This window comes from Podarcis bocagei, assembly GCF_964188305.1.
Source record: "Podarcis bocagei genome assembly, chromosome: 1".
In the NCBI taxonomy this organism is placed as follows: domain Eukaryota; kingdom Metazoa; phylum Chordata; class Lepidosauria; order Squamata; family Lacertidae; genus Podarcis; species Podarcis bocagei.
In genome coordinates this window covers 110,042,488-110,151,369 of record NC_138125.1, presented here as the reverse complement: position 1 = coordinate 110,151,369, position 108,882 = coordinate 110,042,488, and the positions used below count along the sequence as shown (strand labels likewise).

General features: G+C 42.1%; 2 protein-coding genes and 2 long non-coding RNA genes across 14 annotated transcripts; 2 read left to right on the top strand and 2 right to left on the bottom strand.

The window, feature by feature from the left end:
- The first annotated feature begins 7,759 nt into the window (after positions 1-7,759).
- On the top strand, positions 7,760-80,945 carry LOC308589590 (lymphocyte antigen 75-like). 3 transcript variants are annotated; one of them, XM_081198788.1, is made up of 39 exons: positions 7,760-8,001; positions 15,176-15,547; positions 22,823-22,996; positions 23,362-23,526; positions 24,118-24,228; positions 24,461-24,604; positions 25,068-25,256; positions 25,868-26,025; positions 28,773-28,880; positions 29,187-29,272; positions 29,476-29,645; positions 29,758-29,954; positions 31,055-31,197; positions 37,227-37,308; positions 38,073-38,141; positions 39,065-39,188; positions 40,344-40,379; positions 41,797-41,972; positions 42,666-42,730; positions 43,086-43,162; positions 43,669-43,805; positions 44,101-44,206; positions 45,388-45,548; positions 46,063-46,192; positions 47,013-47,239; positions 48,774-48,942; positions 51,789-51,953; positions 54,077-54,199; positions 56,062-56,256; positions 56,382-56,602; positions 56,850-57,024; positions 57,578-57,742; positions 57,932-58,048; positions 59,213-59,380; positions 76,783-76,890; positions 77,921-78,043; positions 78,955-79,128; positions 79,817-79,843; positions 80,576-80,945. In XM_081198788.1, the coding sequence occupies exons 1-39, from the start codon at positions 7,881-7,883 to the stop codon at positions 80,767-80,769; spliced, it is 5,652 nt and encodes a 1,883-aa protein (XP_081054914.1). In that variant the 5' UTR covers positions 7,760-7,880; the 3' UTR covers positions 80,770-80,945. The 3 variants fall into 3 exon arrangements, 1 of the variants encoding a protein (XP_081054914.1); XR_014009397.1 differs by lacking the exons at positions 76,783-76,890; positions 77,921-78,043; positions 78,955-79,128; positions 79,817-79,843; positions 80,576-80,945 and adding exons at positions 60,228-62,448; positions 62,511-64,117 and having other exon boundaries at positions 25,071-25,256; XR_014009398.1 differs by lacking the exons at positions 76,783-76,890; positions 77,921-78,043; positions 78,955-79,128; positions 79,817-79,843; positions 80,576-80,945 and adding exons at positions 60,228-62,448; positions 62,511-64,117.
- On the bottom strand, positions 72,213-75,750 carry LOC308589746. The gene is made up of 2 exons (XR_014009465.1): positions 74,375-75,750; positions 72,213-74,222 (listed from the first exon to the last, which is right to left on the bottom strand). It is a non-coding gene; the product is annotated as an uncharacterized lncRNA (long non-coding RNA).
- A 3,296-nt stretch (positions 80,946-84,241) lies between the features above and the next one.
- On the bottom strand, positions 84,242-108,622 carry MARCHF7 (membrane associated ring-CH-type finger 7). Of its 9 annotated transcripts, none has more exons than XM_081198958.1 (12): positions 108,402-108,622; positions 102,565-102,720; positions 98,668-98,826; positions 96,045-96,219; positions 95,435-95,599; positions 93,229-94,336; positions 92,548-92,717; positions 91,075-91,184; positions 89,291-89,404; positions 87,548-87,596; positions 86,053-86,200; positions 84,242-85,107 (listed from the first exon to the last, which is right to left on the bottom strand). In XM_081198958.1, exons 2-12 carry the CDS (start codon positions 102,715-102,717, stop codon positions 85,101-85,103), a joined length of 2,358 nt encoding a protein of 785 aa, XP_081055084.1. In that variant the 5' UTR covers positions 102,718-102,720; positions 108,402-108,622; the 3' UTR covers positions 84,242-85,100. The 9 variants fall into 9 exon arrangements, 7 of the variants coding, with proteins under 7 accessions (XP_081055084.1, XP_081055079.1, XP_081055080.1 ...); XM_081198953.1 differs by lacking the exon at positions 86,053-86,200 and adding an exon at positions 107,678-107,757 and having other exon boundaries at positions 84,242-85,110; positions 108,402-108,620; XM_081198954.1 differs by lacking the exon at positions 86,053-86,200 and adding an exon at positions 107,678-107,731 and having other exon boundaries at positions 84,242-85,110; positions 108,402-108,620.
- On the top strand, positions 96,226-98,175 carry LOC308589753. The gene is made up of 2 exons (XR_014009470.1): positions 96,226-97,186; positions 97,253-98,175. It is a non-coding gene; the product is annotated as an uncharacterized lncRNA (long non-coding RNA).
- Positions 108,623-108,882: the final 260 nt, after the last annotated feature.

Here is a 108,882-nt window from a genome sequence, read left to right as displayed (position 1 = left end):
ATAGCAAAGCCTGGTTGTAGCATTGCATACACAAGGGTGCCTCTTCTCAAGAGCCTCCCTGCAGATGAAATCATTTGTTTAAAGCCTTTGTTTCAGAAAGCCTTGATGAAATTCAAGAGGGTGAGGACATTTAGTCTCTAAAGATGCAGGCTCTGATTTGTTTAGCTCTGTGTGTCTGTGAGTATATGGGGTGGGTGTGGGTGTGGGAGAGAGAGAGAGAGAATGTAATTGTGAAACAGGTATAATAATAAGCTACAATAAATGGTTGAGTTCTTTTCAGCACTGTCTGCCTCGTTTAAAACAGAGGGAATAGGAAAAATGTAGTCCTGTCCTTCAGCTGTGAAGTTTTATTGTTTTACTTTTGCGGAAATAAAATTTTGAATTGCCCTTTCAAAACTTCACATATCACTTATGTTCAAAATTATATGCAAATTACAGATAATCTGGAAAGCCTAATTTTCTTGATATGTTTTCCAGGGATTAAAATGAACGTTAAAACAAGAAAAGAGAGGTGACTATGTATCTTGTTGTATTGGTGGACATGTATTTTCTTATCTGTAGGTTTTATACCCCAGTCAGATGGGTGGGGTATAAATAAATAAATAAATAAATATTATTATTATCAAAAAATCAAAATAGAATTCCATGGAAAATCAAGAATGCATTTTAAATTAAATTATTACTGGAATTTGCTTATTTATTTATTTATTTTCTACCAACTGTGTCATTAGCTGCAAAAGAGAGATATCTGTTCATGCGAACCACATAGCAGCAGTAATTTAAATAAACACAGTGTTTTAAGCAAATGAATAAATTTGAGATTGGTTTTTGTGTTCTGTAATTTAATGGTCTCTAGGAAATCACATAATTTATTTTTTTTGCACAGTATCCGAATAGGAGTTGATTGCTTGTAAAATGAATAATGGCATTTTGCCCAGTTTGTTTTTATGAATTTAGTAGATGCTAGATTAAATTCCATATCTTATTTTATTTTTGCTCACGTCCAATAGCGCAAATAAATAAAACTGAACTGAATGTCATAAGAAAAAAAGTCTCCCTCTGTGTGTGTATATATATCTTAGTAAGGTTAAGACTTGCTGGAAAATGTTGCAGAAACTCCCCACAATCACTCCCAAAGAGAGAGTGTCTCCTTTATTCCCGAGTTCCTTGCACGCTCATGCTTGAAATTTTGAATGTCATCTCATTTTCATCCTTTCCTTTCTTCAGGCATAAGTTCTCCCTCCTTACCCCTGTTGTGCTCCTCTGTAGCGTCTGACAACAGCAATTAGGGATGATGGACTGGAGCAATTACATCTAAGTCATCTCAGTAATACAAAAATGGTTCTCTTTCCTTCTTTGATTTGATGAGACATACTGTAAACCATACCAATGCTACAGTGAGCTTTAATAATACTGTTGACACTGATGAACTGAGGTTAAATGAGGCCAAGCAGAACACAGAGGTAAAAGACAAGGCTTAATGTGAGCCAGGGCTCACCCAAGCAACCTAATTTTCGGTGCCAAGCATCAACTTTAGAGCTTGAAAAGTAAAAACAAAAAGAGTTACCCTGAGCATGTAAAGGGGACCCAGTCCCCCCACTGCGTAACCACAACCAGGTTTTGCATATATTGAATTATGCAGCAGGGCTTCCGCTTAAGAGAAAATGACCAGCTTTAGCACCAGTACTTCCACGTTTGCTAATTAAGCCCTAATGACAGGCTTTTGCAATAGTATATATAGGGAAATTGAACCTGTTTAGAATCATAGAATCATAGAATCATAGAGTTGGAAGAGACCACAAGGGCCATCGAGTCCAACCCCCTGCCAAGCAGGAAACACCATCAGAGCACTCCTGACATATGGTTGTCAAGCCTCTGCTTAAAGACCTCCAAAGTAGGAGACTCCACCACACTCCTTGGCAGCAAATTCCACTGTCGAACAGCTCTTACTGTCAGGAAGTTCTTCCTAATGTTTAGGTGGAATCTTCTTTCTTGTAGTTTGGATCCATTGCTCCGTGTCCGCTTCTCTGGAGCAGCAGAAAACAACCTTTCTCCCTCCTCTATGTGACATCCTTTTATATATTTGAACATGGCTATCATATCACCCCTTAACCTCCTCTTCTCCAGGCTAAACATGCCCAGCTCCCTTAGCCGTTCCTCATAAGGCATCGTTTCCAGGCCTTTGACCATTTTGGTTGCCCTCCTCTGGACACCTTCCAGTTTGTCAGTGTCCTTCTTGAACTGTGGTGCCCAGAACTGGACACAGTACTCCAGGTGAGGTCTGACCAGAGCAGAATACAGTGGCACTATTACTTCCCTTGATCTAGATGCTATACTCCTATTGATCTACTCCTATTGATGCAGCCCAGAATTGCATTGGCTTTTTTAGCTGCCGCGTCACACTGTTGGCTCATGTCAACAGTGTGGATGGTATGTTTTACTCCAAAGTGCATTTAAGAAGCCACAGTCAAACCAGAAGATCTAGTATGTTGCAGTCAGCTGTATATTCCAAGAATCCACAGGAAAAGTTCTATGGGGCTGCAGGAGGTAAGTAATAGAAAGCCCTGTTGCATCTGCTGGAATGATGTTGCGTATCGCTCTATATATCACATATATGAGTTGCTAATTACATTCAGTTTGTTTGCCCTGCTGTTCAACAACAGTTGTTCATTACAGCTCTGTTTTCCTAGGAAATGGTCATCTAGTTCCTCGCAGAGATATTTAATATTATCCCTTGCATGCTGTAAACAAGCCTGCTCCACAGTCCCTCCTAATTCAATTTTACAGCACTGCAACTAGCTGTTTCCAGGGCTTTATCTTATTATGAGCTCCACACAGAGGAGAATGTTTGCCCTATTAGATACAAAGATATAATGACTGGGTTCTTCTTTTCCGTCTCGCTATCAACCCCTAATCATGAGACATAAAAGGGACATTTTATCCAAAATATTATTACCCAACATATTCTAAAGTCCTGGCACGTTTAGATTTGCCTCTTAAGGTGCACAGCTTCCAGTTAGGGCTTCAACCCATTACAGAAATCTTGGTTGATTTAATTGTTTGATCGATAAAACAATCAAATGAGTAATCAATCCATTTAATAAATTAATCAACTAATAAAGTCGTAAAGGTAAAGGTAAAGGTACCCCTGCCCGAACGGGCCAGTCTTGACAGACTCTGGGGTTTGTGCGCCCATCTCACATCTATTGGCCGGGGGCCAGCGCTGTCCGGAGACACTTCCGGGTCACGTGGCCAGCGTGACAAAGCTGCATCTGGCGAGCCAGCGCAGCACACGGAACGCCGTTTACCTTCCCGCTGGTAAGCGGTACCTATTTATCTACTTGCACCCGAGGGTGCTTTCGAACTGCTAGGTTGGCAGGCGCTGGGACCGAGCAGCGGGAGCGCACCCCGCCGCGGGGATTCGAACCGCCGACCTTTCGATCGGCAAGCCCTAGGCGCTGAGGCTTTAGCCCACAGCGCCACCCGCGTCCCTTAATAAAGTCATACCTCGGGATAAATATGCTTCAGGATAAGTATTTTCAAGTTGCGCTCCGTGGCAACCCGGAAGTAACGGAGCGTGTTACTTCCAGGTTTCGCCACTCACACATGCACAGACAGTCAAAATGACGTCATGCGCAGAAGCGGCGAATCATGACCCGCAGATGCAGGTTGCATCCAGAAGTACCACTGTACTATACAAATATGAACATGAAAAAACCAATAGCTTTAAAGTGCTATGATATACATGTCTATTCAGAAGTCCCACTGAGTTCAATGAGGTTTACTCTCGGATAAGTGGGTAAAGAAACTTAAAATGGCAATGCAGTGGTACCTCAGGTTAAGAACTTAATTCGTTCTGGAGGTCTGTTCTTAACCTGAAGCACCACTTTAGCTAATGGGGCCTCCTGCTGCCGCTGCGCCACTGCTGCACAATATCTGTTCTCATCCTGAAGCAAAGTTCTTAACCCGAGGTAATATTTCTGGGTTAGTGGAGCTGTAACCTGAAGCGTATGTAACCCGAGGTACCACTGTACAGTACAATGTCCATTTACCTGGGAGTAAGCTCCACTGTTCAATGCGATTTAGGCTTTGTACACACTTTTTGGCTTTGCATCCAGTGCGCTCCATCCATGAGTTTGAGAAGCAGTAGTGTGTACACATAGCAGCTACGTACACAGTCCTGTTTACTATACATCCAGTGTACTCCCACCACTGTTTTGGGTAGCAGTTGTACACAAGGCATTAGCCACAATCCATATATAGACTGTATCTACCCTGTAATTTCTTATGAAATACTGTGTTTTGATGCACTTCCCCAAAACCAGCTTTGATCCAAATTGAACGGCCTAGCTGTATTTTAAGCTGGTAAATGTTATATAGCCTTACTTCTGAGTGGACATGTAAAATATTGCACTTTTTTGTTTTTAGATGATTAATGAATGTGCTACATCTTGGAAGAGCAAAGCCCTTCTCTGTAAAAGAGTCTTTTCCCCCAAAATAACACATGTCACCTGGCATTTATCTAAGTATATACTTATATTATTCCCCCCCCCCAAAAAAAAAGTACACACCCACACACATTTGCAAGATGCAAATCAGGAGCATCTTTATAAATTGCTCGAAAGTTTAATCTTTGATCGAACAAGTTAATCAGTTGCAGCCATACTATTTTAGCACACGAGCCAGTGTGGTGTAGTGGTTAAGAGCGGTAGTCTCGTAATCTGGGGAACCGGGTTCGCGTCTCCGCTCCTCCACATGCAGCTGCTGGGTGACCTTGGGCCAGTCACACTTCTGTGAAGTCTCTCAGCCCCACTCACCTCACAGAGTGTTTGTTGTGGGGGAGGAAGGGAAAGGAGAATGTTAGCCGCTTTGAGACTCCTGAAGGGGAGTGAAAGGCGGGATATCAAATCCAAACTCTTCTTCTTCTTCTAATGCAATCCTATGCATGTTTACTCAGAAGGTCCCACAGTGGTGTGCTGAAGGAGGTGTACCCCTAGGTAATGCCTTTACTCTCCAAACTGAGTGAATGTGCCATAAAATGGCAAACGAAACTCAGTGTAAGCAAGTGTAAAGTGATTCATGGGATATAAACTGGTGGTGACTGACCAGGAACGAGGCTTTGTGGTTGTAGTGGATAGCTCACTGAATATATTGACCCAGTGTGGAGTCAGTTTGTGGCAGCTATGGAAAAGGCAAACCCTATGCTAGGGGTCATTAAAACAGTAAAAAGACCAGAATGCTGTCACCGCTATTGGTAGGTCAGCCATAATAGCCCACTTTGACATTACCACTGAGGGTGTGTGAGGAATTTCAGTTTCCGGAAGGTGTGTTACAAATGTGAGGATGGGACTTCTGGGTTAGCGCCATCGGCAATGGCGGAGTTCCTCTGACCGAGAGGAACCTGCTCCGCGAAAATCGGGTCTTGCCGCTGCAGCGAAGGCGGAGACCCCTCAAAAATCCCAGGCGGAAGAAGCCTGGGAACGTGGGATTCGGCTGACACCAAGAGCGCCTCCCCTACTCGCAGGGAAACCCTTTTTCGGTGATCCGAAGCGAAGTGGGGTGAGTGGGGCGGTGTTTTGAATCGACCGCTACTTTTACGGAGTGAAGCCGCACAGCCGTTGCTGGAGAGCGCTGACTTTTTCCTGTGGACAATTGGACTCTAAACAAGTACCCGTGAGTAGAACGGAAAATTGGACTACGAAACAATTTAATTTGGCACCGAAGCGGGAAGGTTCTAAACAGGAAGTCCGCCTTCCGCTTTTGTAAATAGATTGAAGCAAAAATTTTGCAAGCTAAAGTCTGGAAAGTCGTATATAAAGGACTAAATTTCCTTCAGTTAAACCACCAAAACCCCTCTTGGAAGCAGGAGAAGAGGGGGGGGGAATCTTAGATTGTTTAAGCCTGCAGGAGAGAGAGTAAAGAAAGATAAATTTCCACCGTCTCAAACCTGGGAACGGGGTGTCAGAGTCAGAAATTTTTGGGGAAGTTCATTGACTGTGAATGGAATGTCTTTTGACAGATAGTTAAAAAAGAGAAACATATTGATCCCAATGTTGCCTTTTGCATTCAAAAGAAACAAAATATTTGAAAAATGAAAGTAATTTTCTTTTGTTGGACCTGCTTTCAAAAGATGGATACAAATTGAAATTGTCTCCTTTAGAGGGAGTTTGTTAAACTGTTGCTGGAGTCAATCTGGGGAATTTCACAGCTGTGAAATACTGAACTTGCCCTTGAAATAGGGGAAAGGGTGGCAAGCTTGAACTGTGCACGCTGCAATTCTGTAATTAATTTTTGAAATTATCCTAGTTAGGTTCCACTTCCTTGGAAGCAAGCCCCACTGAATTCAGTAGCACTTACCTCTGATTATACAGTTAGGCTTGAGCCATTAAACCAGAATACAAAAGTGACCCTACAGAATAAAGGAATGGGATGGGGGGGGGTCTCCTCCCTATAACTATTTAAAATGGGACTGTGACTGCCATTATAAAGAAACAGGTCTGTTACTGCAGCTCTGCGGGAGGATAGCCTAGGAGCCTCAACCTTGCAAATACACACACGGTGCTTTTTTCCTTTAAAAATGTTTAGGGGTACTCTCATTTTGACTCAAGAAAATCACCATTTTATAGTTGAAATCGGGGAAAATAAATACAGTAAATGGACAAAAGTACAAAGATTCACAAAATGTTTAGGGTGCATATCCCTGCGTCCCTCCAGAAAAAAACACTGTTTATATACGGACACGGAGCAATGGATCCAAACTACAAGAAAGAAGATTCCACCTAAACATTAGGAAGAACTTCCTGACAGTAAGAGCTGTTTGACAGTGGAATTTGCTGCCAAGGAGTGTGGTGGAGTCTCCTACTTTGGAGGTCTTTAAGCAGAGGCTTGACAACCATATGTCAGGAGTGCTCTGATGGTGTTTCCTGCTTGGCAGGGGGTTGGACTCGATGGCCCTTGTGGTCTCTTCCAACTCTATGATTCTATACAGTATATACCACCTTCCTCAAGCACCCCAGCACCTTCTATCCAAGAGCTCTGATTGCATTAAATAATGATCTCAGGGCCAGTTGCAAGGTTTAGCAAGCAGAGAGCAGGAAGGAATGAGATAGGTTTTAGGTTATGCTTTAGGTGTTAGGTTATGTTATGTCTTAACAGGTTATGTTATACAGTATTCTGGATTTTATGTTTTTATAGATTATGTTTGAATAGAATGAGAGTGTCGGAGATACGTGCAAATGTATATGTGAATCCGGTCTTTGGGTGGGTGTTTGATTTTCGTTGTTGTGTATACTGTGTATATACGGACAATGACAATAAATCTATCTATCTATCTATCTATCTATCTATCTATCTATCTATCTATCTATCTATCTATATTCTGTCAGCCCTATTACCTCGCTGCTAAACCGTTAAAACTCCTACGTATTGGGGTTCATCTCTCTTGCAGAGCAATACTCTTCTGTTGCAGCTTGTTCACTTTCGGTATCTTAACTTCTCGTCGCGGGACGTCGCCTTATCTACAGCCGTAGGCCCCTTTAAGGCGAAGGCGTGGGTGTGAGAGAGAGAGATACAAGCGCTTATATAGCAACTCCTCGCCGTCGGCGCGCACTGCTCGGCCTATCTTCTCCTGGCAACAACTTGCGCCTTAACACCAGGGCAAGGCGAAAAAAAACCCTGATTGGCCTGGACGTCCGCCAATAGGTTGCGCTCCGTTGTCATTGGCGCTGCGGCGGCGACGGGGACCGAGCGCCTGGGAAGCGCCCAGAGGAGGAGGAGGAGAAGAGGAGCAGCAGCATTTCTCTGGGGAAAGCGGCGGTCGCGCCCGCCCGCCCGTCTACGCACTTGCCGCTGCAACTTTGCCGTCCGCTGCGGGGAGGAGGATGAGGAGGGGGGCGCGCCGGCATTTCCTGCCGACCACCTGCCGGGAAGCTGGGCTGCAGCTGTTGCTGCCGCCCCTGCTGCTCGCCACCTTGCTGTGCTGCGGCGCGCGCTGCTCCCCAGGTAAAGCACCGCAGCCTGGCGGGTAACTTGGCCGCGCACTTTTACGCCCGGTCTGGGGACCGAGGAACCTGGGGCCAGCCAACGTTGGCGCAACCCCGCAAGGCGGGGAAAAAATAAAAATCCCCGCGCAAAGTTCTCGAGGGTTGTTGGGGAGAAGCCCCTCCTTGTGGCGCGCTGCAAGTTTCTTAGAGGGGTGGGGGGTTTTTTTTGGAAGAGACACACCTTGGCGCAGTTAGATTCCATAGATTTAACAGATGCTTTTTGCTAAAGGGGGGCGGGCGGCCCCTTAGCTGCTAATGTGCGCGCGCGTGTTATTTCGGTTACTTCAAAATGGGGGGGGGGCGCCAGCTCTGCACCGCATTGGGACGCCCCCTTCCCGCTCCTTGCGCCGAGCGGGGGCCCTGGACGTCAGCCCTGACAGCACCGCCGAAGCGAAGCCTTGCGAAACTGAAAGTGTGCCTCGCTTGTTCCGCATTTTCTGAAGTAACCGAAATGCCCCGAGTGGGGTTTTCCCCTGTGGTGGGTGGGTGGGTTTCCCCTGCCGAAGTACCCGGGGGTGGGAGTGGGGGGGTGGGAAAGCACATTTGTCTTCCCAGATGCGTAGGACGGATGTCTTCTTTTCTCCTGCGTTGGACAGAAAGAGCTACGTTTGAAAGGAACCGTGACTAGACAGAAATCCGTGTTTTATTTTTAGCTGGGCAACCTGCACATTTCGTCCAAGGGCTCCGGCCTGGAACCCCGGGAAGTACGGGTATAAAACGCGAGCGCGTTTGCAGAGCCCCTTTATCCTGTCAACTAAGAAGCGTAGCTTCTCGAGATCCGAGCCAGTAGGAGTTCGAGCCCTACTTTCCACCAATAGGGTGGAGGCGATTTCCTCTAGCAGCTACTGCGGTAGAAGGTGCTTTAATCCTGCAAGCTGGAGTGGGCGGGGCAAGAAAGACTTTCGTTTTTCCTCTTCTGTTGTCCTGATTGCCAAGTGCATTTTTCACCTCCGTTTTTCAACGGCTTTCCCACACACCCTTTTTGCTCTTTCTCCAGGAGTTGTTTATATGCTCCGGGGAGCCTCTGTAATAGAATCCTTCCGCAGCATGACTCAGGGGCTCAAAGGTTGGCCTGACTCCAATTGCCACCCAGTTCACAGTAAAGAAAGGACAGTTCGTGGGTGGGTGAAGGGGAATTCCACAAACCGGTTGGAACTACCTTGAGGAGCTCGGTGACTACAGTCAGGAGGAAGGTTGATTGTTTCTTTCCCCTCCAGGCAACAGAGCAAATTCTCCTAAGGGAGATGAGGCACTTCCTCCACCTCTGGCAATGTCTGCTTTAAAAGAAGGTTGCAAAAGTTTAGCGGGCACAATTTTTCATTTCACTGCATTTCCATGGTGCAAAAATAGCACCTGCACCTGTTTAATCTTTACCTGTTATGCAGTGGTAGTTGTTCAGGCAACTTGATTTAGCTCATGTGATATCCTTGGACCAGTCAGGCACTATGCCTGGTTCTCATACTTAGTTTGAAAACTGGTAGTATTGGCACCAGCGATACGGATTTCCTAGAATTTTTGAACTGGACAGTTTTCTTAAACTAATTTGAGATTTGAAGTTTAAAAAGTATGTCATGTTAATTTTACTTGATGTACCATATTGCCCCAAATATAAGCTGCACTCGAATGTAAGCCGTACCTTTAAAATTGGAGGGGGGAAAGAAAAAAAAAAGAAAAAATACCCGAATATAAGCTGCTCCCTTCCTCACTGCTTCTGGCTGCATTGGGGGGGGGGGGAGCTGCGCTGCGTTGCCAGTGGTTTTCCCCTTCCACGTTCTCTCCCTTCCCAGCCTTGAAGGAGATGACAGGGGACTACGCATAGGGCAGACGCCGCTTTGCCGGGCTCCTGACGCTGTTTACTCCTGTAAGGTCATGAATATAAGCCGCACTTTTCACAGTTGGAATTTGGGGGGAAAGTGAGGCTTGTATTCAGGCCAATACGGTATAAACATCCCAGTTTTTCTCCCAATGGCTAAAGTAAATGTTTGAAGAAGACGGAAAGCTTCCTTATAGTGCAATCCTATGCATGTCTACTCAGAAGTAAGCCCCATTGACTTCCTGGTCGGTGTGTATAGGATTGCAGCCTTAATGGCGTTTGAATGTTTTATTCAAATAACACTCAAAAGCTTTCAGTCAAACTTATTTTTTTAATGGAATACATGCAAATAATTCAAGGCATAATGGTTAGAACCCAACTTGAGACCACACTGTGAAAAGGGAAGAATATACATTTCCGTAATTAATGAAATAACTAAATAAAAGCCTGCAAAAGTAAAGTACAAAAGTACTTGGAGAAACTTGCCAAGCTAGTCATTAAATTGGCTCAAGCTACAATGCGAGAGTCCTTAATATAGCATAATAGCAGGGATTGTTTCTTCAATTTACCATAGGTTCCAACACATTGAGGTCTGGGGATCTTTAGCAATTTTCAGGCACCTCACCCTTAAGGGGTGAGAAATACTTGTTGAGGCTGTTTTTCAATGACCGCTCTGGGTAAATAAGAACTTACTGCCTCAGTTTTTTTCAGTGTGCTTCCTTTCTATAACTCCTTTTAGCTTGCATCCTGATATGACAAGACTTTTGGCTGTTTTTTCTTCTAGACAGAAGTTACTGGTTTTGTCTGATAGAACAGGAAGGAAGTAAAGGAACTAGTAGTAAAGGAAGAGATGTAAGAGAAAGAAGAGAACAAAGGGAGTAAAGCTGCAATGTTGACAGCTATTGCACTACAAAGAGGTGATGTGATGTCTCTGTATACTTAGGTCTTAGGAACGTAAGGCTCTAAGTTATAACTAAATAAATATTGCCTATAGACAATATTTGTGATTGCTGGAGCTGATTTCCGCTTTTGCAGAGGAGTTTGCCCATCTTAAGATACATATCTTACAATTCTCATGTTTGAAGAACCTATATCTATGACAGGCATTTCCCCATGGAATTAAGGGAAGTGGCACTCAGGTGTAGATGCAGGGCAGGGTGTGTGTGTGTGTGTGTGTGTGTGTGTGTGTGTGTGGATAATAACATGCTTGCTTTGCTCTCGTTCTCATCTACCCTGTGCTGATGGCGCTGTCAGAGCGCAGACCGGTCCCACTGCTGCTGGAAATACAGTCCTCAGGTGACTCCTGGCTCAAGGCTGGCAACAAGGCTGCTATAGCAGCCAGGTGCATTACACAGCACAGTGCTGGGCAACTGTGGGTGAGACTCTTCTCTGACCTTGAAAAGGAGGGAAACAAGTGTGAGAGACTGGCGCATATACAGTGGTACCTCGGGTTAAGAACTTAATTCGTTCTGGAGGTCCGTTCTTAACCTGAAACTGTTCTTAACGTGAGGTACCACTAATGGGGGCCTCCCGCTGCTGGTGCACAGGCGCCGCACAATTTCTGTTCTCATCCTGAGGCAAAGTTCTTAACCCGAGGTACTATTTCTGGGTTAGCGGAGTCTGTAACCTGAAGCATTTGTAACGTCTGTAACCAAAGGTACCACTGTATATAGCATTTGCAGCACCCCAGAGTTCTACTCAGTGGCCAGCCAGGTGATGCTGATACATTAGAATCACATAGCATCTCCTCTGATTCATTAGCACAGCTGCAACAGCCCTGTAGAATAGACCCGTGTTCTATTATTTCCATATTGCAGAAGGCTGAGTGAGGATGTTCGTGGCTGAGGTTTACGTGGGGACTTCAGGCTGAAACCTCACAGTTCTTCAGTAACCAGAAAAGCTTGCAAGTGGGACGTGACAGAAAGAGACACCCCATGATGTTTTCTCCACACAGCCAGTGATCAGAAGCATGCTGTCTCTGATTATAGGCAGTCTATTCTTTGTTGGCATGACTTAACTGCTGTTGCTGTCCTTGTGGTTGTGTGTTCGCTAGCTTTTCCAAGGTAACATAAATTCTGCACACAAAAGAGGAGTCCATGTTTATACATCAACTTGTACAAATTACACATGCATAATAATTTATCTTATGTTGAATAGTTTATTCTGCTTCTGCCTCTCAAGGTGTTGCAGTCCCATCTGCAAATGACTTGTTGCCTTTCTGGGTTTAACTTTTCTGTGAATTTAGGCATTGTATCTGTAACATTTGCTTTAGCTTAGTTAAATGCATCAGTCTGCATCTCCAGGTAGCAATGGTAATGCCCCCCTGTCTGAAACACTGAAGATCCACTGCCAGTCAGTGCAGAGAGTACAGAGCTCAATGGACCAATGGTCCGATTCAGTATCCCATGCCTACTATTCTCATTACCTTTTACAATAATTATTTTCTTATCATTGCTTGCACCATTGGAAGGACTCTCATAATGCTCCATCATTTATATTCCAAGATGTGATGTTTGCTTTCATATGTAGTTTACTCTTTAAAAAAAATCCTTTGTGTGTCTTAACATTTTCCTTGCAACTCTGTTAAGTGGGGTTAGTTTTAACTGCTGTCACATAAACAACTCAGGCTGTCCTATATCTGTCTGCAGAAAATCATGAGAACTTCAAAACATTTTAAGATGGAGGCACTTTCCAGCTACCTTAGCAGACATTGTTAATCATAGGAAACCCCTTGTGGTTGGACGTGTAGGAGAATCATAGAATTGTAGTGTTGGAAGAGACCCTGAGGATCATCTAGTCCAGGCTTCCTCAAACTCGGCCCGATGATTCCCTAGCTAGCAGGAGCAGTGGTCAGGGATGATGGGAATTGTAGTCTCAAAACATCTGGAGGGCCGAGTTTGAGGAAGCCTGATCCAGTCCAACCCACTGCAATGCCGGAAAATACACAGGAATCGAACCTGCAACCTTGGCGCCATCAGCATCACACTCTGAATTAGTTCCTCTCTGGTTACTGGGTTTTCTTCAGCTGCAGGAGAAATACTGCTTATGTAAAAGATGGTGAACTCAGCCTTTCTTGATCCTCTTCTTTATCTATTTAGAAACTTGGTTGTTTAGCATTTACATTTTGTGAGTGGTGTGTGGTTTAAAATGGTGTTGCGGTGTGGATTAGCTTGCTGAGCCTGCGGAGATGATAAACAATAAATACTTATGTGACAGGATTGAACCTCATGGGATCGATGTGCTCACTTCTAATGCTGGATGAGGGGTGATTATAGCTAGGAGTGGATTCCTCTTGAGATTCAAATCACATGGGTAGATTTCTGATGATCAAGTAAGCTTGAGTCTCAGCAGGAAACATGAAGAGTAAAGAGATTATTGTGTGCCAGAGGAAATAGTGTACTACATAAAATATATCTTCTGGTGCTATTCTTTTGTTTTTCATAAGTGACATTTTAGAATAAGATGGCAGCTCTTAAATCTGACTACCCCTTTATTTAATGAAGCAAGCTATTATACTATACACCATGTCAGCGATAAGGTTTTAGTTAATTTCTGGCTGTTTAAAAAACAAAAGTTATGGAAAGTTTATTAAAAATCAATGCCATAATCAGTTGCAAATTAGGAACTACAGTACTAAGACTTTATTGTTATATTGTCTAACTACAGAACACACACACACTCCAAAGGCTGCAAACTATAAATCAAATCAAATAAAGAGAATATTGCACTCCCAATAAGACTGAACACCAGGCCGATTTATTATTCCTGTGCTCATGTCTTAATGCCAAGTTAAGAGATTGAATACTGACTGTTCTTATGCTGCCCCCCTCCCCTTTTCCACAGAATTATCCATGAGGGGTTGGGTGGGGTATTGTTTGTTTATTTTCTTGAGTATTCAGCAGCCTGCTCCAGCACTGGGTGACATTTTAGAAATGAAATAGAACTTGCATAGCGCATTTCAGCTGAAGGCATAAAACACAGCACAATTGTTTTCTTCCAGCAAATTGCTGGAGGCATGACTCCAAGGAATAGGCCCTGAGTGGGCTGTGAGTGCACAAACATACTTCTCTCCAGCTAGAAGCTTTTGTATATAAAATTCCAGCATTCAGGCTAATGAATTCTGAATAAATATTTTATGTCCCAGTTAACTTGCTATTTTCCATAGCTTTATTTAACAGAGCAATTACTACTTCGACACTATGATCTTTTTTTAAAAAAAAAAAGTACCAGTAATTTAATAGACACACACACACACACACACACACACACACATACAGGATGTAACAAACACACATTTTCCTACAGGACAAAGGAGGTTTAACCATCTCCATACATGGCTGTCCCCTGGGATTGTTTGCTCTAGTGTAAATTAGACAAAAACCACACAATTTAGCTTGTGCTTTTATATAAGATTTGCTCATCACAGAATTTACTTCCATTTCAGTCAAGGTGCCTAGGGCTATCTGGGATAAATTTCACGAGTTGCAACTACTTTGGACTTCAAAAAAGTTAAAGCAGGGTTTCCCATCATCCCTAGCTAGCAGGGCCAGTGGTCAGGGATAATGGGAATTGTAGTCCAAAAACAGCTGGAGACCCAGGTTTGGGAAACGTCGTATCTAGAGACTGATAAAAGTCAAGGTCAGAAAAGAGGAACCTGTGGCCATCAAGATGATATTGGACTCCAACTTCCACCATCCTAGTCCATTGCTTATGCCACTTGGGCCTAATGGGAGCTGTATTCCAGCAATATCTGGATGCCACGGGTTCCTTGTTCCAGGTAAAAGTGAGCTGTGTTCTATTGTCCCTAAGGTGTGATAAATGATTTAAGCTCTAGGACCCCTGGTTTACAGAACTTGGGTAACTTACCACTTCATGCCAAATTAAAAAGTTTTCCACTTTTATAAGTTATAGATAAGACTTTAAAAAAAATAATAATAAAAGTTCTAATGAACACATTCCTATTGTTTCTAAACAATACATTTGATTCTAATAAACCTAGAATTACACACACACCAAACCAACCAACAAACAAACCTTATCAATTCCCTTTGCCCATTTATTTGATGAGTTACCCTGATCAGTTCAGCCTTGATCAGGCTTAACAAATTTATAGTTGGAGTACATTTTACATAGCAGTAAATTTACAGAGCAGCAACTTTCTGTATTGGGAATTACCGTACATGTTTAGAATCACACATTTAGTTGGTGGTAGTACTTTCCAGGAAGCATTTTCTTAATGTACCTCCAGTATAGTATTGTTTCCCCACTGCAAATCACAGGAAAAAAACTCACCAAAGCATATGCCTCTTTTCTAACGCAGATAACAATGTCTTCACCATCCGCCATGAAAAAACCAACAAGTGCATCCAAGTTAAAAACCAGCAGATAACAACAGGAGACTGCCAAGGAGCAGAAGAGACCTTATGGACATGGGTCTCCCAGCATCGCCTTTTTAACTTGGGGTCCCAAAAGTGCCTTGGACTAGAAACTACCAAATCCCAGAATCCCTTGAAAGTGGTGGATTGTGACTCAGATCTTTCACTGTGGTGGCGCTGTGACGATTCCTCAATATCATCTGCATCTGAGAACAAGCTGACTTTACAGAATGGAATTGTGACAGCAAGCATAAACTCTTCTGATACCTGGAGAAGAAGCAATTCCAGTGATACTATTTGCAAACTCCCTTATCGCAGTATGTATTTTCCTTCTCATTTGTTTTTATCTGGAGAAAGGAGAGGTTTGCACACGAGTTTCAGTTAAGTAAATACGTAGGTAAATGCTGATTTTGAAAAGAGTTAAAGAGTAGACAGTCAACAGTGGTTCTGTCTAATGTTTACAGACTTAGGAAATATCGGATCCAAATCTTCACAAACGCATGGAAGCTCATTAGGTACTAATGACTAGTACACCTCCCTGAGCTCCTTGGAATGGCAGAATAAAAGTGTGATAAAGTGATTAATTGCAGTCTTTTCTAAAGTTAATGGATCAGGTCCAGTTTAAGTTCTGACTGGCAGTGCAATCCTGTACTTGTATATTGAGAAGTAAGCCCCTTTGAGTTCAGTTGGGACTTACTCCCCATTAAGTGAGTTTAGGATAGGCATGACTAATGTAAACTTCATTGATTTTAATGAGATTAAAGAAAACTTAATCTGGCTCAAACTCAGTATTGTTTTACAGTAAAGGTAAAGGGAGCCCTGACCATTAGGTCCAGTCGTGGCCGACTCTGGGGTTGCGGCGCTTACCGTATTTTTTGCCGTATAGGACGCACTTTTTCCCCTCCAAAAATGAAGGGGAAATGTGTGTGCGTCCTATGGGGCGAATGCAGGCTTCGCGCACCTCTCCGCAAGCAGCGGGAGCCCGGCGCTGGGCTCCCGCTGCTTGCGGAGAGTTGCCTGCATGCTGAAGCCTGCCCGCGCTGAGCTCAGCGCGTCCAGGCTTCGCGGACCTCTCAGCAAGCAGCGGGAGCCAGCGCTGGGCTCCCACGGCTTGCAGAGAGCTGCCTGTTTGGGGGTTGGGGTCGGGGGAAGCTCGAATTCCCCCACCCCAGCCCCGCACCTGGGTGGGGAAATAATTTTCCCCCTTTATTTCCCCCCCCCAAAAAAAAACCTAGGTGTGCCTTATGGGACGGTGCGTCCTATAGGGCGAAAAATACGGTATCTCACTTTATTGGCCGAGGGAGCCGGCGTACAGCTTCTGGGTCATGTGGCCAGCATGACTAAGCTGCTTCTGGCAAACTAGAGCAGCGCACGGAAACACCGTTTATCTACTTGCACTTTGATGTGCTGTCGAACTGCTAGGTTGGCAGGAGCAGGGACCGAGCAACGGGAGCTCACCCAGTCGCGGGGATTCAAACTGCCAACCTTCTGATCGGCAAGTCCTAGGCTCTGTGGTTTAACCCACAGCACCACCTGCGTCCCTTTGTTTTACAGTAAGGGTTATCTAACATTTTTTTTAAAAAAAGCTGGCCTGAGTATTGTATTTGTAGATGATTATAGTTATTATGATATCAGAACATGAATGCTTTAAAAATAATAGATTATTTAACCAATTGGCCAAATCTTTTTGTACCTATGAAACTCTGAACCCTAATCTTAGGTCGCATCAGTTTTACAGATTAGGAAATAGCAGATTTCGTATTAATGACTTACACAACATTGTGCATGGCTGAGCTGGGTTTTCAACTCAAGTTTCCCAGGTCTAAATGTAACACACTGCTCTGCACCACTATTATGGGACTTGCTTTTGGTAGAAGGTCCCAGGGATAATAGCCCTTTTAAATAAGAATCTAATGAAGGCTGTAACCATATATTCCTTTACCTGGGAGAAAGTCTCACTGAACTCGGCAGGCTTTACTTCTGTGTAGACACATACAGATGCTGTAAAAAATGCAGACTGGAAATATTTAGTCATGCTATTACAATCTATTCTGATGTGCAAGCATTGCAGCTTGCCAGCTATACCTCCTTTCCTCCGCCCTCGTGCTTTTCTGATGGTTCCTGCACCCCCAAGGCCAATTTCTAGGAGTGGGTGTGTGTGAGTGAAGAGTCCTGTTGAGCAAGCAGAAGTCCTTGTGCAAGGTTTGTGCAGATGGGTGGTTAGGTAAATCCTGCCCACAGTTAACAGATCCTCAAGCATGCCAGAAATGGCATGGGAGAAAGAAAACTAAAACAACAGGCATACCTTCATTTTTCAACTACTAGCTGTTTATTATTATTATTATTATTATTATTATTATTATTATTATGGACCATGTTTAGTTCAAACAAAATGTGAAACACTATGCTGTAAAACTAGAATGACGAGTAGTGAGAACACATGTGGTTTAGCCTAGTTAATGAAGATGATCTACAAATAATAATGTGAATAATCTCGTTTTGCAGCCAGCTGCTTTGCCGGTAGGCCCGATCTGGCTCCCAGGACCGTTTTACCTAGACCCTTGTAGTCCTCCCAAGTTTAATCGAGTTGTTGTTTAAAAAATATATCAAGTTTTACTCATAAGGAATAAAAAACATATTTTCAAGTTGTAAGCTATAAAGATATCCCATATTTAATTTTATTCTGTTTGCTTTAAAACAAATTCCTATGTGTTTCCACTATAAAAATCCTCAATATGGCCTACAGTTAAAATCATAACAATATGCATCATTTAAATGAAATTTAAGTGCTGCGCTGAGCAGTTTGGCCCTCAAGACTCTGGGTGACATAAGTCCATGGCTGGATTTACCGCTAACAGTAACATTATTATTATGAAGAGAATTTAAGCAGGGGCGGTCACACACTAACATGATGAGAAAACCAGTGTGTGCTGAATACAGCTCAAACACTAGAGAAAAATGAACAATGTATGCAGTATAAAGGGTAACAGTGAGAAGTGGGAGAACTTGCAAATGGTGCCATAATGATTAGGCTTTATGCCCTGGACACACGGTTGCTGCCTCAACCCCCACTTAAGTGCCCAGGAAACTGTGTGTGTGTGTGTGTGTGTGTGTGTGTGTGTGTGTGTTGTGAGGATTGTCAGTGTATTTCAACCTGTGTTTTCTAATTGGCTGCATAGTACGCACCCCTAGTTTACAAACCCAAACTCTGTGAATTTGTGGTTCTCGTTGAGGAAAATGTTCTGACGTGCCCAAGCAAGTGAAAATTTACCTCAAGGCAGGTAATTTTGTCTTTCCCTGTTGCTGGGGAGAAACTTGGTTTGGATGCACACTATACCTTTAAAGCACATTCAAAACACATTTTCCCACTCAAAGATTTCTGGGTACTGTAGTTTATTAAAGGTGTTGGGAATTATAATGTTGTGAGGGGTAAACGACAGTGCCCAGAATACTTTGAGGGGTGGTGGGAATGTGAAATCTGCTTCAAATGTGCTTTACAGTGTGCTGCACTGCAATTTCTAGGCATAGTTTTCTTTCTGTGTTTATGTAACTATGAAGCATTAATGCTTGGATCTGCTTTCCCCTCCCTCCCCCTCCCCCTCCCCCTCCCCTTCCCCCTCCCCTTCCAATTCTTTTTTCATTTTTGGTTTTGTCAAATAGCTTATAAGGCAATCGATACATACTGTGGTGTTCACTCCCTCAGTACAGTGCATAGAAAAAAACCATAGGTGCTTTATATATTACTATATATAATAATTCCTACTGAGTTTGAAAGGGCTACCACATCTATAGAGTTGGCAGAGGCTGCAGCCACCAGACAATTTTGGGGTGTTTGCATCTACCATAGTTTGAGCCACACTAATTGCAGCGAAACAGGTGACAATTTCAGGCAGACCTTAAAGATCCACTTTGATTGCAGTGAGTAAGAATCTGCAAATTTGTTAGGTTAAACCGGAGTAGAAATGCATAGTTGTCGTACAATAGTAGCCTTTTTTCCTACAAAGCAGTCAAGACCAGCTTTGCCAGTTGAAGCAGGTAACATAGGTAGGCTGGCTAGTTTTGCACTCCTTCTGAGTTGCCTATCACTTCCAGTCCACTTGACTGTTTTTCCTTATCGGCTCCACTGACTTTGAGGCATTGGTTTCTGAAGTGGGGGCAAAGTCCCCTATTTGAGCTGTAGAACCCCTATGGTCATTAATAAAAAATAAAAGCAAGTCTCTAGGTCTTGTAGATCTCAAGATATGAGGCAAAATGTGCAGGCATTATTCTGCCTGCTGGTTTTGTGAGAAATAACCCTTATACTGCCTTTCAGGGTCTTTAGCCAATAAATGAAGTCATAGGTGCAGTTGACATTTAGGAAAGCAGAGCTAGCCATATAGAGTGACACGGTCACTGCCTGGAGACAGAGTTTTCAGTTTCATTTTTAAAGCTAGTTTTTAGTTCTCCTGGTTGAGTTGAGGTTGCTGCCCATGGAAAACAGTTCAGAAATCCAGGAGTTTAGTGCTTAGGCCCTGGTTAGGCAGTAGTGTGCCTATCAAAACACAACAGGTAGCAGTAAAGGCAAGAGTCGATAGTTCAGGTCTTACTTTATTATTGAAAAATGTGACGTAAGCACACCCGCTTTGTAAACATTTAAAAGTTGCTCCATGATGCAAGCGCAGATAAAGCCCCATTGTTATTGTATTCACATTGCTAGGTGTGGGGCTATTTTGCTGAGAGAGTGTTGACCTGTTGAAAGAATTTATGACGGACCCATAAAGTATCCCAGAAGTGTTTGAGTGGGATAGGGAGGCAACAACCCTGCAGTCAAGTCTCCTGAGGTGTTGGTTTTTTGAAAGGGAAACTGGGACTGAAGTCCATACTAGCAGCCATTATGAGGAGAGGGTGTGATTACAGTGGTACCTCGGGTTAAGTACTTAATTCGTTCCGGAGGTCCGTTCTTAACCTGAAACTGTTCTTAACCTGAAGCACCACTTTAGCTAATGGGGCCTCCTGCTGCCACTGCGCAACCGGAGCACGATTTCTGTTGTCATCCTGAAGCAAAGTTCTTAACCCGAGGTAATATTTCTGGGTTAGTGGAGTCTGTAACCTGAAGCATATGTAACCTGAGGTACCACTGTATTATTTTTTCTCACCCATGGGAGAATAAAGGACCCTTGAGACTGGTGGATTTTGCTGCAAAAAGCAACTTGAAGGGAAAGTTAATCACCCATACATTCCTACGTGCCACTGCTGTGGTCAACTCCACAGCCCCCTGTACACATTTCAAAAAATAATAATCCTCAAACAAACCTGAGAAGTTACTAGCACCTCTTACTCATCTGATTATTTTGTCATTGACTGGTTTGGGTTTTCAGTCAAACATGTACATACTCCCTCCCTCTTGGATCACAACAAAGCTAAAGACTATTTCAGTTGCTCCCTTCCAGAGCAGCAAAGCAGTTCAAAAGTCAAGAAAATGTCTTTCTCCTGAATACAAAATGCTTGTTTTCTGCCTTTAGATTTATGTTTATGTATTTTGTATGTATACTTTGCCAGAATCTAGGGTGGGGGGAATTCCTGCAGGTGTCCATGCTTTTTCAGTTATTACTTTCCTACTCCTGGCAAGACATATTTTCTGTTTCACTTTTCAAATTCATACATTGTTTGTTTGATTGAATGCTTCCTACTACCAATATTGCCGTGAGTATTTTACAAAAAAAACCTGAGAAGAAACTAAGATTGAAATCCTTCCCTATCCTCCTCAATATTGATAGCTCAATAGGTGGGTTAGGATAGAGGATGAACCCCTTTCTGCCAGTGGTTTGGAGTCCTGCTGTTGAGGGTTTTGCTGTGATGTAGGCCTAGCCCTCACCTGAGCAGGTGGTAGCCAGTGGAGGCATGAAAATGGACCATTTGGGGGCAGGGGCTACAGGATCCATTGGATCCTATGCCAGGCCAGCTCCCAGAGAGGGGCCTGGACTCTGAGGGGAGCACAAAATAACTCCTAACACCGCCCCCTCCTTCTTCCCTGATCTGCAGAAGCTGGCAGAGATGCAATAGTTCTTTAATGACTCCCTGGGCAGGGACAGGATTGTTCTGCCCTAAGGCAAATTATAAAAATTGAGACATGCATGAATGGCATGCAAGAACTGCAGCTCTGTTGCCAGCCATCTCTCAGAATTTCCAGTAGTTGCGAAAGAATGCATTAGTTATTACCTTGATGAGGTTGAAAGCTTGATATGTCAATAAGTAGATGAAACTGCTACAGGGAAGAAGGTCGTGTGAATTGTGAAGCCCTAGAAACAGTATTGGTCTCTGCCTTGAGGCTTATTCTCACTTTTTTTAAAAAAAAAGTGTTTTGAGAGTGACTTGCACTACTAACACAGTTAAATCTACTCCTTTTTCCCAGCAAGCAGGGCAGATCCTTACTAAGGAGGCGCTCATGAGTATTTGCTGTTATAAGTGTCTTCTGTGGGATTGTGGCAACATTCCATTAATGCTAGCAACCCCAAATGTTGGTTGGGAGGCTGCATACTGCAGCACACCATCAGGAGCGAGGTGTATCAGTGTAGCTGGTGCTGAACTGACATATCCCAGGAATAGCTTTGCTGTTTGAGATGCACTAGTTATGCCTTTCCCAAAGCACTGAACCCCAAACATGGGCGTACCCAGGATTTATTTTACGGGAGGCAGGCTTTATGTTGAGGTGGGGGAGAACCGAGTTATCTCCAATGCAATTGGTCAGTTAGTTAAATATTTTTATTTACTTGATTTAGAGGGGGCAATTGCCCCACCACCACCTCCTGGACTACACCCATGCCCCGAAAGCTGCTCAGTATGGGACCATAGGTTTGGGCCATGAGACATTTTTAATTTCAAGAGTTCACTGTTGAGTGATTTTTGGCTTCTACGGATCTTATCATATTAATTTGTTTTATATATCCATATTTATGCCCTCACATAAAGTACGGTGAAAACAACACAAAAAACCATTTTGTTTAATTGAGAAAATAATAATAATAATGAATTGTTATTGCATGAAGTGCATATGGCTGAAATGTTAAGCATTTTCCTACAGCATTATATTAAGATATACTGCAACTGTGTCACATATATACCTGTAAATAATAGCTTGCATGTGCCAATAATCTTTACTTCTGAATGACTCCAACAGTGTCTTAATATTGGTTCAGTTTACCATGCATTCAAGGGATGCGGGTGGCACTGTGGGTTAAACCACAGAGCCTAGGACTTGCCGATCAGAAGGTCGGTGGTTCGAATCCCCGCGACGGGGTGAGCTCCCATTGCTCTGTCCCTGCTCCTGCCAACCTAGCAGTTCGAAAGCACGTCAAAGTGCAAGTAGATAAATAGGTACCACTCCGGTGGGAAGGTAAACGGTGTTTCAGTGCGCTGCTCTGGTTCGCCAGAAGCGGCTTCGTCATGCTGGCCACATGACCGCCTCCCTCGGCCAATAAAGCGAGATGAGCGCTGCAACCCCAGAGTCGGCCACGACTGGACCTAATGGTCAGGGGTCCCTTTACCTGTACCTCACCATGCGTTCATATCCATTCCCCCCCCCTCAAATGTCAAAACCATTTTTCCCCCTACAGAGGTTTATACGAAGGACGGAAATTCCTATGGAAAGCCTTGTGAATTCCCTTTCCTATTTAATGGAACATGGCATCATGATTGTACCCACAATGAAATGTTTACAGATGGTGAATGGTGTTCTACAACCTACAGTTTTGATCAAGATAAAGAATGGGGTGTCTGCTTAAAGCCAGGCAAGTAGCATTGCTAAAATGCTATATACTATACTACACTGAAATGTTTAAATGTTTCTTTGATTGTCCTTGAATCTTTCTGCTGCAGTTGCTATCCCCTCCTGCAACACCAATGTAGTGCAGCACACCCTTTGAGAACCACCGGACTGAAATGTATAATGACATTTTTCACATAGATATGGGAGGTGCAGGCAGACTTCGTGTTCATCGCAATGCCTCATTCTAACTATGCGTGACCATGCTCTTCATGTGAAGGGTGGGGGAAACATCTATATTGCCCCCTTCTGGAATTCTCAGCACATGGTTACTGTGCCTGTATGGGACCCAGGTGGTTGCTTTTTAATTATTTATTTCTCTTGCATCAGAGGATGGTTGTCAGAATGCATGGGAACATGATGCAGATTCTGGAAATTGCTACCAGTTAAACACACAGGCTGCCCTTACTTGGAAAGAAGCACATGTCTCATGCCAGAGTCAAGGTGGAGATTTGCTGAGCATCGCCAGTGCATCCGAGTTAAGCCGTATTAAAGGTACATACAACTGTATATAGTGAATTTCTAGGGAAACCTGGCACTACCAAATTGAGGAGTGGGGATGGAACCTTAGCAAGAGGATTAGTGTCAAGGTAGATTGTTAGCTACCACCTCCTGTCTCTTGAAGGAGTTGCCTCTGCACAATTCTCTAGAATTATCAAAATTCCATTCTACACAAACTTACTTCCTACTACCAATAACTAAAATGCCCACAAGAAATTTTGGACACAAAATGTGCCCTTGGTTTTTTCTCCCCCTTCCTTTTGCTTTCTCCTCCTTTTTCATCTTCCTTCCACTCCCTCTGATACTTGGGCTCCTTCTTAAGCCATGGATTTGCTGAGCATGATGTACAAACTAAGCCACTGTCTAATAAATTCATATAATGCTTGTGCAACCACATCACATACTGTGCTCCATAAGCTGGTGCCCAAATATTTCTGTTTGACCTTAAATATGTATATTATTTTAGCAACCGAAAGCTACCTGGAAAGACGATACTTAGGTTCAGTACAGCTAAATGGTAACTATGAATTTACAGCGTGGAAACCAATCAGTATTATTCCTCTCATAATATTTTTAACTCTTTAGCAAAAGAAGGCATTGCAGAGAGATTCTGGATTGGATTAAACCAGCTGGATATTTCTGGAGGCTGGCAGTGGTCGGATCATACACCGTTGAATTTCGTCAGCTGGAGTCAAGGTGAGCACATTTCACTGATCAGTTGCCCAGTCAAATTCTGTGCATGTCTACTCAGAAAAAGTCTCACGGTGCTCAGTGGATTACTCTCAGGAAGGTGTGAACAGGATTGCAGCCTTATTTTTTAAAAAATGATTTCTGGTGCTAAATGTTTGGAACTCTTCCTTTCCAGCCCTATAATTATGTGATACTATAACTTTAAATTTCTAAATACTTGTTGTTGTTTTTCCTGTAGAGATTCAGAATTCATCTCCACTAGATGGATCTGGCTGTGTAGCTATGGAAGCCAACAAAGGTACCTGGATGAGTTATCCTTGTGAGAATAAGCTTCCTTATGTTTGCAAGAAGCCATTCAACAATACCCAGTCAGAGTTTGCAGGTAAATTTGAATTAAATTGTAGATTCGGTTTTTGTTAGGCAGTTACGTAGTTAAATTGACTCATATTTACAGCTGCTGCAGCATCTGTCGCACACTGCTCCGTAACTACTTTTTTCTTCAAGAGCAACTTAGCTATGGAAGCCTGCTTGCAAGAAAAACAGCATACCAAAAAGTATATTTGTTGCAATGCCTATTGGTCTCAAACCTTCAGAGTAGACAATAAAGAGGTGCAAAGGGTGAGAGGAGAGTTTCAGCCAAGTGTGGCTGTTTTGTTTTTCAGAAATAGTTAATAGTTACAAAATCAGGGGAAACGTTTGGGAGTTTTTACAATTGTAAAAATGCTATAGTGTCATGCTGTAGTTGCCTTTCCTTTTTTTAAAAAAAAAAAGTTGTGTGTTTTTTTCTGCGCATCACCCGGTGTATATTTCCTGCTGAATGGTTCACATGTTTTATTTATTCTCAGCAGTTGAGCAGTATGTGGAGACCCAGTGTGAACCTAATTGGCATTCCCACAATGGATTTTGCTATATGCTAATGAGCGGCACTGCTTCCTGGGATGACGCACATCAACTTTGCAATGCAAGCAGTAGCAACCTTATCAGCATACACTCCATAGCAGATGTTGAGATAGTGGTTACAAAACTTCATAATGGTAAGTTTGGCTAAGCATAGGCATGATTTTTTTCTGCCTTTCTCATGCTAATCACCCCATCTCAACTTAAGGCTGAAATGACTAGAAATTTGGTTTAGAAGGTTGCTTGCCTGGCATCAGCCTTGTATATCTTTAGGTGCCAGGCAAAAACATTCCTCTTCTCCCAGGCCTTTGACTATTTAAACAATCTATGACCTTTTAAACTATGTGAGTGTGGGTGTGTTTGTTCTTATGGTCTTATATGGGTTCTTATATTGTAAGCCTCCCTGTGATCTTCAAATGAAGGATGGTATAGAAATTTAATCAACAACAACAACAGCTGTTGCTGCTGCTACTACTACTACTGGTACTGCTTCATCTGTGGCCAGAATTTTTGTCATTCTAGATCACAGACTCAGTAAAAATAAATATATATTTTTTTCAACTTGGATAAAATGCACTTTGCTGGCCCTATCTCTATATGTCTTGCCTTAGTCATAGGGCATCTGTTGTATAATTCCGTGCATTCTGAAAAAAGTGAGCTTGTTTGAGTTATATGGCTGTTCTCCTGGTGTCTTGTTTGATTAGCTATATTGCTTTTTGAATTGCTTATTTTTTGCTATTGAATATAGACACCGCAGACAGAGTGTGGATTGGCTTCATAAACAAGGATGTTCCAGCCTTGTTTAAATGGTCTGACGGTTCCAAAGTAGTGTTTACTTACTGGAATCAGGATGAGCCGAAACTTCTCTCCAACAACACTCCCAACTGTGTAGCTTACTCAGGAAAGGTAAGTCGCTTATGTCTTACTCTGATCCAAGTGCCTCTTAAGTTTCTGGGAAATAAAGGAAAAAAGCATGTGGATTTATGTACATAGCCTGTTCCCTCCTATGGAAGTGGAAAAGATGATACCTTAGCAGTGCAACCTTTAACAGACTTCCACAGAATTAATGTCCTGGTATTTCAGTGGAACTCACATGCTTAGCATTATACCCTTGAATTCTAGCAAACTTCCAGCCCAGAAGTCCGCTCCTGCCAGCTGCATCTGGGAGCATTGTTGCAGCTGGCTAGGGAGGCAGGTGAGGCAATGCTGCTTAGTGTGCATACAGACACCAGCACATGTGTCTGGCGATGTATCTATAGACTCTTCTTCTTCTTCTTCTTTAGCGATCACTCGTAGTCAAGTAAGATTGTCTTCCCTAAACACAGTTTTAAAAGTCCACAAGTGACTGTGGAGGCCAATTTTGGGTCCACACATCATTCCACAGTGGAGACATAGGTTTCTGGGCAGGAGTTGATCATGGTGAAGGTTTGCCAAGCGTGCCTTCCTCTTAGCACATTTCTCCCTTTTGTCCTGAGTTCGAGCGTATTCGAAACCCATGACACCTTTGGTAAAGGCTTTTCTGCAATTGGAGCACTCGCAGGCCAGTGTTTCCCAGTTGTCGATGTTTAGATTTGCCTTGGAAGAGTCTGTGTCTGGTGATATATCTATAGACTATATGGTCCTTGGCTGTGCCTCTATGTGGCCTCTGGTCATTTCCCCCCATACCCACCAAGCCCACACTCAGTTCCAGAATGGGATTTCCAGTCGTTTTGGGGCACAGTCGGAATATTTTGTCTGCCTGCAAACTGGCCAAGCTACGCAGGGGTTTTTTCTACCTGCTCTGTTGAGCACCCTTATGTACCTTTGAAGGTGAAGGGCATTTCTGGATGCCAGCTTCTTCAGGCTATGGGGCTCTTAGCCTGGATGGGGAATGTTCTTGAGGCTCACCTGCCACACCTGTGGGGCCCTAGGAGGGAATGGAGGCAAGAAGGCTGCCCTACTCATCATAATGTGGAGCCCCAACCTTGGGACTGTGCTTTGTCATGTCCTTTGGAAAGGGTAGGGTTTGGTTCATGCAGAGTTGAAGTGAACGTGAGCTTGCTGCAATTCTCATTTCCCCTTGCAGTTGTTGATAATAAAATGTGGCCCTAGTTCAACCCATCACTTGTGTCTCTCCTCTCTATTCCTGGGTCCAGTCACAACAGAGGAATAGAAGGCAATTCACTGTGCTAACAGAGAAAACCTTAAGCCTTAGAACAGGAACACAGGGCCTATTGTGAGCTCTCCCTGTTTCTTTCTATGAGAAAAATCTCAAAGCAGCTGCTTGTCAGTGTTGGTGGGTTAATAGTTTTTCTGTATATGATATTCGTAGCCTATGATATACAGCAGAGGTGCATGAGCAGCCATTGCCCCATTAACACATAACTCTTAACGGTGGCAGAGAGCAGGTGAGGGCGGGTCTGGCACGCGTCCTGGGGGCAGAGCGTGCCGTCTGCGGGGGCATGGGCAGCCCAGCATGGGCGGGGGGCAGCCGCGATGGCACGCGGCTGGAGGCAGGGCGCTCTCCCCGCACTCCTCTTCCTCCGCCAGTGACTCTTAAGCAATAGTGTAGCAATATGTGAATGCGCCAGAGCAAAGAATCGGGCTCCTCTACTCCTCCAGTCTCTATTTTGCTGCTGCCTGTGTTCTCTTCTGTTTCCCAATTGCGCGACTCACAAGAGTTGGCCACCGTGAGAACAGAATGTTGGAATGATTTAGCAGGGTGCTTTTTAAGTTCTTAAAATCCTCATTCAGGTTGGGATACAGGGCAGGCTTGTTACATTTTTAGACTCCCATCCAGGAAAAAATAGGGAGAGAGAGGGAGAGAGTAGCAGGAAAGCTAAGCACTCTCGAAATCTGTTCCTGTCTGCATTGTAATATAGACAACGTGGTTTTAAATGAGACTTCAATGACAGTGGTACCTCGAGTTACAAACACTTCAGGTTACAAACTCCGCTAAGCTCCGCTAAGTAGTTACAAACTCCGCTAAGTAGTTACAGTGGTGCCCCGCAAGACGAATGCCTCGCAGGACGAAAAACTCACTAGACGAAAGGGTTTTTTGGTTTTGCGTTGCTTCGCTAGACGAATTTCCCTGTGGGCTTGCTTCGCAAGACGAAAACGTCTTGCGCTTTTTTCTTAAAGCTGCTTGAAGAGGCGCAGTTGCGACGGACCGTGCTTCGCAAGACGAAAAACATCGCAAGACAAAAAGACTCGCGGAATGAATTGTTTTCGTCTTGCGAGGCACCACTGTACCTTTATTTGAGAACTTTGTACCAGGATGAGAACGGAAATTGTGTGCCAGCGGCGCAGCAGCAGCAAGAGGCCCCATTGGCGAAAGCACGCCTCTAGTTAAGAACAGTTTCAGGTTAAGAACGGAACTCCGGAACAAATTATGTTCATAACTAAAGGTACCACTGTACTTAAAAAAAAAATGTTATTAGGGACCCTTTTGGAAAGACTAATTAGCACTCATGCATTTATTATTATATTTATCCAAGTACTTTCTTAGGAGTTTATGCATAGATACAGTGGACATTTTGCTTTGCTTGTGCCTCCCCATTTTTTCACTTGTATGTTTACTCTGGCTGTTTGCTTTCATTGAAAATCAATAAACAATGGAGAGAATAATATTGGGAATGTTCTAAAAAAATCTCCCCCCCTCCTCTTGCTGATAGCTGGGTCGATGGAATGTCCTGCCTTGTGACAATAAACTTAAATACGTCTGCATGAAAAACGGAAAGATTTTGAATGACTCAAAAGCTGATAAAAATTGTACTGGTGAGGTAAGGCTATATCAGTAATTACATTTTAAACCAATCTTGGAGGCTGTATTAAAAGTATTTTGCTTACTGTTTGCCTGACATTTTGAATTTCAGATTCATTATTAATAATAGAATGGAGTGGAATATTTAGAATTCTTACATATTAAATAAATATTAAGCATCTGTCATTTATCTAGTGTTCTAGTGTATCCCCAATTTCAAAGTAGTAGCAATTCTTAAGTTTCACCATTCTGCCTTTGCAAAAATGTAACGTGGAACATAATTAATGCATACTTTTGAGTAAAAGAGTATTATTCTCTAAAATAGGAATGGAGGCATGGAGACTTCTGTTACAAGGTTCAGAAAAGTGAAGAATTGTTTGGGAAACTGTGCAACCTCACTATAACAAACAGGTATTCTTTAGTGTTTGTCTTTGTCTAGATAAAACAAATGTGTGTTGTGCAACAAGAGATGAGTATGCAGTACTGTTGAAACATGAATGTAGAATGAACTCTGCAATATGCTAGTGAAGTGTTTACATTTATGATTAGTAGATTTATTCATGTATTTGATCATGATAGTTGCATCCTTAGTTTTTGAAACTTGACTCTTACAGATTCGAACAAGAATTCATAAACAATTTGATTAGAAAGCATAGCAGAGTTGAAGAAAAGTACTTCTGGACTGGCTTGCACGATATCAGCTCTTCAGGAGAGTATAGCTGGGGAACCGTAGATGGGAAGAATGAAATGCTCACGTACACAAACTGGGGTCATTTCCAACCAGGTGCAGTACCTTCTCGAGATCAGTGAAGTGCTACTATTTGCTCTATGTTAAATCTTGAACAATACTAAATTTCTTGGTTACAATTTTGATTTGATTTTAATCTACATTCTAGCATTGCGTGGAGGATGCGTGGCTATGTCAGCAGGAAAATACCTTGGAAAGTGGGAGGTCAAGAATTGCAAAACAACGAAAGCTTACTCTATTTGCAAGAAGTACATTGGACCAAAAGTAGAACCGGAAGTAGTTCCTAAAGTTACTGATCCTTGCCCTCCAGGCTGGCACAGCGGATCAGGTCTTGCTTGTTATAAGGTAGCATATATCCTTCCAGTTAAATCACCTAAAGGATCTAGTTCAGCCTTCACTATCCTGATGCCCTCTAGATATTACGAACTTGAAGGAACCGAGCTAACACTTAAAAAAAAAAATGTATATTATCTTAATGAAGAAAAAACAAAAGCACTACAAAATGTTGAACTAGATATTTCCACCATATGGAAAGAGATGTTTTCTGATGTTCATTCCGAACACACCTTACAAAAACAAGTGCACAAATGCCATTGTAGGCATGTGTCAGAAGGAAGATTCTCTCTCTCTCTCTCTCTCTCTCTCTGTGTGTGTGTGTGTAACTTTGTATTAATGTAACATTTTATATGTAACTCTATCTTTGTAATATTTTAAGTGTCTGTTGTTTATTCAGTTTTTTGTACACTGCTTAAGATATCTGTAATATGTTAAATGATATTTAATATACTAAGTGGTATAGAAATGAAATAATTGAATAGTCGACTACAGCTCCCATCAGCTCCAACCAGCTGGAACTGATGGGAATTGTAGTCCAAAGCATCTTGAGGGTAGCATGTTGGCTAAGGCTAATCTAGTTCAGTGACTTGAGTGTGCACACATAGACACATAGACACACACTATTCATATTCTTGAATTACTTTGGACTTGTATCTAAAACTCACAGAACACCCTTGCATAATCCTTCCTTTCCCACGGTCAACTATTTCTTTGCATTACATTTCTTTGTATTAGCTGATTAGATTATCTTCGTTTGGTTTTGTTTCCCTGGCTGATCAGCCTCTATGCATCAGAACAAGAGCACCACTTGGATCCTGAGTTGCCCTTTAAAGGTGCTGGGAGTTGTAGCTTTGTGCTGGGGGTAAAACCACAATTTCTAGAATATGGGGGGGGGGGTGTACAGGACAAAAAAGATAAATTTGTGATGCTTTCTTAGGGCAGTTTTTGTTAACAAGACAGGGAGAATAGAATGCAATGTGTGTGTATGAATCCAGATTTGGGTAGGTTTATACGGCAGCCAGGTAGCTTTGAAGTATTAGCTATATCTTTGGTCCCTTTCTTTTTATTGATAAAGGGTTGAATCGGATTTTCTTTTTTTCTTTGCAAAGTTATTTCATAAGGAAAGAGTGCTGAGAACCAGGACCTGGGAAGAAGCGGAGAGATTCTGTGAGGCTCTTGGCGGACACCTCCCTAGTTTTAGCCACTTAACAGAAATCAAGGAGCTCCATGACATTCTGAGAGAGACCATAAGGTAACGTTCTTGGAAAGCTAGTTTTCTGGTCAAACTCAGTTGGTAATGTGGCATTTGATAGTCATGTCCTTTAAAAAGAAGCTCTTCTGCCCAGGAAGACTCCCTGAGTGAGTGCCTGAGGGCCCTGCTCTTGCCACTTACCATCTGGCTTGGGGCGGGGCCTGGGGCCTCATAAGGACTGCCTGCTGCTTGCGGCCTGCTGCCCAGGAAGACTCCCTGAGTGAGTGCTTGTGGGCCCTGCTTTTGCCACTTACCATCTGGCTTGGGGCGGGGCCTGGGGCCTCATAAGGACTGCCTGCTGCTTGCGGCCTGCTGCCCAGGAAGACTCCCTGAGTGAGTGCCTGAGGGCCCTGCTCTTGCCACTTACCATCTGGCTTGGGGCGGGGCCTGGGGCCTCATAAGGACTGCGTGCTGCTTGCGGCCTGCTGCCCAGGAAGACTCCCTGAGTGAGTGCTTGTGGGCCCTGCTTTTGCCACTTACCATCTGGCTTGGGGCGGGGCCTGGGGCCTCATAAGGACTGCCTGCTGCTTGCGGCCTGCTGCCCAGGAAGACTCCCTGAGTGAGTGCCTGAGGGCCCTGCTCTTGCCACTTACCATCTGGCTTGGGGCGGGGCCTGGGGCCTCATAAGGACTGCCTGCTGCTTGCGGCCTGCTGCCCAGGAAGACTCCCTGAGTGAGTGCTTGTGGGCCCTGCTCTTGCCACTTACCATCTGGCTTGGGGCGGGGCCTGGGGCCTCATAAGGACTGCCTGCTGCTTGCGGCCTGCTGCCCAGGAAGACTCCCTGAGTGAGTGCTTGTGGGCCCTGCTTTTGCCACTTACCATCTGGCTTGGGGCGGGGCCTGGGGCCTCATAAGGACTGCCTGCTGCTTGCGGCCTGCTGCCCAGGAAGACTCCCTGAGTGAGTGCCTGAGGGCCCTGCTCTTGCCACTTACCATCTGGCTTGGGGCGGGGCCTGGGGCCTCATAAGGACTGCCTGCTGCTTGCGGCCTGCTGCCCAGGAAGACTCCCTGAGTGAGTGCCTGAGGGCCCTGCTCTTGCCACTTACCATCTGGCCTGGGGCGGGGCCTGGGGCCTCATAAGGACTGCCTGCTGCTTGCTGCCTGCTGCCCAGGAGGACTCCCCTGAGTGAGTGCTTGAGGGCCCTGCTCCTCCCTGCCACTTACCACCTGGCCCGGGGCGGGGCCTGACAGGCCTCACTAGGACAGTTGTTACTGCCGGAGAGGCACAGAGTGTTTTTAAAATGTTTTTAAAAAATTTTCTCTGGATTTTTTGTATGTGGGGGGTGGGGGTGGGATTGATGTTTGGTTGGGCTTGGGGAATTTTTATTATTATTATTAATTTGATGTTTTTGTAATTTTTACATTTTTTTTTTTTTGTATTGGTTTATTGGTTTTGTTTGTTTGTTTAAGGTGTTATTTTGTTTTTAGGGGGAGGGGTCAGGGCTGCCGGGGAGTGGGCCCCAGCCCACAAAATGGCTGGGGCATGTTCCACAGGGGGGGATGCACTGGGACAACCGATCTCAGTGATCACGGGTAGGAGGAGGAGTTACGCTAAGACCAGACCATGTCATTACAGAGGAGGCAGGTTTAGTCGTTGTCTGAGGACTATCCCTGCCTCCAGGTCTGGTCCTGACCGGATGGATACTAGAATCAGCAAGGGATACCCACATGACCTGAAGGTGCTGCTGTGCAATGCCAGGTCAATGATTCATAAGACCACTGCCATCCATGACTTGATCGTGGATGGAGGACTTGACCTGGCATGTGTAACAGAGACTTGGTTGGATGAAGCAGATGGGCCTGTCCTTGCCGCTGCTTGTCCACCAGGTTTCTCTTACGCACAGCAACCCAGGTCACATGGGCGGGGAGGGGGGGTTGCAGTGATTTTTAGGAAGTCATTAGTTTGCACCAGGCGTCCTATTGGGAAGACCCAGTTTTCTGAGTGCATGTTCTGGAAGTTGGGCAATAGGGGCAGTACAGGATTCCTTTTGGTGTACCGACCTCCCCGCTGCACCAAGGATTCCCTGCCCGAGCTGCTTCAGGTCGTGGCGGATGTTCTCCTGGAGACACCTAGCTTGGTTGTCCTAGGGGATTTTAACATCCATGCCGACACGACCTTACAAGGGGCCGCTCGGGACTTCGTGGAAAGCATGGCCTCCATGGGGCTGTCCCTGAATAAGTCTGGCCCAACCCACAGCCGTGGACATGCCTTGGACCTGGTGTTTACCTCTATGGATGTTGGTGATCTGACACTAAGTAAAAGCGAAACGAAAGAAGTGCCATGGTCAGATCACTTCCTGGTGCAACTGGACTTCTCCGCGACCCTTCCCCTCTGCAGGGAGGTGGGACCAATTCGGATGGTCCGCCCCCGCCACTTAATGGATCCAAATGGTTTCCAGAGAGTGGTAGGGGATACTTTATCCCATGTTGATGGCCTTTCAGCCGATTCCCTGGTGGCCCGCTGGAATGTGGAGTTAACCAGGGCTATTGACTGTTTGGCTCCGAAGCGCCCTCTCCGATTGCATGGAGCCCGGACAGCCCCGTGGTTTTCCACGGATCTGAGGGCAATGAAACAATCGTTGAGACGGCTAGAGCGCCGGTGGCGGATAACTCATTCCGAATCTGACCGGACACAGGTTAGAGCTCAACGTCGAGCCTACCAAGTGGCGATAGCGACGGCGAAGAAGAATTTCTTCACCGCCTCTATTGCATCTGCAGAAAACAGCAGCAGGAGACTTTTTCAGGTGGTTCACAATTTAGCGGAACCACCTGCAACATCGGGGCCCAGTACGGGCCACATGTTCTCCTGCAATGATTTTGCAAAGTTTTTTGCAGATAAAATCGCTCAGATTCGGGAAGAAGTAGACTCCACCGTGGGAGCAGGGCCGGGGCGGGAGAGTGCTAGAGTTCTGTCTAGTCAAGTTGAGTGGGATCAATTCCAATCTGTTACCTCCGAGGATGTGGACAGGCTGCTTGGACGAGTGAAACCAACCACCTGTCTCCTGGATCCTTGCCCATCCTGGCTTATAAAAGCTAGCCGGGAAGGACTGGGCGATGGGCTTCGTGGGGTGGTGAATGCTTCCCTCCGTGAGGGAGCCTTCCCAGACCCGCTGAAAGAGGCGGTTATTAAACCGCTTCTTAAAAAACCATCTTTAGATGCGGCCACGATGGCCAACTATCGCCCAGTCTCAAATCTTCCATTCCTGGGCAAGGTGATTGAGCGAGCGGTTGCCGAACAACTCCAGGCACGCCTGGAAGAAGCGGACCATTTGGATCCCTTCCAGTCGGGATTCAGGCCTCATCATGGGACTGAAACTGCCTTGGCCGCACTGGTTGATGATCTCCGGCGGGCTAGGGACAAAGGTGAGAGCTGTTTCCTAGTTCTGCTGGATCTCTCAGCGGCGTTCGATACCATCGACCATAGCATCCTTCTGGACCGTCTTGAGGGGCTGGGAGCTGGGGGCACTGTCATACAGTGGTTCCGCTCCTTCCTCCTGGGCCGTGTTCAGAAAGTGGTGGTGGGGGATGAGTGTTCAGACCCCTGGGCTCTCACTTGTGGGGTGCCTCAGGGTTCTGTCCTCTCCCCCATGCTTTTTAACATCTACATGCGGCCGCTGGGAGAGATCATCAGGAGGTTTGGGCTGGGTGTTCATCAGTATGCAGATGATACCCAGCTCTACCTCTCTTTTAAATCAGAACCAGTGAAGGCGGTGAAGGTCCTGTGTGAGTGTCTGGAGGCGGTTGGAGGATGGATGGCGGCTAACAGATTGAGGTTGAATCCTGACAAGACAGAAGTACTGTTTTTGGGGGACAGGAGGCGGGCAGGTGTGGAGGATTCCCTGGTCCTGAATGGGGTAACTGTGCCCCTGAAGGACCAGGTGCGCAGCCTGGGAGTCATTTTGGACTCACAGCTGTCCATGGAGGCGCAGGTCAAATCTGTGTCCAGGGCAGCTGTTTACCAGCTCCATCTGGTACGTAGGCTGAGACCCTATCTGCCTGCGGACTGTCTCGCCAGAGTGGTGCATGCTCTGGTTATCTCCCGCTTGGACTACTGCAATGCACTCTACGTGGGGCTACCTTTGAAGGTGACTCGGAAACTACAACTAATCCAGAATGCGGCAGCTAGACTGGTGACTGGGAGCGGCCGCCGAGACCATATAACACCGGTCTTGAAAGACCTGCATTGGCTCCCAGTACGTTTCCGAGCACAATTCAAAGTGTTGGTGCTGACCTTTAAAGCCCTAAACGGCTTCGGTCCAGTATACCTGAAGGAGCGTCTCCACCCCCATCATTCTGCCCGGACGCTGAGGTCCAGCGCCGAGGGCCTTCTGGCGGTTCCCTCATTGCGAGAAGCAAAGCTACAGGGAACCAGGCAGAGGGCCTTCTCGGTAGTGGCGCCCGCCCTGTGGAACGCCCTTCCAGCAGATGTCAAAGTGATAAACAACTATCTGACATTCAGGAGACATCTTAAGGCAGCCCTGTTCAGGGAAGTTTTTAACGTGTGATATTTTATTGTATTTTTGGTTTTTATGGAAGCCGCCCAGAGTGGCTGGGGAGGCCCAGCCAGATGGGCGGGGTATAAATAATAAATTATTATTATTATTACTTCTGGAACATGAACTAAAACCGCTATTGTTGACATGCAAAGAACAATCGGCAAATTTGTTCTTTCAATTATTTTGTTTTACCGTATTTTGCGCCCCATAAGACGCTCCGGCCCATAAGACGCACCTAGTTTTTTGGGGGGGAAATAAAGGGAAAAAATTATTTCCCCCCCAGGCGCGGGGCTGGGGCAGCCCGAGCTTCCCCGACCCCAGCCCCCAAACAGGCAGCTCTCTGCAAGCCGTGGGAGCCCAGCGGTGGTTCCCGCTGCTTGAGGAGAGATCCGCGAAGCCTGGATGCGCTGGGATCAGCGCTTGCAGGCTTCGGGATGCCTGCAACTCTCCCCAAGCAGTGGGAACATTCCCGCTGCTTGGGGAGAGATCCGCGAAGCCTGCACGTGCTGGGATCAGCGCTTGCAGGCTTCGGGATGCCTGCAATTCTCCCCAAGCAGTGGGAACGTTCCCGCTGCTTGGGGAGAGATCCGCGAAGCCTGCGCGTGCTGGGATCAGCGCTTGCAGGCTTCGGGATGCCTGCAACTCTCCCCAAGCAGTGGGAACGTTCCCGCTGCTTGGGGAGAGATCCGCGAAGCCTGTGCGTGCTGGGATCAGCGCTTGCAGGCTTCGGGATGCCTGCAACTCTCCCCAAGCAGTGGGAACGTTCCCGCTGCTTGAGGAGAGGTCCGCGAAGCCTGGAGAGTGAGAGGGGTCGGTGCGCACCTACCGCTCTCGCTCTCCAGGCTTCAGCGAAAGCCTGCATTCGCCCCATAAGACGCACCCACATTTCCCCTTCATTTTTGGAGGGGAAAAAGTGCGTCTTATAGGGCGAAAAATACGGTAAACATTATTTTCAGTAGCATGTGGTGACAAGTCTGTTTCCTCCTCTTCCTCCTTACTTTGAGTATTGTTTCCTAATGAACACATTAGTTAAATGATTAAGCAGTATACTGTTGCATACATACATACATACATACATACATACATACATACATACATACATTTCAAGATCTCTAGTACAGATTGTGGTGTGTGTTTTTAGGATTCTGCAGGAAGGCTTCCTGCAGCCAATCAGAAGCCGTGCCTTGGCTTTCAAACGTTTTGGAAGTCGAATGGACTTTCGGAACGGATTCTGTTCGACTTCCAAGGTACCACTGTAGCTAAGTATTTCTTAATTAACATACATGCATTGTGAAATCTACATGTAAATCAGAATGTACAAATGGCAGGCATAATCGGAATTTTGGCAAACTGGTAAAATGATTCATTCTCTCTCTCTCTCTCTCTCTCTCTCTCACACACACACACACACACACACACACACACTGTGCTTTCAGTTTGGAAGTCTGTACAGGGCTCTTGTTTTGCGTGATTATAGTGATGAATAATTTGTGCTTAAAGCTGCACTTGGACTGAAATGGTATTTCATTTACAGCGATAGCCGTTGGGTCTGGATTGGGCTAAATAAGAGGAATCCTGACTCTCTAGGATCCTGGCAGTGGAGTGACAATAAGCCTGTAAGTTAAACTGATGGCAATAGCATATCATTGAACCTTAGTTGGGAGAATGTAGGTGGGTCTGAAAGAAATTAGGCATCTTTAAAAAAAACAAAAAAAAACCAACTATTTCAGACATATTTTGTCAGTGGAAGACTTTTTAAGAATTTTTTTAAGACTTTTAAAGTTCTAGCCATTTTTACTGTTGCTTTGTATTAGAAGTATGCGCATATACAACAAAAAAGAACTAGCTATTTCTTAACATGTGCAGGGGCTCTGAGAAGCATAGGGATGTTTCCCATCACATGCACTGTGTTCCATCCATTTCATTGGAAGAATCAGGTTTTCATGCAGATTCTTTTGGGCTCACTGAAATAAATTGACAGCCCATATGTAGGAGCCTTGTGTGATCATAGAAGCGCACATGAAACTCTGAGTCATGTTTGGTGACGTTTTTGAACTATGCATCGGATTGTGATCTTGCACTTCAGCCCCTATTCAGGCATTCCTTTAGCTTACGTGATTAAAGCCTTCGCATGAGGGAGTGCTCTGCTTCTTCCAGTGCATCAGAGTCCCATCTGTTTATTTACAGCCCTGCACGGGTTGAAAAGCATTCTTCTTAAGCAGGGAGCCACCTCTGCTTGTGGAGACTCCTCTAGGATTTTGGAACGCTAATTGCGCACATGAGGGAAATGAATGCTGCAATACAGCTGTAATTCTGTGCAAAAGACCACATTCTTGGTCATTGCCAATTCAATTCAATTCTGTATCTTCTCTTTCTGTAGGTATCTACTGTTGTCATGCACCCTGAGTTTAAAGATGAATACGATACTAGAGACTGCGCAGCTGTGAAGGTGCGGTGTAATACGCTTGATAACTAAGTGGGAATACTTTGGGGTTTTTTTATAAATTAGTTCAATTGATAGATTAAATTTAGAATGAATTGCTGCAACTTTGCCAATGTGAAGTTGTCATTGAGTTAATACAACGAAAATGCTACAGCACGCTTACTGTGACATAACTTAAGAATGAAATAGAAATATTGCATTGGACCGATAACAAAAATTAGTCTACAATTTTGTGTCCCTTGCTGTCTTCTCTGAGAAATGTGGTAACAAATGTTGTCTAAATTCTTCTTTTTGTAGTTGAAAAACAGTTCCTCTTTAATTAGTTTCAAAAATATATAATAAAATAATGTACTTTTTGATAACCAGTACTGGTGATAAACATGTGTGTGTGTGTGTGTGTGTATCTGTTACAGCAAATTAAATAAGGCTGCATTCACCTTTTTCCTAGGAGTAGATAACATTGAATACAGTGGAGTCGACATGCTTAGGCTTGCACTGCAACAGAGTTAACCCTGAGCAGGCTTTCAAATCTATGCAATAATTACAAGTGCAGTAGGATCCATAGCTATTTCACCTGGCCAACCTTGGCTTAAGTGCATGCGTCCTTGTGGTTTAGTTTTTGAGCTACAATCCTCTGTAAGCATACTTGGAAGGAACTTTGATTAGACAGACATACTTCTGTGTGAGATTGCCTTAGATCTGGCTGCACAAAAGCAAGTATCTGTGCTTTTTTATCCATAAAAAAGCCTGATTTTTTTTTTTAAAGAATGAAATATAATTTATGTTTATTAACAGTTCACTTAGGCTGCATTACACTTACCTGATAGTAAGTCCCACTTAAAACAGTGGAACTTAGTTGCATGTAAATATTACACTGCACATGCAGGAATCAGTTTCATTGGGTTTTTTTATCTTAATAATGTGTGCAGTTTCTAAGACTAACACGGCGAACAATGTGGACTCTTTACTATTCTGAAGACAGACAAGAAGATTTCTACTTAAAGCCTTTCTACTGTGGTTCACAACTTGAATGGGTGTGCCAGATCGCTAAAGGTAAACTTCATTCACAGCTCAGTCGTATGCATGTTTACTTAGAGCCATATTCAGTATGGCTGCCTCCCAGGTCAGTGTGCATAGGAAGGCAGCATTAGGCTTAGAAATGTCTTTACTTTCATTTTATTCACATTTGTCAGCATGTTTGCCCAAATTCCTGTGAATTTGAGGCTAAGAGCACTGAAAAAAGTTTTATTTCACATGGTGTATGTTTTTTACAAGAACAATAAGAGCTTGTTGGATTAGGCCGCAGGCCTAACAAATTAAGCATCCTGTTCTCAGTGGTCATCAATATGTCCTTGGGAACCCTCAAGCTGGATGTGAGGCTTTAAAAAAAGAAAGGTGATCCTTGAATCAACATTTGATTTTCTGTGTCTAGTTTACATTGACTATAAAGAATCTACATTTAAAATTACTCTCATGTTTTTATTCCACATAATCAAGCAGGCCTTGCACTCCACTGGGCATGACTTGTTCTGCTTCCAATAATTGAATGCCATTTTAAAATTTTCTGATGATGCCCAAGTATAGAAGGAATGTCTGTCTTTCACAGGTTCTTGTTACAGTGGTACCTCTGGTTACGTACTTAATTCGTTCCAGAGGTCCGTTCTTAACCTGAAACTGTTCTTAACCTGAGACAGCACTTTAGCTAATGGGGTCTCCCACTGCTGCCACACAAAAATCCCCATGCCTCTTCTATTCGTACTTTAGAGAACAATGCTTCTTTACTCAAAAGTAAAATCAGTATGCATTATATACAAAGGACTACTTCCCCTGCTCATTCTGCTTGCCTCACCACAAACCCTCATCCCCCCCATCCTGCCCTGCCCCACCTTCTACACTTCACCCACCTTTGCCTGCCCCGCCCCACAGCTTTTCCAAACCTCCCCTTCCCTCACAACTCACCTGAGCCCCTCCCAAACAAACATAATAAGCAAGCTACATGGTTGGTTGGTTGGTTGGTTTTTCCAAATTGCAGTTGTGTTCAAGTTTGTAAGCTGTAATAAAACTTTACTGCTTGCACCTTTCGGGTAAAAAGAAAAAACAACACAATTTCACTCTTTGTTTAATGGTTCTCCTGAAGATTCCAGCTCTCCTTTTCTTCTGATAAAAGGGAAATTGGCATGCCCTAATTTTCCTTAATCTCATCAACAGGTCGTACTCCAAAGACACCAGAGTGGTACAAACCAGGTAAGCGAACAACTTAGGCTTCCTACACATCATTGATAAAGGTGCTAGCCACATATAGGTCTCCCAAAGTGCCAGTGATCTTGAACACAGCCTCTAGCAACTTGGACCCCCAGCTATCTTATTTTCATTACCTTTAATGCAGCCTGCAAGCAGAGGGTGTTGTTAGCCTGCTCTCTGCTATTCTGCAGTACCACTGCTTCAGTTGGCCTGAGGGTGTACTGTGGCCCCCAGCCCAGCAGTGGTCAGATGACGGAAAGAATCCAATGAATTTCATCTCATCTTACATAACTGCTGACTCTGGCTTGGCTTCGCACTCTGAACAACTTACTCAAACACAAGCAGAGCAGCTCTTAGACTGATACCTTACTTGTTCCGTGTTGAATCCAAAAGCTGACTGAAACCTGAAATAATCTTACAGTACTTTATATAGAAACTTAAATTTGGCAAATCTTCAGGGAAAATAGCAAGTGGTGTTGAAGAAAAATCAGTGAGAGGGTGTCTCTCTGTCTTCATTAATCCATGGATGGTTAATTTAAGAGAGCACTTAAACGCCATAATGGAACATAAAAGCATAGTGCTGTCTCAAATACGCTGAACTGAGGCTGTTCTGCAGGCCACAACTATCTTATTAGCCATTGACATACAATCTCCAAAATGTATCGCTCATAAAATTGCTGTCCTTGATCATTTGCTCATCAACTTAAGGCAGGGATAGGGAACCTACAGCCCTCCACATGTTATAGGATTCCTGCTTCCATCAGCATGGTCAGGAAAGAAGGGAATTGTGACTCCCAACATCATCTTGAAAGGTTCCCCATCCCTGATTTAAAGGTATCTTCAATTGACTTTCGTGGAGATCATACATATTCCTTTGGTCTATTCCTCCCTACAAGATGAATGTCCTCCTGTTTCCCTTGCAGCTATTGAGGCCTCCACAGACAATGCTGTCCTCATATCATACTTACTTTTGGGGACAATGTGTCTCATAGCACAACATCAGAAACTGGAGAAACTTTTAGAGGGACTCATTTGTTACTTTGCTTAGTTTTGTGTTGGGTCAGCAATGACTCAGCTTTGCTGCAGTGAATGTCTTGGAGCATTGCCCATGGGGAAGCATATGCTCATATTTCTTATGGGTTGGGGGGTTTTATGTTGGTTTTTATCTATGGTTGCTTGCTGCCCTACAATTGCCAGATGAAGGGTGATCTAGAAATATAATAATAATAATGTTGCAGAGTTTCCTGCATTAATGCACAGTATTTTTTAGATAACTGTTAATTTACTTCATTGTTACAATAGTTCATCTACCACTACTAGATAACATGGTGAAATTGGAGGTGGGGTTGTGTGTGCATGCAATGTTTCATTTAGTTTAAACTTAGGTGTATGGCATTCTTTTTCTTTCTTTCTTTTGTAGATGGAGATGGACTTCAGGGACCAGTACTGAATATTGATGGGTCTGAATTTTGGTTTGTGCCAAATAAGCACTTGAGCTTTCAAGAAGCTGCTCTGTACTGTTCTAATAATGGAAGTGATTTAGCGTCTGTGGCCTCTTTCACTGCACTAACGGGAATTCTAAACAGGATTGCAAATGTAATTTATTTCTTTGTCTCTTGGATATATTTTGTTGTGAAAATGTCCGTGCCAAAATAGGGTTTTTTAAAAAAACAAAGCCACCTTCTCTTGTTGTTGCTATAAGCTGTTCAGGAAAAGTCTGTGAGAAGTAGGATACCTTTGTCTGACAGCATATAAAGCAAAAGTGTTTTTCCTGCATCCAATGAAAAAATGTTCTTCTCTTATCCTCCTTCCCCAGCTTTTCCTCTAGTACTAGGGAGGGTACAGAGTAAAGGGTAATCCAGAGCATGCCTAATTCTCATTGATGATATGAAATTTCAGAGTAAAAAGTGGGAGCAATCCTTCTCCCCATACTGCAGGCAAAACAGAGCTTGACTTGAAATCATTAGTTTCTGAAATGCAGGAGGAAGCTCTATTTAAATAAAACTGCACCAAGAAACCTGCTTGTAAGTCTCACACTTGCTTTTATTACTATGGCATTGGAAATGCTCTTGGGACTGTTTTATTAAAAACTAGGATCTACTGAATACCTGACGGAGAAGGCTTAAAAATTATCTGCCATTAGTTTGCATGGTAACACTTTTTAGTGTATTTAGGGTACATAGACTTTATATAGAATTTATGCCGGATTCTACACTTTTCTGATACTGTACTTAGGTTGAGATGTAACATGGCATTTGATGCTAATGCATCTCCTTTTTGTTTTTGCAGTTATCGGACGAAAGGCAAAGTTGGTGGCTGAAATACACAGCTCCTGCAAGTCGCTACCATTCACTGTACGTAGAACTATCAGAGTCTATATATGTCTGAAATACTTTTGCCATTCACTTAATGAATATGATCTAGTAATGATGAACGTATTATGGTCATAGGTCAAGATACTTGAGCTTTGAGGCTCAGGATTTCTTACATATAATAAACACGTAAGAAACCTCAGAATTTGGCAGCTGTGCTCTGTAGCTGCAAGAATTAAGATGCCCGCTCCATTTTGGTCCTTTCTCCAGTGAGTCAACAAATCTCTTGTGCAGTAGGACACATGAAAAAGAAACAAGCAAGCTAATCAATGATGATAAATATTTACATGCACCAAGAGGGCAAATCTGAAATAATTCAGTTCTTCATTGTGCCTAGGTTTTCAGTATTTTCACACTATCATGAACGATACTACAGGAATTGTTGGCATATTTCTTATCAAAGTTGGTACAGAGGTAAGCTGCTTAATTTTTTAATTTAAACAATGCTAAGATACTCTTCTCCCCCCATACTTTCAGTCTAAGAGAAAAAGTTCTCCTTTAGACTTTTTATTAGAAGCTGCACTACTTCTAATAAAGTAGTTTTATGGAGTTGGAGAGCTGTTCTGGATGTTAAAGGCAACAAAATATTCAGCTGGCGGTGCCTGTTTGTGGATGTCTTAGGGGTGGCCAGCTGCAAAAGAGAGCAGGGCTCCTAATAGCTGTGTAGAAGAGGGAATTTCAGCAGTTCAGCTTGCACGACAGTCTCCCATCTGCACAGCTATTAAAATTGAAGAAATCCTTTCCTCTTGACGACCACCCTACAGTATGGCATTCAGAGTTTATAGTTGTATCCGGACCCTACTTTGATGTCCAGTCCTTTGCCTTTCAGAATTTGTGGAAATAATACACAGTAAATGCAGTATGAATATAAGCATAAATAAATATTAATACATACATATATGTGTCTGTGATTCCTGCAGACAGCACGATAAGCTGCAGTACAAAACTCCCCTTCATCTGTGAGAAATACAATGCATCGCTATTGGAGAAGCACGACCCTGGTTATAAACCAAGTCGCAGGAAGTGTCGCGAAAATTGGCTTGTTTTTATGGATAAGGTAATATTTATTAGAAAGTGCCTTGTAAGAATCTCCAAAACGTGATGAGTATTTGCAACCCTGTAGTTTTCTTGTGAACCACCCGGAGATCTTTTGATGAAGGGTGGTATATAAAACTAATAAATAAAAAGTAAATAAATAAATAATAGTGACCTTCACCTGCAATTAAAATATTTTTGTAAGGTGTTTTTCCCCTTTGATTTTGTTCTGCTCTGTAAATTTCCCCTTAATCATAAAAGCTAATGTGAAATCCAGGTACTTTAGACAGAGTGTTTATAATAAAATCTTCTTACAGTGTTACCGCATGGTACCCCCTAAGGATTTTAAGTTTCAGGAGGCAGACGAACATTGTCAAAGTTTGGGAGGTTCTCTTCCATCAATCACAAGCCAAACTGAACAAGGTAAAGTGATAACATTTGATACTTCTTATAAAGTGTGGTTCTCTTCTATAAAACACTGTGCATTGATAATTTTTTTCTTTCTGTGGATATGGTAGGCACCAGTTTTCTTACAGATTTGCTAAAAACTGTTGTGGAAATGCAAGTGAATACTTCCCACTCCTTGAATCTGCTACCTATCTGCATGATATATTAGGGAGGTGGGCAGAAGTCCATTCAGCTCGCATTTTAATGTGATCGTGCCTAATTCACACTTCCTAAAACCAAAACGCAGATACACTTAGCACTTAGCTGAATGTTACAATTTATTTCTCAAACTAAACTAAATGCATATATTAGGGGAAATTACGCACAACTTTTGTGTAACATGCAAAAATAGGTTGCGATAGGGAGAACTGCTTGTGAAAATCTGTATATTAGGAGAAGTGCACATTAAAATGCTGGGGGGGTTGTGTGTGGATGCATATATATTTTTAAAGCTAACTAATGCAGAAATGTGGCAAGTTGAACAGAATACTAGAAAATAAAAAACTGAGGGAAGTTAAAATTGACAGATTTAAATAATTCTGGACAATGTGGATTTAGCTGTGTATCTACTCAGCTATGTTACTTACTGTGTGTTCTTGAGCCAATCACATTCACTCAGCATCCATTTTTCATAAAATTGGCAAAGGAAGACCACACCACCCTTGGGAATTATGTATCAGTGGCATGATACGGCAGCTCTCCATGACTTAGAAGCATGGCGAAGAGAAGAGGTGAATGTTATCCGAGGAAGAAGAAATTGAGAGTGATCTAGTTTGCCCTTACCTATTACAACAAATTTGCAAAATCAGACCCCAAAATGTTGGAGATGTTCTTTGGATGCAACTTCTGAACTTCAGAAGGAACTTGAGTCTCATATAAATGCAGATCAAGTATTGCCCAAAACGATCTTAAGGGATGGAAGTGGAGGAGGAAAGCCATCAAAGCAAACTAAAGATTGCTTCCATTTATAGCTGCCAAATTGCCAATACTGCGCCAATTAGCCTTTGGGGTATATTGTCTAAATATTATTTACAGCCCACAAAATGCTGTAAAATTAACAGAAGTAGAAGTTGCATTACCTTATGCAGTCAAGTTTGGGATATTTACCCTGTCTACCCAATCCAATGTGCAAATACTTATTTTTTTTATGCCAACAGATTTCATAACGTCCTTGCTTCCTGGTAAGCCCCCAAATATTTGGATTGGTTTACACTTTGAGATCCGTACACGTGAAAACAGGTGGACAGATGGCAGTGAGTTGGCATATTCCAACTTCCATCCATTGCTGCATGGAAGACTAAGGAAAATTGAGCATGATGTGAGTCATTGGAGGGGTTTTTCTCCATTGTAGGCTTTTCATTATAAGTGAATTAAGCACTGCTAAAATGGGGAAGACTCCCATTTTCAGCAGCAGTTTCGATATAAACCGTTTCATGCTACTGTAGGCATTCTGCCACTGCCAATTAGCTCTAGCTGGTAAGCTCCCAGTTGTTCCTTTGTAACCATGTTGTTTCCTTCCCCACATCTGACCTCACATCCAACCCAGGTGGGTCAAATTGGAACCCCTGTTGGGCTAAATTTGGCCCATGGATCAGAGGTTCCCCACCCTTGTTTAATGAAATACAGTGGTACCTCGGGTTAAGAACTTAATTTGTTCTGGAGGTCCGTTCTTAACCTGAGGTACCACTTTAACTAATGGGGCTCCTGCTGCTGCCGCCGCCCCGCAATTTCCATTCTCATCCTGAATCTGTAACCTGAAGTGTCTGTAACCCGAGGTACCACTGTATGCTAATCTACTATTACTCAGCCTTCTTGGTTTGTTTGCTTTTCAGTTTTTTGATGATGAGGTGAATAACCAGTGTGGTGTTTTGCTCAACAATCCAAAATCACCGTATGCTGGAACTTGGAATTTCACTTCCTGTGCCAGTATTCAAACTGTGGCCATATGTCAGATGAAGTCAGGTAAGTCTGAGAATAGTAAGTTTGCATATGAGACAAAATATTATTAAAACTTAATGCACAGTAGTTTCATTATTAAATGATGCATGAAATGTGTCACAGGAGGTTTCATTTTAGGAGAGGTCGTTTTACTTTCTCTCACACACAGTAAGGAATGCTACTTAAAATTGTGTCTGTGTCAGCTGCAGTTTTTATAATATTCACTTTTTTTTAATAAAACAAAATATTGATCAATCAAAGGCATTGATTGTTTGACCTCTTAAGTGATTGCTCAACTAATTGTTGCAGTTCTAATCTTACTACCTCACTTGAGAATATTATGAACAACATGGGTTAAAAAAACGGTAAAGTACCCCTGACAGTTAAGTCCAGTTGCAGACGACTCTGGGGTTGCGGCACTCATCTCGCTTTACAGGTCGAGGGAGCCGGCTTTTGTCCACAGACAGTTTTTCTGGGTCATGGGGCCAGCATGACTAAGCCGCTTCTGGCAAAACCAGAGTAGCGCACAGAAACGCCATTTACCTTCCCGCCGGAGCAGTACCTATTTATCTACTTGCACTTTTTGGCGTGCTTTCGAACTGACAGGTTGGCAGGAGCTGGGAGTGAGCAGTAGGAGCTCACCCCATCTTGTGGATTTGAACTGCCGACCTTTTGATGGCCAAGCCCAAGGCTCAGTAGTTTAGACCATGGGTATAATACCTTTTAACAGTTTAAAACAAAATCTGCCCAAGACCTAGGTGGTGTGTTTTTTCTTCTTCTAAAAATCAGACTGTTAGACGAATGATACCATTTCTCTTGCTCAACTATTTTGTTCTTTCATTAGATGAGGCAGAAAACCAGACACAGCAAGTGCTTAATGTCACTGTGAACTATCTAAATGTCACATACACCATAATTCTGAAGAACTTGACATGGCATGATGCACAACAGGAGTGCCTGCAGAATAATATGCAGCTGGTTAGCATCACAGGACAATACCATCAGGCTTTTCTTGCTATGCAGGCTGCCCGTTATAATTACCCACTGTGGATTGGACTCTCCAGCGAAGATGTAAGGCTTGTTTCTGAACCAATTCAAAATATGTCATTCGCAGTTGCCTTTAAATATGGGAAGAGACTATGGACTGATTGGATTGATGGTTAAGGAAATCTTTCGAGACTCGATGATAGACAAAAAGGACTACCAACAAAATTGGCGGAGAGGGACTGAAAGAGATTTGAGAGCCTCGGATGTGCGGAATCCAGGCTAAAAACTGTTATTTTGGACATGTCTTGGGAAAGGACGCAAAGCGGGGATGGGAGGGAGGGAAGTACTTAAATTTAAACAACACTCAAGACCAGGGGGTTTAGTAATAAGAAAATTATGTAAGAAAAAATGAGAAATCGAGGGAAGAGAATTGGGGTCCAACTTAGGGAAAATTTATTTTTGTTTTTTATAAAAGGACTAATACTAAGACGGAAGAAATGCCAACTTGCTGACACAAATCTGGGAACAGGGATGCAGGGGAGGGGGTGGGGGGAAGTCAAGGACTAGGGTTAGAAAATAAGATTTTCGGGAACTATTCATGTTTGTCGTTTTTTATGTTTGTTTTGGTGTTATGTGTGTTGTTTGTGTTTATATAAAATGTGAAAACCCAATAAAAATATTTAAAAAAAAAACAAAATATGTCATTCGAATAAGAGGGTTTGGGGAAAACCTACTGAGCTATATTAAACGATGGGGTAAAGTGACAGACCTTTGTTGCCGCTTTTGTCTGTGGCAGCAACATGTCTTGTGAATATATGTTTAAAAAGCCTAATATACAAATAAATAGCTGTGTTATATAGAATGAGCACAGCACATTAATTAGAAAGTAAAATCCATTCAGTCCCACTGAAATCGTTGTGGTGGGGAGAGGGTTGGCAAAGCATGCCCAACTTTCTTGAGAATCACTAGAGTTAACCTGCAAAAGTAACAACACACACAAATTACAAGCAGATATATCTCCCTAGTGGGTCAACAAATATACTCAGATTCTGGTATTGCTTTGTTCTGCTTTAAGCAGACCTTAAACAAAACTGGTACAGTGGTACCTCGGGTTAAGTACTTAATTTGTTCCGGAGGTCCGTACTTAACCTGAAACTGTTCTTAACCTGAAGCACCACTTTAGCTAATGGGGCCTCCTGCTGCTGCCGCACCGCCGGAGCACGATTTCTGTTCTCATCCTGAAGCAAAGTTCTTAACCTGAAGCGCTATTTCTGGGTTAGCAGAGTCTGTAACCTGAAGCGTATGTAACCCGAGGTACCACTGTACATGAAATGCATTTAGGATTTGAACTTGGAGTTCTTGTATTGAAGATTAGCAGTACCCATTGAATCATATTGAGTCAGACCATTGGCCCATCTCACACTGTACTGTTCACACTGACGGGCAGTGGCACTCCAGGGCTTTAGGCAGGGGTCTCTCCCACCCTTACATGAGGATGCTGGGGTTTGGACCTTAGACCTTCTGAATGCCAAGCAGATGTTTTACCATCAAGGAATTGCTTTTACTTGTCTTTGATCTTCATAATGCAAGCCTTTTTTCCTTATGGTTATGCCACCAGGATGGAATTCATTATCACTGGGCTGACAGAAAGCACATTAGCTTTAGTCAGTGGTCCAAAGAAGACGAAGATTTACTTGACGAATGCGTATATTTGGACAGAGATGGACTTTGGAAAACATCTGACTGCTATACGCAAAAGCCAGGAGCAATTTGCTACCTTCCAGCAAGTAGGTTTGAATGAATAAATCTTTTATTTGTGTCAGCAATAAAACAACAATACTATATACAAAGAATAGAAATAAAAAGTCAGTTATATAAAATACATTTTAGGGTTTTGAATCAATAGTCAAATAGTGGATCTTATTTTGATTGCCCCAGCTAAAAACCCTACAACCTTTGCTGTCACCTGCTTTTACAGTTACTATGTAAAATATATGCTACTGCTTTGAGAATGCTTTTAGATACATTGAAATAAACCAATGAAAACATTTTATTATATTCTTTTTTTAAAAAAAGTTTTGTGTTTTTTTTAATAACCATTAAAATCCAGCAGTACATCTAATGGTGTTTCTTATATCCATTGTCTCTAGACATATAATTGCCGTATTTTTCGCCCTATAGGACGCACTTTTTCCCCTCCAAAAATGAAGGGGAAATGTGTGTGCGTCCTATGGGGCGAATGCAGGCTTTCGCTGAGAGGTCCCGCCGGCTCGCAAAGCAAAGCTTGTGGGCAGCAGCCTGCAGCCCACAAGCTCGGGGGATAGCGGGGAGGCGGAGCGCCGCCACCCCGCTATTCTCCGACCTGATCTGGAGGCTGGGGGGTGGGAGAAGCAAGCTTGCTCCTCCCCATCGCCAGCCCCACAAGCTCGGGAGATAGTGGGGAGGCGGAGCGCCGTCACCCCGCTATTCCCCGACCTGATCTGGAGGCTGGCGGGGGGGGGAAGCAAGCTTGCTCCTCCCCATCGCCAGCCCCACAAGCTCGGGGGATAGCGGGGAGGCAGAGCGCCGTCAACCCGCTATTCCCCGAACTGATCTGGAGGCTGGCGGGGGGGGGGGAGAAGCAAGCTTACTTCTCTCCCCCCCCCCCCCGCCAGCCCCACAAGCTCGGGGGATAGTGGGGAGGCGAAGCGCCACCACCCCGCTATTCCCCGACCTGATCTGAAGGCTGGCGGGGGGGGAGAAGCAAGCTTACTTCTCTCCCCCCCCGCCAGCCCCACAAGCTCGGGGGATAGTGGGGAGGCGGAGCGCCTCCACCCCGCTATTCCCCGACCTGATCTGGAGGCTGGGGGGGGGGGGAGAAGCAAGCTTACTTCTCTCCCCCCCGCCAGCCCCACAAGCTCGGGGGATAGCGGGGAGGCGGAGCGCCACCACCCCGCTATTCCCCAACCTGATGTGGAGGCTGGCGGGGAGAGAAGCAAGCTTGCTTCTCCCCATCGCTAGCCCCATAAGCTCGGGGGACAGCGGGGCAAGCCGCTGCCCCACGGAGGCTAGAGAGGCTGTCCCTCAAGGCAGAAGAGGGAGACGGAGCGCTCCGTCTCCCTCTTCTAGCTTGGGGATGGCTGCGCAAACCTGGGGGGGAAATAAAAAAAAATTCCTTGATTTCCCCCCCAAAAAAGCTAGGTGCGTCCTATGGGCCGGTGCGTCCTATAGGGCGAAAAATACGGTACATGTTCAACATGCAGAATAACCACAGAGCCTAGGACTTGCCAATCAGAAGGTCGGCAGTTCAAAAGCACGTCAAAGTGCAAGTAGATAAATAGGTACCTCTCCATCGGGAAGGTAAACAGCGTTTCCATGTGCTTCTCTGGTTTGCCAGAAGCGGCTTAGTCATCCTGGCCACATGACCCAGAAGCTGTCTGCGGACAAACGCCGGCTTCCTCAGCCAATAAAGCGAGATGAGCGCCGCAACCCCAGAGTTCGTCACAACTGGACCTAATGGTCAGGGGTCCCTTTACCTTTACTTTTAACTCCTCCACTGACAATATTGAGTGGTTGGTATAAGAAGATCTTGATTTTGGTCATTAACATAGTTAAAGAAAGGGGCCCATGTGCCTTGGAAAGTGCCTCTATTCATTATGCCTTTACTTGCCCTCCTTTGTCTGGTGAGACGCTCAAACATTGCTACATCCCAGATATTATTTTCCCATATGTTATGGGGTATTTCAGTCTGGTTCTTCCATTGCTGAGCCATCACTAACCGTGCTGCGGTCAGTAAGAAGCCTACTAGTTCTCTGTGGCACAGGGTGGAGTCTATAAGTCTATGTCCAAAGAAGGCAGGATTTGGAGAAAGGGATTGGCCTGTAATTGAGAGTATAATGGAGAACACTCTACTCCAAAAGTTTTTAACGTTGGGACATTCCCACCAAACATGAACCAGGTTTTTCACAGCCCTTGCCAGCCTGACTGGCGTCCAGTGCCATCGGAAGATGGTCTTGAACGAGGCCTCCTGTAAGCAAGCAGAAATTGTTTTGAGCAGGGGGTGGCCCAGATACCCTCCCATTTGTGATCTTCAGTTGGGTGGCCTAAATCTGATTCCCATACATTCTGAAGGCCTATGGCAACCCCTGCCTCATGATCTAATAGATTGCTGTATATTTGGGAAGCAGCATCCTTCAAGTCATATGCTTGGGCTGCCGCATAATGATTCAAACAAGGTAAGTATATGTAGGCTGTCTCCCCTGTGCACCAAATGGAAGTGCAAAAGAATGAGCCCGAGCTACCTGAAACCAGGTAGTATGAGTGCCTTTTAATTTACCTTGCAGGTCCTCTTTGGAAATTGCTTTCCCTCTGGGAAGCAGGTCACGGGTTGTGTAAATGCCTACGTTCCCCCAATCCTTGAACTGTTGCTATTTATATTTGCATCTGAAAGCTGTCGTGATCCAAGAACAGGACCAGTGGTGAATGGTGAGGGGCCAGAGTTTTGCTCCATGTTATCCACACTATCAGTACTGATCTAGTAAATGAATTGTTTATATTTTCCTCCTTGAAGTTGCTTTCTAGGCCAACTAATTTTGATTTGAGTAAATATGAAGTGCCTTTTAAAAATGTACCTTCTTTTTTCTTTCTTTTTTAGATGAAACTGAAAAACCTGAGGTATTTGACTTTATTAAATGTCCACACAAGATTAAGAATACACCATGGATGCCATTCCGAAACAGTTGTTATACATTCATGATAGCAAAAGACAGATGGAAAGGATTGAAGTCAGATGAGGCCCACCATTTATGCAGGATGATGAGTAAGAAGTTTCTGTTTAAAGTTTGCTTTGTATTTCTGTGTTCATAACTTTTGAATCATTTTTTTCCAGATCTGAGAGGACTCTGCTTGTTTCCTCCATAAGAGTACATGAGTAATAATTTCCACTAAAACAGCCTCTTCTCCCCTCACCCCCTTAGAACTGCAGTCTTGGGAACGCTGCAGTTGCTTCCATGTTACCACTGTTTCTTCACATAGTTGTACAGTGGTACCTCGGGTTAAGTACTTAATTCGTTCCGGAGGTCTGTTCTTAACCTGAAACTGTTCTTAACCTGAAGCACCACTTTCGCTAATGGGGGCTCCTGCTGCTGCCGCGCCGTCGGAGCACGATTTCTGTTCTCATCCAAAGTTCTTAACCCAAGGTACTATTTCTGGATTAGCGGAGTCTGTAACCTGAAGCGTATGTAACCTGAAGCGTATGTAACCCGAGGTACCACTGTACTTTATTAGTCAAAGGAAATAAGCAGGGATCATATCTGTGAACAGGCACAGAATTATCTACATAGCTGTGCAGATTTTACAATGCAGTCGTGTATGTTTGCTCAGAAAGAAGCCTCATTGAGTTCATTGGGCTTACTCCAAGGTAAGGATTGTATGTCACTGGAGACTTGTATTATATATGTGGTTCTCTCTGGCCTTGCTTGCACTCTGCTCACCACAGACTTAGAAAAACATTGCAATAAAAACATCTGTTGGCTATCTAGATTTACAATGTGTTAATGTGAACTGTGTTGGACCTCTTTCGTATCTAGATTAAGTTTAAGAGAAATGATGCCTTTTAAAAGAAGCTTCTCTTGACCTGCTAGAATGGCATCCAGGAAAAAAAGATTCCAGTGTGTAGGCTTCTTACAAAAAAAGCATTTAAAAAGTGAATGCAGTTTTGTATAGTTAAAAAAAAAAAAGCATTTTGAGTTCTGCTGGACCTTGAACATTCCCTGCTGTTGCCATTAGCAATTGGTATTGAAAGCTATACCACCTTCTGAGCTTAGATGTTTTGTTTACCTACTGTAGATAAGTATCTCTCAGCTGCTACTGCCATCTTACATTAATTTGTCTAATGCTGTTTTAAAGCCATATAATCAAGCAGCCATTATACTACATCTTATGGCCGTCGATGCCATATGTTAATTGTGTGAAGATTTGCTTTCTCTTAGTTTGTCCTGAATCTACTACCAGTTTAGTTTCATTGGATGACCCTAAAAGTATGGGAGAGGAAGAAAAATTATCTCCACTGCACATCATGTATAATTTTATAAACCTCTGTCACATTTCCCCTCACTCATCTTTTCCCCCCTTTACTGAAAAGTTCCAAATGCTTTACCTTCACTGTATATGGAAAGTGTTCTGCTCTGTGTGGTGTGTGTGTAATGTGTCAACCAGTTCACTAGACAATCTCTCATTTACAGGAAAGAGTATTACAGTCCATTTCCTAATGATGCCCATTATGGAGTTCCCATTTCACACTCTGCAGAGCCTTCACGAGAGATAGCCATTGTGGTGCCCTCCAGATGTTGGACTACAATTCCTATTAGACCCAACCAGCCATGGCCAATGGATGGAGATGATGGGAGCTGTGGTCCAACCAGGAGCAGTTCATCAGTGGGGTGGAACCATAGCAACAACCTCCTGCAAACAGGGTCATTGCTGCTTACCAGGAAGAGTGAGACATTGACTACTTTCTGGGTGTACTGAAGAGAGCACTGGGTTGGTTCTGCCATGCATCCACGCAACCCTGCTTCACCACCACTTCACCCTTCCCAGGAAGCAGTGACAACCCTACTGCAGAGAGGCTATTGCTGCTGCTCTACTATAGCCACCAGGCTTGTCTCCCTTGAGCCCAACAGCACCTAGTAGGCCAAAGGTTCCTCACCCCTCTCTATGCTTTTCCATAATTTATGTACCATGATCTCTGTACATCCAGACCTAAGAAAGAGCAGCTGACTTCTGTCACTAATCATTCAAGATTATTATTTTTTGTTTTGGTTTAAAAACTAAGGTAAACAGCTAAACCTTGATGAGCCCCTTCCTTGAATTCATTTCATAAACTGTCTATAAAATCCTGCCAAATCCATTAAGTGAATTGACTTTTTAAAATTGCTTTAACAGATACGAATGCCTCCCTCTTGACTATCAGGGATGAAGATGAAAATAGTTTTGTTGTTGAGCAGCTCCATTCTTTCAGTGGCCTTGCTCGCTGGCTGTGGTTGGGTCTGATTTATGACGCTGATGGTAAGTTGTAAGTTCTGTAAAGCCCCTCTTACTAGGATGAATGCCTTTTTTAAACACACAAAGAGACCAAAGCTTATAACATTGTCTACAGCCATTGATGAGGATTTAAAAAACGAAACAAAAAAATTATATTTGATTAGAGTTCAAATTGTCAAATGCAGGTTGATGAGTGAGAGTCTTTAAGCTTACTCAAGAGCACTTTGGATAATTTGTTCCTTATTCAAGCTTATTTTTATTGTAGTATTTAATGACAACCTAAAGAAGATGCATGCTGGATGCAGATTTGGGGGCTCAGAAGTCATTAATCATGCCTGTAATTTTTAATCTGATAAGAAATACTAAATGCCTAATGTTCCTGGTGCGTCTGCTTTTGAGCGTTATTTGATTATTGCTGAAATATGGCAGTTAGGGTTGCCATACGTCCTCATTTTCCAGGACAGGTCCTCTTTTTCAGGGGTAACATTTCTGTATGGGGGTGCATGGGCTACTTTTTACGTTGTATATGCAGTACTAGACAACCAAGTGCAAAACATATACATACTGTGTGAGTTTTGCATGGTGCAGGAAAGGACCAGGCCCTTGTTTTTGTATATTTTGAAAAGACATTGTAGAATGTGCCCGCTCCCACACCCCAAGCGCCAGCCAGCAAGTGTGTCCTCTTTTTCACTCTTCAAAATATGGCAACCCTACAGGTAGTTTCCTTCCTCAGGCCCTTCATTGCACAACTTCAGCTCACTCATTTCACTTGCAACTCTGGTTCTGCAGAAGGGAGTTGCTGTGCTGCTTTCATGTAAACAAAAAAATGTTTCTAATGAATTAATGCAGTGGGAATACTGTAGCTGTTGGGGCAAAGTGATATTCACCTGTTTTATAGATTTTATTTTACCATGTTTCACAGTATCTTCAAAGATTCCCCTGATAAGAAGGAATAATTTAGATGGAACAAACATTGGGTTCTTCTAGACTTCCACTTGTCCCCACTGCTTTCCCCCAGGAAAATCTGATCTTTAGCGCTGAATCGGAGCAAACGTCAACTGGATTTTCCATGGATTGACATTTGCTTTGATTCAACACTAAACAGCAGATTTTCTGAGGAAATACCTTTAAGAAAATTCCCCCCCAAATATATTTTTTTCAGCTGAAGGTAGATTTTAAAATACTGGTTTATTTTATTTTCCCCTCTTGGCATAGTTAACAGTTCTAATAAAACTAGTACAATGCTAACATAAAACATGTAAGAGTTAACATGGAATAGTAACAGAAACTAGATACCTCCGGTTAGGTATAGTGATAAAAGTGTAGAATTGTGCATTTCACCATCTGCAGAGAGAAAATCCGGATGTTAGCATTAATACTGTTGCCCAATTCCAGCGAGAACATTTTTCTTTAATAAAAAAAAGTCTTCCATACTGGATATCTCTGCCAGCAAAGGTGTTATAGGAAGATGAACTACTATATCCCAACAGTTGGTGCATTCACAGTGCACCATTTAAAGGGATAACTCATGTTTGTTATGAATACTTACGTGAGTATTTAGATGCATTGGGGTGTGTGGGTGTATTAATATAGTTTTTCTGGATTTAATTTTGATTATATGAAACAATTGTAAAGTGGGAAAACATTTTTTTAAAAAAATTGTTGATACTGTCAGCAAACCAGGCCACATCCAAATAGCATATGCAAAAGGTAAAGGGACCCCTGACCATATGCAAAAGGTGCCTCCTTTTATTTCTAAGCCAAGTGCTGGTTATTACTGACCTTCCAGTAATGTTAACGTTAGCCATTGTGGGATAATTTCAGCACACTCCTAAATAAAATCTGTAGCACTCATTATGGAAACTTATTTCGTTTGTTTTCTGCAGATGGTAATCTGAAGTGGGATGACAACACATACCTCTCATACAATAACTGGAGACTGGGGAGACCTTATGTAAAGAATAACAATTTTGTTGCTGGTATTGGTCTTGATGGTGTCTGGGATATGTACAATTACAGTGGCAACTGGTTACCTCTGCAATTTAGCCTACACAGCATCCTTGTCTGTAAAATAGAAATGGGTAAGCAATGTCTGCAATTTGGATTGAATTTCCAAATGCCCTATGGTATTATTATTAATTTCTTTTACATATGCCTAAAACTAAAAAAAAACTAAACTTCTGTCCTTGTTGTAATATTGAAATAGGACCCAAAGAATACAAACCACCACTGCCCGAGAAACTGCCTCATGGAAATAATACATACTGGATCCTTCAAAAACAGCTCAGTTGGTATGATGCATGGAGAGAATGCAAGCGAAATGGCAGTGATTTAGCCAGCGTACACAGCGAATCGCAGCAAGTGTTTCTGGAAAATATTGTAAAAAGAGATGGATATCCACTTTGGATTGGTTTATCCAATCATAACGTGAGTTTGAACTGTTTCATGTGCTTTTGCAACCATATCCCCATGCTATTATCTTTAAAGGTTTTGAGCCAGCTTTTCGTTTCTGTTAACAATATTTTAACTTGTCTCATACATTAAACACATTGTAGGGATGTGGGTGGTGCTGTGGTCCAATAATTAGCCGTGATGCCTGTTTTTCCCAGTGTTTGCTAAAACAAAAAGTGACATCTGCACTTGTTCAACTGGAATCGAATTGCTCTCTTTCTAGGAAAGCGATTCTGATTTTGAGTGGTCTGATGGAAGCACATTTGATTACAAGCCCTGGGAATATGAGCATTCACATTCTCCTGGAAATTGTTTCTTACTGGACACTAAAGGATTTTGGAACCGCTTGGATTGCTCGCGTGGCGCTGATGGTGCCATTTGCTACTACCCTTCAAACAGTAAGTCTGCATTCATGTGTCCAGTGTGGTGCTAAGACCAAAGAGAATGATGAGGGCAGATCCCACCCCAACCCCTGGCCCTATACTTAAAAGCATGTCCTTAAAAGCAACTCCTACTGGTTTTGAGACCTTCTGAGTACCATGCTGAGGATTGTTGGCCACCAAAACCTTAAGAATATAAGAATAGTCGTGCTGAATTAGGCCAGTGGCTCATCTGGTCCACTCAGAGTGGCCTACCAGATACCTATGGGAAACATCAAAGCAGGATCTGAGTGCGACAGTATTCTCCCAGAAACTGGAATTCCATCTCAGGCATCAGAGGCAAAGGTCTGTATTCCCTGGGATGCCCTCCGATGGATCATAGTCCTGTACCTTTACAGTAAATTAAATTGCTTCAACACAGCAGCAGATATATATGCGTGTGTGCCAACAGTCAGTTTGTGTTTATGCGGCAATGGCTTATCGAGGCTCCATTGAACCACCTGAATGGATGATAGGAGTGCCCCAAGATGTTTGGATGATGATGATGATGATGATGTTTATATTTTCACAGAAGTACAGTCCAAGCAAGCAGAAAATCCCACATACTGCCCCCAAACTACTGGTAGTGCTTCACAGTGGATACAGTATAAACAGCATTGCTATGCATTTGATTTGGCATTTTACAATTTCTCTATATACAATTGGAAAGAGGCTAAAGAAGTCTGCAAGAAGCTTGGTATGTCCATATTATGTATCATGTTATGTCTAAAAAAAGACAATAATATAATTAAGAATCTTTTGGATAGAGAGTTGATTTTTTTTTGTTATTACTTTAAATGTTGCCATAAATTATTTCACTAAATGTTAATAAAGAGAACTTTCAAGAAGTTATTTTCACTTTTGACCACTAACATTATCTGCTTAGATCCTTCTGCAACACTTTTGACTATAGAAGATGAGGAAGAAAATAAGTTTGTGAGCACACACTTACGAGAACATTATTTCATCACTGGAAGGGTATGGCTTGGAATGCAAGAAAATGGTAAGCAGTGAATAACTATGAAGCCATTGTGACTTATAACTGTTAAGGCTGGAATCCTAACCGTGCCTGTTCAGAAGTAAGCTCCATTGAATTCAGTGGGACTTGCTCCTAGGGAGTGGGATTAGGATTGCAACCTAATACAGTGGTACCTCAGGTTAAGAACTTAATTCGTTCTGGAGGTCTGTTCTTGACCTGAAACTGTTCTTAACCTGAGGTACCACTTTAGCTAATGGGGCCTCCTGCTGCTGCCGCGCGATTTCTGTTCTCATTCTGAAGCAAAGTTTTTAATCCGAGGTACTATTTCTGGGTTAGCGGAGTCTGTAAACTGAAGCGTCTGTAACCTGAAGTGCCTGTAACCCGAGGTACTACTGTACTGTACTGTACAAGGCATAATAAGCAAGGCAGGTGAAGTCAGGCATCTGAGAGTCATAGAATTATAGAGTTGGAAGGGACCACGAGGGCCATCTAGTCCAACCCCCTGCAATGCAGGAATCTTTTGCCCAACATGGGGCTCGAACCCACAACCCTAGGATTAAGAGTCCTGTGCTCTACCAACTGAGCTATCCCAGGCCCACTGTTAGTCCTTCAAGGAGAGTTAGCTGCATTTCGTATTTCCATTGATTTTAGCGAAACTGAAGTTTTATTTGGATTATGCTCCTGAAATTTACTGTGCACTACAAGTGCATTATTAAAATTTTAATGAATAGAAATTAAATAAAGAACATGCATTGCAACTTGGCATATTTTCCATGCTGTAAATAAAAGCACAGAGAAAGAGACTTAGCCAGGCTAGAGGGCATTAGCCAAGGATGTATGTACCTGGTTATTTCAAATCATTTCATCCATGCCTAGCTCTGCAGCTCGCAGGCATAGAGAGATTGTTCGTTTTACCGGTTTTTCTTCTGGGCTAATGGTTTTCTATCTATTCCTCTATACCTACCATAGACCTTTTTTCCTAGGCTTCCTTGCTTCTCAGTTCTCTGCATCCTTCTGCCAGCACTAAAGCTTTTAGAAGCTGAATAGACTCTTGACTATTGGTTCTTAGTAGACTTTTCTGGCTCTGAACATTATATAATTAAATTGCTGCTTGTACACACTGTAATAATTGCAGCACATTTTTGCTGTTAAGGAATAACTTTGGGGGGGGTTTCCCCTAATATACAGCTGAATCCATGAAGTGGCTTGATGGCTCAGAAATTAAATATGTCAACTGGGAAAAGGGAAAAGAAAAAGCCAATGGTAAATGTAGCGTTGTGTTTTCAACAAATGGTACATGGTCCAAAACTGACTGCAGCAATCTCCAAAGCAGAGTTGTTTGCAAAGCTCCTCAAGGTATGTATGATTTTGATTTAAAAATAATGTAGCTTTTTAAACTGACCTGTGATTGTGTCAGTAAGGGGGGTCCATCTCTCATCAGGATGTTGCTATATCAGTAAGATGCAGATCATCATCATCATGACACTAATAATAATACTATAGGTAATGCTACACATAATAAATACAGAGATCTCCCTACAAAAACCTTCCTTTCCTGCAAATGTGTAGGGGCTCCCTGTGCTTCTGCGAACATGGACAGAGGTAATAAAGAATGCCCATATTTGCTCAATGCAAAGAGCACGTCAAATCAATAAAGGGCTTTTCTTGCTGAAAATGAGAGGAGCAAGGGCAGGGAAATGTTTTGCATGCTAGCTGGCATGAAGTTGTTGTTGTTTAGTCATTTAGTCGTGTCCGACTCTTCGTGACCCCATGGACCAGAGCACGCCAGGCACTTCTGTCTTCTACTGCCTCCCGCAGTTTGGTCAGACTCATGTTTATGGCTTCAAGAACACTGTCCAACCATCTCGTCCTCTGTCGTCCCCTTCTCCTTGTGGCCTCAATCTTTCCCAACATCAGAGTCTTTTCCAGGGAGTCTTCTCTTCTCATGAGGTGGCCAAAGTATTGGAGCCTCAGCTTCAGGATCTGTCCTACCAGTGAGCACTCAGGGCTGATTTCCTAAAGAATGGATCGGTTTGATCTTCTTGCTGGCATGAAGTAGCCTCGCGCAACTCCTGTATAATATATATATATATATATATATATATATATATATATATATATATATATATATATGGTTTTCAGTCAAGTTGCTTCTGAATTAATAGTTACGGATGGATGACGTTGGGTTTTTTTTTTCTTACAGTCTCTAATCATGTAGGAGGGGCAATAGCTGTTGCTATTCTAATTATTGTCGCACTTGTTGCTGGATTGATATGCTTCCTGTATAAGAAGAAACGACTGAATTGGGGCGGATTCTCTTCGGTACGCTATGAACGGGGGTTGTACGAAGATGAAACGGACACTATGTTTTCCAGAGATGGTGACTGAGGAACAGTTCGTGCTGGATTGGGCTGTTTAGGCATAATTTTATAGGTTTTGGTTTGGCAAACCTATACCAAATGTATTCAGTAGCAGGTAAATGCTGACCTCTGGGTTCAGTACCTATTTTTTGTTCAGGGTGTGACACAACCTTTCCCCCCACATTTGAAAGGAGGAGGGAAAGTCAACTGTGTTTCACCAACTGATTTAAACTCCAATCAGACTTTGCACTTTCCATGGTCTTTAAGATTTGCACATGCATTGAGATACGACCCTGAAACTGATTTTTGGACATGCTTTGATTTTTGGACATGCTCTCCTATATGAAGTATGATTGATGCCTAGAGAATCTTTTGGAATCAACTCGATGCAAAATACATAATGTAATAACTTGTATCAACCATACTCTTTTACAGTGGTACCTCAAGTTACATACGCTTCAGGTTACAGACTCCGCTAACCCAGAAATAGTACTTCAGGTTAAGAACTTTGCTTCAGGATGAGAACAGAAATCGTGCTCTGGTGGCACGGCAGCAGCAGGAGGCCCCATTAGCTAAAGTGGTGCTTCAGGTTAAGAACAGTTTCAGGTTAAGAACGCACCTCCGGAGCGAATTAAGTAATTAACCCGAGATACCACTGTACTTAAAACCTATTGGGGTACAGAAGGGTTGTTTTAAAGAAAGAAAGAAACTTGAAATGTTTTTAATACAAACTTGAAATGTTGACCTTTTTCAATAAAAGTTCCAAAGATCCCTCCAATCTTTGGTTTAGTTCTTTAGTTAGCTTTTTAGTTACAACAGTTAAAAGAGTAACAACAATTTGTCAGCCTGCATTTTGAAAACATTTTAAACTTTAATAAGCCATACCGTCCCCACACATACACATACAAATGCAAGAGGCCAAATGGAAACCAAGGGCTAAATGAAAGATTCAGACCCCTAGTATGTACTAACTAGCCTATAAAGAATGGAACCTGGAGAAAGATTGTGCTTCCTGTTGATAATGTTGTGACATTTGTCTTTATTACCTCTGCCATATTTTGGTACTTCTAAAGGGGTACTCATTTTGTTCTGTACTAATACAGAAAACACATTGAGCTGTATGTATTGTTAGCCCTACTTAGGTCCGTTAATTTCTGTGGGTGTCCTCTAAGTTGGTCTTCGTTGAATGCAACCCATTGATTAGCATCTAAAAGACAGGCAGACGTGAGGAGTCAAAGCACTACCATGGTTAAATGGGGTCGTCCACATTTTCTTCTTCTGACTATAGCTCCTACTGTATAGCTCCTACTTCTAGGTGGCGTTTCCTCCCCTCATGTCACCAAAGAGTTTTTTTCTTGGTTCTATGTTATGACACGGTAGGAACACCTGGCTTCATGTGATAAGCTTCTGCACACAACTGGCTCACCATGTGGTGACAGTTGTCGCATAGAGCAAATCAAAGTGGCCTCAACACAGCGGCCAACCCCTAACTGAGCTTTGGAAGAAATATCATTTAAAATGTAGCATAATATTTGTTTCTTAGCCAAAATAAAGGGACAGCTTCTATTAGTATAACTCCATTAATTTAATAAAAATGTACCATGGAAATATTTAACTAATTGTTCTGATAATACTACTGACTTAAGGAATGCTGTCAAAGATAATACTAAAAAATAATTGGCTTACTACTCAATTTATTTTTATGCTAGGGGGTTTTTTGGCCAAAAAAGCCCCCCAAGAATCCCACACAGGTAGAGGATTCCCATTTAATAAATGAGACAAAAGCACTCCATATGCAAATAGAAAAGAGGTGCCTTAACAGATACATGAAGAAAATCTTCATGTACGAGAGCAGGAAATCATTGGATGCCTAGGGTTCTGGGCTGTTTTTCCTTGGCCCAACATCCATTGTTCTGCATACTATGCATAGAGATAGGAGCATGTAGCTACTCAGTCTTGTTCTAATTAGCAAAATGAAAGCCACCCTATTAGCTTTCCTTTGGAAGCGCGTGTGTGTGTGTGCATTTGAGTCCCTTTTTTCAAGATTGTGTAACATCACCTATGGTGATAGATAGATAGATAGATGATAGATAGATAGATAGATAGATAGATAGATAGATAGATAGATGACAGATAGATATGAGTAGGCCTTTGTCCAACTTCACAGTTAGCTCTTGTGAACTGCTACTAGTCTCTTCCTGCTATAGATCTCTTCAGCTGGGGTATTTCTGCAGGATCATTTAAACTGTGCTACTCATGCATTTCTGCCCACAAGTGTCGTTTCGGTGACAGCAGTATAATAATCTTATCAGTACATAACAGGGGAGGGTGATAGTGTGGTGTATGAGGGCCACATATGCGGCTCTGCACACCTTTTTTTAAAAAAAATTAAGCATTTTGGAGAGGAGATATTTAACTGGACACACACTGTCTCAGACAATCTCCCAACAAGTGCCCTCAACAATACAGAGGTCCCAGTAGTAATGAATGTGCTAGTCCCAATAGCAATGAATGTGCTAGCTTGGGTAGACTGTGATCTCCAAGATACAAAATGCTCCTCTTTTAATATCTGGAAATTGTGGTAACACAACTGCTGCTGTTGTACAACGTACAGGCAAAAAATTGGACATTTGTTGCACACAAAATGTTTGTGCAGAAAGGTCTTTAATATAGTGCCTATAACAGCCCATGAGGGACTGGTGAATGATAGTGATGCGTGTGTGTGTGTGTGTGTGTGTGTGTGTGTGTGTGCATGTACACACGCACACGAGAAAAAATGCACTTTGTCGTCTTCTTTTTTCTTTTTTAAGCATGATTTAGAATATTTAGATAAATAAAATGCCCATAACCAAGTCCTAAATTAGTAATGGTGAAGAAGCTTGTTCACTATTTAATAAAATTTGCATCACAACCTGTTTCTAATGTACACCCTGACACACAGGTACTTGTGCCAAACAGATGACTGGTGTGGTTATCTTTGACAGCGCCAGTCACCTGCTAGGTGGCAGAGAAAAGAACTGGGGGCTACATTCAACATACACACCACACACCAGGGAACTGAAACTGGAAAGGCAAACGGATGACCGTGTGTTAAAAGATTTTATATTGCAAAGATTGAGACGTATGTATCTCCCAGCGCAGGGCATACTCCATTAAGTACTCTTTTGCATGTGCAGTAGTAACCAGGGTTTGGGGCAATTTCCACTAAATAAGTGTGCTCAGCATTACTGAATTTATGACTATTTGCACTTGTGGGCTTCTTTATTGATGTGAATCTAAAAATGGAAAGTTTATTTTAAATATATTATCAGGGCTATTCAGTGATGCAAGATGTAGATAAATATGCACAAAAGATTCCAGTGTTTCTACAAAGTGTTTATTTGTATAATATTCTGATAGAATTTTTTTAAATTATGTTTTTAATTTTGTGTGCTGGGTTTTTTTTCTGGTATATCTATTCTGCGATATTGTGGGAAATGTCATGATGTGAATTAATGCAAATGCCTTAATATATCTGTATTGAGAGTTCACAACAAAACCTTCCTGGGGTCATGGCCTTAGAAATACTGTAGTAGATTTAGCAGAAAGCTTCAATGGTGATTAGATTTGTACTTGTGAGATAATTTAAGCTGATTTCAGTGCTTTTCACCTGATTAAAAATGTTTTTGTACTCTTCAGTATTTAAAAAAAAAACACCCACAAACATCAAAGTTAATAAAGCTTTAAAAAGTAATCTTGTTCTGAGGTGTTTTCTGTCCTTTTTTTCCCAAGAAGGAAAATGGCATTAGCAGGTGAATACAGTCACAACAATTACTTGACTTGCAAGGAAGTTGTGTGCCTTTTAGTCTTCCACTTCTCCCATACAGTCGTACCTTGGAAGTCGAACGGAATCCATTCGACTTCCAAAACGTTGGAAAACCAAAGTGCGGCTTCTGATTGGCTGCAGTAAGCTCCTGCAGCCAAGCCAATCGGAAGCCCTGTCCAGACATTCAGCTTCCAAAAATAGTTCGCAGACCGGAAGAGTCACTTCCAGGTTTGCAGCGTTTGGGAGCCAAAATGTTTGAGGACTAAGCTGTTCAAAAACCCAAGGTACGACTGTACTTAATAATAATTGCCAAGTGAGATGAGACACCTGGACAGAGCCCAGGACTTGCTCCCTCCTCTTCTGCTTAATAAATAAACTGCTTCATAGAACTGTAGAATTGGAAGGGACCACAAGAAGGTTGGACTAGGTGACCCTTGCAGTCCCTTCCAGTTCTATGATGCAGTCAGAGCTAATGGTGCTATGGGAAATGCTTTCACTCAGGGGTAGAGCACCTGCTTTGAACTCTTCCAGGTAGGGCTAGGAATGTCTGCTGCCTGAAACTCCAAAGAGCCGCTACCAGCTTATACTGTAGTCAACACTGAGCTAAATGGACCACAATGGTCTGACTTGGTCTAAAGCTGTGTCGTTCTCGTATCTTCAGTCATCAGCTAGACCAGGGGTCTGCAACCTTTAAGACAAAAAGAGCCACTTGGACCCGTTTCCGAAGAAGAAAAAAAACTGGGAGTCGCAAAACTCGTCATTATTAAAATAACTTTTTTGTCACTTTTTATTATTTCTTTGTTTGACCCCTCAGAATTACTCCTCCTCATAGAAATAAACGTTAAATTAACAAGTTACCTTTGTGTGTGTGTGTGTTCTTCACTCCCCTTCAAAACAGTGACCAGCGTACATGCCCCCTTTCAATGCAGTGACCAGCGTACATGCCCCTTACAATGTAGCGGGCGGGCAGGCAGGAAGGTGACGTCGGGACGGTGCGTGACTAACGCACGCACCGCCCCCATGCGATGTCACAGCCAGTACAGCGCCCACCACAGTGGGGAGTGTCGGGGCGCACAATGCCCCTCCTCCCCTCGCTAGTATCCGTTCCGGAGCCGCGGCAAAGGTGTAAAAGAGCCACATGCGGCTCCAGAGCTAGACCCCTGAGCTAGACCATCCTGCACACTGCCTCCCCTGGTTCATGATGCTAGCCTTCCAGCATGTCATCAGCGCATGCATTGGGGAGCTCAAGAGAGAGAGAGAGATTCTATGTTTAGCTTACTATGTTGAGGAAATTGATTCCTTTGCAGACATAGAAAACAACAGGAGGATGATACCCTGTCTGTGAATGGATGCAAGTTAGAAGTTTGTGAGTATTAAAGCTGTCCTCCAGGATACTGTGGCCAATGATACCAAAAGTCATTAGAGATCAAGGACAAGCAAGATTACACTACTGCTCTCCAGGCCAATGTCATTTACCAGGGCAACCAAGGCAGTTTTAGTTGAAGCCAGACTTAAATCTGAAGCTTGACCATTGCCATTCCTCATGAGCACCTTGCCCCAAAGGGGAATATTTGCCACTGGGAGACTGTTAAAAAAAACACTAGTTTCATTTATATCCTGGCTTTCTTCCATCACAGAACTTAGGGGGTCTCCTGATAGCCTACCATCTAGGCATTAAACTGGATCTAGACCTGCTTTGCTTCCTGGACTTTTTTTTTCCTTTTTCATCTGGATTATGCCCTTGAAGGAACAACATGTGCAATGCACATACCACATTACATTACAGTACATTGCACTTAATCCAGTTTTAGTTGCATATTCAAACTAATTGTAAAAAACACAACAGATCAGAGACATGTTGCCTCTCTGATATGCAGTTAGGCTACAATGTAACACACACTTTAAAAACTGAAAACCAATGGGAGTTCCTGATAAATGTGGGTAGGATGAGAACTGTGGATGAAGGGTGGTATACAAATTCTAATAACAACATAGGAGTCAGCAAGGCATTGAGTTTAAGATTTTATCTGAAAATAATAATCTGAATTTTTGAATTTCCTATTCTGTTTCTCCATAGCTGGTTTTTAAAATTGCTGTGCAAAGAACTCATACCCTGAAAAGTTAAGTTGCTCTTTGAGGTGTCAAGGGCAACACTGTAGAAGCTGAGGTTAAAATTTTGGAGATCTGTTGTTTCCCCCCACACACTTTTATTGTAAACGAAACAGACTACGTCGCTGCAAAACGGTAACTTCCATGTTGTCAACCTTACCATAAGCATGCTTACTTGTAAATAACTGTGTTCACTGCAGCTTCCTCAAAAGGGCACAATGACACTTGATACTGGCGGCAGCACATAAGTAGAGCGTCCGCTTTGCTAATTCCTGCCATCTCCAAGATAGGGCTAGGAAAGTCTCCTGTCTGAAACCCTGGAGAACTGCTGCCAGGCAGTGTAAAAGCTGAACTAGTGGCCTGAATCAGTGTAAGGCAGCTTCCTATTTTATTTATTCTGTCCTTTCTCTCTCATTCTCTCATGCACACATACACCATTTAATATTTTTTTCATCCAGCTGAACTTTTTCCTTGTCTCGAACAGCAGCTGAGAAAAAAAAAACTGACTGGAGGGAGGGAATTGAAGGGTTCTGCACCACTCACAAGGACTTTCCCACTTGAACTCATTCCATACTTTGCTATACAGGGTGTTTGGCAGGAACCCACATTTTAAGACCTGGGTGTGCTGCCATCGCATAGTTCTGCTCTAAGGTTCCTAAGGGATTGCAGCTGTTAAAAAGTACCACCATGCCAAATTTCAACAGGTGACGGTGGTGAGGTCTTTGCAGCTTTACAGAGAGTCTTGCACAAAATGAAATTTGACACCTGGTTAGATGCGGAACCAGTAAGAAAAACGTGTTGTTGAAACATTTATTAGAACTGGAACAGGGCCAATGGGAAATCCTAATCCTGTCAATGTTAAACAAGTTCCATCAATTTCAAAGGTATAGTTACTATCACTGAAATTAATGATAATGCAAAGCAGTTTACTTTGATAGTTTTCTGTATATTGTTATTAAAAATGCATAGCATTCCCATATTGGTGGTGTGCTAAGGAAACAACACTGATACCCTCTACTGGTCAGTTTGCACATAACTTAACTGAAGAAGCATTTTGTAGTTCCCACTTTTCCAAACACTAACTCAAGCCAAGTCTCTACCATCCAGGGAAAATACTTTTAAGGTAATTTAAATTTTAGGTTAAAAAGAACAGATAACTAACCTAACTTGCAATTGTTATTATGTCTTGCGTAGAAAGGTGATTGGCATTACCAATATTATCACACACAAACAAGACCTCATTATAACTAGTACTGTGACATTTAATGTTCCTATATTTTGCATCCCTGTGCAAAATTCAATTGATCAGTCAGTAGTGGATTAGTACTGATTGCAAGCACGGGAAAAAAGAAGTTATGCTGAAATAATTAGCACAGCGTACAAAAAGGAGATTTTGCATCTGACAGAAGCACCAATAGCTAAAAGATTCCTCGAGAGGAAGAGCCAAGTAGTTTAAGTATCTCCATTAAGTGCCGTTTTAACTTTACACACGGAAACCTAAGCAGGGAGGCTCCAATTGCTTCCGACCGCCTTTTCCCAGCTGGGTGGGACGCGAGGCGTTCGACAGGAGCGTCCCTTTGATGACGGAAAGCTGTGCCAGCTGAATTTCTGCCTACACTTAAAGACGCAAAAGCTCTGTCGGGATCACAAGCCCCCAGAGGCAACATTGGAGTTGTGCATTGGAGTGCTCTGTAGCTTTTCTTCGTGACCAGCCCCTTCCGCCAACTGAGGAGGGGGAGAGAGAGAAGTCCCGCCACCCAGTTCCCCTTGCAGAAGTTTGCCGGACCTGCTGCTCTCCTCCCTCTCGCTTCCGAAGCCGGAGCACGAGCCAGAGCTCGCCCACGCCCACCCCACCCCCCGGCTACCCCGCGAGCGGCAGGGAGTGGGTGGCGTCGTCGCCGTCGAGCCCCGAGTGCGCCGGGCTCGGACGGAGCTTGCTTCGCTGCGCCATGGGCGCCCCCTCGAGCGCGCGCTCCTGCCTCCTGAGCGGCCTCCTCCTGGCCGCCGCGCTGCCTTTCCAAGGAGCAGCAGCAGACGGTAAGGCAGCGGGCTCCTCCTCCCTCTTTTCTTCCCGCTAGTCCCGGCCGGGCGCGCCAAATGAATGCGGGGCTGGCAGCCAGCAGGGCGAGGGGGTTCCTCCTCTTCGCGGCCTCCGGGTTGCGCTTCCCCGCCTCGCCCGCGCGCCCTCCTCTCCTGCCTGTAGCGCCGTCGCCCAGGGAAGCTCTCCCCGCACGGGCTCGGGGCGAGAAACGTGGATGTCCCTCAGGCGCAGGGCTCGCAGCGCGACCTCGCTGGGAGAGTGTGGCGCAGCGGGTAAAGCGGCAAGGACTTGGTGGGGAAATCTGGCTTCAGATTCGGAACTCGCCCATAGACCTCCTTAGGTTTCCCTGAAGCATTTTTTTCCATATCATTTAGCTTGGGGGGGGGGGAGTTATTGGGAGACCAGTATGGTGCCCCTAAGCTCATCGGGGCTACAAATAAATAAGGTCAACAAACGCTGTTTAGTTAGAGGAATTTGAATAAATAAAATGCTTATTCCCAATTGTGCATTCAAATGCGGCTTTGCTCTCTCAAGTGAACATTTGTAGGGCTGTCGCCTGAATCTGAGGCAGTGCAACGTGACGCACTTTCACATTTGGTTTTTACTTCATGCTGGTACTGCATATTACAAATGGCAATTTACAGAGCAATTTGCCTAGGGTTACCTTAGTTAGCCTTCCTACCAGTCTCAGCTGGAGTCCAAAATAGTAGCAATTGCTTTGCTGCAGCCCACCTGGTGTGGGTCCCGACCCATGGGATTATACCTATGGTATAATACTGAGCTAGAGGGACCAGTGACCTGGCAGTTTACTGGCTTAAACTATGGCTTATTGTGACTGTGCAAAATTGAAAGCTCCTAGAGAGGAACTCCTCTCTGCCCCCCCCCTTCTTTTTTTTCCACCTGCACGGCACTGAGCTATGTCTAGGTTGGACTTAGCATGTCTTCCAAACCTGGGCTCCTAGCTCATCTCACTTACCAGGAGCTGCAGCCAGAATTTGGCTCATATTTTATTTAGATATAAAGGGATTTCCCAATGGAGAACCATTACTTTCCTGAAGGCTTGGGAACTAGTGTTTCCCTCTCATTAAAAAAACAACAACAAACGTATAAAGTATGTATAGCATATAAAATATCAAGTTATAATACAAGAGATGAAGTTGTTGGATCAAAATCTCACATACACTACGCAATTTCTGCCCTTGGCAGCATGATTTCTACTGGACCCTGAAGGATGTAAACTGGACCAAAGGTCCCACAGTTTAGGCCAGGGGTCGGCAAAGTTTTGTGGCTTGGGCCAGCTCACGGTCCTGCAGACGCCATGGTGGGCACACATGCACAAACGCTGTTTCCAGCGCTCCTTCTGGCACAGAGGCGTGCGCAGCTTCCCATTGGCTGCAGGAGCTTCCTGCAGCCAATGGGAAGGCGGCCAGCGTCACGGAAGGCAGTCCCCGCTCTGCTCCACGCCGGTTTAACGCGGCATACAGGAGCTGACTGAGTGAGAGGCAGGAGTCCATGGGCCGGTTAGATGACCCCCGTGGGCTGCTTGTGGCCCATGGGCCTTAGGTTGCCAGCCCCTGGTCTAGGCAATGGTTTCTGCCTTTGTGGGGTATAAAGGTAAAGGCACACCTGACCATTAGGTCCAGTCGTGACTGACTCTGGGGTTGCGGCGCTCATCTCGCTTTATTGGCCGAGGGAGCCGGCATACAGCTTCTGGGTCATGTGGCCAGCATGACGAAGCCGCTTCTGGCGAACCAGAGCAGCGCAGGGAAACGCCGTTTACCTTCCCGCCTGAGCGGTACCTATTTAGCCCCCAGTAAAAAGAGGGGAGGGTGTCCAGCCATCAAATGTATTAAAATATATTTGTAAGTGTGTTCTAGTTTTAAGTTTTGCTTTACATTTTAGTATGAGCATGAACTGGAGAACCTGTAATTTAATATAATACATTTTAATTCAGAAAACTGTTTCAAAACCTATTTTAGAGATCTGTTCTCTTTAGGACAGATCCCCCAACAACTCTGTATTGTTCATTGGTCAGGATGAGGGAGGGATTGTATTTGGTTCATCTGTCCAGAGCTGAATGAAGGGGGGGGGTGGAAGAGGGAAGAGGTTTTGCTAGGATGAGATAATACATACCAAGATATATCATGTGACCCACAAGCTTTTAAGGCTTCATCATCACAGGAAACAAATCGGACAATGGGCAAATTAATTTCCTGTTTTCTCCATAAGGAGATTAAACAGACTTGCATTACTCTGGGTAGTTGTTTGTTTGAAGTCCATTTGGCTAGTGCACAGATGTTGAGAAAACATGAGTCAAAGTAAACAAAACTTCCAGTCTCATGGCCTGAAAAGAAACACTTTCTTTTTCTGTTTCTCCCTATTTTGGTTATTGAGATCTATTTCATGAATCATATACACGTTAATTCCTATATCTACTGCTAAAATAATTTGTATGTGTAGGTGCGAGGGTGTGTGTGATCCTGGTTACGTTGTGAGGCCATCTATATGCGTAGATATACTGTGACTCTTTTCAGGATCAGAGCTTAATTGTTGAAATGCTTAGCAACAAGGGAGAATTCATTGACCACAAGGGTGGGCCAAAAAATAAAAAGGTAGGCCACAGGATGAGATGCAGTAGATCTGTCAGTGTTTTCAACTGTTATTTTCTGAAGTGAGGTGTTAAGACTCCTTGGCTTGTAGCAACTGGGATGCAGATTGGTCAGCTAAGGCTGCTAGCCTTACTTACCCAGGAAGCGATTTGATAGGACTTGCTTCTGAGTACACATGGTTGGGATTAAACTCTGAAGTCTGTTGCTCAAATACTGCAAAGGGTAACTGACTCCACCTTCTGAGAAGACAACACTTTGTTCCTGGCTCTGCACCACTCTATTCCAGCAAAAATAAATAAATGTTCCAGTAAAAAGGGGAATAAAGCTAGCTGATTGTGCAAGATCCTCATCCCTGAATTAGGGCATTTTTATTTTATTTTTTGTTTAGCTTTTTGAAGTGAGAAGACCATGGCTAAAAGGAGAACAATGCATCCACCGGCAGCTGCACCCATCTAATATATATGTAGCCTTGCTAAGCAGTGGAGAGTCACTCTAATTTGAAAAAAAAGAAGTGTGTCGAATACAAGTGCGTACTATTATATGTGGACAGCTATTTGAAATAATAGTTAATTTTTTCAAACTTAAAGAATGGATTTCTCACTCCCCAGCACTGTAATGTATACCTTTCATTTCTTTTGTCTTTTTCGGCATCCTTTAGGGATTAACAAAAAACAGCTGGAGCATAGGGCTGGAGAACGTAGATCTCTTGCATTATGCTGACTCCCTCAAGTTTTGCAGGAGAAGCAGCAGGCTTACATATTCCATGCACGCTCTGGTCTTTCTCTGCTTGGAAGACCTTTATGAAATTGAGCTTAAATGTATAGGGAAGAGCTGAAAAGTCCCAGATTCAGGTCTTGGCATCTTGAGAAGCAGCTGGTCAAGAGTCTTGTCTAAAGCCTTGGAGAGCTGCTGCCAGTAGTCTTCCTGTGTTTCTCGGAAACATTATGAACCAGAGACTTTTGTACCATCAAAACGTTCAAACAACAGCTATTGTTTTTCTGACCCTTGGGTAGTTTCCCTTATCTAATGTTTGTTACTCCATCCATCCTCCCAGGGTCTTGTACAGGGACCAAATAACCCAGTCTCAGCCCACCTAACTTCACACATTACTACGCATCCAATGGAAAGGAGAGTTTATCACTATATTTTAGCACATTGCAGAAAGCCAGCCTCCGCAGTCTTTAGGAAGCAGGATGAGCCCTGACATAAAGGAAGCATTTCTTGTCGTGGCAAGGAACGTTTAAGAAAAAACAATCCCAAGACAAAAGCTACAAAGTTTTATTTCCAGAATACATACTGCATTTTTAACATTTTAACATGGTTACATGAAATCAAAGGAGTGTTGGCGGTTTGGCTGCATCTCGCCATATGTAACTGGACATGTTATTTTTAAAATCATTGTGGTATTTCCAGTTCTTTCTTTTCAAAATGAAAGTATATAAAGTATGCCATCTGTTTGTTGCCCTAGACATATGGTACCCATATTTGTTTTTCCCCCCGGAAGGGGTGAAGTAGATTCTTTGGTCAGTGAGTATTTCTGTAACTATAAATAAACAATGTTTTATAGTTGAAAACAGGGCTTTGGTGTTAGCCTACACTTTAAATGAATATCTGTTATAACTTCTGCTAGATGGCTGTCTGTTTTCTTGATTGTAGGCAAAACACAAAGATTTTAAACTGCTGCTTCTGTCTTCAATTATTTTGATGGAGAGAGAGAGCTCTGTAGTGCTTACAGTATTAACTCTTTTTTTGGCCGTTTTATCCAATTTCTCCATACAGGTAGGCCCATTATAATCAATAGGTTTAAGTCTATTGATTTCTATGAGTCTAGTCTAAATATGACTTAGTTGTATATCACCCACATATAAAAGTTATAGACAGAGGTTTTTAGTGGAGATTAATGGAAACTTGATTCAACCATGGGTTTTGTACTCTTCTCAACCTATGGAAATCACTGGAAAATCCAGCCTAGGGTGACACAGCGACCACAGCTTATATCCATAAAGTTGTGAAAGATTTCTTCCACACACGGTGTTTGGGTTTCAGCAAGCCAGTGGTAACCCACATATATGAGATGTGCAGGCTGCCAGTAGTTAGGAATGATAGTAAGAAATGTTACATTGGATCTGTTGCATTCTTACTTGCTTTGCCATCTATAAAACAGAAATAAGGCGAACAATGCATATAGTTATGGGTCTATTCGATGCTAGTCTGTTGTATAGAAAATGTTGTTCAGATCAAGACTAATTGACACTAATTGTTCTCTTGCAGAGCTGAACTGATTTTAGGATCCTCCCCCCCCCCTTTGTACTTCTTTCCCCTTGCAAAATGTTCCAAAAGCAAAATATATTTGTGCCCTTGGAAGAGAAGGAAAAACACACAAACACAAAATGTACTTACGTAGTTCCTTTTAAACTGTTCTTTGTGGTTTTGAACACAGACAAGCAATTTTTCATCTTAAACAGAGCTGAAAGTGCCTCTGCAGTACAAACCCACTAATGTTTTTTGCAAGGCAACAATTTCTGTAAATCTTCTTCTGCGCCAAACCTTTTTAGGCATTACAAATATACGCCATCACAAAGCATCCATATATAAAATTTTAAAATATATACAAATGTAAAGGTAAAGGTACCCCTGCCCGTACGGGCTAGTCTTGACAGACTCTAGGGTTGTGCGCCCATCTCACTCAAGAGGCCGGGGGCCAGCGCTGTCCGGAGACACTTCCGGGACATGTGGCCAGCGTGACAAAGCTGCATCTGGTGAGCCAGCGCAGCACACGGAAACGCCGTTTACCTTTCCGCTAGTAAGCGGTCCCTATCTATCTACTTGCACCCGGGGCTGCTTTCGAACTGCTAGGTTGGCAGGCGCTGGGACCGAGCAGCGAGAGCGCACCCCGCCGCGGGGACTCAAACCGCCGACCTTTCGATCGGCAAGCCCTAGGCGCTGAGGCTTTTACCCACAGCGCCACCCGCGCCCCATAGATATACAAATATACAGCCATGTAAAACATGTAATAATAAGGATTTTCATTGGAGTTTCTTCCCGCTAAATAGTGCCATTCACCACTCTTAAGAGAAACAAAAACTCAGCCACCCTTGCAGTTACCTCCAGGTTAATGTCAGACAGATAAAATCTGATATATTCATTGTGCCATGATGTAAAAATCACAAGTTCTGTTTCCAGCAGGCATATCTGACTTCACACCAAGCAAGTAGTTATAATAACTAAAGCAAAGAAGAAAAACCTTTACTGCTGATTGGCTTTCTTTTCTTTTCTTTTTTCTTTTCTTTTCTTTTCTTTCTTTCTTTCTTTCTTTCTTTCTTTCTTTCTTTCTTTCTTTCTTTCTTTCTTTAGAAAAGCACATATATTGAGTCATTTTTTCTTTCATTATCCCTGACCATTGGCCAGAGGGGACTCTGAGCCAACAACATCTGGAAAGCCATGGGTTTTTCATACCTGGCTTTAAAATATTCCACCCTATTTCACAAACACTCAGCGTGGTAGTAAAATAATTAGGGCTGTTGCTATTTTCATATATATATATATATATATATATATATATATATATATATATTTGTTTTATCATGGATTTTAGTGGGTTGATTAAATCAGCATATACTTTCCATCTCTCCCCCCCCCAAAAAAAAAAAACAGTTGGGGAAGATGCCACTGCCACTATGGGACCTCAATCCTTAGTGAGCTGTTTTTAGAGTTCTCACCCACTTTGGTGTTTTCACCTAAATGTTTTCATACTTGGGCAAACCTGAAGTTTTCCCCAACCCTGCTGATACTTCTGCCTTGTTCAAAGATGTCCCTGTTGTAGCTGCATATGCAAAGGCTTTCACAGTCTGAGCATGACATATAGAGGAAATTCATCAAATGCTGCTTGACTTTTCCTGTCTTTCCTTATACTTCTAGCACAAGGAGGAGGATGCCAGTTTAGCTCTGAACAACTTATTGCAATTTTTTAATACCGGTTAATTAGCAGTGGCCTTTGCAATGTAGGTAGTGCTATAGCTGTCCAGGAAAACACTTTGGATGAGACAAGACTTAGAGGAGAGAGCCTTGAGTTTATAAGAAGGCTGTTCCAAGTAATCTAGAGCCTAACTAAAGATGATGGTGGAGATCCACAGCTGGATATCTTGCTTCTTAGCTTCTTAGCAAATAGAAGCTTCTACCAGAAGTGATCACTGCATGATCACTGCAGATGGTGACAGCAGCAGTCATGAAATTAAAAGACGCCTGCTTCTTGAGAGAAAAGCAATGACAAACCTAGACAGCATCTTAAAAAGCAGAGACATCACCTTGCCAACAAAGGTCCATATAGTTAAAGCTATGGCTTTCCCAGTAGTGATGTATGGAAGTGAGAGCTGGACCATAAAGAAGGCTGATCGCCGAAGAATTGATGCTTTTGAATTATGGTGCTGGAGGAGACTCTTGAGAGTCCCATGGACTGCAAGAAGATCAAACCTCTCCATTCTTAAGGAAATCAGCCCTGAGTGCTCACTGGAAGGACAGATCCTGAAGCTGAGACTCCAATACTTTGGCCACCTCATGAGAAGACTCCCTGGAAAAGACCCTGATGTTGGGAAAGATTGAGGGCACAAGGAGGAGGGGCGACAGAGGACGAGATGGTTGGACAGTGTTCTCGAAGCTACCAGCATGAGTTTGACCAAACTGTGGGAGGCAGTGGAAGACAGGAGTGCCTGGTGTGCTCTGGTCCATGGGGTCATGAAGAGTCGGACACGACTAAACAACAACCAGAAGTGGGGGATTTGGATAGGAACTGTGGTGCTAAGAGAGGGTAGGTTAAAATTTCCCCAGTACCATTTTGCTTATGAAAAACTCTTTGCTTCCATGAGCTGCAATTCCCCCCATTGCAAGTTTCCTCTAAAGAAGCAAATAGCTAGCAGGGGTTGATTTTTCCTTAGAAAAAGGTGCTGGGGAAAATGATGGAAATGTCCAGATCCAACTCAGGGCCCCTCCCAGTTGTTGTTCGCTAACTTTTAAAGTTAACAAGTGATCTAGTTTGGCCCTCAATCATAAAAAGTGCACAGGTCTGATCCCAAATCCCACTGACTTTGCACTGGATTTAGTTGTGGCTCACATATGCTGGGTTACAACCATTGCATGGTGTTATTTTTCTACAAACATCTGGAGCACTACTTGTATTATTTTTTTAAAAAAAAAGGTTTAGTGAAGTGCCCAGGACACCATGTGGTTTGGAGTAGCTTCAGAAATAGAACTGTTATAGCAGAAATGGCAGTGTGTAGTAGCAGTTCTACTGTATGGCACAGCACAGATGAAATGGGGTGTAGGCTCAAAGTGTAGGCTGGAAGATAAGGCTCTAAGATGAGTTTTCTGCCATCTATAGCGCAGGTGTCATCCTTCCTGCATTGTTGCACTCAGTAGTTTTCTAAACTACTTGTGTTGTCCCCAAGAAGCCTTCTCCAATTACGAATCATGGTGCACATTAAGATCTTCCTTGGAACTCCTGCTCCATGTGCTCTCATCATCTGAATGGTGGGTGGTCACTAGAGATCCACACTAGCACCCAAACCCTTTAACTCCCTCTCTGGGGAGATTCCCCTTGTCCCTTCCTGGTTAACTATCAGGTGTTTTGCAAAGGTGGTATTTTCTGAGAGGGCCTCTGGGATCTTCTGGTGTCTTGTCTTTTTCCTACCATGGATCGTTTTCCTGCTCTGAAGCTTCTTTTGATGACCGAGTTTGTCTAAACAATTTTGTTACAGTTTTAAGTATATTTATCAGGTGCCTTGTGAATTTTTTTTATCAAAAATATACAGGAAACTAATTGTGACCATTGTCTTCCCTAGTTGCATGTCCCTCTGCTGCTTGGCTCTCTTTTGGAAGGAGCTGCTATGCTTTACTTGAAGGAACGTTGGAAACTCTTGATGATACCAGGGAAGTCTGCAAGGGAAATGGTAATACAACTAATCCCTCTCTAGTCCCTTTTTGAGTCGCTAATGAGATACGTAGGCTGTGGCTATGCTTGAGGGCTGCGTTGCTTTGGGTACATTATTTTTTGTAATTATTATAGCTGTGACAATAAGGGTAATTATAGATCAAGGGAGACTAGCCTAAGGCCCTTCAGATGCTATTGGGAGTGTTCAAAGCATTTCACAAATTTATCCTCCCAACAGCTGTGTGAAGGGTTATTGGGCTGTTGTTTTAATTTTGATTATGTATTTTGTGGTTTTATATTTTGATTTTATTCTGTGAACCACCCTGAGATCTGAAGGTATAGGGCGGCACATAAATTCAATAAATAAATAAAATAAGGCAGGGATGGGAAACCTTTGGCCCAGCAGTATAACCAGTAGTCAGGGATGCTTGGGGTTATAGTGCAGCAACCTCTAGAGGCCCATAGTTAGTCGGCCATCGGAGATAGAATGTTATTCTGATCAGAGCAGCAGCTTTTCTTGCAGTACAGTGTTATCAGTATTTCATCCTGTTTGATGCTTCAGTGGCTGCTCTGATTTAATTTGCCCATTCCGGAGTTTCTAGTAATCTACCAGTTCCAGATTCCCGCAAATTTACTTCAACAGGCTTTTAATTGTGCTCTTGACCATATCCGGGGGAAAGGAGGGGAGTAGTTTGCTATTTCATTGTTAGCCCAGTCTTTTTAAAGCTTTTTTTTTATACATTCTGGGAATGCTTTCCATTTGGGATTGTGTGCCACACGTGCTCCTGTATGTCGCAGCAGACACACTGGCATATTTGGGGCCACAGACACAATTAACTAGGGTGATTGGGCTGGGTGGTTGGGCCTGTTTGTCTTTCATGAACAGGGGCGGGGAGAGAGATACGCAGAATCTAATAGTACTTGAGCATAAGAAAAGGTCACACATGAGCACTATTTCTGTTCAGTCTATTTTAGACGAAGATCTGACAAAGCGCTGGGATTTGATTTTTGGTGTTTGTTTGTTTCCCACCCACCCCCTTCAAATGCAGCATCTGGAGCCGACATTATAAGCATAAATAACAAAGAGGAGAATAGCTTTATTCGGAGTACATTCTGCACCCACTGGCATGGTCCGGAATACATATCATTGGGCATGTTTTTTGATACAGATGGTAAGTGAACAGAAATCTTAAAAGAAACATAGAGTCTGACCTTGGTTTAATTTACATGGTATAATCAAGCACAGGGGTCGGCAAGGTTTATCTTGCCTGGGCCAGATTGGTGTACGTGCGTGAGCATACACACGTGCCCGTGATTTCCAGCGTCTGCACAGACACAATTTCTGCCGCTGCAGAAGTGAGTCCCTGTGCCGCGCTGCACCGATTTAGCGCAGCACGCAGGCGGCTCAGTTCGGGGGCAGCTCATGGGCCGGTCAAACAACCTCCGTGGGCTGCTTCCAGCCCATGGGCCTTATCTTGCTGACCCCTAATCAAGCAGCTAAAGAACTAAGTAAGTTCCAGTGATCTCAATAGAGCTTCCCTTTGAGGTGGCAGAGGACACTTTGTGGTGGTGGAGGGTTTGTGCTTGTGTTTGTTTTATTGCAAGATGTTGTTACTATGTTCTGATGTTACCAGTCAACCACGTATTACCTTTAGCAGTACAAAGTCGATGTGAGGCTTGCTCTTCCCCCTCCTCCTGCAGGACAAGGACTGTAGCAGATTTCATTTCACTTTCCAGAAGGCCTGGCTTGTTTGTTACCCATGAAACTAAGATCATGGCATAAAACAAACTCTGGTTAATTAAAAAAGTTATCTTCAGAACTCCTGCTTTTGAAGCTAACTTTAGAAACTGACTGGAGATTGTTTTAAACTAGGATCTTTGCTTCTGGAAAGTGAAATTAAACTCCCACCCACATAGGAGGTGCACACAAGGCAGAGACTTCTTCCTACACACACACAAACCAGCCTTAATGTTATAGGACTTTAAAACTTGAATGCTAGAATTTAAAGCATATTTAAATATCCTCCCTTGTGAACAACTACTACAGTAGTATCCATGGTTTTGCCATTTCATTTTGTTGCAGAGAACGTTTTCAAATGGTACGATCAATCCAAAGTGAATTTTACAAACTGGATAGAGGAGGAAAGCAATGAGGAGCTAATAAACACCTGTGCTGTTATGCAGACATCATCAGGCCGATGGAAAAAAGCAGCCTGTGAGCACCTCCCACTGACTGAAGTCCTTTGTGAAACCTCCAGTATGTAATACCCACACTATTTGTTATACTATAAATGGTTTCTTCTTAGTGCTAGATTTCAGAGTTCAGAGGTTTGCAGGGAATTGTCTTGGGAGCAATTAGCACTGCTACGGGTAAGAATTTTACTTTAAGAGCATCTTCTAAACATCTTACCCTTAGTCTTAAGAGATCAGCTACACAAAATTTTGCAAGATTACTCAAGGAGGGTTAACTTTTGGGAAACTGTTTTTGTGAATACCCCTATAAAAAGCATACCAGTACTAGCATTGCTTTTGACTAGTTATGAAAGATTCTTGGAAAGGCAATGGTGTTGGTTTGGTTCCTGCTTCCTGCTTTTATCACATTGGAACCAAAGGACAAGACTTCATTTCTTAACATTGCAGAGGTCTTAATTAACTGGAGCAGTCATTTCTGCTCAATAAAGGATTCTGCTCATTTTCTGTCCCTTCCACATGAACATGAAGATCAGGTGTTTCAGAAATGAACTTCTCATATGCATACAGTGCACAACATTCTTCAATGCAAGTGAATAGGAAAGGTTACTGGGATTGGAGCCTGAAGAGCATAGAATGCTGTGTTCAAGATTCAGGATGTTAGGATGTCAGTTATTACAGTGAAAGCAAATTGCTGCTTTTAAGATAAAACACATATTAACGCCTTTCATTTTCTTTTGCATGTATGCTTGCAGTTCCTTATGAAAAGAAGTATTTACCGGGTGAGTTATCTTTTGGTTCCTCCCCCCCCCAAAAAAAATCAGTAGTTGAGCTTTGAAAAGAGAGCATTTTCTCTTGGTTATTCAGAACTATTGCGCTTTGTAATTGAATAAGGAAACTGCAGCATTCACACTTACCCTGTGATCTGTGTACATATTTAAGTGGTTAAAGTTAACGTCATGGTTGTTATTTGTTATTATTATATCAGTATTTCAGTCCCATTTAATTTGGTTACAAGCAAGTAGAAGAGACACCCAGAGTTCTGTCAAATCAGGGTAAAACCCAGTAGTTTTACCCTGATTTGGTGTCACATAAGCTTTTTTAGAAAGGAGATTGTGTATAGACATGCTTGTCACTAGTGGATACTACTCTGTAGAACACCAGCAGCTTTGGGAATAAAGTGCCATATAGAACAAGATAACATGAAAGTAAAGAGGTGACGAAGTTTGTCTCGTTGGTATGCTATGATAAATTAACATTCATATACTATCTGATGTTGTGTATAATGAAAAATGTGAGAATGTTGTCCACCGAGCTACCTTTGTGTTCCATGGTAACTTGTAGAAAAGGAACTATTTTCTAAATAGTTGCAAACTGGTAATTAGATCCAAGCAAAGAGGCAATCACTACTATTAGTGTGCCAAGTGTGATAGCAGATAAACATTAGCTGTAGTGTAGAAAGAATGTACATAATTTGACTACATCCCATTGACGGAATCCCTGTATTGTTTCAGATGAAACCGCTTGGACAACTACCTTAGTCATAACTTCAACAGTAATTGTGGCAGTGTCTGCAGCATTTCTCTGGTACCTATATCAAAGGAGGGTTTCTTCTGGAACAGGATGTACAGCATACAGTTCCACCACTCAAGTGCCAAGCAGTGATGAAGTGGTTCTTGTAGAAGAAGAAAATGAATATACTGCCTAAACGGTATTTATTTATAACATAATTACAGAAAGAACAACAGTGGCTCCCAAGAAATATACCTCAAGGAAAAGACAGTCTGACATTATTCCACATGAAGATGAACGGCCATCAATGGTAAATTAAATTGCTCTTACGCACAGGAAGTAAATTTCCATCCATGCAACTGTTGTACCATTTTCACAAACTGAACTTTCATTCTATTGTGTTTTTCACTATGCAAAAAGGCCTTGGCACAAATTGAACTACCAGTTTGGTTTCGGGAGAGGTTAAGGCTGGCTAGAGGAGAAACAGCAGCAGATACAGTCCAGCCAAAGTTAAGCACTTCCACAATTGCTTAATATCTGCAACTGCAACTGTTGGCCTTCACAGTGTTTAGCTTTGGCTAGGTAATATATTGGAGGAAAGGGCAGCTGTACATAGAAACCTGCTGTTCGTCCAAAGATTCACCTCTATCACTCTCACCTTAAGCTATTGCGCTAAACTTTGAAGATTATGCTGTGCCTGAAGAACTTTTAAAAGCCCACACCTGAAGCCCTTATTTACATTAACAAATGGCATCGAGAAACAAATGACAAACTACAATTATAGTTTTCAATTGTTTCTGAAATCAGAATTCCAGTTGTAGAGTGGAACCATCTGCAAAAAAGGTAGGTTTTGTTATTATAAGTTTCACCATAACACTAGGGGTGGTCCTGTTGTCAAGTCTAAGATGTTATTTCACAAAGCCTCCACAAATGTTTCTTGGAGCATGTAGTAACTCCATCCTTCATACCTTTAATCATGAGGCCATGCCAAATGTTTTTTTAAAAATTGGTCTTCCAAGCTGAAATGTTGCATACTATAGCTATCTGATAAAACTCCATACCCGAATGCCAACTCCTCCTATATTAACACAGTGGTGGGGAAAATCATGCATGTGTACATGTCTCTATATTTTTATGTATATAATTCTGATATAAATAAATAAAAATACCTTGTTATATGAATTCTTTTTGAGAATGACAGATGGAAGGCAGAGCCCTCTTACACCATTTGTTTCAACACTATCAATTTGCCATTGGTCCCAAAGGAATAAACCCAAACAAAAAATTGATTTTAAATTACTCCAGTATGAAATAAACATGTATTTTCTTGGTGCCATATTCCAAAAAGTGTTATTGGGGTTGTTGTTTTTCTTAAAGTGTTAAACAAAACCTGACATTAATTAGAAAAACTTCACTGTGCTATCAGGAAGCCCTGGAAAAACAAAACAAAGATGCCTAGGAGGAATATGGTGCTTATAGTAAATAAAAGAGAATTTGTTTTTTCAAAAGAGCATTGCAAATAATAAATCAGTATTGCAGGTTTGAGCACTATAAGCATCTTAATTCAGGTGCTGAAGTAAAACCACCATGGAGAAGCATTAATCCCTAGAAGGGGAAATCTGTGGGGTCCAACATGCTCCACTGCATTCTGTAACGGTTATTTTTGGAGAGAGGGTACCTAGAGAAATATGGCCATGCTTTCTTTTGCAAAATCAAACAATGCATTCTAGTGTTAAAGTGTATACCCATATAAACAAAATTATGCAGGCAAAATGCTGTTATTCCTCTCGACCCTATTTTGAGATGTTGGTGAGGATAACCCAAAGTGGCTTAGGAGTCTGAGACACCATTTCTCATTCACTTGAATAGAAGAGGCATATGGTATCATCTGTGGCTAGTAAATGTAACTTAAAAAAAGGAAATGGAGGGAGAGGAATAACATACTGCAGAACAACTGAACCCATTATCATTCAGAAGTATATGGCTCATGAAATATTCCTAATCTGCAAAAACCAGTTTGCAAATACTTCAAATAGCTGCTGGGGTCCACAGCAATCAAACGGGGTGGGGGGGAGCACTAAAGGTGATTAGGCCTTCCTAGCATTATACACATTAAGTAGTTCAATAAAGCAGTTTATAGTAAAAACAATAACAAAGTACTGAAAGATGTGTCAAAATAAAAAAATTCCTTCCAGTAGCACCTTAAAGACCAACTAAGTTAGTTCTTGGTATGAGCTTTCGTGTGCATGCACACTTCTTCAGATACCAATTGATGGACTTCCATTTCATACGGCTCAATGTGGTGCCTTCCATGGTTCCAGTAGTAGATAGGTAGCCGTGTTGGTCTGCCATAGTCAAAATAAAAAAATTCCTTCCAGTAGCACCTTAAAGACCAACTAAGTTAGTTCTTGGTATGAGCTTTCGTGTGCATGCACACTTCTTCAGGGTATCTGAAGAAGTGTGCATGCACACGAAAGCTCATACCAAGAACTAACTTAGTTGGTCTTTAAGGTGCTACTGGAAGGAATTTTTTTATTTTGACTATGGCAGACCAACACGGCTACCTATCTACTACTGAAAGATGTGTGTTTGAGAGAGTAAGCACCATCAATTCCTGAAATGATTGAGCAGGGGACAATATTATGCAGGAAGTTTACCATATGTTAAATTGCAACTAGTAGCTCAACTGAACTAGCACTTAAACAGATTGCACATCTCTGTGGGTTTAAGTGCACAATTACACTTAAGCTATCAATCATTTGAATACTTTACCACAGACATCACATCCTAACTGATCTAACACTAGTAAGTCTTCAAATAACTGCATGCCAGTCACCAGAAAAAGCAATGCAATTTTGGTTAGAAAGGTGGCACTAAATACATATTACTTAAAAATGAATTTAATTCTGAACATGTCATAAGGGGAGTTTTATATAGCTCATCAACATCAGTGTAAAATCATTTCAAGTTTTATCCTGGTGACTTAAGTTTTTCAAACTGGGTTTACTAACCTTCTGTGTTCACAGTAGGGCCATCTAGATTTCTCTTCGCTGCCAACTGCTCTCTATGCTACTACAGAGATTCTACCTGGAGTCAGAACGGCTACAGCAATTGCCAAGGTTGGGGGGGGGGAGATTTTGGTTACAGTTCTTAGATCATTCAATAGCTTTCAAAACTTCAACTATACTATCATTATAGAACATCTGCAAAGGATTAGAAATAGCAGCCTCTCCTTCCTTGCTGAAAGGTTTCAGAAGGTGATCTTAGGTCTGTATTCAGATATGGGGAATACATTAGTTTTCTTGATTTTAATTCTGGCACTTCAATCCTGTCTTCCAAATGTTCCTTTCATACTGCAATACCTGCTGCATTATGGAACTGTGGCTTTTTGGCCTGCATATTATGCTAAATTTCATTCACACCAGTGGCCATGGTGTGTGACATAATGAGCAGCATCCTACAATGTCACTACTCCCAATCCTTTTTCCCTGAAGGCGCGGAAGATGTTCTGTCTTGACAAGCTGAAAGACCTGTGTAGACAGAACTATCAACTATCAGAAGAACACAAGACTGAATTCTCCCCAGAATTTTAAAGAACTTAAATGCAGACTGCAATTTAGAAGACAAGTTGTACACTATTATCTACCGTATTTTAAGAAGGCAGGCAATTCGTATGCATTGTAATTTTTATTTAACAAACAAGTGACAACACTAGAAAACACATTGATAACCAGTGCTTCAGCAGTGAATGTGGGTTCTAAAAAAGGTTCATTAAGATAAATAGCTTGGTTAAGATTCTAAACCATAAGTTTTATTCCTTCCAGGAATGCTGAAATGCAAGTGTTTACAACTGCAATTCCTTACCAGAACTTCTATACAATATTATCAAATATAATCAGCAGTTTCAAAATCAATACTTATAAAAGCCATAATTAATGCTTATTAGTAGCCCCTTGCAAATTTATTGCTTTGAGTTAAACATTCCTCAAGAAAAACTTAGAAATTTAACACTAACTTCACAGAACCCATTCATTCCCTCACTCAACCTTGGTTAACACTGGAAGCAAAATAAAAGAGACTTCCCAAAGGTGTTTTAAAATGGAAAGCTAACACAGAACTATCTCCTCCCCGTGACTTGCAAAACACACTTTAATGTTACCACTTAGAGCCAGTAGAAGAGCAAAAGTTGAGAAACATTTTCCAGAAGTTTAACTGATTACTTGTAAGAAGTTTATACAAAAGGAGATCATTTGCCTTACACGTAAAAATCTGTTATTTTAGAAGAAGGCATACATGTCATAATCTCAAAGGAGTAACAACACACTTGCAGGTCTCTCGATACCAATGTGCAACAGCAAATTTTTGAATTCAGCAATGCGTCAGAAATCTAATAGCATTCAGTGTGTTTTACAAAACATATGCATACTGATGGTACTTGTGCCAGTTGAGTATCCACCCGGTCCTTCCATTCACATTTATGCAGCATCAAGTGTTCTGTCGAGTTCACCATCTTCAGAATCATCATCATCAGAAGCTGCTGAAGGTACACAACCCAATCAAAAACCTTTCTACAACTCTAAGGTACAGGAAGCAATTTTTAATTTGAACACGAACATGTTTAACATAGCATATATGTAATTTTAATTAAGTGTTTCCAAATAGAATGCTTCCTAAATTGAAAACCACAGTCATGCTTCACAACACACACACAAATCTTTTCTCTTGAACTGAAAATGGAAAAACACCTACACATGCTTATGCGAAAATGAAATAAATATTTAATGAGCACCATGAAGTAAATGGAAGCAAATGTGTTTTAAACCCAATGTGTGGGTGAGGGTAAAGCGTTCCATTTTATTGATGAAAAAATTGAAAATGATCAGAGAAGTCAGGTATTTCTGAAATGTCCTAAGGTAACCTATTTTTTTAATCGTTAAAATAAGACCATCATACTTTTTTGTACCCATTAATTGTATCCTTTAAACAACATTAAAGAGGAAATTCCCAATCACCACAATAGCCTAGTTTCTATTTTAACCATTTCAGTCCAAAGTTTTCTAGCAAGTCTATGAGTTCTATCCAACTAAGTCATACTCAGAGCAGACTCACTAAGATCAATACACCCTAATTTAATTCAATTATTACTGTGGATTTATTCAAAGTATGCTTATGCTGGACATAACTCTTTGTACGATGCACTGTGTGATTTTGCACTATATTAACAATAAATGACATTTTGAAACACTTTTAGCAGAAGCAAAGGTTAACTCCACGTCCCTCAGAAAGGAAAAGTTGCTAAACAATTATTATTATTCATTAAATTTCTATACTGCCCTTCAAAGATTACAGGGTAGTTTAAAATATAAAAAACCACAAAAATACATACCATAGTAACACACAAAAACAATACCCCCCCCAGTTTAAAAGGCCATAGATTGTTTAATTAGCCAAAGGCCTGGGAGAAGAAGAATGTTTTTACCTGGCGCCTACAGATATGTAACGAAGGAGCCAGGTGAGCTTCCCTGGGGAGAGCATTCCACAAGTGTGGAGCCACTGCAGAAAAGGCCTGTTCTCGTGTTTCACCCTCCAGACCTCTTGTGGAGGTGGCACACGCAGCAGAAGGGCCTCTGATTACGATTGCAGGGTCCAGGGCAGTTCATATGGGAAGAGTCTGACTGAATCACTTGTGTTTAAAGTATAATACATTTTCTAAATAGCTACCAAACCAGTTGCTCCCACCCAAAGTGTGTCAGTGGCCTACACGTTCCCAAAATTCATTGAAAAGGAAGCAAAAAATCCATTAAGTAGAATAAATTATACCAAACAGCTATAGTTGTAGGAGCAGCAAACTAGAAAATGGTATTTAAAGAGGGCAGCAAAATGATTTGCAACTATTGGAAACTGATTAAAGGAGGGTAGATAGTGTTGCTCCATAAGAGCAGCACGGCTGAAATAAGAACATATGAGAGAGCTTCAAGGAAGAGAAAAATAAAGGCAGCTGGTTCCTGGCAATACTATATTTCTCCTCTCTACAAATACAAGCGTTTCTGCACAAACACTGAAGAAGACATTCTGCTCTATGAGCCAGCTCACAAATTCCTGGCTTCTGCTGTAATCAGGGTTTCATCAGCTCAAGCAGAACCAAAAGAAGCACACAGCTTGGACTAATTCAACTTCAGTTGGTATCAAAGACTATTGAGATTCCTACTCATTGGGAAGAGAAAAGGGGGCATGGGAATGTACAGCTGTAGGGTTTACAGGGAACAAGAAACTACATATAACTTCAAGTTTAACAACTGTAAATGCTCACCTCTTTTTCCTCTTGCTGATCCACTAACGGGTTCACCACAGACTGTATGGCAAAGCAACTATAGATCTCAGGCCCTCCTCACTAACACTTCAGCATAGATACATACTAGAGACTGATTACTAGGAACATGCAATGTAAGTTACAGCTATTCTACTGGTGCTATAATTGGCTAATGCATATTCTGTCCAAAATGCAAGCAGAAAGTCAGGTGGTTTATACTAGACATGACCAAGTTAGTCATCACCTACAAAGCAGCAGCCCTTCCCAAAAACGTAATTACCTCTAAAGGACACCTCTCTACAAGTTACTTAAGATTTCATTATAGAAGTACACACTCCTGAGAACCTGATTACATTATTCAGAGGCAGACATTGTTCTTAGGAGACAGTCATCTAGACAAATTCCTAATGTCCATCTGAAAGTCAGATTGAGACGGTGAGAGGTTTATCTTCATTCAGAATGGTCTTGCTAAAAGGAACAATCCAGTCAAGAATGAGTGCTTTTAATGGGCGCTTTTCCCTTTCAGTTTTATTACGTATACGTCACAGCTGCGTGAAAATTGCACATCAGCCAAGTACTCAGCATTATACATATAGATACAAAACAAGAATAAACTTCCATCTTTTACTTTTAAATCAAACTAAAACAAGCAGAAGCCACCTACTTTCAATATCATCCATGTGTGCCTGAAGAGTCCTTGCAAGATTAATAAACTAGAAATAATACAGAAATAAGGTAGTTTTAAAAGTTGTAAATCACCGCAGGCCTGTAAAACAATTCATAAACCCCAAAGCATATATATGCCATTGAAGAATTTAAGTTTTCCCAATAAGAACAGTCTGCTACATCAGGCCACTAGCTTATGTAGTTCAGCACTCTGTTCTCACAGTAGCCAACCAGATACCCATGGGATTTCCAGCAACTGGTAGTAGGAGGCATGCAGCCTCCAATAGTGGAGGTAGAACACAGCCTTGTCCATCCAAGTTGTTGGCCATCCCTACCTGTTGTGGAAGCAGATTCCACAGAATGACTATGTGTTGTGTATAATACTTTTTTGTCTATCTTGCTAATGAAGAGTCCCAATTATCCCCATGAATGCACACCTATAGAAAAACACGTGAGCTGGGCCAAGGGGGTGAAGGGAGATCAGACACTGTTAACTTATATTGATAATCGCAGAAGCTTTAAAAGGCCTAGGAAACACCATCTGTATCTGTGAGCCAGAAATTCACACATGTAAGTTTCTCCACAAAAATGTGGGAATGTGCATGGCTGAAACTGACCCAACAATTCACATGTTAAGTTTCTTAATGCAGAAGTTATTAACTGCATGTAGAAGAGTACTGTATGAGCTAGGCCTTAGAAACGGACATATGTTGACTGTGAACCTACTTACAAGTTTCAGTCTAGTTTACTATATAGACAAGATGAGCACCGTCTTTAGTTCATGGAAATACATGCAGATCTTCAGATCCAAAACTAGAACAATTATTTAGAATGACTGGATTTGGGGTTTTTTGCGTATTTGTCAAGGACACCCTTTGAGCGAGCAAGAGTGTAAGAAAATCTTGCTTAAGTACTATAATTGTAACAGGATGAAATCTATCATTAGATGAAACTCCTTGTTCAGGAAGGAGTGGGTGTTGAGAAAAACTTGCATAGATAGTTGTCATCAACTCCTGCATATTTAGTCAATCCTGATGCCACCAGCCACCCAAGGGACTTTGCTAGAAGGTAAAATAAAATCCTTTCCCAAACAGGCACTGTTCTAGGGATTTTTATTGGTCAATCAAGAAAAAATATAACAAAGTCTGCTCAAAAAAGGTATCAAGGGCTGGAAAGTGGATAGAAAAGGCAGTCGGTCAATTTATCTACAAGCAGAGGCTGCATGGAGCTTCGTAGGCAGTGGGTCAATTTATCTACAAGCAGAGGCTGCAAGGAGCAACTTTCATCATCCTGAACAAGTGGTAGTGCTGGCTGGAGAAGAACGGAGTCCAGTTGAGGATCCAAAGCTGGGAAATGTGCCTTAATGTACTCTTAATAAACTTTAAAATTACATTCAGATAGCACCCAATGCCTATTTAATCTCCCCAATTTGAATCATGGCTTTGTTTGTTAAGCAGTACTTTAGGAAATAACTAGAACCCCATATGCAAGCAGGAAGGACTTGTGCCAATAGAACATGTGTACATGGCTGCATTTCCTATATAACATCTCCAGAGGGTCTTCAGACCTTAGTGAGCAGCTTTGGGGCATGAGAGACTGCAGCAAGAATGACCAGAAAGCCCCAGCTGGGAGTGTGGCTTTTGATTCTGACCAGTACGAAATTCGAGAAAATATCAAAACATGCTTTAACAGGTGTCACAATCTGCTTCTGCCACAGAAGCTGTTTGCACCACTTACTTACCCGGACACGTGTGTTGGCCTCACTTGTAGTTCCCAGCATATCTGAAAAGCGCTGTTCACACAAGTGCAACAATACTACAAGGTAAAGCCCAGAACTGATAAATTCATAGTCTGCCTGGAGAGAGAGGGTATCATCAAGTCAAACATTTAAGTTGTCTTAAATGCACAATGAGTGCTGTTTTACACTGATTATATTATCCCAAAACATGCAGGAGCATTATTGCTTAATATCCATCAAAGATTCCAATCTTAACATGATTGCACTTTTAAAGAAACTGCTTTGTAAAGACCGTTCTTCCAAGTAAATCAACACCTCACTAAAATGACTAATTGTATATTTAAGTAGACATCTTGAGAAAATTGAAAACTGAGAGCCACACTAAACAATGGGAAGTCTTTTGGGCTCCTTTCTGCGAAACAAAGGGTGCCCTTGATAAATATCCAAAACTCAAACTATAATCTAAATTAAATGTAATGATTCAAATAAGCATAAAGTATTAAAAAACAAAAGGAAAATACATTATACATTTATAAAACTTATATTGAAGCTTAATACAACTTGGTGTTTATATAGTAATGAATATGAGACACAAAAAGGTTTCATCCGCATATTGTTTAGAAAGATGCACAAGTATATTATACCTGTTTAACAGGGAGGATTCTGTCAAAGACACTAGTAATTTCATTTGTTGGCAGGTAGGTTTGCACATGTATGCCTTTCAACACCCCCCCCCCAAAGTTCTCAGATCTACCCCGTCTTAAAAAATTCTCCTAGCACCTCTTGCTAAGCCTATTTTGTAAAATTGTGGAAGGGAAATATATTTAGCATCAGCACACACACTGCTTATGACTAATGCCCCATTGATGTCTCCTTACTTATCAATGGAAACCTAGCACTGCCCTCCAAGTGCGTCTAAAGCCTACTCAGATATTCATTAATGGTGCCTGGTCCTATCACCTCCTCCCTTGACCTTCCGCATAGTGCATGGGAAATGGAACTGCAAGTACGTAACACTTTTTGCTTCAGACTGAAAATCCTCCCCGTTATTAGAAAGCTACACAATCTCTCACTGAGCAGGGAGGATTGTGACAGCATTCAGGGGAACTACACTCTCCCTTCAGACTCCATGAGGGAAGGTCAGTGTAGAGGAAGGAGGACGCTTCCACAGATGTATTATTAGGAGTTCATCCTATAGACATCTTTTGAGACAAAATTGCACTGTCACTGTCAGAAGACAGTTTGTTTCTGCTATTCCATAATCCCAACTTTTATCTTGAACCACTCAGCAGGTGAGGTCACTTTATCAATGATATTCATTCTGGCTTCCCATTTATTTTGTTTTGCATTGTGTCTTAGGAACATAGGATGCTGCCTCATACTGTATCAGAGCACAGGATCCATCTAGCTCAGCACTGTCTACATGCGCCTGGCAACAACACTCCCAGGGTTTCAGGCAGGGGTCTCTTCCATTCCTACCTAGAGATGCGGGGTATTGAAGTCAGAACTGCCTGCATGCAAGGCAGATGCTCACTGAGTTACGGCCCCCCAAAATTAAAAAACTAGAACAGAAACACACAGACACAAAGCCCAAGATATACACACATATGTCAGAATGTTATTCTAAATGGGCATTGTAGATATCAAATGTAGTTTATGATTTATTTACGAAAATTAAAAATCCAGTATCAAATTTGACCTGAACTGATATTTTCTTCTAGGGAAAAAAAGTGTCCCGAATCACAGCACAAAACTGACACTTACCAAATTAGCCAAAATATACTAACTTGTTCATTTGCATGTGCTCTATGAAGCTCATGGATATCAAAATTGTCAAGATTGAGATGCAGCTTCTCTTTGCACAGCTCACAAGTAGTTACTGCTACCAGTGAAGAACCTGAGGGAACAAGGGAGTTACACTTTTTGTTTCAGAGTGAAGGCATTCTTGAGTCAACTGGGCATATGAAAGCACACTAACAAACAGAAAGATAGGTTTATCTTTGTTTATATAACTGAGCCATTAATACAAAATAAACATGCAAGGCAGAATACACTGGTGCCAGTGATCAAACAGCCATAAGTTTCAGCTGCATTACTTATGTTTTGCAGTTCACTTACTAGCATCATTGTATTTCTCCTTCACTGAAGCGTATAAATTTATGTATAGATTCATATAAGGGGGAGGGGGCAGGTTGCTAACGCAGTGCTAGCAAAGTCCTTCACTGGTCAAAGAGCCCCAGACTCTTTGAGCTTTCTCTTTTTTAAAAAGTGCATCTCTAGCCCTTCCAGGAAAATGTTACAAAACAGTGCACAGGCACTCTTCCAAGCCAATTTCTGTGAAATGATTCAGCCTGACTGCTCCCACCTGACAGTGGTTTTAGCCAATGAATGAAGTCAGAGTTGTGATTGGTAAATGAATAGAAATCCTTCAGATCCTAAATAATTGCAAATCTTCCCCTCCCCTTTAATGCAATTTCCCCGCTTCTGTCTTAATTTCTAGTCCTTTGAATCGCCATAAATTGCCCTTTCTTTTTCCTCTAGCAACCAGGATCCATCTTTCCTGTGAGGGGTTAATCTGAGATTAAATAATTTAACCCTGTAAATTATTTTCTGCAAAATTCCTCTCCCCGCTAAAGACAAATGTGAAAACTCTTCAAAGAGATTTAGGCATGTCTCCTGCTGTGGAGGAACTAAGGAATAGGTATTCATGAAGAATTCATTGTATAGTTCAGTGCAGGACAATTGTATAAATCATCTACTCCGAAGCAAGCATTTTTCTTTAATGGGGCTTACTTCCAGGTAAGTGGGTACAGGATGGCAGCCTAGACTTTGATAGGTCAGCAAGGGGGGGGGCAGGGTTCTTGTGCCTTTAAAAGTTGTATAGCAGTAACAAATTAAACAGGTTAAGCATTTTATAGTCTGAAAATACAACTATGTGAAAAGCTTCAATATGACTATTAACTAATATTATGCTAAGCCATGTCCCAATGGCAGCCATCTTGTGTTATGCCCCGCCCCCATGGAGGCCATTTTGTTACTGGTACCCACAACTCTCAAAATTTGAAATATGCCCTTTTATCCAAAAAGGTTGGCAATGCCCTAGCATAAAGAGTGTGGTATGTCTCTCTATCATCATATATACACACAGAAACAGGAACATAGGTAGGTATTTGAAGCCCCCTTTGCATCAAGCCTTCAGTCCATGGAAGAGCAACTCAGGAGCTAAGAAAAAATCTTGTCCTAAAAAGGAGCTGCCTTACCTGAGTTAATCTTGGATTGTAGCCACTTTTTCATACACTCCTGGTGAACATAGCGCAGACTTCCAGTGCATTTACATGGCTCTATTAAGAGGTTAGTAGCAGAAGTAGACGACATCTGACAAATTCTACATAAGTCTCCCTCCTCCTCTTCAGAGTCCTCGGAAAGGAGGCTAAGTAAGAGGAAACAGTTATTATGCAGAAAAAACTTGGAATACACTTTTCACATGTTAACACATTAATCTGAATCACATTCACATGCAAGACAATCACGAAGTTTTCCCCAACCCAAGTTATTAATGGCACTGAAGAGAGACCATTAACTAGGGGGCGTATACCATCTTCAGGAACATTGCCTTGGATCCTAACATTCCTTGCATGAACAAAAGAGGTGATATTCACCAAATGAAACTTGTTGCCCTCTCTTCTATCTACAGCCCCATGCACATCCCCTAAGTCTGCTCCTCCGGATTGGGGAGCATTAAGAATGGTGTGCAGGGCTGCAGATGAAGGCAAGTTGGCAGAAAAACCCACCCCCAGCTGAGTTAAAACGGAGAAGCAATTTAGGATCAAAACCAACATTTTCCAAAAAAAAAAAAAAGTTGAAGATCTCTTGGTACATGGTATCAGTTTTATAATTAATTTAAAACTCCGTTTTAAAAGCTTCAGAAATAGTGCTTTTACCTCTCTTTAATTTTTTGAAGCCTTTCAGGGTCTCTTGAGGATGGTATTTTTGACTTGTCATTATCTTGTCCATCAGGCTGATTCCAGCTTGAAGGAATAATATCGACAGTTATCATAACATTGTCAGACAAATTACTCCCCAGGGTTGGGGGCACTGCAAACCGGAAGAGAGAACCAGGAAACATTCCTGATATTCCTGAATTTCTTCTACCATATGCTGAATCTGGCCCAGAGGCAACAGGTGTAACACCATTAGGTACTGCAGGTGTTGGTGGCCTGGCAGCAGGCCTGAGGGATTCACTTTGTGCTTCAAGAGATACCTCCCCACCAGGTTCTCTTCTTCTGAAAAGATGCAGTGATCTAGCTGGTGTTTCAGAGGTAGAGGTTCTTGCAGTTTCATCTCTTCCTTCTCTTCGTCTTCTGGAAAACAAAGGTGTGCACCTGTTCCTCAGGGAAGATGATAGCCAAGAACCCGAATTTCTACTTTCAGAATCGGGTCTGTAACTTTCAGCTTCCGAATCAGAACTAGGATTTGATGAAACACCCGACAGGCCCCATCGTCTTCTAAGAAAGCTAAATCCCTGAGAAACATCAGGAGTCTGCCCTTCTGTGCCTTCAGAAGTTGTAGCTGTGTTAGTAGCACTAGCTTGGGTAGAAGAATGAGCTCTTGGAACAGTTGAATCTTCAGAACCTAATGGTCTTGAAGTCAATGAGTCCTGGCTAGACCTTCTTGAGAAAAATGTTGATGACATACTAGAAGCTAAACGAGACAACAGTTGTCTTGTCGTACGCCTTCCTTCAGTATCTGCAGGAGGCTCACTCAGTGACCTTTGGGATGGCATAACTCTTTCGGAACTGTTTGAGGAACCGCTTCCACTTCTCATGGCACCAAGGGTAAACTCTGGTTGTATATTCCTTTCAGAAGATTCTACTTCTCTTGGGACATAGTTAGATCTTGAATTCCAGCTATGCTCTCGAGAGAGTAATGATGACTGATGTTCAGAAGGCAACTGGCGGTTCATGGATGTGTTCAGCCTCAAAGAGCTCAGTGAGTTCTCTTTTGGTCTTGCTCCCTGTGCATACGAAGCAGAAGATCTTTCCTGAAGATCTACAATAATAAGAATCACAAAAAGTCAACTGTAAAATACTGCTGTGCAGATAAGACTAACCAAATATGATAACTGGAGCCCAAGAAGTGCATTTTTAACTAGGCCCCAATTATATGCATCTTTGCTCAGAAATAAGTCCACTGAATTCAGTGGGGCTTATTGGCATATAAGTATGCTAGAGCTACAACCCTTGGTCTTGCTTAGAACATGATTGATTATATTGATATATTGCATTTTTAGCATGCCCTTCTTCCAAGAAATTCACGACAGCATACTTGGTTCAGCCTTCCCCCTCCCCATTTTATTCTCACAACCAACATTTGAGAAATTAGACAGTGTGCAGTAGCAACTGGCCCTACTACTCTGGTAAGTTTATTTATTTTCTGTGTATTTCTATTCTTTTCTATTCCATAAAGATAATATTACAACAACAACAACTGCCAGCCAGCCAGCATTAACTACGTCTTTTTATTTGTGACTATACGCATGTATGGCTGGCTGTAGCAATTCAAAATTACTCCTGGGTTCAGTTATATTTTATTTTCTCTATAGCGACACACCAGCAGAAGACAAGAGAAGCAACAAGAATTAACATTTCTAAGTTTTTGAAATTGTTTTGACCAAATTTGAACCATTCCCACCCCCCATCTCTTTTCTTATTCTACTTTTTTGGATGTGACAGCTATTTTGTGTTAAATAGGCCACACCCTTAGCAGCAGCCATTTTAGGACTGGCACCCTCAGCACTTTCTCAAAATTCCAAATGTGCCCCCAAACCTAGGATGAGCATACCTTCCTCCCACAAATGCATCCCTGGAGACAGTGCACAATTAGGAAGCCATATCCTTAGTACTGTTCAATAATGGTATGTTATTAGCTTAAACTAGTTACGGGACTAGAAGTTAAGTTTTTTTAAAAAAACTGGCCCAATACATTCAACCCGTAAGGATTCTTTAAGTAAACTTTGCCGTTCACAATTAGCAACATTCTAAACCCCCTGAAATTTCTATCCTGCCATGTGAGCCAAGAACAGTGTCTTCATCTAAGCAAAAACAGATAATAGACTGAACCTCATAAACAGAATGAAACAATACATACATGATGAAGATGAAAAGTCACCATTTCTGTGACTACAGTCCACAAGACTGCTAATAGATGGTTCTGTTCTTTCCAGCTCTCTCCTCTCTCTTGCAAGTTCAGTTCCTAATGATCCAAGTACCATGGATGAAGATCTGGGTACATCGCTGTATCTCCATGGGGAATCTAAAATCAAGAAGTGAAAAACATATGTATTCTTGCTTCCTTGATAAAAGTCTTAAACACACAATATTTACTGCTGTGTTTTTAGACCTGATTGAAATACACTTCTCTCTTCTGAAAATTATGCACAACAATATAGTTATTGTAATGGCAATATTGCCATTACTTGTCGATCAGTCAAAGCCACTCTATACTAGAAACTGGTTGTGGAATGCTTTATACGTATTTCATTGCCCCAAATACATATTTTAGGAGCATAATAATAATATCTGATGCTATATGCATCTGATGAAATAGACTCAACCCCACAAAAAGCCATAACATTTGTTAATTTTTAAGTTTCCACAAGACAACTGTGCTTGTGTAAGAGCATGGATAGCAAGAAGCTAGCTTCAGTATAAAACAAAATAAATACACATCATTTTATACCTTTTAGCACATCACTTACCTGAAACTGTGTTTAAACCATTATTTCTCACACTAGAGGTAGATGTATAAGAAAGTTTAGGTCTCTTAGAATCAGTATCCTGTTGCTGGCTATGCAGTCTTGAAGAATATGATCCCTGAGTTCTTTCAGATTCGCCAAACCAAGAAGATGTAAGAGGTGAAGATGAAGATGTAGACTACAAACAATGTTTTGAAAGGTTACTACTTTTCTGCAAAATACTGGGCCTTAAAAAAATAAGCTAGCAGAATATTAAATCAAATCAAAGTGAAAATGCTTGGGTTATATAATGAAAAGGGCTTGTATGAATGAGATTGAAAAAGAGCAGGCTTACCCTTAAAAGTATTAAAAATAAGTCTAATATCTATTGGTGATCTTCCCTCCCTCTTTTTAAAGACTTGGGAGCAAGCTTCAGAATCAGAGATGGTGCAAAGGGCTCCAAGTCCAACAACCAGAAACACAGGATTTGATATTTCTACAGTGGTACCTCTAGATACGAACGGGATCCGTTCCGGAGCCCCGTTCGCATCTAGAAGTAAACATAAGTAGCGGTGGCACATCTGCGCACACACGCGTCGCTTTTCGCCGCTTCTGCGCATGCGCGTGATGTCATTTTGAGCACCTGCGCATGTGGAGAAACCCGGAAGTAACACGCTCCGTTACTTCCGGGTTGCCGAGGAGCGCAACTCGAACACGCTCAACCCAAAGCGCATTCAACCCGAGGTATGACTGTATTCACTGTTAAGTACTACTAGTTAAAAGGTTTTTTCTTACTATTTATACAACATGGTTAGATCCATTCTCAAGGATATACACACAATCCCTTTAGCACAGTTCAACAAGTTTTAAAGAAAACAGTTCAATTAGCACAGTTTCTCTTAAAACTGTTTTTAACCTATCATTCATTTTCACATTCAGAAGCTAATGTCTTACATGCTCTGAAATCTTCTCGGATTTTAATTTATGCATTCATGTGGCTGCCCCTTAAAATGTCATCAGACACAGAAAGCCATAGTGCAGCTCCTGGTTGGAACCAGATGTGACATTTGTTAACACCTGCTCTTTTTATCTGCATTAGCTGCTGGTTTGATTCTAGGCTGAATCTGCGTCAAATTTTCAAGTTTCAATAGTACTATCCTAAGCATGTCTACTCATGTAAAAGTCTCACAGAGTTCAGTGAGGCTTCTCCTGGCAAGTATGTACAGCAGCAGGGGGTGAAGAACCTGTGGAAATTCAAATGTTGTTAGACTCCAGCTTTCTTCAACCCCAATGGTTAGGAATGATGGAAGTTAATAGTGCAAGATCAGAAGGGCCATATGATCCCCACCCTTGGTGTACAGGACTGCAACCTCAATGACTGCAACCTAGACCCTGAATATAGTAGGAGTGCCTTTCCCCAGGTTACCACCTTCATCCACTTCCCATTTTAAAATGATCTGAAGAATTATAAGGTACCATCACCAAGGGAAAGGTTTTCATCTACTAGCAACAAAGCATTTGCAGCAGTAGCACTGTTTTGTCAAAGCTGTGCAGAGCTTTTAGGATGCCTCTGTGCTGGTGGTTAAGCATTTTTCCATGTATTCTATTTTGTTGTAATAGCTATGTGGTTTCATATTTTATCTTTTGGAAGCCACTTTGTGATGGTTAAAGCAGGATATACATCTAAATCTAAATTAATAGTTAATTTGGAGTCTTAGTGTGGGAAATAATGCCAACTCTTTAAAATAAATTTAGCACTATTTATATCATATATAAATATGCTGGTGAATTTATACTTGTGTGCTTATTTTTTATTACATTTCTCTATGTTAGAATTGTTGGTGGTGGTGGTGAATTTATACTTGTGTGCTTATTTTTTATTACATTTCTCTATGTTAGAATTGTTGTTGTTGTTGTTGTTGTTGTTATATCCCACCTTTTTCCCTGACAAGGACTCAAGGCGGCTGCAGACACATGTCTCCATCCCCTTCATCTCTTCCACCCCATTCCCTGCTTTCTGCTTACAACATGTTCTCTAGCACTTACACAGAAATGTAACTCACGGAGCAAAAGCTAGAAACTTCTAGACTGAATGCAGATACTGAAAAAGTAAAGTCTGCACTGTTTGTTACAATGTAAAAAGTGTTGTTGGTGGTTTGTTTTTTTGAAAACAAATCACCTTTCCACTGCAGGAAATAACATATAAAATGCTGTACTTAATCTCCATATTTGGAGGCCACCCCAAGAATGCCTTCTCTCATGTCTGCTAATCTAACTGCTTCTTCAGATGAGAACAAAAGCGGAGCTTCCGTACCCAATGGGCATGGGCAAAATATTACAGGGAAAGAGTTGTTAGGCAAAAACTAAGTAATTTGTGGGTAATGTTCGCAAAACAGGATTCTACAAAGTCCATAATGGCTAAGCACAGATACTTACAGATGCTTCGATTTTTCTAATGCAATTCTAGGCATCTTAGTTTCCTAAGAGAAAGCTACATTTCTGCAATTCAACTGCAGTCTAACACAAAACTAGACAACTGATAACATTTGCATGTTTCTTTGAAACTTACTTACAATAAATTAGTTTAATGTGACTGTAAACTTGGAAAACATTTAAAATAAATATTTAGGATACAAGCAGGTCTTACCAGTCTGTTTCTGCTTCCCAACAATCTTCCAGACCATGGACGATCAAGTGTTCCTGAGTAGCGAGTTGGAGATGAAGCTGGAAGCTTCCACGGGCTTTCATATGCTTCTCTTTCTCCAATTGCCCAGTCTCTACTGGAACTATGCAACCGACTAGAATCCTACAAAGTAATATGGTCACATTTCTGCTCAAGACATCAAGTTGAGTTCCATCTATGGCTACCATCCTTATGGTTTTAATAAGTACATAAAAGCTATGTTTGTATCCAGAGTATTACACTTTGGATAATGTGAAGCAACTCCTGTACTTTTTTGGACGAAGGACGATTACTTTTATAGATTTGTGATATACCACACAAATGAATGTGTCCCAGTAGGATTTGTACTTTAGTCCATGAATGGAAATCTTTAAAAATGAACTCAAGCTATCAATTTAAAAGCTGCAAATGTTGGGTGTCAGTTCGGCGTACTTACTTACCTGACAGTTAAGTACTGTTACTCTACTAGATTCTGTTAGACTAAGAGGAATGAATATCTTGCTAACAGTGTATCACCATGGTGACTACTGCCTGAGGCTGGTTTGAACATTGCACCAGGCAGGATAAAAGAAAATATGCAAAGCATATCTATCATCACAAATAAATGGAATTGCAATTAACTGCAAGATTAGCCTGCCAGGGACCTGTGGCTTGGAGTACAGCAGTGCTGGTGTGCTTAACACTGATATACTGGCAACCAAGACCTAATTTGGAGCAGAGTTTTACAGTACAGTCAATGGCATCCTGCTGTACTGCATTTTTTAAAATATTTATTTCACACTGGTTTTATTATTGTTCTGCGTTGATTGTATTTGTATAGCAAGCTCCTTCAGAAGGATGGGTGGGATAAAAGAATAAATAGTAACATAAATAAATAAAATTTATATGCCACACCAGGAACATGGTACCTGTACATATAAGGTCAACATTCCCAACACAATATTTGAAATGTGTTACAGTACATTGGGTAAGGAACAGTCCAGGAAAATTCCCTTGTGAGGAAGAGCTATCTAGAATGACAGCATTTATTCACTTCCTTCCTCACGTTTGCCTTTCCAGAAGCCCTTAAGTGGAAGATGGTTTAAGCCAGGCAAAGTTTGTTCATCTTACATTTCATTTGGGCCACATTTTGACATTTCTGATACTCTGAATATTCATTTTCAATTATCCCATTGAAATTATCCAAACACCCATTAGGTGTTTCATTGAAGGCCTAATAATCACTATCGTTGATGGATCACTCTCTCAAAAAATTCCAATAGAATATTACTTGTAGAATGTCTTGTAGAATATTACAAGACATGCAGCTGAACTTGCTACCCTGATACAAGCTTTTATAATTTCTAGGCTTTACTTCTGCAATGAACTTTAAATAGGCTGTCCATGAAAATGTCTTCAAAACTTCATCTGCTACAATAACCAGAACCATCTTTTGACAGGTATTACAAGGAACACTTATTTAAACCCTGCGCTGTTGCAGCAGCAGTAACTGCCTATAGACTATCAGACCAAATTCAAAATGCTGCTTTTGACTTTAGTGTCTGGGACCAATATACCCAAATGGCCATTTCTTTCAATATCAGTGCAAATACCAGTACGAACCACAGGCTTGTACTGTTTGAATGTGACTCAAGGCACACAGCTATCTAGATATTACCTTTGTAGCTCTGGAATGCTCTGCCTACCACAGTGAGGAAATTGTGTTTTTTTGCCCACCCTCTGTGAGGACTGCATATGTTTTCTATTGGCTGATTTCTCTGATTATTTTTTATTTTACATAAGCAGCTTAAAATGCTTTGAGAAAATGGCCTTAAAGCATTTTAAATGTTGTATTTGGGGCTAAGAAAATATGACTATGAGCCCCTTCCTACCCATGTTTACTTAAAATCAAATAACACTGAATTCAATAAAGCCTCCTTTTAACTGAAGGATGGTAGTTAAATCACCTACTTAAGTTTCTAAAGTGTTGCAGGAATGCAACTCATTTTTTTACAAGTAGTCATACCTGTAAGACAGTCTTAAGAACATTCCCACAGGAGAATTCCTGCTTATATAATCTACTTGAAACAAACTGAGAAAGAGCTATAATCCCTGCCCAAGTCCTTGTTTTGTAAGTTACTCTTAACAGAGAAATGCTAAAGCTTAAAATAGCCACAAGCATTTCTATATTTAGAGGCTTAATTCTGCTAATTCTTCAAAAAAAAGATAGCTAAAAGCACCTACAAAATAAACTATTTCCCAATACCACTTTTCAGTTGAAGCCAAACCCTGTTTTAGGATAACGCTTTAAAATAGCAATACTGCACTATGTAGTCTAGCGTTCTACACATACAGAATACAAAAAAGTGAACTTGGAAGAGAAATTCCAAGGCCACATATATATATTCTAATTATGGACAGTATATTGACAATATAGACAGTATGTTGGCAATTGAGGGAAAAAGAAGTGTTTTTTTACAGCAGTACAGCAGTTGCTTGCTTGTACTGCGAAGTTATGGAAACAAGCCAATCTTCTTTACTAAGAACTTATCACCAAATACCTAGCATGCACTACTAGTGTTGCATTTGCCCTGTAGGAAGTCCATCCATCAGGTGGGGAAGGAATATAAGTGGCAGAAAGAATGTTTATATGTTGAACTGGAAAGTGCGGGTCATAGAATGAACTCAGTGAGCTTTGCACTCAGAGATGGTCATGTGGTCTGTCAATGGACCACCCAATAACAGGGACAGGGACAGCATTATATTGTTTAAGACTAAATGGCATGCACTAATATGGAAAAAAATAAAAGGTGTTATTTGTACATCATGATGATGGGGCTAGGTTAAGTCTGCCACAAAGCACAGGTCATCTCAGTTTTTGAGTTGGCAAAGAGGTTTTATCTCTGCCCTAATACCCCTTGGTATTAATGCACCCATCCTGTGAGGGAGAAGATATACATGGTTTGCATGCCTACCACAGTTAATGCTATACAAAAATTAAGCTTATCCCTATAAAGTAGCCACTAAAGAGTAGAATGTAGCCCTTATGCTTTGTTCAGATTTTAAAAATATATATTTAGAAAATGCATAGCCCGTCCTTCCACTGCAGTTACCATACTCAGGGAGATTAGACTAGTTTAACCAAATTTACCGTTCTAAAAAAGGTGTGCAGGATTTGTGCTTGTTTTCCACAAAACCTTAATTTCAGAACTCTGATGTGACAATCAAGCTAACAAATTGTCAGTACCAAAACAGATTCCACTTTTTATTTATTTCCTTGAGATATGCGTAATACCCAAAACCAATAAGCATACTTTTTATAGGCTTAATAGGTGTAAACTTCATTCCCCTTTTTCTTTTCTTCTTTTACACTTTACGTCACTCAGGCTCCTTAGTCCAAGACAAAGGATTTGTGCATTTGAGAACTGCACTTTTAGTTGGGTTCCCAGCTGTTGTTGGACTACAACTCCCATCATCCCTAGCTAAGCAGGGCCAGTGGTATGGGATGATAGGATTTGTAGTCCAACAGTAGCTAGGGAACCCACATTTGAGAAACACTGTTCTAATATATAAAAGTTACCATTAATATCTGTATAAAAGACTAATACATACACCTAAGGTTTAATCAGTATGAAGAGATCTGTGTCATTCACAAACTGCCAAGTGACAGAATTTCTGGTATTAAATAAATCTATCAAGGCTTCAGAAGATGTTTTTGGACATCTTATCATGATCATATCTTAACATGTTAAACAGATTAAAGTTCTTTTTCCTAGCAAGGTATCCCCATTTCATGCAACTTAAGTCCACTCATTTGTTCCTGAGCAGAAACTCAGAAGCGGAAGCTGAATGAAGGATGTATCACCATCAAATACTACTTACTTGGCATCCAGGTTCCAATCTAAGTGAAGATTCTCTTGTAAGATATGAGTCAGTTAAACTGGTTCCTCCATTTCCTGCTCCTGTCCTAGCACTTTGAGAACTGGATGGCTGAGTGGATACCCTCCTTGGAATTCTTGGTGGCTTTGATTCCATATTCTATGCAATATGAAAAAAATATTTATATTTCCAATTAGATAATGGAGCATATTCTTTGTAGTAATACAACAATACAAGTTATAAATTTAGCATTCATATGGCTTGTAACATTAAGCTTTGCACAAATGTTTATACACTAACCTGAGGATCAACAAATTAAGGTTAAATCTAAGTACAAAGCAAATATATACATTTCAGAAACTTGGAAATAAACTGCAGCCTCTTAATCATTTGGTCTACTGTAATGGATAATGCCTTCTTACAGTCGCTAAACAGCAACAAAATCAAAGTCTGGACAATGCTATAACACTTGCTGAACTTTTTTGAAGAGACACAACACAAGTAGAAGTTTGGGGGCTTTAAGAACAACACCCCAAATTGGCTATCCAATTAATGTCACAACAGTGGTTTCAGTTTGGGGCAAAGAGGTTCCAGTTTACTATAGAGTTTTACCTGCTGATCAGAAAAATGACAACCATTCCCCTCTGATGACATTATTCATAGAACTGGAGTAACAAATACACACCTAGTCAAAGCTTGACAAGTCACAGCTAAAAACTACAAGGAAGCACTTACTAGAAGTAAACCTAAAGAAGCTGGCATTTCTGAAATGTGTGATATGCAAGAGTAGAAAAGTCATACATGTTGAGGTATCATAATAAAGTTTCAGGAAGGTCAACACTGAGCACCTGCTACCTTCTAATAAAGTTATTAACCTGGTTATCTAGAAGAAGCTCATATAACCTTGGTAATAAATAAACTATTTCAAAAGCTGTTCACAAGATATACAGCCCTGAAAGTAAATACCCTGTGTGTAACCTAGTGGAAATGTAACTTACTTCATAATAAAAAACAAGAAAAAGCAAGCACACAGAGCGGTTTCAGCACTCCATCAACTCACAAATGTGCACAGACAAGTTCACCTGGCTTTGGGGGAATGAGCTTTTTGTGATTTTCTAAGTCACGTACAGTTATTACTGTACATTCAGACTGTAAGAACTTCCTGGGTATCATTGCACATGCTTAGTGTCTTGCTTAAATGCAACCCATGGCCACTATACATGGAACATTAGTACGCCAACACAGCACCTGCTCAGGCCATAGACACACAGTATGATAACATTTGTACATACCAAAGTCAATCAAAAGCCAAGTGTGTGCTATACTGTAAACATAAATTCTTTTTGCTCATTCAACATATTTACAACAGGCAACAGTTGACAAAAAATAGTGATGATCTGCCTAGGTTCCCTTTTGTATTTTTAAAAAAAGATGACTGCCCCTTCTTCCCTTCCTATTACTCTTCCCTCTACTTCTGAGAAGTCACAACTGATGGTTTTGTGTGCAGACGCAAAAAGTGTAAGTTTCATCAAGCAATACCTTCTGGTTTGAGCACATTCAGTTGCATCTAACCAGTTCCTTCCTTTTTCTGGCCTCAGTACCTTCCTCATTCTTCTTTCTTGGTTATGTTAAGAATGCACATATAACCTTCCACTCTAAAGTTTAAGGCATAACATGCATGTTTGTCTGAGGTAATGAAGCCTCATGCTGTATTCACACGATAATGTTTTGTGAATAATGTTTTGTTTAGGACTCAAGCCAGATCAGGTACTCAGTTATCCCAAGACTGCTTCCATACGCCCATCCAGACTAGATGAGGACTAGATGGGCAGAAATTCAAAAAGATGCAGTGTGATCAAAACTGGAATTCAGTCTATACGTTTATTATTTTTTTCTGCATATTGTATTTTACTTTAAGGAACTGTATTTTTTCTTATGTTTGCTTCTGCAATGACTACATTTAAATATTTTTCCTCTCCTGAACTGCTATTTTATTCCTGCCATTTAAAAGTTATGTCGTCTTTGGAAGTTTTGCTCATGTCCTGCCAACAATATCCTGTACACTTCAGAACTGAGTCACTTAAAGAATATTTACTGTATCATCTACCCATTTGACTGAAGTTAATAGTCATGTAGTTTTGGGACTGCATTACTTTTTCCAAGTTTATGGGCAGAGCAATCTTATGAAGGGGGAGGGTCCTTGAAAAAGGTACCACCCCTACCCACTGGTTCCAATGGAGAGGGGAATTGCACATTCTCTAAAATTGACATAGCTTTCTCCCAGTTCTGGAGTACAAGAGGATTTGGATTCAATGGATCTAAAGTGTCACTATATGCTTCTAGAATTACCCCTTTTCCCCATCATCAGCAGGGCAGTCACAGCAGTGAATCTCCTTTTCCCTGCATCTGTACAGTGGTACCTTGGGTTACAGATGCTTCAGGTTACAGACACCGCTAACCGAGAAACAGTACCTCGGGTTAAGAACTTTGCTTCAGGATGAGAACAGAAATCGCGCATCGGCAGCAGCAGAAGGCCCCATTAGGTAAAGTGGTGCTTCAGGTTAAGAACAGTTTCAGGTTAAGAATGGACCTCCAGAACGAATTAAGTTCTTAACCCGAGGTACCACTGTACTTTGAAATGCACTGCATCTCTGCATGGCTCACTGGTATCTACCTTCAATGAAGTTTGACCAATTACTGTTAGAAATCAGCTAAGCAGCCGTGATTCCCAACATAGTTCCCTAAGAGACTCTACTATTTCTTTCTTTCCCTGATTAAGTCTGTTGCTGTATTTTTATCACTGCCTCTTCTTTAACCATTATCTTATCTCTCACATTACCCATCAGCTGCTAAAGTTTTCGAAGGCACTTTTGATGAGAGGCCTTAAAAGGAGGCATTTGAGAGTTCAAATCTACCAGATTGATCCAATTACACATTTGTTTGATTAAGTACAGATACTTTGCTAATGTCATTCAAATAGTTCAAGGAACAGCTTATAAATTTGACTGAATAACTGTACAAAAAAGTCTTTTGAATGGTGCCTGAAGCTAAAAGTAGGTTTTAATGACGTAGCAATGTAAAAGTCATGAGTACACAATGTTGAAAACAATACAAACTGTTTATCACTTGTCTTTTTTCTGTATCCAAGAAAGAGATCGTTTTAGGTAATGGGTTTGGCTGAAGTTCTTAGGAGAAAACAGAGATGCTCAGTGCAATATATAGTAAAAGTTATCAAATGTCAGCTGAAAATTACCCTTGCTGACAGTGGACACATAGTGGACACACCACTGCGCTTCATATTTTCATCCCAGTTGTCTCCAAAACAGAATGTAACCCCAACTGGGATAAAAATATCTAGATAAAGAGAGTTCTGAAGAAGACTACTGTATTGCTTTTCTTTCCCACCCCACCCACACTCATACTGCCATAATGTTTAACTTGGCCCCAGACAAGTAAAAACTGGAGGAAGAAGGAAACAAAACTGTCTCTAACTAAGCAAGACTATATCCAGCTAAAGAAGCCATCCTCCTTCCCTGTTTACAATGGCAGGAAAAGAACATGGCAAACAGATTCTGAAGATGGTAAAGTGAAGTTGCAGCAAAGAAAGTTGCAGCTTACCAACAAAACTCTGCTATTGATGCTGGCTCTAAGAACTTCCCTAACTTCCTCCCTGCAATATTGCTTCCAAAAAAACTCTTGCAACACTGACAGTGATGATTTAGACCTACTTGCAACACACATTGTTCCATACAGAACACATCTAATTAAGCAATGTTTCTCCTGAGGAGCAAATTTTTACATCTGCATTCTCCCTTCTAATGCAGTTTCGCAATTATCTCATCCTGAGACAAAGAAGGCCGTCTTGGGGAAAACATCACAGAGTATAAATTATTAGGGAGCAAATATCATGAACTACTTTATGTTCAATATTTCTCCAACAGGAGTCTGAACATAAAGCTAGGGCACTAATTTAGCTAAACTAATATAACAACACTTCCATTAAGTCACTGCAGCCATCTTGGGGCAATGTAAGGATTCTTCTCATCCTCATGGCAAATTCTAACATACCCACATACGATAAACATCATTACTTGAGCAAACTTAGTCAAAGCAGTTACTGAAAACAGATCTAGTTCCCTGCAGATTAAACTAGCTGTTTACCGGTAAGATAGCACTACTCCAAATTTTAGCACTAATTCAGGATGGGCTGCAGGAAACAAAACTTACTGTTCTCTCGGGCCACTTTTAAAGTGTGAGCTGGATGTCCTAAACAAGGGAGTAGTGTTACATTACATAACTGTAGTAAATGCAGAACAAATTATACATTCATGTTCATCACTGTAACATCAAGATTTTCATATACAGCGGTACCTCGGGTTACAGACGTTTCAAGTTACAGACTCCGCTAACCCAGAAATAGTACCTCGGGTTAAGAACAGGATGAGAACAGAAATTGCACAATGGTGGCGCGACGGCCCCATTAGCTAAAGTAGTACCTCTGGTTAAGAACAGTTTCAGGTTAAGAACGGACCTCTGGAACAAATTAAGTTCTTAACCAAAGGTACCACTGTATTAAAAGCCACTTCTGAGTAAAGACCACAACCCAAGGTTTATCAGCTTATGCCACCTTAAACACAATACTTTTTCAATGGTGACACAGTACTCATCTGTGGGCAACTTCACCAAGGGATGCAGAGGCATGCAAAAATTGCAGCCCTGTGAGGCTGCTGACAATTTTATGCCAATGGTCTCTGTAACCCCCTTGCAGAAGAGGAAACAAGTCTGTAAGGAGCAAAGTGTCACACAATGGGACATGAGAAAAGGGAAATGGAAAAACTAGAACAAGGATCTTTCCATTAGCTTCTTGGGGGGGGGGGAGAATCAGAGCGGCCCCAGAATCTGTGTCAAGCTGCCCCGTGGGACGTAGCTGAGGAAGAGAAAGGCAATGCCGTAAAGGCTAGATGAGTCAAAGCTTGTTCCAGAGCATTTATTCGACATAAATAATCAAAGACATGTAAATGATGCTGAGAAACTAAGGGATGCTCTGGATGCAGAACTGGAAATGGGCTAGGGAGACCTGGGCCTCAATTCCAACGCCCATTGCTCTCAGCCTTACCTATGTCACAGAGTTGACACGTGGATAACATAGGGAATAACACCAGGTACACACCTTGGGAGGAAGGGCAAGACATAAACCTGATGAAGACGACAAATGGAAAGAGTACAACATGTCGTAACAACAGGGTAAGAGTTGGGGGGGGAGGTATTAGAGGCTGCATAGTTATTGCCAACCCCATAACACATGTATCTCTATGGAGAGGACTAATTAAATCAACGAACCTAGTTGCATATCTGTCCCTACTGTTACTTTTTGAAACAGGCAATGCAAATCAATATGTACTCCGTGTGTTGTTGTTATGTTTACAGTGCTACGGTTGAAAACCAGTAATACGAGTCCCTTCCTTTTTTTTTTCTTGGCACACTTATGGGGCGAAAGCCAGTGAGAATTTCCAGTTCCACCTCCTCGACTGCATGGTTGGGAAGCATTTGAAAAGGAAAAAAGGTACGCCTGCCTGAGAGGAATTATTTTTATTTTCTGCTCACGTAGCCATCAAGACTGCTGGATAAGGGGGGTCAGGCCAGTCCCTCAGAGCCTTACAAGGGAAAACGAGAACTGGGCCAAGGGCTCCTGCCGACTCACTCTCACACAAGATGGAGCCTCCAGCTTCAAAACGGTGGCCCTCGCCTCCAGCCCCGACACGGAGCACTGCCCCCACTTCGCCCCATGTGCCCCCCACCCCACCAGATGAGATACGGAACACGAGACACAAGCTGCTCACCGCCGCTTGCCGCTCTCCGACTCTGCTTCCTCCTCCTCCAGCTGCTGGCTGATCCGACAATGGCGGCCGCTTCAACGCCGAGTCGAGGGAGGGGAGGGAGCCACCCAGCGCCGCCTGCCAATCACCGCCGAGCCAACGGCCCCGACTCGCCGCGAGCTTCTCCCCAAACTACTCTCGCGAGAGCAGGAGCCGCAACCGGCGTCGACGCACATACAACACCCTCCCCCACCCTTATCTCGTGACTATCTCCGGTGAGGTCGATGTGTGCCGAGGAGGCGCCCGGAGGCTGCCGGGAAAGCGGAAGAGCTGGTGCTTTTGTGGTTTTGTGGGTGGGGCCACACTTACCCTTGGGGCGTGTGACGTATGACGCACGTCACTTGCTGGAATGACGCCCGGGGTGCGCGCGTGTGTGTGCGCGCGCGGTTCTATCTGTACAGGTCGCTGAGACTCGTTGAATTAAATGGTGCAAGGTCCACGCGGC

Coding starts and splice junctions, on each gene's coding strand:
- LOC308589590 (XM_081198788.1), top strand. CDS start 7,881: ATGAGGAGGGGGGCGCGCCGGCATTTCCTGCCGACCACCTGCCGGGAA. Junction 51,954..54,076: donor CCATTTATGCAGGATGATGA/GTAAGAAGTTTC, acceptor TTGCTTTAACAG/ATACGAATGCCTCCCTCTTG. Junction 78,044..78,954: donor CATGTTTTTTGATACAGATG/GTAAGTGAACAG, acceptor ATTTTGTTGCAG/AGAACGTTTTCAAATGGTAC.
- MARCHF7 (XM_081198958.1), bottom strand. CDS start 102,717: ATGGAATCAAAGCCACCAAGAATTCCAAGGAGGGTATCCACTCAGCCA. Junction 98,827..102,564: donor GATTGGAACCTGGATGCCAA/GTAAGTAGTATT, acceptor ATTACTTTGTAG/GATTCTAGTCGGTTGCATAG. Junction 96,220..98,667: donor TGGGAAGCAGAAACAGACTG/GTAAGACCTGCT, acceptor CATTGTTTGTAG/TCTACATCTTCATCTTCACC.